The 144179-nt window shown below is 30.6% G+C and overlaps 10 protein-coding genes and 1 long non-coding RNA gene across 14 annotated transcripts; 7 read left to right on the top strand and 4 right to left on the bottom strand.

The window, feature by feature from the left end:
- The first annotated feature begins 58316 nt into the window (after window positions 1-58316).
- LOC116773933 (deoxynucleoside kinase-like) lies at window positions 58317-60901 on the top strand. Its single transcript, XM_032666518.2, has 5 exons — window positions 58317-58660; window positions 58801-58970; window positions 59213-59349; window positions 59587-59681; window positions 59931-60901. The coding sequence occupies exons 1-5, from the start codon at window positions 58508-58510 to the stop codon at window positions 60075-60077; spliced, it is 702 nt and encodes a 233-aa protein (XP_032522409.1). The 5' UTR covers window positions 58317-58507; the 3' UTR covers window positions 60078-60901.
- LOC116773939 (NADH-ubiquinone oxidoreductase subunit 8-like) lies at window positions 60677-63602 on the bottom strand. The gene is made up of 5 exons (XM_032666531.2): window positions 63462-63602; window positions 63019-63239; window positions 62482-62622; window positions 61376-61474; window positions 60677-60898 (listed from the first exon to the last, which is right to left on the bottom strand). Exons 1-5 carry the CDS (start codon window positions 63496-63498, stop codon window positions 60737-60739), a joined length of 660 nt encoding a protein of 219 aa, XP_032522422.2. The 5' UTR covers window positions 63499-63602; the 3' UTR covers window positions 60677-60736.
- A 318-nt stretch (window positions 63603-63920) lies between these two features.
- LOC116772748 (pyridoxal-dependent decarboxylase domain-containing protein 1) lies at window positions 63921-76673 on the top strand. The gene is made up of 15 exons (XM_032665031.2): window positions 63921-64080; window positions 64156-64529; window positions 66876-66982; window positions 68638-68769; window positions 69084-69295; window positions 69544-69615; window positions 69716-69775; window positions 70035-70226; window positions 70838-70882; window positions 71024-71155; window positions 73357-73576; window positions 73699-73849; window positions 74212-74333; window positions 74692-74863; window positions 75161-76673. Exons 1-15 carry the CDS (start codon window positions 64009-64011, stop codon window positions 75231-75233), a joined length of 2136 nt encoding a protein of 711 aa, XP_032520922.2. The 5' UTR covers window positions 63921-64008; the 3' UTR covers window positions 75234-76673.
- Window positions 76674-77189: 516 nt separating this feature from the next.
- LOC116773725 (lactosylceramide 4-alpha-galactosyltransferase-like) lies at window positions 77190-79275 on the top strand. Its single transcript, XM_032666232.2, has 3 exons — window positions 77190-78167; window positions 78239-78363; window positions 78450-79275. Exons 1-3 carry the CDS (start codon window positions 77470-77472, stop codon window positions 78662-78664), a joined length of 1038 nt encoding a protein of 345 aa, XP_032522123.2. The 5' UTR covers window positions 77190-77469; the 3' UTR covers window positions 78665-79275.
- A 1719-nt stretch (window positions 79276-80994) lies between these two features.
- LOC116775952 (small ribosomal subunit protein eS24) lies at window positions 80995-81654 on the bottom strand. Its single transcript, XM_032669022.2, has 2 exons — window positions 81501-81654; window positions 80995-81387 (listed from the first exon to the last, which is right to left on the bottom strand). Exons 1-2 carry the CDS (start codon window positions 81548-81550, stop codon window positions 81039-81041), a joined length of 399 nt encoding a protein of 132 aa, XP_032524913.1. The 5' UTR covers window positions 81551-81654; the 3' UTR covers window positions 80995-81038.
- Window positions 81655-82908: 1254 nt separating this feature from the next.
- On the top strand, window positions 82909-89660 carry LOC116773126 (monocarboxylate transporter 14-like). The gene is made up of 6 exons (XM_061521362.1): window positions 82909-83126; window positions 84778-86314; window positions 86390-86869; window positions 87065-87286; window positions 87786-88068; window positions 88476-89660. Exons 2-6 carry the CDS (start codon window positions 85070-85072, stop codon window positions 88622-88624), a joined length of 2379 nt encoding a protein of 792 aa, XP_061377346.1. The 5' UTR covers window positions 82909-83126; window positions 84778-85069; the 3' UTR covers window positions 88625-89660.
- Window positions 89661-90703: 1043 nt separating this feature from the next.
- LOC133318890 (uncharacterized) lies at window positions 90704-92231 on the bottom strand. Its single transcript, XR_009752621.1, has 2 exons — window positions 91526-92231; window positions 90704-91416 (listed from the first exon to the last, which is right to left on the bottom strand). It is a non-coding gene; the product is annotated as an uncharacterized LOC133318890 (long non-coding RNA).
- A 113-nt stretch (window positions 92232-92344) lies between these two features.
- Window positions 92345-112712, top strand: LOC116771237 (monocarboxylate transporter 14-like). 2 transcript variants are annotated; one of them, XM_032663047.2, is made up of 6 exons: window positions 92345-92487; window positions 107682-109317; window positions 109409-109843; window positions 110053-110274; window positions 110651-110960; window positions 111902-112712. In XM_032663047.2, exons 2-6 carry the CDS (start codon window positions 108088-108090, stop codon window positions 112090-112092), a joined length of 2388 nt encoding a protein of 795 aa, XP_032518938.1. In that variant the 5' UTR covers window positions 92345-92487; window positions 107682-108087; the 3' UTR covers window positions 112093-112712. The 2 variants fall into 2 exon arrangements, with proteins under 2 accessions (XP_032518938.1, XP_032518931.1); XM_032663040.2 differs by lacking the exon at window positions 92345-92487 and adding an exon at window positions 106014-106201.
- A 1709-nt stretch (window positions 112713-114421) lies between these two features.
- On the top strand, window positions 114422-120078 carry LOC116773053 (hexosaminidase D-like). 2 transcript variants are annotated; one of them, XM_032665437.2, is made up of 11 exons: window positions 114422-114768; window positions 114841-114895; window positions 114990-115172; window positions 115345-115542; window positions 115956-116139; window positions 116243-116397; window positions 116887-116999; window positions 117445-117542; window positions 117904-118021; window positions 119542-119628; window positions 119820-120078. In XM_032665437.2, exons 1-11 carry the CDS (start codon window positions 114761-114763, stop codon window positions 120016-120018), a joined length of 1398 nt encoding a protein of 465 aa, XP_032521328.2. In that variant the 5' UTR covers window positions 114422-114760; the 3' UTR covers window positions 120019-120078. The 2 variants fall into 2 exon arrangements, with proteins under 2 accessions (XP_032521328.2, XP_032521320.2); XM_032665429.2 differs by having other exon boundaries at window positions 114838-114895.
- Window positions 120079-125283: 5205 nt separating this feature from the next.
- LOC116773070 (phospholipase A1-like) lies at window positions 125284-126852 on the top strand. 2 transcript variants are annotated; one of them, XM_032665448.2, is made up of 3 exons: window positions 125286-125420; window positions 125491-125778; window positions 125889-126852. In XM_032665448.2, exons 2-3 carry the CDS (start codon window positions 125664-125666, stop codon window positions 126791-126793), a joined length of 1020 nt encoding a protein of 339 aa, XP_032521339.2. In that variant the 5' UTR covers window positions 125286-125420; window positions 125491-125663; the 3' UTR covers window positions 126794-126852. The 2 variants fall into 2 exon arrangements, with proteins under 2 accessions (XP_032521349.2, XP_032521339.2); XM_032665458.2 differs by lacking the exon at window positions 125491-125778 and having other exon boundaries at window positions 125284-125420.
- Window positions 126853-137073: 10221 nt separating this feature from the next.
- LOC116775274 (phospholipase A1 member A-like) lies at window positions 137074-139570 on the bottom strand. The gene is made up of 2 exons (XM_032668144.2): window positions 139402-139570; window positions 137074-138031 (listed from the first exon to the last, which is right to left on the bottom strand). Exons 1-2 carry the CDS (start codon window positions 139514-139516, stop codon window positions 137124-137126), a joined length of 1023 nt encoding a protein of 340 aa, XP_032524035.1. The 5' UTR covers window positions 139517-139570; the 3' UTR covers window positions 137074-137123.
- Between the last annotated feature and the right edge of the window lie 4609 nt (window positions 139571-144179).

Below are 144179 nucleotides of genomic sequence, written 5' to 3'. Positions count from 1 at the left end.
TTGCCTTTTAAAAAATACTTTTAGGTTTATGACCATTGTGATTAGAGTGCTGATATTATATTATTGTTTTTAAAATTAGTATTTTCTTAGAATAAAACATCGAAAAAAACTTATTTTAGATTATTAGATGTAAGTTTTCAGCCTTTTGATAATGTCATAAACATAACTTTTAATCAACTATGGATTTATTAATACAATATGAATATATTAATAAAATTGAGCAAAAATTTGGGAGTTTTCATACGCTACTTGAAATGCTGCGTATGATGGGAAATGTTAAGTCATTGAAGTAAGCCCATCAGCCGTTATAAATAAAATTTAATTCTGAATTAAAGTGCAATAAATGTACGTATTATTAAATAAATTAGTCAAATTTCATTTACACTTATTTGCCATAAATGTTACTCCCATAGAAAGAATAGTGAATGGTTAAAAAATAATTCCCATAAAAAAAAATACGCCCTGTTTATACTCGTATACCACTATTAACATTATTAAATCATGTAAGAAACAATAGATAAATAAAATCAATCAAACGTAAAGCAGAATTTTCAGTACATTTGCAATTAACAATATCGGGGCCTCGAGAGACTGAATGTTAAAATACAATAAGAGCCTGTTACATACATCAATGGCTCACAATGAACTCATTACTCGCTGTGAGATCGAACACATGTCCATGGGGAGCCATACGAGATCACGTTCAAACTGAGCAATTAATTATAGACCGATTATTTGCTGTCAAAGCAACTGATCTAGAAGCAACGAATTAAGATTATAACCTGTTTTAAAACCTGTATAGGATATTTCAATTGCATCTTATACTGTATTTTAAGCGACTTACCCAATTGTGACTGCGTATTAAATACACCTGAAATTTTTGTTAATTTCTACATACATTAGAAATTAAAAAATAGGTATGCTTATGTTCCTTAAAACGTAAAAACATAGAGCAGCTGATATAAATTATATATACATGAATTCTTTTGCTACTATTTATTTTATGAAAAAATATATATCATGTCATAATCATAAACAATAATACACACACCGCACTAAAAATTAATCTCATTTAAAAGAATTTTCACATTTATACGCAAACATATATATGCAATCTTTTTACTGAATAACTTTGTTTTATGTTGAAAGTTTAAACCACATGACTCCACAATGTAACTAAAAATATAGTACAGTATATATAGTATATATATGCACAACCATATACATAAACAGATCTATTGATTTACTATAGCTCATTTGTATCAACGACCTTAACAACTCTAGTCAAATAGAATCGTATCATCTATTAAGCCACTTCACTTATTCCTTCCGATTGGCTATTGTAAGGTACTAGGTAAGAGATTTGCTCTTTGCATGAATCATCTGATAGTTATCATTACAAAGTAAAACATATCTCTACAATTAATTCAGTTTTATAAGTCATTATCATATATTATATGAATAGAAAAGATAATTTAAAAACAGGACTATGCATAAAATTTTTGTAGCTTCATGCACTACACGTATTAATATTCATAGTTTGAATATGTTTCTTATGTGTTGAAGGAGCATTAACTACTTTATTATAAAAAAAAATAAAATATGTAAATTATCGTAGAAGTAAAACCTTTCTATGCCAAGTTTCAAAAAATCTCTGAACAGAATTTAAATTAAACTTACAGCTCTAATACATATTTAAACTTCTAGGAATGCTAATCAATATTGATTTTGAACGTCAAATAACAAAATGGACTCACAGACCGCAATATTTATTGTTTTTGCGAACAGTGCCGGATCGTAACTGTATATGATCAAATCATTTACGAGTTGTAAATCTATTCCTTACAAATCCAAAATAAAAATAAATATACATCCTCGCACATCTTCACAAATTACTGTTCACATTTTACTAGTTCTAATTTCTAATCTCAGAAGTCGCCAGCTTATTCTGTGACGTGATAAGTTTGAGACCAAGAAGTAAAGCGTAACGATAATTGTAAAACGTCGCCAGGGGAAATGTGTAATCGAACTTGTCTTCTACTCTCATTCCATAGATCCGATCCCAAGATTCTGTCCCGGATTTTTATCTATGGATCGGCCTTTGAAACGGTGTTATTTTAGATATAATTTTGGACCGATATCTGTGGAGTACGTTTGAAAAGGGAATCGAATTTATTGTTATCACAAACGGACCTCACTTTGTCGTACTTGAAATTAAAATCCATTTAGAATAAGTCGTATCAAAGAGGTTGTAACTTGAAGTTGGAATTAATTGTGTTATGTCTTATATTTTTTATACAAAAATAATTGGGTATTATGATTTTAAGCCCTGAAGATAGTTATTAATGTCTGCTCTAGAGCTAATCGCTTTTTTACTTTATTCATAATAATTTCATATTTTCACGGCTTTTGTTTATTTTTTGTACAATTAAACGAATAATGATTTCAGAACTAAAACAATCAGTTTTTTATTTTAGTATAGGTTTCCATGGCATTATCATGTCATTACAAGTCACTTTTATTATTATAATGGTTATAATAATAAAAGTTCTACATACAAAATAAAAAATTGATTTTGGAAAAATATTTTCTTTTTATTAAAAATGCAAAGATGACATGTAAGTTTGACACCAAAACTGTTTTAATTTAATTTTTACATAATAAATAAAAAGTTATTTCAAAATTTAAAAAAAAATTTGAAACCAGTACCGAAGACCCGACGACAGCTCACGAAGGCATGTGAAGTTATAATTTTAATTTTCACTGAATCGCAGTTGATTTAATGAATACAGTGTACTGCTATTAAAATAAAAATAGCTATAACATTATGATGTCACAACTATGGTGACTGATAATGACATGTTTATATATTTTTTTTAATTTAATCAATTTTAAGTTGTTTATATTTAATTGATTTTTCAATATATGAATATTTTTTTTTTTCAAAAACCAAATTAACATATTTTTTTATACCGTAAAATTGCATTTTTGTTGAAATTTAAAAATATATATTATTAAGTCGCTCATGACTCTGAAATAATTATATTGTTGACCATCAAATGCGAAAGTAAATAAATTTTAATAATGAACATAATTTTATTTAATGATTAGTCCATTCGGTTGAGCGTAACGCCAAGCGTGAGATTAGATTGATTTAAGTTATTTTAATACTTTATAGGAAGGAGTGGTCAACGAACATGGCATAAAGTGTCTGGCGAAGGACCATAAAACTGAACTTACAGTAACATTTGGTAATAACTTTAAGGTAACTTGATATTAAGTGTTATTATACCTGCGAGTATTGTGTTGTGTGAGAGAGAAATGTTATTTTCCTGGGCCGAATCCCAACGTCTGTCTAACAAGAGTAGAAATTTGGATATAACATTATCTTGTACCTTCACAATATATATTTCTATGTTTTATGTCTATGAATTTTTCTATCTTAAGAAATATCAATAATTATTTAATATGTCCGCAGCAATATTTTCGTTGTCATCGTACAATTACGAGTGTAACATTTTATTATCTGTTTCCTGTAACTAGTGTTTTAGGTACAGTTTCAGTCTTGCTTTTTGATGTCCAGCGTTACTTTCAGTTATGTCCTACAAAATAGCTAAAGTCAGTTTTTATAGTTATCAAATACAAGTTGATACCTAAATGTTGCCATTACAAAATTACAATGGCTCAGTATTATATTCAATTATAATTGGTCATTAAAATAATTCTAAGGATTATAGTATATTATAATTAGTATGACACGGATGGCGCCACATGTTAAAAGACACTTTAGTTCATTTTATACTTTAAGTTCTTTATTCTTTAATGTTATTTTTAATGGAAATTAAATATTAGATAAGTAATATTATTTAAAAAAAATATAAGTAACTCTTATAAAGCAGAAGCTAATATGTGTTTGAAATTATTGTGTAATGAAAATACACAATTTTTGTTAGGTTCAATCGTTAGGCGTGTCGCTGATATATTTCGTGAATGATTTATTTCTTTATTTTCTACGTAATACTTTTATTTGAAACCTAATATCCAAATCCGATGGAGATATGTACATACGAGGATACCTATATGTCATTAATATTATTAATGGCAACGATTCTATGATTCCCTATTGCCTCGTATTTCACAGTGTAGAGCTCAGCTCTTTGTTGCGTAACAATATATATGTAAGTTTTAAATGAAACGAAAATTAGAAGTCTAAAAGTTATTAACTATACTCATTACGGCGCATTGCATACTAATTACTGTTTATATATAACTTAAAGGTAGTTTTTTTTTTTAATTCATAACAAAAGAAATTTTATAATATTTTGAAAAATAAATAAATTAAATAGCAATTTACAAATTAAGAAATAACAATATATTTTAAGAGTAAATTTCTTCTTTATTTTAATGGGATACGATATCGAGTATTTCAGATAGGACTCTTAAAATAAATTAATCTGTGAAAATAAATTTTATTCGTTATGGAAATAACAGCTGTCGTGATAATTTCTTATATGCAGTTTTAATTAAAAGCGTCCGTTTTGTTTCCGACTGATTCTGCTTTATTTTCATAACACTGGTAAAAAATATTACAACCATTGATTACATTAGCTGAAACTTACAAATTATTATAACGTTATAAATTCGAATATATGACGCACTGTTGTTTCTTTAAAGCTTGAAATAAAGAATAAATAGTACTGAAGCTGAATTATAGATATAAACTATGTTACTTTTATAAAAAATATTTTATTGCTACCAATTATGATTTCGATAGGGGCATAAAAATTTTATTGTCGATAACACGGGAAAGAACGCCATCCTTTGTCATTCTGGTAGGACCAATATAGGGGTATACTATCTTCTCTGCGGTTAATGGGGTTGTACACCAGGACTAGCCCCTGCAATATATAAAAACGCTCATCGATTTGCACTTCTTGTTTGGTTCATATAACAAGTAACCTAGAACTGATCCCATTTGTGCGCTGTTAGTACCATCTTAATGATGAGTTAGGAAGGAAAAGCTACTTTACCTACATGGCGCTAGCCGAACTCAAAGGTCATGAGAATTTCGGTGAGCATCTGAATCAAATCCTTATTGAGGAATCAAGATTATATTTACACTACAATTTTCATGAGGACTGAGGAGTCCGCCCAGGACACGCTACAGAACTGTTGTACACGGATGTCTAAGCGAATAAATTGCACGAGATTCCTACCAACCAGCAATAGTAGCGTTTATACTTACAAGTGAGAAGGTTTAGGGGGTAGCGGTTACTCTCTGCGAGTAAGTTATGTCCCTGAAGGGTCACGCCAAGTAAAATTGGAGGAGGGCCGAGAACACACACACGAAACGACGTTAAGTAGGTACACCACATTTAAAGAGGATGTATTACTGGTTACAAGCCATCAGCGAAGCGCCTCACTTCGCTCTTTACACGATTTGAGGTTCAACATTGCCATGCCGTCTCAATTAGATGCATAACACTTTCGGGAAACTACCATTGCTATCACGTTCGTGCTTTCCTGGGCTAGCAAGAAGATCACTGTGGGGTTTAATAAGTTAATGACAAAAATGGGTGCCCAAACTGCACTAACAAAATTTTAGCACAGACACTAATTTGTATCTTTATTTTTTTACTTAGCACTGTGTTAAATAGATTTTTTTGTAATGACTATTAGAACAAATAATTCTTCTTGACCTTAACGTTTTACAAATTATCTTAAGAACTAAATATAACTAAAGTGTTAATTTGTAATATTTAAATATTCATACAAATACAGTACAAATATCAGAACAGCATTTTTCCACTTGTTATCTATTGAACTGTCTCCCTGTCCGTCTAACATCTGAAACAGCTAAACCTTTTTTGACGGTACAGTCACTGTCAGGTATACCCTTATATTACTTCGTCTTATAATTAAAGTTTCTGATATCTTACATTAAAATTATCACAATAAGTGGTAGCAGTATAATATTATAAATATTTAAAAAAATAACTAAAAATAAGGTAAATTAAAGTATTTCTTCTATTTGATCAATTTTTACTTAGTATATTCTAAAAATAACTAATATCTATTAAAAAGTGACTACTGTTTAATAATATATAGAGTGGTAAAGTGACCGAGTCGAACCGGGACGTGATGGATTAATTTTCAAGGTTGAAAGTTTATGAAGTTGAAAGTTTATTAAGTTTATTTACAAACCACATGATGATATAAATTTTTTACGGGTTATTCCTTACTATTAACACCACCACCTACCACAAGTTAAGTTATTTCCGAATTTCATAAATTCCATTTGAATGGAATAGGGATGGATGGTTTCAATAATCTACACTCGAGGTCAATCAGCCTCAGCTCTGGGGCAATTCCATCTGTTCGTTTTGTTTTGAGCTCTCGTTACATCGCTTTGACTGCAAAAGAGAGGTTTCATATGAGGAAAATGCTCATGAAACCCCTTTACTGCGTAATAAGATAGGTTGTTATTATAAATGAAAATTTTGACATATTAGACCTTATTTTTATGTTTACCTCGACGATCGAGCTTCATTAAATCTTTTTTTAATATTGATCTGAATTCCACGAATTGGCGCCTGTGCAAATATAATCCTGCAAAAAAGGCAATATCGGGTTTTAATTACATCCCGATTTTAATTTAAAACATTATTTTAAAGCCAAAACCAGTTAAAATATTGTATATCATTTCAATGTTTAGGACTATGATATACCCAACATATGAAAATGTTGTTCCTTAGTAACTCTAACCTTGATATATTTTGCTTCTTACATCTTTCAAGAAATTATATTGAAGTGTAATGCAAAATTAAGTAAATCAAATTAACAGCTATATGTTAATGTAAATTTATATAAAGAACAAACGAACTTGCATGCCCGAAAAACTCACGTACATATACATACTTATACATTACATATACGCATAACGATAGTGTTTTTAGATTTCCAGCTATATTATTTATGAAGAGCAGTTTTAGCTATTCATAGAAACCCTAACAGCTCTGCAATGCCATATTATGCAACGGATCTGAAATATTAACGATAACTATCCTATGAACGGGATTCCCTTCGGTCACATATTTCACTGCCTGTATGCTCTGACCATTTCAGCGAGCCTTTATCTTTATGTTGTAATTCGAAATATCTCACACAATAGAATCTTATGTTATTGACGTTTCTTCAAAAAATATATCTTATTTTTAATATAAAATGTTAATAAATAGCTAAATCAACGATGTTTCAGTATAAAACAATATTTTTTAGGCTCCCTCGTGGCCCGCATCTTTGGATCATCTGACAGATAATTAATGATTGATCCGTACCTAGTTTAAAAAGGTTTGTTTGCCAATACATACATAATTAATGACATATGATACAATACCATTGATTCGGTTATTATTTTATCTAAAACCCTAGAATAAAAGTATACGAAACGTGTAATGATTCATAAGATTATCACTAGTAAATATATATGTTACATTTAAATTAAGCTACACTTTAAAATTTTGATAACGGTTATAAATAACGAAGAAACGTAATTCAATACGAAATTCTTTTATAACATTCAATTTTGCATCCGAGATAAGAGACCGGCTGGCATTGATTTTTAATTTTGTACGTATTACTTTTATTTGAAAAGAATTGAGTTATTCATAATGTATTACATTTGCTAGTTATTATAGTGGCTATTACTATAGTGGCTAAACCAGACGCATTATACAAAAGTAAATAAAATTAAACAAGTGCGAGTCGGACTCACCCATGAAGAGTTTCATAGCAGCAAGTAGATGACATAATATAAAAGTTATTGTATTGCGTTGTAACTTTGATCGATGTTTTATAGAAAAAATAACTTGGTTTTACATAGTGTTTGTACGAACGACAAAGTTGTAAATACGTTTTTTTGAAAATGAATTATTTCTTAAAAACTAATAATGATATCTCGTTCAAACCATTTTTCGTTGAAAGTTTCCATTGAAATCTACAGCATATATTTTAGTTTTCTCACTCTCTTATTTTAAAAATTAAAGGGGGGGGGACACTCATTTTTCCACTTTGGAAGCGTTTGTCTTTCAAACAATTGATTTTGACGAAAATGGTTGTAGAAACCTTAACATCTTTTTTAAAGCCCTGTCCATAGACACCCATCGCTAGAGGTTAGCTGAAAAAAAAATCAGTTCCATGTATGGAGTGCTCCCCTTTAATTTTTAAATTTATTTATTTTTAGTCAAAATTCGAATAGAGGTTACTAGACTACATCAACCTAGAAAGTTTCAACAATGCGAGCCCAACAATTTCGGAAATAAATGGCTGTGACATACGGACGGACGGACAGACAGACATGACGAATTTATAAGGGTTCCGTTTTTTGCCATTTGAATACGGAACCCTAAAAAGGTGCTACAGTACAACTTTCACAAATTCAAGGTATGTGATATTTGGTTTTATTTCGCTTAAACCATTATTTGATTGTTTCATGGTGGCCTAGAGGTTAAAGGCCCGCCTCTCATACGTGAGAGTGCGGGTTCGAAACTTGGCAAGTACCAATGTGATCTTCTCCGAGTCATATGTACTTTCTAAGAGTATTTAGACACCACTGACGGACGGTGAAGGAAAACATCGTGAGGAAACCTGGTCTTATAATTTTAAATTATAAGATTGAAATCGCCAACCCGTCTTTAGCAAGCGTGGTAATTAATGCTCGAACTTTCTCCATGTAAGAAGAGGCCTTTGCTCAACAGTGAGCTCCGATAGGCTGATGATGAAACCATTATTTGACTAAGTGATTGGCGGTGATAAATTCTCCATAACATCATTATTGTTTTGTTTTTTTTTTTTTGGCTACGCTGATATAAAAAAGTATGATCCAATGACATTATATAAAAAAAAATTACTACAAGAACATTATTTCTTAAATGCACTCTTAAATTCAATGCAAAACAACATGTGTATTAATTTGAGAGTAAATCAATCTTGACTTCAATGAAATCGGGACATCCATTGGGTACAAAATAAATTAATTCGTAATCCAATTAACGACGGACGGGTCAAATGTTATACGCAATGCATCGCAATCAAAGGCTTTTCATTGACTTTCATTGACACTTTCAATGGTAGCGATTTACATATAAACATTAGTTATAAATATTATCAAACGATTCTATAATTTCTAAGTAGGAAAGCTTTATATTATATTAAAATAAACTTATCAGTCCCTTTACAGCGCTTTTAGATAATTACAAAAGTTCCACTTGTAAAATTAGAAACCTTTTAAACTAACTTAGGGTTTCTTATATTAATTACAGGGGAGATCATGAAACGGAAAATAATAGTACGCCTCACTTTTATATAAAATTTCTTTATTTCCATAAAAAAAGTATATAATTATGTTATATCAAGGTTTACGTACTATCCGGATTACCTGAAAATCTAATATGTCTTACGTATTTAAATTTACACATAAAATTGGCTGCGAAGCGAAATCCGTAATTACTAAAAATAATATCTTGTTCTCTTCTTCATAGTCTTTTACATATTATAAAAGATTATGAGATTTAGTTACTTTCGCATTTACTAATAGTATAATTTTGGTTTTGTCTTTTTACCTAGTTATCGTTTATGAAGTAATAATGTAATATTTGAGCCTATTATTGAATAATAATAGTATTAAGATAGTAAAAAAATTTAGGTAATACCGTCCATTTATTTTCAAACTTTATGTACATATGTTTAATGTTTAAAACATACAATTACAATTCCTTATAAATTACTCGGATAACGGTTTAGGAATCCCTAATGTTTATGTATAAACTTATAAACTATTGAAATGAAGTTGAAAAATGTCATGATCCGTTTTACATATTCTTTGGAAGGTAAAATAAGAACCTACAGCAATCTAACGGTATAAATAAACTCTTGGCTCGATCCTGCTTCATATTAAATACTAAATTTGACGTATTAATTTACTGGCTAATTAATAGCTTTGGATTTTATTAATCTTGTGATCAAACACATCCGATTCATTACTAAACTACGACTACATATGCCTTTCAATGAGTATTTTTAGTCGCTATTGTCAACAAAAATATGTATTATTTATTCTTTTTTGAAAATATGGACTTAAATATATGCAATTTAAATAAAATTTTAGAAACATTTACGTTGATCACTGAAAATTTATACTGAAATATATATTTTTTACGCCTTGTAATATTAATATTTAACGTAAATATGTTTCCTTTATTACGTCTGTTCCAAGAAAAGTAGCAAATTTTATTTAATAAAACGTTATAGAAATAAACAGACTATGGAATATGTTTTTACCCCTTTAATTGCAATTTAATTATACAATGTCCATAATTAAAAATATATCAATTTCATGCTACCTGGTCTTCTACAAAGGCTTGTGTCGTCTTTGTTCGCATTCCTGAAAATACAGATATAAGCGACTGGTGTAGCATTTCATTGTTATAACATATGCAATATTATAAAATATTGTTTTATTTATATATAAAACTCGGATTTCTTTAAATTACAAGTACCTTTTTATTGCAATTAATAATTTTTACTCAAGCCCCAGCATTCTATCAAATTTTTAATCAATGGAGTGTATTTATAAAGGATTTGTATATTTAATAAATTTATTTGAAAAAGTCTAAAATAGAACATTCCGTACAGTGATTCTGTATTATCAATAAAAACTATCAGGTCCCTTACATTTACCCTAATACACACATTTATATTCCTTTTTTTAAGCATTTGTATTTTAAAATTGAAACACATTTGTTGCGCTTTACAGTAAATGACCTCACGGCTACTAATATAAAAAGTTTTATTTTATGTAAAGTTATTAAAATAGATTGACCCAACAAGTCTCAACAACAATAGACTCAAACAATAATAAATGACTTGTTGAATAATATTTATAACACATGAATACAAAGAAAATAACAACTCCTCTTTGATCTTCCAAATCAACGACCGAAATAAATGAATGTTCATTCTACTTTATTCTTTCTTATTTTATGAAAACATTATATTTATTAAAAACCGCTGTAATCATAATCCCTGTATCCAATTTAGACGAAAAAAGGGGTTTAAATTTAAAGGCGTAGCGGAACTCATCAAATAATTTTTGTTTTTTCAAACGTCTAAAGGGACCCACTTGAGGGAATGGAAGTTATTCATTCATAAAACTTAATTTTAATTTTTTTTATCGACTTCCGTTATCGAAAAAAGTTTTGAAAATAAATACCTTGAAGAACCTGTAAGCTAATACAAATATTCCATTTGAGCAGTAAGTTAAATGTACACATTAGTGCCAGTGATCGCACCGTCTACTGCAGTCTATTCGGTAGATAATGGAGCCATAGTGAATTTAACAATAGACTTGCTTAACTGGTCGCAGTGAATAAGAATCTTTATAGAGATTTTGTTTTTATAATATAAAAAGTTCACCAGTATTTTTTATTTACCGAAATCGTATCGTAAATTTTAATATAATAATTATTAGATTAATAAGATTTAATAATCTTTCTAAAATAAGTCAGCAATAGAAAAATGTATTCAAATTTAAGTAAACCATTATAATAAAGCGCATCATAACAAAATTAATTGTAGAATAATACAAACAATAAATAGTGTCAATTCATGAAATTTATAACGTCTAATATTTTAAAAGAAACACTCATCAGTGCGGCGTGCGGCGGCGACCAGAAACTTTTCTCAGAAATTCATTTCAATAAAAAAAAAACACAAACAACCACAAGAATATAAGATCGCTCTCGGCTAACGACGAAATGAAACAAAGACTATCATAACACTCGTCTTGTCTTCCAGACAATGGATGTCAACAACCACTCTATGTGTTGTAGTAATTCTTGAACACAATTCGGACCAGATGTATTTTCTTAGAAACAGTTATTTAATCAGTATAACCTTGTACTACATTGTCTCGGGCTCTAACAATTAGTACTATGGTAACAGAATTCAGTTTTGTACTCTCTTAATTATTAAGAGCTGCATTCTTTATCACGCTTTGCTCTAGCTTTAACGAGATACATGTCCCTGACCCATCATACACTGCTTGCTTTCAACTTGCCCGTGGCAGATACAAAAGTGCATAACACGTAGAAAAGTTAACATTACATCATTAAAGTATCTGTGCTATTTTTATTTTCCTGTAAATTAATGAATATAGAATACCAAATGAATACCAAATTAGTTTCGCCAAACCGTTAATTACCCACTTTGTATATTTAAAGATATTTTTAATTGAAAATGTAGGTATTATTAATAAAGTTATTTTAAAGATAAGGTACCGTTTTTATTTATTTTTTTATAACTTTTTATTTAGAATTTCGTTTATAACTGTGTAAATCAATATTTTGCATAGTTTTAAATTTGTTTTAAGTATAGTTAACTGGCTGATTTTTTTTATTTTAATGGAGATTTTTTTAGCACCACCGACACGTTTTCTCAAAGAAAACCTTATATTAATTTTCAAAAAATTTAAACAGGTCCGGAAAGACGAGTTTTACTTTACATAGTCTAATTTAAAAATAAATTAAATAATGGCTTTTAATTCAAATAAAATATTGGCAATACATGAATTAATAGTTTTTAGTACTAGATATCTAAAATAGATTTTCAACAAATGGTACTGAAAAGTGCAGGTCTGTGTAAAATGTTGATTAAAGTTAGATACATACTTAAAATATACAACAATCTTCTATTTCAGACAAATATATATGGTTTAACTATATGCTGGTTAAACTAGCCTCCATCCTATGTATTAGAATAGTTACATTGATAATTGGGGAACATTATCTACTAATTAGGCAGCAATCAATACGAGCCGATTAAATTACACACCTGTAGCAATATTTGCTACTTAATTAATGCAGAACAATGTAATCCTACATGAATTAAAAATCTATGCATTATAATATACTATATAGCAATTTAATAGAAACGGCATAAAGCCTGAAATCCGAGACGGGAGACGAGCTTCAATATTTCTGAATATTTTAAATTACTATAACTTAATTGAATTTAAAAAATGACAGTGATTTACCATTTATGTTGTTGTTGTTGTCATGTCTTGTTACTTATGTTGAGGTTGTGTCCTTGCGAGGAGGTCTTTACATCGACTACCAGCAAAGCTACCACCCTATAGACAACGTCATGGCACCAACCATTTTTTGAGTTCTGTATATTGAAGCCATTAGAAGGATGCTTCTGAAAAGTTTTCTTGTGATTTTAGCTTAGCACGATCAGCCAAAACTTTTAATGTATTGTGTAAATACACGCGTCAATACCAAATGGTCTGAGTCTTAAATACTCCGCTGGCCTCCCGCAGTCAACGGATGCAAAATATTTGGCTAGGCTATTATGTAATACGCAAAGGATAGTTCCACCGTTTCGGTTCGCGCCTGAATGAGAGGATCTCTAGGAGTTTTAAGATGTCTCTGCAGTCTCCAGACACAGGGCTCATTCCACTTCTACCATTCATTTTAATATATTCCCTCTATTTATCGTTTTATCGTTATGCCAGTTTAACACCGCTTAGAGACTTTTTAGTTTTATTGACGGGGACGCAGATTCTATGTCGAGTGTATATCAACAATGTCTTTCTTTTGCTGCGGCTTGGTCACCTTGAAGGCATCAAATTTTCTACCATCTGAATGCTTATAGACACTGCTGCTGCTGATAGATAGAGGTATTGACAAAATAATTTATCGCGGTGTCTAATGATCTCTCAGTGATGACCAAGGGACTACTCACTTACTAAAACATCTCAGTGAGGCTGTTGATGTGTCTCTACTTCGGGTCACTTGAACACAGCTCGTACTTTAGGAGACTCTAATACCCATCATCAGAACTGGTTACTTTCAAATAAGTTGAGTGAGCACTTTGAGAGATTAGCCTGAAATTTCGCCTTGTGGCTAAGGGTTTACTAGCTATTTGCACGCCACTCATTTATAGGTTAGAGATCAAGAGAATTATTGTAAAGATCTTGTAGTTTCAAGTGACATCTCGAAAGCTTTCGATAGGCTCCGATGGCATAGCCTTATTGATAACTTTTGTAGCAAAACAGAGAGCCTCCGGAGGGTGAAAAGCTTATTTTTTTTAACGTCAAGAAGTGATTAGGAACTAGGGTGTCCTAAAATCTTAGCTTTGGACGGTTCATTTAGTCCAAGGCTAAAGCTGAGAGAAAACTCCGTGAAAATTGCTAAAATAAAAGATGAAGATTGTTTGAAGCCAAGTAGCTTTTCACATTATTAATTTTTCATATTGACCATTGACTATTCAAAGTCATATACAATTAGTACTTTAGCGTCCTTAGTTTTTTTGCTCTCTACTTTTCTATGTTTTAAAGAATTAAGTTTTCTTAGGTAATAAACAAGGAATCGTTTTTTAGTTATTTTGTGACTGGAAATATTATCTCGAATATGTATGATCACGGTTACTGTAAAGGAATCGAAACATCGTGATTATGTTACAATATAATAATCTAAGTGTAGTACCCGAAAAGCTTAGTTTCATTTAAATGAATACGCTTAAATATCTTAGTTATAATTATTTATAAGGGTCTTAATGGTTTAAGTTCCGGAGCACATTCTTCAAATATTTAAATCTACACCTTTATAACAACGTAATACTAATGATAAAAGATATATAGAAATTCATTTGGAATAAAGGCAACAAAAAATATTTCCACTCTATAAATATCTAGTCTGTATGAATATTGTATAAAATGTTTCCGTAAGAGAAATTAGAAAATGCGGGTGGTATGTAAATAATTTTTCCGTCAAAGAATTATAATTTGTTATTTATGTGATGTAATGGTAGGAAAATAAACTTGAATTTTGACAGGGGAGGGTAATGGTCCGGGGTAACGAAGCGAGACGTCGGACCTTTTGACTTCATGGCGTCTTTCATGTACATAATTCTGGATAAGGCATCACAAATTTTATTCCTGACTTATCAACTGACGATCTTTCTTTATTTATATGCTAATTTAAAATATTGAAAGTTTTGTATCACAATTTTTTTGCTGTCTAAATTTTGGCTTTCCTTTTGAAGAATATTTCTAAAGATTCCTTTAAATGTAATCTGTTATAAAAAGACACTAATCCGTGGTTGAGCATATATTTTTTAATGTTTAATATTAAAAACATTTGTATCTTATGCAATGAATTGATTACTAAAAAATTATACAAAATTTCTATAATAAGAAAAGAGTGATATTATTAACCCAAAAAAATTGTTATAAGTTTTGCACCTTTAAATCAGTCGCTATAGATTTTTATACATCAGTGTTTGAAAGATGACTTTTTATTAAACCTCCGTCTCCATAGCCAAGCATCCGTGTAATGTAAGCGATTATTCACTTTGCTGTTAAATTTCATTAAAGGCATTAAAGCCTCTTTTATAATTTGCTATAGATATTCCTTACCTCAAATGTTTACTAGCTGGCTTTTACTCGCTCTAAACCTTTTCAGTTTCACATTATATTCAACATTAATGACAATCTAACAACAACAAAACAATCTAACAAATATCAAGGGATTTTTGTAACTGACACATTGGGTATTTTCTAGTTAACTATAGTCATCATTTACTCGATTGGGAACAACAAGTGGCGCGACACAATTGCAAAATGTCGCCAAGGGAAATCTGTAATCGAGTTTGTCTATTACTGCTGAAATTCGATCTCGTTCGTGGGGATTTTTTATATCAGTCCCGGCCACTGATTTATTGTAACTTAAGGCACATTTTTGTCAATTTTACTTGATTTATCATATTTATTTCTTTTTCTTATTATTTCATAAGTAAAATTAATTTCTTATAATGAATGTATTATGAATATCAATTTAATTTGTTGGAATGAAGTGTAATTTGACCCAAATTTATTGTGCTAACATAATTGGGTATTCTTTAAGCAATTTGCATTTTTATTATATGACACACATGTGTGCTAGTTTGTTACATTGCATACACACGCATAACCACACTCGCACAAGCACACATACAGAGAAATCTTGATGATCGATCGTCGGGGGGTAAACACTATTCAAATGAAAAAATACTATACAATATTTATCATTAAAATTCTTCGAAATTATTACTTGCCTTAATCACCCTACTTTTATTCTGTTATATAATAGATATAGATTCATATTAGTTTGTCTTACGCACATATTTTTTTACCATGGTCATAATGCCAATAGCTTGGAACTTTTCTTGTCATCGACTATTCTTCTTCACGGACTATAGGACGTAAGTTACAATAATATTGTAAGACAAATATTTACTGTGTTAAAAAAAATAAATAGAAAAGACAAGTTGTCGCTTCATTGACAGAACCTATATGCAAACTATAAACGTTTCTGATAGTTATTTTTAGCGAATTTACCCTCTTAAAAAAATGTTACAATAATACAAAATAAACAATTTATAAAAGACATTTGAAGTGACTTAAAGGTCATATTTGTGCATAACCATTTTATAAAGAAGAATTGTATATTTGTATCAACTGTAGCGTGGGACATGTTTTCATTAAAACTACCAAAATTCCTATGAATTTTGAAATCCTATAAAGCGATATTTAAATAAACGTCACTTCTTAAAAGTTTTTAAGTGAAGAAAAAATTAACATTCCTTTAAAATAGTTAAAATTTTAATTTAATTACTTTACTAGTTTTTGTAATAAACAGGAAGAATAAAATGGTTATTAGCATTACATTACACTAAAAAAGGGAGCATATAATTTTATTGTACAAAAAGTAGAGCAACAATATCTTATAAATTAATAGCCATAAATCTATAACAATCATATTGTTAAGTCCTATCAGTAGCTTGATAAGATTGTAATTGCATCAATTAGAGATAATTGGTAAAAGCAATACGGAATGACTCGTTAGCCTCCAAGTTACCTCTATATTTAATAGGATTAGCTTAATAAGATCAGATTGGTTTTAATTTAGTTTCATTATAAATCGGTTAAATCGATGAATAAAATTTGTCGTTTATTTGAGATAGAAAGACATTTCTTTTATCCAAATCAAATTTGTCTATAACAGCTGTCACAATATTTAAAATCTTATACGCATTATTGATTATTTTTGAAAACTGACTAATGTGAACCCTATCACAAATTTTGAGTTACTTTTAACAGCCTGTTTTCTAATTCATGCCAACCCTAGTTGCGGTACAACGTCCTATGCAGTAGTTGTAAATTATTAATGGTACATATCCGATACCCTCGATTACCTTCAACAACATATTTTACATCATATATATGACACCAAACATATATAAAGTATATGTACAATGTACATGTATGTTTTTGTGAACGAGTAATAGGAGAAACTTTTCTATACTATATTTTATCTAACGGAGCTCATCTTGAAAACTGAATTTATTAAGTAAACTTATAAATACACTTGCCATTTTTTTTTTTTTCTTTGGTAATCAAATTTTTTATCCATTTGGTTAATAGAACAAACATATATTAGTACTTAAGAATAACATAACAATTCTTATTGGTACAAAGTTCTAAGGTAGTTCTTAATTACAAAAAAAACACATCAAAACTTTCATTTAAATATTTCCAATGTTATTGTAAGTGTTACAAACGGTTATAGTATTTCTAACTATTCAAGAATTTTGATAGTATCGGAGAGTGAAAAGAAAATTTATAAAATAGTATTAGATCACATATGAATATTCAGCAAAAAAGTTCAACATAGTAGATTTTGTATCTCTGTTTTTGGTTGTACACCACGTTTAAACGAATTCAAACAAGCGCGTCACTGTCAGTCAAAAGCAGGCGTGCGGTCAAAGTTGGCTTATTTAATATGCCCAGTTTATAATTAGCAATTCATTACGGTATTTAACACAATTGTACTCCACAAATAATTTGAAAAGTACGTGCTAAGACTGATAGATACTGTAATGTTTACTTCCCTGAAGAGAACTGAAAAGGAAGCAAAATGAGAAACTGTCAATGTTTTAATAGGAGTAACATAGAAATCTAGATACTTATTAAAATTTAAATATATAGACTGTTGTCCAATATATAAATTAAATTAAATCTAAGTATTATTGATTATTTTAGAACTTACTTCCACTTTTTAAAATCACCATATGACGTAACTATTGGTGAACCGAATTTATAAACAATTCCTTCATTCTGAGTTTTCAACACTTTGATTCAAATTTATCGCAGTATCGGGATATAAACAAGCTGTTTAAAAAAAAAATAGCTACATCTTTGTCTAGCTTCCTGATTGGTAGGAATACTGTCAGTACTAAAAGCAACAGCAAATATTGCTAAGTAATCACTACAAACGAAAACATTTGGACGTCAGCAAAAAGTTATTATACCATCAAGTACAGAAGGAAATTAAATAAAACAAATCAGAAGTCGTATACATGATTATGATTAATTTATTTTTACTTATTTTCCTACTGTTCGAGAAGAATAAATTTAATTACATCTGGCCGTGACACGATGATTGTTGTATTGTATCTTTTGTTGGCACATTTTGGAAAAGCAGTTTTAGATGAGGTGCTATTATTTCTATATATTTTTAATTGAATTCTCGAGGTGATTGTTTATAAATATAATTAATTTATTCTGATATATCCGTTTGGGTTTTGGAAAACTCATGTTTAAACTTCAAAAAAGTCTTGTTTAAAGGAAAGACCAGTACTAACTGCTATAAAGGCATTGCAGAATTAAACTTTTATTTATTTATAGATTTTTATTCGAAGCCGAGGAAACGCATTTAAGCAGAAAATGTAGGAATAAAAATTATGTTTAGTGAAATATGCTGTCTGCAAATAAAAAGACGATCAACCGGTCCTAGACTTGACTAGGCGAAATTTTTTAAGTACCAAATTTCACTGGCAAACTCTTTATGTACCTAAGCGTGTATTTGTATACAGAAATAAAATTAATACTCTAAGTGTTCTTGCTTTGGTGTGAATGGATACAAAACCTTTTAACTTAAACCTGAATTGCAGTGACAACACCTATTAATGAGATCTAAGATTTTCGCGAGTATTCATTTAAATGAATGGTCTTTCATTTAAACACCTATTAAATAATTTTAATAGGCTTTGGATTATATTTGTAATAAGACTCATTAGCTGCTTATTGTAATGTATGAGAATTCTAGTACTAGAGATAAAATTGAAAGAGATCAGAATGGTTTTAAGTTATGATACTTATATATTATTGATTTGACAGTTTGGTTAGTACACGTTACGGTGTTATATCACACAGTTATATTGCCTTTTATTTTCTGTGGTTTAGTTAGCGTGAACTTAAAGCCGCATATATTCTCGCCATGCTATTGACTCTGATAGGCCTCGAATTGACTTAATAGTTATTTTTCCAAATTTCTTTTTCATGATATGAAAAGCTAGAAATGATATACATATGCCCGCTTCAATTATCATGTCGGTGAATATAAATAAGTCTTCCTCAAAAACATTATGATAAAATTGTGTAATTTGTATATCATTCATTCATAACAAAAAAAATATTTAATAAAATGTAAACACAATAAGTATTTTTTTGCAGAGACAAGTTTCCTTTGTGATCGCGATTAAAAAATTTTTTTTATTTATTATAACTTTATAAAAGCAAGTGTAACAAAGGAAATTGTATTAAAAGTGACTGCGAAATATTCTTTGTTAGAAATGCTTTAGAGCGAGTTGAAAGTAATGCTAAATAAAATTTTCGTTTATTTGTCAACATAATTTGGAAGTAAACAGAAAACAATAAGGAAAACCGAAATTAAGGAAATGGATTTATTTCGACATTTCTGCGGTTCGGTTAATAACTTGCATATTATTTTACTGAAAATTATTACGAACACAAAAACAATTATGAAGATATTACACAAATGATTGTATGTAAAGTTTATATAAATGGAAAACAAAAATGAAGCTTCTGTTAAGCAGAAGGAAAGTCAGAAAATATATAAAATAGGTAAGATAAAACACGATGAAGGAGTTTATATTGAAAGCATGCGTCAACTCGTCGAAGGGACGTATATCAATAGACAGATTTCATTTCCTGAGACTCAACTTTCATCGTTATATTATAAGTCGTGTCAAAATGGACATCAGAACAAAAGTTAGAGAACTTTCCCAAACCCATCTTTAAAATATTTTTTTTATGTGTGTGCAGAATTAATTACATTAATTATTAAAATAAATAATAAAGAAACAACACGTAATATAAAATAATATATTCCGTCATATTATAATTAACAATTACTTTTGCACTCGTCTTTCATGGCCACAACGATATAATCGTAGGCAATAAACAGGTGTTCCGGTTCCCAAGTGGTTCCTAGCAATTTTTATGATTATTATACAACGTGTATTTCTGAGCTGAGACTTTACTGAATGAAATACACAACATAGAGCTTAATGACTATGCTTAATACATTTGTTGATCACATTCTAAAATATTGGATAAAAAAAAAACAAAAAAACAAAGATTTCTTGTCTTACATAAAAACGAAATAATATACTTTAAATGTTACATGGCGATTGATAACACTGGAACATAAATAAAAAAAAATCAATAACATAAATTAAAATAAAACGAGAAAACAGATACTTTATTGAAGCTTATTTCACTTCTAAGTATTTGTATGTACTAAGTAGACATATTTTACGAAGGTGAATGTAACCTTTATATTCAAGTAAAAAAAAATACTTTTTCCTCTTCAGTTAATTTTTTACTGTATGGATGCCTGCGCTCCACAAATACTTTTTATTTTGATTTGCCGCTGATGTAATGTTATTCTTGAGACAATTTTGACGACAATACATAAGATTGTTTTTTTCTTTTCAAGCTCCGTCTGTAAAATGTGAAGTGAAGTATATTTTTGTCTATATTATAATGTATTTTGTATTGTATTTTTGTTTTGTGAATGCGCTATCTGTATCTTGAGGTTTTCCAGTATGGTAACGGTTATGGAATGTTATATTCTAGATGCCCCTCATCTAAAATCGTAGCTGTTAGATAATTGCCAATCATTTTCTCTATTGAAATTAGGATGTTTTCGATTTTACTAGCCTTAAGCCTTAATCTTATCTTAAGGGTATATATCTTTGATTTGTCAAACCGGACGTAGCGGTTTGGCTTGTTATTGTCATACATATAAAAAATTCTTTATGAAAAGAAAATTCAGCAACATATTAAAATTAAAATAATAATATTGCTAAAATTATTTGTTTATTTTGTTGTTTATTAAAAAAAATTCAATGACCCTTCTATAAATAACTGATTTTTTAGCAATATGCTATAAGGTGCTACAAAAATAAATTTAAACGTCTAAACATACATACAGACATGTTTCAACATAACCATTCTTTTCATTTCGCCACGGTCGGGTAAAACACAATCTTCTTCACCACAAACGCAATTTAAAAACAATACACGGGATAAATTGCTTCTATACGAACAAGCCACGACTTTAATTTTCCTAACAATTTCTATAATATTGCTAACCTTTAGAAATTATGGAAAATTAATAACTATTTTAAAAACTCGCAGCAGAATGGAAGCTATTATGAAAAATTAATGAAATGTATACTGCCTTAGTGAAACCCCAATGAATTTTTATAACAAAGCTTTGATCTAAGTTTTAAGAATTATTTGAAATAACAACAGTTCGAATGAACATCGATATTCATTATTATAACAACAAGATAATAGTGCCATTTATTCTTTGTATTTATATATTTAGATTTTTGGGGATGCTAAGTAAAGTAGAACAATTTAACATATGAATTTAGTCTTCAGTATCCAAAGCTATAAAACATACTACCTTTTCCTTTTCTATGTACTTTATAAACTACAATTTGGAGAACATGTGCGGGAATAACACGCTTTTATTTCTGCATCTCTGCCGTAGGACAACTGAACGCTTGGCGGGCCTCCCTTAATAGTAAACGGTTCTCGAATCCGGACGAAGTTAAACTGTTCAATCTCTGCGATGCATACAGCTAAGAACTGGAATAATTTGTCTGTACCTGTATCCGTCCTCTTCAATTTCGATGACTTCAAGGCGAGAGTAAAGAGTCCATTACTGTGATAGTACATGTGAATAATGATGATTGACGATGAGATTCACCATCTAGGGCTTTCATCGTTATATTATAGTCCTGTCAAAATGGACATCAGAAAAAAAGTTAAAAAGCTTTCTCAAATCCTTTAAAATATTTTTTCTTATGTTATTGTCATTATCATATGTTATTTTCATCTAGGGCTTCCTATTCAACAAATGGAACGATAGTTAAGCATTATTCAATCGATAATATTTACGTAGTTTGCAACTCCTTGTCTTTTCTATTGCTATTATTTTAATTGTCTCATTGTGAATAAAATTATTAAATCCAGTTAACTTACAGTTATTATTGAAAAAGTAAAAAGAAATTCGAACACGTTGATCTTCATGTTAAATGAGCATTCTATCCACAGTGAATCCAACTGTAGAAGTAAAATGAATAGAGCCATAAACATAAGCAACGTAATGATTCTCTTTTAATTTTCAGAATTTCTCGCTGAAACAGCGAAAAATAAGCAAATTCTCTCAGGAAATATGACGTAGAGTAATAACTGCATATTTTGCAAAATAATATTTTTTAACACAATTTTCTTCTTATTTATAACTACTATTAGAAATCTTAGACTGCAGTAGACATTTAAATCAGAATCAAAAAGAAAAGATGGAACATTGTATTGTAAGTTAGTTTGCAACATTATTTTATTTATAAACAATATTTTCACGACAAAGTGAACATTTCCCTATGTTATTATTTACAGTGGATGTTATTTTTTGTGTTTGGAACTGAGTCTCATAAATCATGCAAACTTTTCATTATAATGCATGCAAAAAAAACTTTTATAGTATAAATCAATAAAGGCTCGTTATTGACGGAGCTGAGCCATGAGTAATATTATTACCGCAAAGAATTTTTATTAATTTGTTAATTCATCAAATGATACTCCTACACAGTTCATAATATATTTCAGCATCTTCTCAAATGGACCCAGTACCATTTTATCATTAGAGCCTCGTACAGAAACAAAGATGCTGTCAAATAAAATTTTAATTATAAGAATTAATAAGAATCGAAAAAGAGTTTAAGCGATCCTTATAATATGTGTACTGTTATTGAAGTCCAAAATTTTTTTTTTTTTGTACCACCTTATTTCATAAACTAAAGTAACTATATCTTAATTATTTAAAAAGAGACAGTGATATTATTATGTCGACATAGTGAATTTATTATGTCGAGCTAAAGAATAATGATATACCTTGCTCTGTCCTGGCGAGGTCTCATACGAGGCTGAGGATAAGACTACGTCGACACTCAGCGCCGGCGATATCCAAAATTCAATTCCACTGAGCCATCTTTGTTACAAAATTTAATCGATAACAATATTCCAACGCACCGGGGGGGCTATGTTACTAACCAGCGTGATTCAATCACCACGAATATATATATAATTTACTAGGTTTATATTAAATTTATTAATATCCTAACTTAGTTTATTATCACATGTTTTAGATATTGTATATTTTTAATTTTATTAAAATATTTTAACTGTAAAAGAATATCTTTAAAAAAAATATAATAATATATTGTTCACGTAGAAGAAGTACCATACTACAAAATTTCTTCATAAACAATGTTAGAAGTCGTATTAACGTAGTAACGCAGTTTCAGTGAGCATAAACAGGCTTCTTGCATTGCTCACTCAAGATAAAGTTACATTTAACTGGCCATGATAAAAACACCGCGTACGAAGATCTACACCGACACAACTCATGGTTTGTCCGTCTGAAATTAGTACATAAATTAAATACAACATGTCATTATTAAACCCACTACGTGTTCAATGCAAGTAACTTTACATAATTTTGGTTCAAAGTAGTTTAAAAATATTCTCATGGGAATAAGGCATTTTCCCGTGGTAAAAGGTACCCTAAATGTTGCATCAGGTGACCAGCAGCCCCCATATAAAATTTTATTGAAATCTGTCCAGTAGTTTTTAAGCTATAAGTGTACAACAGACCGATGGACAAAAATTTCAAAAATAATATTTTTAGCATCTGTTTCTTCTACGAATACCCCTTTAACCCCTTAGGGATTTACTCTCATTTTAAGTTTAAAGTTATTTATATTCTAATATTAATGTGGAATTCTTATAATAGTTAACTAGCACCCTCTCTATGATTTTGAACTTACCCTCACCTAAATGTGTTACGATTGAATATTATCAATCGGATGTAGGTGCTGGACTGTGGATTCTGTTAAAAGTTGTGGAGTAATTGTTTACAGGTGATGGAGCGTAGCTGTGATTAGTTACTACAGCTCGAACATGGACTGGCTCGACCGGGCAAATACCAATCTCTTGCAGAATATCGCCTCGAAGTAACCTTTAATGACTGCGTTAAAACTGATGAGTGAAAGATTCCCCTTTCTCTATTCTCACACTTTCTTGAAATTTCCCTTTTCCTACCCTTTCTTGTCCTTCTCCCACAATCAAGATCGGCAACGCATTCGCAACATTCCTTATGTTGCAGAGGTCCATGAACGATGGTGACTACCTTTCATCAAGTATGCCGTCTGCTCGTTTGCCACCTTTGATATATAAAAAAAATATTGAAATAGAAGTACTACCTAAACTTATTTCTAATACTAGACACATATGCCAACGAATACCAACTGCACTGCCATCTGAAGGCTGATATGTGAATCTAAACAATTTGGGCAGCAACCAAATGCATACAATAAAAATCATACAAATCGGTCCGGCCAATTAAGAGGAGTTCGGTGACATACACACGTACAGTGGAACTATATATAAAAATATATAAAGTAAACAACATAAATTTTAATAAAAAGAAACAACAAGTTCAGGTTATGAAAAATACTGTTAAGAAGTTTTTGATCTAAGATCCAACACAGCGCTGATAAAAAATACAATTGATAGAAAATATCTATAGTACAGTGAGCCAGTAATTTGGCGTCAATTCTGCCATCATATCTACTTAGTGGGTAGATATGAGGAGGTAATAATTGAATACACAACTCGGTAATCAATGTAATAACCACAAACAGCCCTCGGGAAGCCACTATAGAATTTGGCAAAATTCTTTCACGTATATATAAATATATATATAGCATTCAACGAGCACAAAACCACACTATTCATATTGACACTTAGTTCTGCCTAATCCTATAAGCGATATAAGCGGCAATACAATGGTAGTAATTTCATATTTTGATCATGCTATTGAACCGTAAAATTTGATTTTGCAGCACCCAACGTTTAACAGAAATATAAGTGTTTTTTCTCTTTTGAACCCTCTAAATTTATAGATATGATTACTACTGCCAATAACAATCAATTTTCATTTATTTATCGTTATTTACTCTAAAGCCATAATTTCAACACATTTAATAGAAATTAGACAATAATTCAATTTCTAAAGAGACAATTATTGAATATCGAGAAATTTAACAACGGAATATCACACCAAGAGGACATAGCATTATACAGTATAAATTAATTTGGGCCAACAATTTGAATTTGTAGCCAGCGTCTAACATAGGGAGATAAATAAAAAAATTGATACTTGCGTACACGATTCGTATTTCTTACATTATCTTCTGGTCATAGGGAGTTTTAAATATTTTGTTATTAATAATGTTTTTTGAATATACCATGTCAAACCGGTCACACATCACAAAATTTTTAATTTGATTTTGTATAAATTTACAAAATGCTAAATAATATTCCATAGTAATTTTATTGTCTGAATTTAAGAATGTAGGTCAATATATATGAAAATAGAAATATAATACATTAAATTTTATATAGGAACAGTACAAGATATTGTCAGTTGAAAGTGAAGAAATCTTTTTCACACTATCAACAATGGCGAAACAAGAAAGAAATAGATTTTCCCCAGATAGAAATATAAATAAAAATTTATTTGTAATTTGTGCACATATGTGCGTCATATGGGAACAATTAATTCTAACTACGGGTTAGTTTACCAAAACACAGGTAGTTCTGTGTTATTTTCTTCATTAATTTGATAGTAAGTTCGTATATTGTCGCCTTACACAAAGAACAGAATTTGTGCTGTATTGGAATAACTTTTATATTCCATGACTGAAATGATATTTGAAATTTAAATTCATTTTATGTATAAGTATATTTAAATAGTTGTCATTGATGAGAGAAGGGATTTAAAAAAAAACATAAAGTAATTAGAAACAAATTAAATTATTCATCAATAAAACGTTTCAGACCACGAGGTTTGTTTTAAATTAATTTGTCGGCTGTTACCTATTTTACGATGGCACATGGAACTCGAAAAATAATTAATCTTATTTAAATAGTTAGTCGCGAAAAACTTGGTTTTCTTTACATGTACACATATCCCCAGACTAAGTATTAAAAATATACATACATACACTGTTATTATTTTTACGTAAGAAAAGGAATTCTACGGAATATTTTCGACAAAATTTGCTAATGTAACCAAAGGTGCTGCAATGAACAGTAGAGTCAAAAAAATATTAGAACTTTTTTATAATCGAACAAAATTATAATATAAAGTAGGATTGATACGTAAAATTAATTATGCCAAATGCATAACGGTATGTGTTCTCGATCAACTGAATAGAGCCTCGGGAGATTGTATGCTGAAACACAATAACAGCCTGTTACAGAGAACACCGATGCAAACAAACTGTTCACAATGAACTCGTTAGTCGCCTCTGTGAGATCCAACACAAGTATGCGGGGAGCGATGAGTTACATTCGAACTCAACGATTAATAATGTATCGGTTATCTGTTTGTTGACAACAATTGAAGTGAACAAAGTTCTCGTTCAACAATAGCAAAGCTAGCCTTAGTTTTATATCTTTAAGAATAATAATTATTACAAAAAAAAAACGACGATGCATGATCGATTAGTAGAAATGTCACCTTACATTTTTTATTTATTTTGCATGGTTTTACTAAACATATAACTTTATAAAAAAGTCACATGGGATAAACAATCATTAAATATGTCACCCTCTATTAATACAGTGAAAAACCAACCAAAATAAAAAAATAACATGTTTACTTATGCTTGCTACATGTATATAATGAAAATACGTAACAGATTTATTTTTATTTTGAATAATCATATAATATATTTGAATTTAATGAATCTTTCCAATTGAAGTTTCAAAAAGCTAGAACCCACCGAAGGTCAGTAATTATACGACCAACATAACAGTCGACTTGAGTAGGGAGTTTCAATTAATTAGGTCACTTGTAAATGCGACCCTATTCATACCTACTTTAATTAAGCAGAATTTATGTGACTATGGAACTGAATTCATTACCCCATAGGTTGTTTATTTCCGGTGTCCATTTTAAAGCGATACTTATTTCATAATCTATTTTACGTGTAAAGTTTGACGTTAAATACTTATACAAATTCAAACCGCCGAGCTTGATGAAGTTTCTTATTCATAGCATGGAATGAAATTGCATATTAATTAACTATGAATTAAAACGAGCAAACCCTATACACTAACGAAGTAGTTCACAAGTACGCTATATACGTTTGTACAATGTAACAGATAGTATATGCTAGTAATTAAATGGTAATTTGATCACGTTTATAGATTCAGATATGTTTGGCATGATGAATTATATTTTAAAATTCTATTTGTATTTGTATTCAACGGCCACTTTATAACAACTTATATAAATAAAAAAATATATTACCTAGAGCCTTTTAAGCAGTAAGTTGAAATTCGCCAATTTGTTGTTTTTTTTTTAATACTGAACACCGAAATAGGATCCTGGTAATATTAACTGACTTTTAGGTCGGAATAATATCTATATGTGTCAAATGTTGAGTCTGATGTTTTAATTAAAATTTTGAAGTGTTTGGATAAATTAATGTAGAACGTACTCAAGAGACAGTGTAAATGTGTTTTGAAACGTATTGTTACTTGATTTTCACTTAACTGTAATTTATAAAATAGAATAGTATATAACTATTTCTTGTGATTGATTAAAATTAATTTTAACAGTTGTAACATTTAATAGTTAAATTTAATCGATTTCATTTCTGTTTTGGGAGCTGCAACACAAATATAAATAAAACCTATGAAGCCACGCTCAGATATATAACTTATCAGCTCTAGGGAGAAAAATTGTTTACATTTACTTTCATGCACCAATATATTTTGCTAAATAACATTTCAAATTTTATTTAAATAAAATTTATTAGATACACAAATAAAACTTAAATAATATATTTTTATTTTCACAAGATACTTTCAGTTCTACGGGTCTCAAAATAAAGTGTCAATTTGGGTTTAACAACTGTAATATAAATAAAATTAAGTTTTTCATATTAGCGTCGATGTAAATAACAAACAATTTTTCTCTGTAACTAAATATTATAAAATCCGTAAAAGGAATGTTGCTAAAAATTATTAACTTAAGAATTTAAATAATTAAATTTTTTTTTTACACAACAATATAAATATATGTTTATATCCATACAATATTTTTTCTTAAAAAAAAAGCGACTGTAATGTTCGGAGAAGTAGCGAGTTTATTAAATTATCTTAGCAGATTTCGTAATATTTCGCAAACAATCGTACGACTCGCCCGAGATCAGGAAGTCATCGCAGCCTTTGGACGATAACAATACCATGGCTATTATTTGCACGTTACTAGCCCTTTAAATAACTAGTCACCGCTCTTTTGAAGAACTCCATACAGTAGTCAGTAGAGAAAACCTCAGCAACGAATATATTCTATAGCAGCTTTAGCGTGAGGAAATTTCTTTGAAACCGCACTGTGCTTTATCATTGGAAAGCTAAGGTGTGGATGGATTCGTTGCCGATGGAGAGAAGTGCAGTGCGAAAAGTAGTAGTGTGCAATTTAATTTGTTATTCTTGTATATATCTTTATTTTAGTCTTTTTAAAAACCACTATTGTATACAACCACTTGAAATTGTTTACAGAAACAAAAAGAAATTTTCAAATAGACTTATTATAATAGAAGATAGGTTTTTCACTTTGGCATACATTACTTTAGAAAAGTATACCCAAAAAAGTGTTTAGTTTCTAGTTCTTCCGTATTTACTGTAATATTGGGGTGCTAATTACAATCTCAATCAACGAGTTCGAAACAACATATGTAGGTCATGACCCATACAATTCTTCCTCCACAAAAATAGAAACTTAAGTTTCTTCTAAATATCATAACTACGTTTACAGTGCGATTTAAACTTCCCCGTATAAATAAAAACCGCTTTGCTTTATTATTACCTTTGCGTGGAATTTTAAAGTTTATATATTTATATTTATTCATCAATATTTATACGTTACCTCTTTGTCGTATCTTATAAAGGAATCCGGATTTTTGTAATGAGATAAACAAAAGTAGTAAATTTAGAAAAAAAATTAAAAGGTACTACCGTTTAGAAATCATCACTCAATTATACGCTATTAATTCCTGTCAAAAATTTGCTACATCTGTATTTCCAGTGTTTATTATAATGTAAAGTAAATAATATTTAAGTTTCTTTTTCCTTTAAAATGTATTCTGAAAAAAGATTTTTTTTATGATTTTCGTATAGAAACGATATTTTTTTTTATTTAAGACAATAAATATAAAATCTCAAAAAGTATTAAGTCCTAGTATTTACTGCAACGAGAATGTACCAATGATCACATAATATTACTGTGACCTTGTAAATATTATTATTGTCCATCCAAATACTGACAGCTTATATAGGATTTCAAATTGATTAAACCTTTGATTGGTAGGTAAACTGTTATATTCAGGTTTCTGAATAATGTCACATAATAATCATCATCATCCTATAGGAGCCCACTGCTGAGCAAATGGCTCTTCTCACATGGAGAAGGTTAGAGCATTAATCACCACGAGTGCTCAAGACGGGTTGGCGATTTCAATCTTATAATTTTGAAATTATAAGATCAGGTTTCCTCACGGTGTTTTCCTTCACCGTCTGTTAGTGGTGTGTAAATACTCTTAGAAAGTATATATGATTCGGAAAAGATCACATTGGTACTTGCCTGATTTGAACCCGCGCCCTCGCCTGGTTTCGAACCCGCGCTCTCACGTATGAGAGGCCGGCCTCTAACCTCCAAGCCACCACGACATTTTATAATTTAATTATATTGTCTTTTGTTTTGTGGGAGAAGAGAACCAACTTACTAATACTTAGCAATTTGAATACAATTTGAATTTGAATTGATAATTCAATTACTCTATGCGTTTTAAAATTATTTATTTCAATTATCCTGTATACTTTAATGATATTTACTAAAAAGGAGCTATATTAAGGCACATTGTCACTAAAAACTTCATGGGCAATAAAATTAAATTCATTTATTAAACTGTGTTGGGTCTTTAAAAGGTTTATTTTGTCTAGCTTATTTTACCCAAGCCGATATAATACAATGACGCTAATTCATAAAATACAAAAGTTTTTCCACCCTCTGTGACAGTTGGTTGTTGTTGGTTTCCAATTATAAGAAAAGGACATTAGTGCGTAATAGTTTAATCTCTGGTTGAGACTTTTACCTTCCATTTTATTTAAAATCAGAAGCTTTTTAATTATTTTTTATACTAACTTGGAAATACTTGATGCAAAATGAAATAAGAAAAATTTTACAATATATTTCTTGGTTCTACAAAATTTTTTATCATCACCAAACAATTAAAAGGCCCATTTATTTTGCAACGCTTAGTGCCTGAATGTCTTGTAATTTTGTAAGTTGAAATTTTTTTAAGGATAAGCTAATATTTTCAATATAAAAAAAAAGAATCATTAATATAGATCAGAAACATATTACTACACAATTTCATTTTATGTATGTATGCTTTCATTTAAGCATTTATAATTTTGTTAGTCGCTTAATCTGATCATTTAAACCGTATAGATAAAGATATAGAAACCAATAAGTAAAAGTATTTCTTTGATTAAATCTAGTATCCATTAGAGACTTGGGATAAAACTGTTTCACACAAATATCCCTTTCTTGTAACTTGATAAACCAACAGTTTAATGAGGTAGTCCCGAGGCCCCTGTATTTTACAAATTCGGTTCATTGCATTATTTTAGCTGGGGAATAATAAGGATAACGACATTTATCGACCTTTTTTTATGTCCAAAGAGGTAAACGAGCAGACGGTCTACCTGATGGTAAGTAGTTAACCGCCCATGGACATCTGCAACATAAGAGGAGTCTAAATGCGTTGCCGAATTTGTTTGCGGAGGAACCACCTGAACACTTGATGTTTGAAAGATCCCATATTATAGCTCTCAGGGAAAATCTCGGCGGAAAATCATTCCACATCCTTCACGTGCGTGAAAAATCTGACCGCGAAGGACGTAGAGTCTAGCAACTGAATGCATTTAGGTCATGTGGATGAGATCCAACTCTACGGCGAGTAGTGCGATGATGGAATGAAGAAGATGGCACTATATCAGACAGTTCTTCGGAACATTCCAGGTTGTACAGACGTGTATGGAATCAAATGGAAAGAGTTGGCTTTGTGGGGACCAAAGGTGAGAACAATTCTCCATGTGGGGACGAACCTGTGCTTTACGAACGTCGTTCGCTATGTCAACCCCAAGGGTCCCAATACCCTGGTAACTCGACCTTAGGGTTAAATTAAATGGGAACGTTATAGAAAAAGTAATTCAACGATACATGAGAATGTATTTATTTATTTATTTGTTCGTTCGTTCTCTCGATTTATTTATTTACCAAAAGTAGAAATAGTTACAACATAATAAAAGAAATGTGATGTACAAACGATAACTTATTTCTTAAAAGAGATCTCTACCAGAAACCCTTTTGACAGAGGAAGCTAGAAATTTTAAACAAACCACTAAGAAAGGTGGTGTAGGTACAATAGAAAGGGAGAAGGAAAAAATAAATTTATAAAGATACATACATCACATACATACATCACAATTCTTTTATTATATTGTAACTATTTCTACTTTTGCTAAATAAATAAATCGAACAAACGAACGAACAAATAAATAAATAAATAGTATAAATAAATAAACATTACCTATTAGATTGTAGAAGTGACAGAAAATGTCTCTTAAGACAATGTTTAAATCTAAGTGCACTAGGACTTTCTTTGTAAACAGAAGGTAGAAGTGAATTCCAAAGTTGTGCACCTTGGACAGAAAAGAATTTACGGAATAAATTTGTATTAATGGAGGGGATATCAAGAGGATTTTTGTAACACAAGAGCGATTAGGAAGGATAGTGGTGGAAGAAAATTTAAAACCCTCAAGTAGGTACGGGGGAGAAGAATGTTTAAACATATTGTACATTAGCGTTAAAACATGCATATTCCGTCGGAAGCGGATGGGGAGCCACTTTAATTTGCTGCGGAATTCAGAAATGTGGTCGTATTTACGCAAGCCCAAAATAAAACGGATGCATAAATTCTGAAGCCAATCTAATTTATCGAGCAGCTCATCAGTTGTATAGTGGTACCTAGATAGGTAGCAAACATCACCGTAATCGAGTAAGAAAAGAAGAAGAGGATTATACAAGAATAATTTTGGTTTTAAAAGAAAGGAAGTTTTGCAGGCGTTTAAGACAATGTATGAGACGATATAAACTATTGCATGAAGTTTTAGTAACAAAATATAATATAAAAAAAAAACAATAATATAAAAAAAAAACGAATACTTTGAATTATTGACATCGATTTGTTTTTAAGTATAAGCCATTTTTTAATAAAAATTTTCATATTAAAAGATAACGTTATACAGAGTGAGATGCCGTTTAATAAAACTTCGATAGGTATGAATATTTTTCAGATTGTAGACATTTAACTGAAAATTTTCGGAAAAATAATGTATTCACCAAATTAAAACGACGATTTTAATTTAAACTCAAAATTTCTAGGCTTCAGATTGATGTAAAGAAAATCATAATAAAGCGACGAGACAGATTCAGATATTAGACGCATATTAGGATCTGATCCCTATTAACTATTTACATAGTTTGCTAGTAGTATAATTATCATACAAATGCTATAGGAATTAATATTATTCTTGGTGTATAGAACTTATTTTATCTTACTTATTTTACCTTACCACAACTACAATTGCATTTCAAAGAATAATGACAATGTAACAGCCACGACAAATAAGATAACAAGACTTGGAAATTACTCAGAAAGTGGTAAGTAAACGACTATGCTTCTATACCTTTCACCCACCACGCCAAAGTAAAGAATAGTTAACTAGTATAAATTGTCTTTAAATTTATTTCAAAATTAAATTCTAAATTTTTGAATGAGTATATTAAAATAAAGAATAGATTTGAGTAGACGACAAGAATCTGATTTGGGACCCTTGGTAGTCGGTTTACATGGTGGAGAAAAACTCCTAGATGGATAGAACCTATGCACGTCACATAAATAAATTGACGACAAAGAAAAATTAGGACTCGGTCAAGATGTCCTTCTTTAATGGGTTTGTAATAGCAGCAAAAGAAGACCAAATCAAAAAACCAGAGAATTTAATACCGGTGAGGAGTCTGGTTCAATGCAATAGCGGTGTTATAATTTCCATTTTAATTGAGGGGAGCACCTTTTGCTTTTTAGCCATTAATTTACTCGGGCCTAGTAACATCCAAGAACAATATCAAATATAATATTTCCCTTACATCTAACATGATGCCCTTACTTTTTGTTTTGTTAACGCGGTGAAAGGTTTTATACCTACCCCTCTGTCTAGGGGAGACGGAGGATCTTATGTGGGATTCACGGGCAAGGAGGGGTCATGCTACCCACTAAAACACCAGCGGTAACTCTCCTCACCGCCTGGTGGATCGACGCGGGAATCGCTCAAGGCATGCATCCGCGACGAAACGGGGGCAGGCCGCGAACGGCCACCTCCCCCGAGGGCTCACTCCACGTGACAAGGAACGTCCCCGTGGCAGCCGCGGACGGCCGCCTCCTCCATGGGCTGACCCCCAGCCCTGGACCAAGACCCCGCAAGGAGGTCGAGGTCCTCCGCCCCCGTGACTGATTGCACCGGTTACCCGATGGCTGATGGGGTCGTCACTTCCCGACGCCAATGATGCCCATACTCCCTTGTTCATCTTCAAAAAAGATATTTAGAAGCAATTTGATAGAATAAACAACAGTTCACAATAACATGAACAAAAAAGTATATTTATAAAATGAATAAAATAATTTTCCTTGAAGAAGACGGCCCAATAAGTTCCAAACTTTCATAATTTTTTACAAAGTAGCTGTCAGTTCTTTAAAATTAATAAAATGTGTAATCCCAAGTTAGGGGATATTAAGGATAGAGTAAAATTAAGTAAGAATTTGAAACGGATCATTAATACTTCTATATATATATTTTTGTATTCACCAGTAAATACCTCATGAGAATGAACACTTTGTAATTATTTTTATTGCTAAATCGTTTGTTATTACTAAATTCAATATCGATATTATTTTATATATACGATAATATGCTTTGTACATATGTTTAAATTCAATGTTACACAAACAATGCTGAGCCAAGAAATGTTATCTCAATTATTCTTCAAAAGATACATGCTTTGCGAACATTTTGCTTGTTGTGAGTTTTACTGCAAAAAAAATATAAAAAAGCAACCATATGGCCGAGGCTTTTGAACAAGAATTTCCAGGTCAGGAAACCCAAGATATGAAGACCAAAGCAAGTTTTTGTTTGCTTAACACACATTGTTGGGAACTCTAAGGACAGCTTTGTAATAACTTCTTTATATTTAGATACATTTTGTTAAACATAAAAATAGTTAGGATTATATGATCATTCTTTACTTGGTATTATTAAGTCTACAAAAAAGGAAGTATGTTAATTAAGTTTTTTTTGCATGTTAGTTAAGTAATCATTTTGCTATTTAGAAATTAGTTAAAATCTTTTCTTATTATTTAGTTATACTTCTGCTTCGGTTCCCTATAAAAAATTTTTTAGGTAATGCGCTAACAAGTATTTTAGGAAGACGATCAAAATACACTATCTTCCTACCCGCGTTGAAAAGTACGTTGCATAAACACCGAACCACTTGAAGTGTCGATGACTCTTTATGAATATTGAATATGAATATTGAAATGTATGTGTGTCAATAAGTATGTTTATTGAGCTTCAACGTTTTCGCTTCAAAGAATTAATTAATTACTCTTAAATTTAAAATTTAACATTAACCTTTATAGTATTATTACTTATACATAACTGTGATATCAGGCTTTGTGTATTTATTTTATAACTTTAATAAGTGGAATTTCATTGACCTTCTGGAAAATTTTGCGTTGAAGACTTGCCTTTTTTTATCAAGGACTATTCTTAAAAACTTTAATTAATATGTTACTTCTAAACTGTGAATACAATAACCAGTAACAAGACAACATTTTTCATTTAATTAACAACGTTTACAATGTACATGTTTACAAAATTTCATAAGTCTGGAAATCCGTATCTACAAAATTAAGCGCAAAGTTGTAATGTAGGAAACTAATTTGTCTTATAATTTTTAATACTTTCGAAAGCGCCCGGCAAAATTGGATGAGTCCTATTATTTTAAAATTTTTCTTATAACTCAGCAAGATAAAATAACTTTAGTTAAAAAAACATTTTTTTTATTTTCAATGCATTGTTAATAAAAATGAAATAATAAGTTTATAATAGGCAATAAAACTAGAAAAAAGGTTTGTTGATTAATTATTGTTTAAGAAAGAACTTAACAATGGGTCAAAAAAAAATCTCAGGTATATATCAATGTAAAAATTTTACTAGCTAGCAGACAAATCATGAAATGTTTATAAATTTTTTGGTTCCCTTTGTGTTCAGAACAAGTCAAGAAACGCAGTTGTAATGGAAGGAGGATAGATCTCTTTTCCCGATTCTTGAGTTCTGATAGTAATCATTTTAATTACATTTTCTAATGTACTATTGATTTATAATATTTACCAAAGAAATATACGAGTCAAATATTTAGTATAAATGATTGTCTAAGAGCTAAAAATCATTATACTTTTGTATGATATACGTATTCAGCAATATGTGTAATAATACAAAATTAAAAAGCACCTTAATCAGCTTTTTACTCGCATATTGACATTGTTATTAAATACAACTTAAGTAATATGTATTTATTGCTAAAATTATAAGTAACTTGTGAACTATATTATTATAAGATATACTCGGTAATTATTTTTTTATTTGTCATGTCGTCTTGGGAAGTCGATTTTAAATTTTATATATTGCTTATTCTTACTTTCACCTTTCTCGATCCAACGAAAATTTTGGTAAAAAGTAATGCATGAGTTTTCTTGAGCTTTTCACCCATTACGCATATTTTTTTTACGAATCGGTAGGGACTGATTCTCGTGATTGAGGAAAAAACACGCTCACCGGAAGTTTTTTTTTTTTGTAGCTTTAATCAATTAAATTTTCCTTAAATAATTATAACCAGTTCTTACAGAATAACTTTATAAAATTTGACAAATCTTTAATAGAATAGTTATTAAATTGAAACACGAGCACACATATACTTCTAGAATACTTTGGATTTGTAAGTTGATGTTATAATACTTAAAATCAACAAGCACTACAATGGTCTGACATTAATGTCCTTCCTGCTGGCCTGAGGCATTGAAACTTCTTACTTTTCAGGTCAAGAAGCACTATGAGAATAAAAAAACAGATACCGCTTGGTTTCTAAATATTGCATAAACTCTCTTTAATATTTTCGTATTCTTGCAATTTTTCATTGAAATAATTCCAATATAAAAGTCAAGCAAGTAAAATAAATAGGTATGTATATAATACTTAATTGAAATTAAAATATTTTACCGTGTTCAAATTTTTAGAGCATTTTATATTTTTTTAATAGATTCAGTTAAAATTTTAACAAACAATATCACATGATAATTTCATTTATCTATAATAAAGGATTTCGTTTCCTAACGGTTTTAATATTTAATCTATTCTCATTAAGAACTTATGTTATAAAATGATATTTTTTAGCTTTACCGCTCTGTTGGTGATTTGAGACTTAAAATTTCATTAATCTTCGTATACCAACACAATAAATGTAATATAATAGAGCAACCTCACGGCTCGCCTCGTCTCGCCCCTCCACAATTTGCACATCCGTTTACAAGGAAAGCACATTAGTATACTTAATTTGAAATGATTAAATAGTAGTAAATTTAATTTCCACTACAGTATATAAGGAATATAATCTTAGGATGTCAAATATTAATAAATTTACTATGATTTTGTCAAAAAACTTTAACAAAGCTAGGCGACACCTTTTATATAACGAGATTATAAATTAAGCATTTAGAATAATGTATCATTTAGAATAATTTAAAACAAAATGAGACTCGAGCAGCCAACTGTGTCCAAGATCACCTTTTCTCCGTTTTTAAAACTTAATCGCTTGAAATGCTTTCCGAATGAATAAACGACTACCGTCGAAGACAAAAGAAAACATAGCTATTGCGAGCACAAAGTGTAGCAAAAACTTAAAAAGTCTCGTCTCTCAAAAATAACACTTGACTATCGATACATTTTGATATATTTTATGAATTTAATGAATGAGTTTTATAACGCTGTCCTAAAGAAAATATTTACTTTTTATACTTTGTAAACTAAAACAATAAATCTTTAATGTTTTTATGTAAGGTAAATTGAAAACATAAGATACGAATTTAATAATTACATTTGGGTAACAGTTTCAATTAAACGTATCTTTAACCGACTTCAAAAAAAGTGTATATATATACGATCCTTATATATGTAACTACAAAGTAAATGCAGGTTAATCGGAATAATATAAACAGATTGCTATAAATTAGTGTCTTAATTAAAGCCTTTATATGATATTTTTCAAAATATTTGAAGATTTAACTTATTATATACAATCCATATACAATATGTAGACGTGAATTTATATAAACGATAATATACAATAATAATAAAACTTCTCAACACGAGTATCTCTTTAAGCTTTTCAACGTTATTCTTGACCGTGACATTTAATGAAAAGTATTAAGAATAGAAATAACTGCAAGAATATACAGTTACAAGCTCCGTTAATAATAAAATGAAACAAAAACTTGCTTCATTGTCTTTCTCTGGTGACAATAGACGACAACAGACACTCAAACTGAAACCGTTGCAATTTATATCCAAAAGAAATCTAAGGGAGGTTTTGTATACAGTCGACTTTTAGACGAGATGGCGTACCAACTTTATTTTTGTCATAAGAATAAAAATAATATTCTTATAGCAGAAGAAACTTCATTGTTAAATTGGAATTATTTTTTGTGAGCATCAACAAAATAATTACTGAAAGAATAAAAGAAGCGAAAGCCTCTTAACCTCGATTAGAATTTTGAGTCTGGACTGCGACCTCTCTCCGGAGAGAGAAAAGGAACCGCAGCCGTATCAGAAGATCGAACAGACCTCAAAACATCACCATAGTGTTTGACTTATAATTAATAGTTTGCTTTTGAATCTTAGTTCACATAAAGTTAACTGATAACCCTAATGTATACTAAGTATACAGGGTCGCTGTCATGCTGTTTTCGTTTTTTAAAAAATTCCCAAGTCACGATAGAAGCTTAAGGCGCGTGGTGCTCCCTTCTCAAGAATAAAATGTAGTGTTTTAAAGAAATGACAATAATAATTAAAATTTCTGATGTAAAGAAATAGATTTTGCGCAAAAATGAAACCTGGAGGTTTCATACACGCATGACTGTGAAAGAAGGTATATAAGATGGCACATCGGGATTCAACGATAAAATTTCACTAATATGGTTGTGCCGAAGATATTGACCGCATATATAAGTAATAAATTACGGAGCCGTGTTCTGATTTCGCTTTGACCAGTATATATATATATTTATTTATTTATGGATAACCAACAAAAGATACATTATTTACAGCTTTTTAAACATGAGCTTACAATATATAGTTTGAATGTTCTTCCAATTACAGGTCATCACAACGTGTATATATATATACATATATATATCGGATTTTATTACAAATTCATTATTTTAAAGACAGGACGCCAGCCTCGCTGACGTCTCTAATATCACTTGTTTCAGTAAGTTCCAGATATTTTAAAATGAAACTTCAATTCTTCTAAATGTTCTTGTATTTCTCGAAGGTTCTTTATGCTCTGCACTCGCTGAACTCTGCAGTCCCTTGTCGTGCGTCCAGACGTCATATTTAAACCAAAATTCAAACATAGTTCTATTCTCTTTGATTTCGTTTTACTTTTAACAATAGTAACGACGTAGTATCAGTGTAACCGTATCGGCATGACTTCGGATGATGAAGCATCAATTCTTGAACCTGGCCCATCTACTCTACGAGACCTGCAACGGGTACGAGAACATAACAAAAGCTAAGCAAGAGAGAACACATCACCAGGCAGGTGCAGAGCACGCACCGCCTGCCAGAATGGCCGTATCGGCGCAAGCAGCTTCAACGACGGATGCAACATGAAAATAACTGGCACCAATTATTATAACACCTTATTGGTGTAACACCCTTTATCATTTCAGGGTTCTTCAAGAATATGCACTGAGAGGACGGTATTCTACATCACCTGGCGACATCTATTGGTATCACATCACAGAAGAGCTAGTTTTTTGCCTAAGGTATTCAAGTTCTGAGATTTCCCCTAGATGAAAGTACCTGAGAAGGTATATGACCCTTACTCATCGGCACTTCAGACTTGAAGATTTTTTTTAAGTGACACCGTAATACCTTTCTCTCAAACTATAAACAATATAAAAAAAAACTATTAATCAAAATACATAAACAAGACGGAAATTTAATAATAAACAGAAAAATGCAGCGAAATTGCCTGAAATTGTGTGATTTTATTGACGTCACTTGGAAAAATTCCTTTCAAAGTCTTGAAAAAAACTCATATTGCATTTTCCTTAAGAATAAAAAGACTGTATTAAATAAAGATTCCCAGACGGAACTTGTTGCCTCAGGACAGTTATACAATGCATTCATTAATCCATTATTAAATAGACTAGCTACCTGCTGCTACATTTTTAATTTACTATTTCGAACTTTTACAGTTAAAATATAAAAAAATATTTGAAACAATAAAACATGCTTTTCTGAGCTGTTTTCTTTCAGCGGAAGTATTGATTTGAAATCTTAATAATTTGTGAATTTGTAACATTCAAAGAGTAAATTGATTTGTTGATTACTTACTTAAACTTAAGAAAACATTACAAGTATTGTAGAAAATGATTTTTTTTTATCATATTTTATTAATGCTTATTAAATACAATAGTGATATAAATTTTTCATACGACGACAACAAGCAGGATCTCAAAATAAATTATGGTAAAAACAAATTCTGGCTTTTATTTATCACTCACTCCAATTCAAGAAAAATATTTTATTCATTATTATATATAAAATGTTAGTCCCTTCCCTTAACTAGAAGATATCCAGAATATCAAACAATTTATTTATATAAATAAAGAGTCAAATAATCATTTTAATGTTTTTTTATGTTCCAAAGGGACAAAGGAGCAGGCGGCCTACCTGGTGAGAAGTAGTCACGAACACCCATGGACATCTGCAACATAAGGGGTGTTGCGGATGCGTTATCGGTCGGTTTTGCGTTATCGGTATTAAAATTACTACTTGAAAACAAAACTTAAAAAGGCGCAGTAACCAATAGTGAATGCTATGAAACTGATCTTCGTGGTATATGAATCCTCGTATACTTTATATTGAAGTAATAATCAGACTTGGAGTGCTAAGCATCGGAAAGCCTCTTATTAATTGTAAGTCCGTCTTCATAATCCGATTTCGTAATAACCGTTTCCGTATACGAGTAGTTGACTAGTTGCGGTCTGAACATCTCTCATGGATTTTGTGTACTATTCAATACCGTCTCATAACTTCTTAATAGATGGTAAATTTATGGAAAAATTCCTTTTCGTTATTTTATTAAAATATAAAAAGATTTAAATAAAAATAACTCGCTTGAATATATTTTATGAAACCACGTATTTCTTTTTATACATTTTCAGAAAGGAATTACACAGCACAAAGTAGAACAACAGTCGTGTCAGACACAAGCGTAATTTAATTTTTCTGCACTAGTGCGATTAATAATAGTTATGGAACAATTACAGTTAGGCGTTATATTTTCAAACTAGCTATTACCCGCTGTTTCGTTTTCCTTTTGCTTATTTACGTTGTATAAATGTATGCAGGACTTTAAAATAGTTCATCGCACAGTGAAAATCTAATAAGCTCCTTCAGATTTCTTATTCATATATAATTATTCTAGTCTTCCCGTGATTAATGTTGCTGCAAAGTAACCGAAACGTCAGGAGTATGTAGTTTTTATAATAATAAAACACGCGTAGTAAACCGAAAAATATTCGTTTCATTTAAATGAATACTCGCGAAAGACTTAAATCGCCTTATAATTATTTTTAAATAATACAGAGACACACACATTATTTTTAACATTTCGCCATAAACAGTTTTGACTGAACATTAAATCCCATCAGCACTGGCAACTCAGTCAAAATATCTTTAACCTTATAATCGTCTTTTCGCCGGTGTGACTAGACTGTAGCTGTCAGCCCTATTGGCTTTGACACCGGGAGGGGACTTATAATCATAATACCATATAACCCACCATAACATAATACCATTTTCTATAAATTCATCATCAACGAGTAGCCAATATATGAAGTTACCTTAGATTTTTCAAACGACATAATAGAAATTATATTGCATAAGATTATTCTTAAACTAGAACAGTCTTTTAGCCAATAGTAAAACATTATGGAATCCTCAACTAAGATGTATTAATGGTTATACGAATCAGACATATGCTTCGAGTGCTTTCTTGAAATATACGCGATTAAACAGTTGAAGAAACTTAATTTATATAAATAAAAAAACATCCAAGTAATATATTTCGTATATAAAATTTAAATGACCTTAGGAAATTTATTTAACTAACTATTAATCCTTTTCATGAAGTTGAGATTAAATTTGGACTTATTTATGGCTTAAAAGGATAAGTTACGATCAAACTCTCTATTTCTTAGCGATTCACAAAAGTGTAAGTAAATTTGCTTTAATTTGATGATTTGCTTATTTTCTTAGCCTCGCTTTTAATTACAGTAGTCGTTTTACAAAGGAAAATATTTGTTTATTTTTTAAAAGATCTCTTTTGAGATATAACCTTGTTACGCGAACATAACCGGGGAATAAGTTTACAACTACAACAATGGTGTTAAGTACCAGATGCTAACTCTGAGCCATCGGTGGGAATGGGAAAGTGAAGACCCAACACATATTCAGACTGGAGTCAATCGTTGACTTAAAGACACCTCTCTAGCAAGTAGTTAGATATAAGTCTTAATCCAGATCGGTACGCCAGAAAATTAAGAAATCGATGGCGGTAGGTGATAAATAACAAGGACCAACTGACAGACATTCACATCTCGTCTGCCCGTGATCACGGTTGCTGAAAAGTAACCGAAACGTCGGGAGTATGTAGTTTTTTACAAAAATAAATCACGCGTAGTTCATCCGAAAAATACTAGTTTCATTTAAATAAGTCTTAATTGTTAATAGAATATAGTTTTATAAGTAAAACTGATTTTTCTTGCATCCTTCGCTGCCACCAAACGTAATTATCTGATTAACACATAACTTTACCTAAAACAAATGAAATCAAAAACAAAACTTGTAAATAATCAAGTCTCGCAACACAGTTCTTCCACCGTAAAAAGTTCTGAGATATATATAATATCAAGTCTGTTGATTTATTCAGTCCCTACTTAAGGAACCTTCTGTCTTAAGTTTTAACGTAATTATTTAATGTAACAACATCTTAAAGTGACCACATCAATATTAAAAAGCTTTTATGTTTAAAAATACAATTTTACTCACAAGCCCTACATATAATAGTAATTAAGATTCCTTAATGCGATTGCAAATTCGCACCGACTGAGTTGCGAGACTTGGCTGTTTTTACAAATTTTGTATTTATAGTATAAAGTACAAGATAACAATCAAATAAAAAAAAAATTGTTCGGTTTAAATCTTATTAAACGTATTCCTTGTGATTCATTTTGTGGATATTTCTTCACGTTTATTTATCATCACTTATCGTTAATTGTAATCACAGTGTAAGTAATTCATTAAGAAGTTTGGATATTATCGCGTGGAAATTTTAATGTAAGTATAAGTTAGGCAATTTAATTTCACACGACGTTGATTGTAAACGAGCTAAATTTGAAACTAAGATTTAGTGTACCTCTGTCGGAATGTGACTACATAATACTCGGCTTTAGGTAAACTTGCTGTGAAATAAAATTATAATGACTACAAACGAACCAAGCGGTTGCTACTAAATATAATATTATATTATATTTGAATGATTAATAAATTTGTAAGTAGCCGGCATTTCTTGCAAAATTTTCTGGAAAAACCATTCAGTTTTTAATAATTATTAATTATTTGATGAAATTAAATTTCACGTGTGAATTTTTCAAGGATATTATAATCCTCGATATGCAAAACAGCAATTCAAACTTTCAAATTCAAATCTCGTCTGCCCGTGATCACGGTTGCTGAAAAGTGTCCGAAACGTCGGGATTATGTAGTTTTAAAACAATAAAATCCGCGTAGTATATCCGAAAATATATTAGTTTCATTTAAATTCAATCTTGTTTCCGCAATTTCACCTCGTTAGGAAACCGGAATTCAGCCATTGGTTAAAAATGAAGGAGTTTTATTGTAGCCATTGAATATATATTATGCACTGCATTATTTCCTTACTAGAAATATTTAGAATAATAAGCAAAATAACTTCTAAACAAACGCGAAAATATAGTCTTATCATTTATTTGACGAAAATATCTGAAAAAGCTCTTTAATCTTTATATCGGCTTTTACTTTGTTAATATTATTAATTTCCGTCAACCTTTGATATTAGTGGCAATATTATAAGTTGGTCAAACTTACCATTACAACCTAATCAGAAAACCTGAGATTAAGAACTTAGTGACTGATGTTACTTAGTTAAGCGTTATACTCCAAAAGTTTAATTATAAGTCTATCTGGTCTAGATTTATCTCTAAAATTCCATAAACGATAAAATACCAAGTCGTATCCTGCACTAAACATGCCGTACAAATCAATTTTCATGAGAAAAACTCTTTAAGTCTTTTTATTTCAATAAAAGCTCCAATGTAACGAATTGCACCAATTCCTTTCAGATAATTTTTTATTCGGTTTTTTAAATATTCCTTAAGTTGATCTCATAAAAACTTTATTGTTGTTACGAAAACATATTTGCGCAGCGTCTTTAAAATAATCAACTACAAATTATATACACACAACGCGTATTATATGCATACAAATTTATATATATTTTTCTAAAGTTACTGGCCATGTAAAACCTTTCATCTGTTTATTAACAAACGAATAAATATTTGAGATTCGTTTGTCGATATCGTCTGTTATTTTCGACCTCAAAATCTAGAATTCGGTTACTTTTCCCCGATTATATTTCAGGACCGCACGCCAGGGCGATTTAGTTAACACAAAATTTTGTCAGTCCCTGAACTTCGATTACCTATACTCGACGAGGAATTTGAATTTATTGTTATACCCTAAGAATTACTCGTTCCCATTTATAAAAGTAATGTTATCATTACCTTCCTTCTAAAACAAATCTATTTAATAAGGAATGGCTTTTAGGTGTTCATAAATTAATTATATTGATAATAATTAACTCATTAACTGGATAATATAGAATGACTATTAGATAATAATTCCCCTGAATTATACACAGTTAGAAAACTTTGTAAGAACATTTATAGTTTCTCTTCATATCGACCGTTTTATTTTTGGAAAACTATTATTTAATTAATACAGATTTTTTTTGAGGTTTTTGGTTTCAGGAACTTAATCAGTGGCCGGCGGACAGATATGCGTTTATTTGTATATATGTATTTACAAATGTGTATTTGTACCTGCCTGATGACCTGGTTTCCGAACTTAAAGTGACTTCGAGTTAAATAACTGATGTTATAAGTATCCGTAATTAATATGACAGTAACTTATTTTTGTCCTAGGTACCCAAAAAAAAGAACCAACCCCTTTTATTCTTACAAAATTAGTGAAAATTTTAAAAATTTATAATTTTTTTAAGATACGATATACCTTTTTAACTATACGAAGCATTTTCAAGAATCTGGCCTTATAGATTTTTATTTATTATAAAAATTACATTTGCCAATTTATTTTTTATTTTATTTTATTTACAGTTAGGGTGTGTGTGGTATTTATTACATAGTATGAGAGTTCATTCTTCAACGAAACGATTCAATTGATTAAATGATTATGTTCTTACATTATATTGTCTTTTATACAATACAAATTTACCTATCAGCTCACGTAGATACCATCCTAGTGATGTTTATCTTCGATAAAGTTGTTCATCATATACATGGCATAAATTTAAATTTAAATTTTATCTAAAAATAACCGAATCTCTCCGGATCCTACCAGGCATTCCTTTTAGCTTTACTACTTTGTTGGATACCTTGAGACGCAAATTTCATTAACCTTATTACCAGAGCCGACATAATATAATAAAGCGACCTTACGTAGAGGCTTTGTGGGCTTTGTCCCTTAACTATTTGTCCATTCATTTACAAGGAAACTACATTAGTATACAAATTTGTTTGATCCCTCGCCTGAGATGATTAAATACTTGTAACACTTTCTATTTTCCGTCTTAGGAATGTTAACTAACTTAAAAGATGGAGTACTATTATTCAACATTGACAAATGTATAAACTAATAAGGTTGTCCTATATTAATACCGTGAGAAATATTAACACAATATGGGATATACATAACAAACAAAAAATACATTATTCGATGTGTCACACAAAACAGAGAGTACTTTCGTAAAGGAAAAGTCTGAATGAAACAGAAATGTTTCGATTTATTGAGCACAATAATATAAAATGCTATTTTCATATATTTCTAAAGGAATTATGAATAAGTAAATCAAGACCACTATACATCAAGTAACGAGTCACAGTTCGCAGTAATGTCAAGCGTAAAAATGACATTAGAAATTCTTCCACTTCGATATAATTTTTAAGATTGCAGATAGTTGTGAGACCGAACTTAATTTATACTTGCTACGTACCGAGCGCTATATTTGTGTATCAACTTGTTATAACAGTTTTTAAATACTTTATAAATACTATGATAAAGTTTAGTGGTCGCTCAAAGTCTGTAATATATTGCAGTTCTCTTCTCTGAAAACATTTAGCCCATTATAAGGACATGGCATGTTGCTATACGGAGTTTAACAGCTAATTAGATTATCTAATAAAATTGTCCGACTAAAATCTGTAATTCCTATAGATTTCTTTCTAAATATAAGTTAAAAATCAATTTGGAAATAAGTAGCCCGAATGAAAAAGGTGAGGTGAGAACGTTTATTTTTATCGTAAACTTCAGGGAAATGCATAAACGAACAGCACTACTGAAAACTTCGAGCTCGTTAAACCTCTTGAACTACATACCTGAGAAAGTTTAGTTGAAAATAAATCATTATCATTGAAGGTTAAGAGAACTATGAATAATATATTGCTAGAACGAAATCGCAATATTTTTGTACAAATTTAACTAGAAACTATATACTATATACTTTAATATTACCTTCTTATAGGCTAGGTACAGGTAAACTAAATTCTGATACTAAATATTTCACATTTTTTATAGTTTGACGAGATTGGAATAATATATGTTTTCGTAATTCATATAATGTAAGTGTGGAGTTAATTTTAAATAAAATAAAATACAAAAACAACTAACATTTTGCAACAATGAAGATGGAACAGCTTGAAACATTTTGGTTATGAAAATTTATATGATATGAAATTCGCTACTAATGAAATTTTCCTCATGAATAGACCAGAGAATGCTAAACTTCCTCTCTCTTGATATCTTTTGTAATATTTCCATTTGTCTTTTTCATCTTAAATTTGTATGAAAACTATTGACACAAAACGTAAAAATACAAACAATGAAATAATTCAGACGCTGACACACGCCTTTGTCTTGCTTACAAAAGATTTTAATAGCACTCGAAGTTTTTAGGTATATAAATTCAGAGACATATTTTTGTCATTTTAATCACTGCCAAAGATTCTGTAGATCCAAACAGGTCCCATAGGTGATTCATATTTGATCAATGAGTAAATTTTAACTTCTGTTCACAATATTTATGTAACCTTAATAACCTCCGTTAAATATCAAATCAAAGGCAGGAGGGGGTTAGGTTTTTCATTCATACAAAATTCCGATTCTAAACTAAAAATCCCAAAATATTCACTCTCAACTCATGTAAAGTTAAACGGATCTTCGATACTTTAAAAATCCCACATGGAGCACACCTACAGATAACTTATTTTGCGTTAAGACGCTAAAATATTGAACATAACAGGATAAAAACACTTCTGAACTATGTTGCGTGCCACGCTTAACAAAAAATGTCTGACGGACAAATATGAAAAATGAAAAATGTGAAAAATAGAAAATTGCTTTGTGACGGAACTTGTTGGCGCGAGACATTCAAACAATGCATTCATTATTCCATTACTTAATGAACTGCTTCCTGCTGGGAGATTTTAATAGAATGGATGTTGCTTTTAACGAATTCTCGAAGCTTTAAACGGGCTTTATTTTATGTTGAGGGTATCTTGTTAATTATTTTTTTGGTAAAAGACTCTTTATCGTCATTATTATTCCTCATAAAATTAGTATTTTATTTTATTTCAGAAACATAACTTAAACGTTATATGAACATTATCTATACATGATCCATTGTCAATATTTTTTTTATTATATTTTGATTTTAAATGTTCAGTAATATTTCTTAAAACGTTTCAGGATACTCATTATGTTTTTCTCTAGTGAAAAATAATAACAGATCCTTAACATTTAAGCTCAACCCAGTTAAAAACATTTTGACAAGGAATTCCGACATTTGCTTGCAAATAACATAAAATTAAAGCAAGCTACCACCCTTTTTATTGGATTCTTCAATAATATTTATAGGAGTATAAAAAACTTGATCTAAACGGATGTGGTATCCATGTAGGAATAACCTTGAATCTTTAAAAGTTTTTAAAGTCCAAATTCTTATATCTGAACTTTCTATAACTTAGTGTTATTAATCATGAAAAGTTAGGTCGTTTGTAATACATGTTTATAAATTTTTTTTATTCTATAATTCCTCAAAACCCCATAATCAAGTAAGACAAAGGCAAAACATAACAAGAAACGGGTGAGCAGTAACGTTGAAACTTTTCACTTGTTAATATAAATCTTAATGTCACTCCTACCGTTTTACCTAGCTACAATAAACCCAAAACAAAGGTTAAGTGTAAAGGCCGTTTGTTTGAAATTATATACTATTACACACAGCTTACTTCTTGTCTTTCAAATAACTGGAAAAGTGATTAACCGATTTTAATAACTGTCACCTATGTATGCTTACTACTCGAAAACCGATTTCTTTTCATACCTCTCATTCAGTTATTTGATAACTGAGTTTTTAATTTTACAATCACTATCTTAAGAACGTTATATTAAAAATTCACCGTTAGTTAAAAACTCTAAAAGAAAAAAATATATAATACTTCTGTTCTATTTTGCCAAACTGTTTGATATATACGATTTCTCACTTCTCTTGACAGCTGTATACGAGGGTTAAAATAAAAAGAACATTGTAAATTGGCCGTGTGCACTCGGTTGATTGAAGCACGCGGGGATTATTGAAAGCCCGCTCTTACTATCATCGATGCTCTGGATCTTATTTACCTGTTATGTTATACTATCAACAAAAGCGCGCTTTAGATATAGGCCAGTGCAAGCATACATATATTGAATATTTATTTTTAAAAACAAGGATTTTCAGTTTCATTTTAAACTTAGAAAGAATAACACTAATTTGACAGGTATAAGCTAAGTCTATACGTACGTGGTCGGCAGAGCAATTATTAATAATTTAACAACGCAAACTAATGTCATAAAATGGAGACAGGATGGTGGATTCATCGCTCGACCTTTCCGATACACCAAAGTTCCTAAAAAACATCACTTGTATACAACAACAAAAAAACAACTTAACTTAACTTGACTTTCAGTAAAACAACTGTATCGTTTAGGATAAAAAAAAATAATATAAAAAAATACTGAATTGTATTCACTTATGTGTTCACATACAAGCTTTTTGCGACACAAATTATAGTAATTATACTAACTTTATTTATAACTACCATTTAACACGAGCTACCAAACCAATACATTTAAACAACAATAGACTGTAAGTACTCGTAACAGTACGACTTTGCTGACAGGTCACTATCCCGAGTTGTCGCAATTGAAATAACTCACCTTTGCATTTGTGAATCCCAAAGTAAATATTAGGTATATTAGGTGTATATTATCGGCTAAAAATACATATTCTTATTAATAGATGCGTTGTTTTTCATTGTTTCAAAAAGAACATCTCATTAAAAATAGATGTGTATCTTATTTACATTCATTTTTATAATTATTTACATTTTGGTATTCATAATAATTAACTAAATCCCAGATACCCAGTTAATAAATGATTACAATATTAATAATTTTGTATTATTTAATGAAATTAATTGACGATACAACAAGTTAAAGATCTAAATAACATCATATTACGACGATATATTACAACAGTCCTGGGCTTATTTGATTTCAGAATTGAATGCCTTCTGTTTGATAGTTTTGACACGTTGATGATTTAAAATAACAGTTACGTTATTTAGCTTGGGATAAATACCTTGAAACGCAAATACGAAACATCTATATATATATAGCGAAAACTGATATTTGATATGTATACCGCGTTTTAGTCAGGAATGTAGCCACTACGCCAGTTATGTCATTTATCTAGAGTTAGGGATTTTGAATATTATGCAACATACATATGTATGTAATATACGGCATTATTATGGTTAATGTTTCACTTTAGAATTGCTGTCAAATCGCTGTCAAAGACACGTCACATCAAGATTCACTCATTATTTAACTCTGACCGAACTTGTTTGTTTTCATGAATTAAAAATATTGCACTGTTTTAGGAGCCCAGATATTAAGTAGTAGTATTAAAACATGAATACGTAACATAATACTATATTAACGCTTTAAACTGAACCGATTTTATTTTTAGGTTATTTTTTTTATCCCCAAGGATATAAACGTTATATTCTGTAGGAAAAGAATCGAATAACCTTTTCGTTAAACCTCCATCCGAACGGAAAATGTCGTCGTAGCTATTGATGACTTTCTCTAATAATATTCGATTAAAGTAACAACTATTATAACATCGATTTTTTTGTTTTAACTTAAGAAACTTAAATGTTGTGGCAAGTAATAAAACTGCATAATATAAATTAGTATAATCATTAAAAAATACTTCTGTATTAGGCCAATAAAACTCTTTGTCAGATCCTAATGTAATAAATTCCATCGTAAAACATACTTAAATTGCGAAGAACTACAAGTTGATAAGAGAGAAAAATAACTTATTTTTGATCCTTTTCCCATAATAAATTTGAAAGGTAAATAACCCTATTCATTTCCCTTTAATAGGTAGATAAGATAGTCTTTAAGGTTTTTCTTGATTTCACGTCCCTTGTTATGTCATAAATATATTGTAAAAAAATTGGCAAGAATATAGAAACTGCCCGATATTGAATAAAACAAGTTTTACGTTTCCGTACCTCAATCGGCAAAAACCATAATTTCTCTATCTGTTAAGATGCCTATTATAAAAACGCATTGAGATATCAAGCCAAACAAAGAATGTCAAATATTTAACTATTGCAGATCTGGCGTCCCTGTAGCAGAGAATAATTTAAACGTCTAAGTCAACGAATCCTCAAGATGAGGTCGTTGTTGCTTTGTTTATTCCATATATTTTGGCTCGCGAACTGGAATTAAAGCCTATAGACTTCAAGATGCCCTAGGATCATAAAATTTGCCAAAAAGCAAAGTCGTGTAGCAAATGAAACGAATTGAATCGTAAATGTGAAGTCACATTGTACAATAATAACTTATTGTTGGCAATTGTACTTCCAGTGATTTTACAAACCACAACTGACTTGGACATGTGGAGACAACATTTAATTAATTTGAGTTAAATCTTCATTCTAGATTTCTTATATTGAAAGAACGTAAGGTATTATCTTTACCACTATTACAGTGACTCTATTAAACATTAAAATTGAGATTCGTTAAGGAACCATTGGTTTTCTTGTAATTTGAGCCAACGTTATTGTAGATTTCCCTATTTAAAGGACCTGTTTAATATAATAGAGTATCTGAAATTCCAGGGATTACTACAGCTTAATTATCTTCGAAACGATATTTGTTTGTTAAGATTTTATGGCCTGAGTATGTAAGAATTTATCTTGATATCTCCAAGTTTTTTTGTGATTTGTCTTATTTATTTTAATCTATATTTAAAAACTCACTTACCATTACACACACTACAGACAAGGAAGACATAATTTTATTTGAAGAAACATATTTTTTTCGGTATTATTTATTCATTCAAAACTCCATACAAGAAAATACACGAAAAGCAAGTCATTCTATAATTCTTTAGTTACATTTCTTATGAATGAAAAATAGAAAATCATTTCTTTTAAATTAAAAGAAAACGCAAACAAAGATAATAAGTATATGTATTTATGAACGCTTCTTTTCTTTTCTATGGTCATATTTGAGAGCGAGAATAATATTTCTTTAAGCTACTATGATTTACATATAACAATTGTGTGTGAAGGATACCTCAGTTATTCTCATAGCTTGTAAAGAATTGTTGCGGTGTTAAATAAACGAACTCGAATGCAAATATTTTTTATGTTATTTCAAAACCTAAGCTACACATTAGCCACAGCAAACTAGACTAGTACTACAAAACTTAATTAGCTAAAATAAATGTATACATCTGTCAAACGTAAGATTTAACATGTCGGACAAAGGTTTAAACAGTTTCGTATACTAATGAACTTTCCTTGTGTACTAATGTACAAATACTTATTTAAGGGACGAAATCCACTAAGCTTCTGTGTTCTATGTAAAGTCACTTAATTTACTTACGTTCACTCCGGTATAGACTTTAGATTTTAGATTTCAAACGATTAAGCAGTTTTAAGATGATGATTTACGGCGAAATTTATTACATTATACAAAACAAATACAAAAGGTTTAATTATTTACGAAAGAGGCCATGTTCACTAACATTTAACAAGTCTACTCCAGAACGTTCCACTTACCTCAACTGTTTTCAGATCAGATGTTTTAGTTTAAACCAACAATTATTCTTCCGGAACATAATTCTCTAACCCGGAACATAAAATAAACCTTATTCAGTGTCAACATGAAACACATTGCTTAGATGATAAAATAATCTTTACATAAGGTACATAATATGTTATAATATGTATTTAATGTAAATATTTTAGGGTTGTTAAAATTGGCAAAAAATAATTATATGCTTTCAACCCGACACGATTCTTTGCTTGGACTCTTTATTTTACGTAATAACATTGGCTGAACTTAATATGTATATTGCAGAGTTAATAATATACATCCTGAAATACATCGGATCGATTTCTTTTCCAGTCCAAACGTAATCGATAAAACTGGAGTGTAAATTTCAGCACATCTATTACCTATAGGATTGGGATGTATAAAAAGTATCAGGAATCGAATTAAGGGGTTCGGAATAACAGACAAACTCGATTACAGATTTCCCTCGGCGACGTTTTGTAATTGAGTCCTTGATTCCACACCAATAACGAACTTTCAATCCAAAGTAAACGCTTCTTCGTCACATTCAAAAACTTAATTTTAAAATTACCATATTTATCACATCATTCTATATCTATTACTACATGTTACGTTTATTTAAAAAATCATACCGTCCTTATGTACCTCGCAAAATCCACGAAAAATTTTGTAGCAGAATTTATAAATTGAAAAGCTAAACAAATTATACGTAACAATGGACGAATGGCGTACAAAATAACAATTTACGTGTATCTAAATATAAGGAAAACAGTATCAGCCATTGATTAAACAATATAATTTATCATTATTCTTTATTACTATAATAGAAGTAACAATTTATTAAAGTCATTTATCTATAAAACGTTTCTGAAAGAAACATTTCCAAAAATTTCTCTCTGAAGTAGCATAATGCGATAATTAGAAAACATTCACCCCATAATGCAATGACATTTTTTACAATACCATAAATATAAATGCTTTTTTTTTGGTTGTCTTTGATAAAATATATAGCCATTGTATATTATTCTTAAGTAAGGAATGAATACTCCTACAAGGATAGACAACCACCGCTTCGAGAGGCTTAGAATAGTTATATATTTAATTTAATTCTTGAATATAAACAATAATTTCATAGATATATTGACAAATATTACGCAAATTGGGACATAATCCTTTTGCTATATCTAAAAATGCTTCATGTTGTATGTAGTTATAATAATATTGAAACTAAATCAAACTTTATTCCAAAAATATTCGCTTAAAATATCGTCCAAACAAATTGTAAAATATCACCAAAGTTTGTTCAGAGAAACGTCCTGCTCAGTTTGGAAGAATCTTTTATATTCGTTTTACGAAATGCATCTATAGTGATTGATTAAATAAAAACTAGTCCAAGTGTTTGTCTATATGAATAATGAAATACAGATGCGATTGTTCGACAGCTAATATAAATAAGTTAGTTGAATTTTTCATTCAGTTTACTTGTATTACCTTATAAAAAAAATTAATAAAGATCATTATTATGTAAATGACAAATGTATAATATAGAAATGTTCATAAAAATTAAAAACACTTGCAACATGCCACAATATTACGTGATAATTGTATAATCTTTATACCCTCTTGTTGTAGAGTGCAATTAACATTGGTCCTTAAACAACATTAAGAGTTATAAATGCTTTAATGGCTGGCTGAAAATTATCTTCCTACTTACTTATATCAGGATTACATCGCTTTATTTTATTTTTTAACCGGAATTATAAATCAACACGAGCGCTTTATTAAGCCAATCTCTATAATTCTTTATCAAGCTTAGTGAATACTAAAGACTAAAGTCAATCGGCTATTCAGCCAATTGACTTTAATCTTACGGCTTAGATAGCTTTTAATTTATCAATTAAACCTATTTTGTCTTATTGCGGTCTTCTTTAACAAGGATTTAATTTATATAGAACAAAAGTGTAGTAAGTTAAAATGTTGCAAGGAATTAAAGCAGTTCACTCCATTTCATAATCTATTTCATTCTATACTAGCAATAATATATCTAACTCTAAACGCTTTAAAAATCGCCCTTTGATTTTTTCTAACGGCATAAATAAAACAAAACGCACAATTTAGCGACCGATCTGAAAATTTGGATAACAATGGAATAGTAAAATTCATTTGAAATAAATTAAATGTTATAAATCAGATAAACAGATAAGTAGCAAATGTTTGTGGTTACAGCCGTACAATGATTAAATTTCAAACATGATTAACTTTCAATATAGTTCTAATCTGAAATACATAGCAGTAGCACAATATTCTTTCAGTTAATGCCACATTGTTTTGATTTAACTCTTCAATAAAACAAATTTAATTAAACACACTTTAACAAAACGACTTTTTTAACTATAACATCTCTCTTACAATAATAATACTACTAAAAATATACGTGATTACTATTAGCCCAATATAATTATTGTTTTACATACATATGTCTTTATATTACGTCAAGAGGTGACAAGTTCCTAGAGATCACATTCCGTCTGTTCCGACGATTTAATCATTCCGGTTCCCAAACAAATAAACGACCGGCAACTCCGGCATTAAATCGTTTTCGGAATGGAAAATATTGTTGTCGTATAGCAAGCTTTGGCGTTTGGGAAAACGACGGAATGAGAATGAGGAAAATGGTGGCAATAACTGTTTTATTACATAAAAAAAATCTTCTTTATTATAAATAATTATTTGGATTTCATTAAAAATATAGAAACCAATTTTTTAATTCATTCGTCTTTGTAGAACTCTTGAAACGAAATAAAATAATTCGTAATTTCCAAATTTTCTTTTTTGATTGCTTAACGGAAGCTAAATGTCAGTTCATTTCATATACGTATGTAGTTATTATAAAAAATGATAGAAAAGCTAAACTAAAATAAAGAAAAATCAAGAATTTATGAATGCATTTAAAAAAATTAGAGTCAGATAAGGAATACTTATATCATTACAAAACCTTAGGTCTTGAAAGGTCTACTTCAAACTGTACCAGAAGAACATTACAATTATTATTCAAAAGTAATAATCTTAATGTTTATTTAATAATTAACTTACTATAAATAAACTCGAATCCCACCCCATTTCGTTTATTTATTTTTCACCGGAACTCTTTGTATATTTACGTTCGACGTTTATTTTTATCGTTTCATTCCAAATTATGTTTTATATGAGTATCTGGAATTAGATCAAGTAATATAATACGATTTTAAATTTAAAAATACGAAAAACATTAACAACCTTCCGGTCCCTGATTTATTTTCACTCACAGTTTCAAGTTATAAGTAACCAGTAACATAAATCGCGTTTCGTTCACTTCGCAGTCAAAGCTATGTAACGAGAGTTGAAATAAAACGATCATATTAAATTGCCCGGGAGCTTTCGGCTGATTGACCCCGTGTTGAGGATTATTGAAACCCCACACTATAAACTTCCCTCTTCTTTACACTACATCGTTACTCAGTACATCAGATATTCAAACAAAATTCTTACATAAATATTGTTTTATTTAAATTTCTCATTTTAAAAAGATGTAGTTCTTAAACAAATACATAGAAATAAAGAATATAAAAAATATGTTTCTTAATTCAAACTTCTGGTTCAGGAACATTTTGTTCTGATCAGTTATGAATAAGGGTGATGATGAAGCTAAGTTCTTGTATAGCTTTATGCTTACAATATGTTTAAGTCTCATTGTGAATTAGATTGAGATAATTTTTAATTTTGATCCTTATCTTATTGAAAATAGGTCTTAAGTTACCGTACCATCAGGTTTATAAAGCCTTACTTCGTAGAGCAGATGGCTAAAATGTATGTACAGTTTATAAAGAACGTAAAAGGAAGTGAGTATTATATTGAAACTAAGTAATAGCATTTTTAAAGGTTAGAAAAATTTACTTGTAAATTTTTTTTATACAACGGCTATAATTTTTTGTTTTCAATTAGTATGTATTGCGATCTATCCTTTTATTAATTAGAAAAATTTATTGTTGTATTTCTTGGAAATTCTAATAGGAGGTATGTCACGTTTTATTCTAATATGATACATGTTAATAAAGTGAAACGTAAAATAAAACAAACAAGCAAATAAATTCTGAAAAACGTCTCACAAAACAATGGGCCAATGACCGCTTATTCTATGTTATCTTTTTTTCATCTTATATTTTTTAATCGCAGCTAAGTATTTTTATTCTCTCGTCGGAATTTCACAGATGCATATGTTTAACATATAGCAGGGATTCTCAAACAGGATTCCGGAGATTCTAAAGGATTCGTAAAATAGTCGTCAGGCTTTCCCCAAGGCCTAAAGTAGTTTAATATTCATTTCCTAAATAGTATTAGTATTGATTAGTAATAGTTTGATGTTTGATTCCATAATATAAAAGATAAAAGATACTACAGTATTTAAAAAGACAAAACGAAATATAAGACACAAATGATGATATTATAATGAGCTTATAATTTAATGGAATGTATATATCGGCGCAATTGTTATTATTTGAATAACTAATAATTGAAGGTATATGAAATTATCAGGTGTCACCCGCATAACTACCTGAGTAGCCACCTGTGTAAGTGTAGTCACAACAATGTTGGTATAAATAGAGGCGAGAGTACAGAATAGAGAGAGCCGAGAGTCTCGCTCGAACCGTTGCCCCTGCAACGGACCTCTTCGAAGGAAGGGATTCGTCAAACCGTCTACATTCAAGAATATAGTCATTGATGAGATCAGTTATGCTGATGTCACTCTTTTCAAAAAACGGCAAAGTGCTTCCTACTCCGACATATATAGTCAATGGCTGCGATAAAATTGTAATGTAAATAAAGTAAATGAAACATGCAAAAGTATGTATGACTAACTATTTGTTACTGCGTAACTGTAATTCCTGAAAATAATATAATAATGATGTATAAAATACTTTTACCGCAATGAATTAAGGGTTCGCCGAATAAAATATACCACCGTATGCCGGGAGCGTCCTTCTTGTGTCTCTCTTTTTTCCTTTTCTTTATCTCTACTAATTATTTCCTGCAGCTGAATCTATTTGACCAGAAGAGACCCCCTAGTTCAGTCCGAAAAAAAGCATTTCATTCAGTCGGAAGAACAGGAGTCTTCTTAAAGTTAGAAATTTAATTGTTTGGATAGTGTATTGCGCAGGTTACAATACATTACCTTTTTTATTTAAAAAGAACAGAAAGTTTTAAAGACAAACTATACGGGCCAAATTTAGAAAACAATTACCCCTCTGAATTTTGGAATCTATTTCTAAAAATATTTTTAATATACTTTCACCGATACCATATGTGAACTAAATAACTGCATATTCTACAAAATATATATACATATATCTCTCTTTCTCTTAGTTAGTGGCGTTTCCTTATAGATTTCGCCAATGTCAAGGGCGATATTATACCGAATCATGTAAAGAAGGATTTGTGAATCGAGGTTGCGACTAGAGATTAAGTACTTTGACACTGCTGAGATTATTCATCGAGGGGTACACTGTTGATGTATGAAAAACAAAAAAAAAGACGTACACTATATATACATATGGTTAGTTGATTAAAAAACGTACAGTCTACAGCTTGATCAAAATATATCTACTAGAATCTAAGACTTAACTTTTACAACCATTGTAGATAAATGTCAAAGTTACGTGTCAACAGTTTTTGCGCCAATTTTGGGCTTAATATATTGTGAACATGTAATAACTTAGCTAACTGAACTAAAATTTATTAGGGTTAACATAAAAATGATTTGTCTTTATCCATTATCCAATTCTGCGTATCAAATTTTATTAAAAAAATAAAAAAATATATCTTTTACAACTTCGGAATTATTCAAGATTCAAAATGTCTAACATAAAAACGATTGCCACTGCTGCTCGCTCTATGAAGACGCGACAAAGCCGGCCCTTTAGGGTATCCATAGAAGGAAATATAGGTTCTGGAAAATCAACCTGTATTAAATACTTTGACAAATATCCTAACATTGACAAACATGCGGTAAGCATCCGTTGATATTGAATTTGTTTATAATTTTAGAAGATATTTTTCTTTAATAAAAATAAATTTGAATACGTCCCTTAATATTTATTATAATTTCCAATACCATCGAATAAATAAGTTGATTTTTTCTCTTATAGGAGCCTATAGCCGAATGGCGCAACGTTAGTGGTCATAACCTACTCGGTTTGCTGTACAGTGATCTCAATGAATGGAGCTTTGCTTTCCAACATTATGTGCACCTTAGCCGCCTCAAAATACAAACCAGTCCACCGTCCAATCCAAACATTACTGTCAAAATGTTTGAAAGGTTACTTACTGGCTTGTAATAATATATAAGGCTTATTTGAAGATCAATTGAAAAATTATGGTTCTGAAATTCAAGTGAAAAAGTTCTAAGGACATTATTTACAACCAAGTTCTTATTTCTTCTCTTAAAATATTAGTATATTTTTTTTTATACATACTAATTATATTGTAAAATATTTACTATTGTAAACCTTGTTCAATGAAGAAACTCGCAATAATTTTAAATAAAAAACATTTTCACAGGTCGGTACAAAACAGCAGATTCTGTTTTGTAGAGAATGCTAAGAAACAAAACTTCCTGAAAGACCCAGAATATGAGGTGCTTCTAAAATGGTTTGATTACACCGAGCAGAATTTGGATATTAGTTTAGATCTTATAGGTATTAAAATTTACACAAATATTGTTGGATTATTATGCACTATTTTATTATTTTTAAAACTACATACTCCCGAAGTTTCAGTTACTTTGCAGCAACCATTATCCCAGGCAGACAAGATTATAATAAAATAATGTGTATTAACTTCAAAAAAATATTAGTTCCATTAAAATGAATACTCACCTTAGATCTTATACTCTGGTGTAATTCACTTTTTATAAATCAATATTCAACCTGCAGTTTACTTAAGGACGACTCCACAAACAGTGTGGGAAAGAATGATGAAGAGAGGACGAGCTGAAGAGGCTGAGGTACCATTAGACTACTTAGAACAGGTATAGTATAATATATATATATAGTAAGAACATTTCTACTCCTATTCATTAACTCTCCTTTAATTTAACTACAAGTTTTTAATAAATCATATATTTTAAGCTGATGCTTTTCTTCATAATTTGGAAAGAATTAAAGCTGTTGTAAACCTCATTGTGGCAATTAACTTTAATTCTGCAGATATTTTTCCAAACTATTCCATATATCTACAATGAGTTCTGGTCTATAAATAATGTTTAAAACATCGCAAGGTCCATGAATCATATGAAAACTGGCTGAACTCTCCCGACGTAGGCTGTGAGGTGCTCACGATTGACGCCGACCGTAACATAGAGGAGGTCAAGAAAGATTTAGACCGTTACAGCTACAAAATACTTGGCGGGAACCATACTAACTGAACCATTAGGTGTTACAATCATTTCTTATAAAGTATTAAATAAGTATATTAAATTTAAATATATAATAATAGTGTATGTTTAATAAATGCTATTTAGAATTTTATAAAGATATTAATTATTTTGTAGTGGCTTAATGATTGATGCCAATAATACATATTATATAGTGTAAGGGTTTGTGCTGCAATGTAATAAACACATCTCCAAAGATATCCAATCTAGCTAAGAGCAATCAGTACATTTATTTCTCTTTAATAACTCATAGTATAGCTGTGGTTATAAGATGTTAGTATTGTTCATGTTTATATGAAACACAAATCATGCTCCTAAACCTATTATTATTGTGTAATGAATGTCTAACAAAATTATTTTAGACTAAGTATATATGTGTGTGTAGTAAAATGTGTGGCAAAAAAATCTTTAATTAACACTCACATGTATGCATATTTTTTATTAAACAACATTGTTTTTGGCTATGTACTCGTAACTATAAAGACTGCAATAAAGAATAACAGATACTACGCACCTATTTATTTCTCACTCAATTTGATCTCGATACATTTATCTCTTGCCTGTTTTTTAAATGAAGCAAAAAACAAATGGAGCATTAACATTTTATTTAGGATAAATAAATAATCCTATTGTACTACATAAAAACATTTCTAGCGGTAGAGGTGATCGGCTCTGATGTTAGTTGCAATCTCACTCTCCCATTTGTCTCCGTTTGAGAGTAATTTCTCTTTATTGTAAAGGAGTTCTTCGTGGGTTTCGGTCGAGAATTCAAAGTTCGGTCCTTCTACGATCGCATCAACTGGACAAGCCTCCTGTGAACAAATTAAAGAAAAGTATATAATATGACCTATTGAAAAATTAACTTTATTATAGTTTTATGAAAATAATATCGTCCTCGTACAATGCAATTAACTACTAAGCTATGTGAAGACAGAATAGGAGAAATAAACACAGGTAACTCTCATATATTCTCATGTCATGTTATATAAATTACATAGTAATTTAAAATGCATACATTTTTTTTTTTGTCTTAAGTTAGTAAAAATGCTGTCCTTTCAATCAATTAAACTTGCTTTTATTTTTGTTCAACAAAAAATGTCTTTAAAATATTGCCATTTATTAAGACATTGTAACTTGGATATCCAGTATCCTGAAATAAATTTGTTCATATTTGTGCTCATATAACTATTTGTGTGAACGTGAAAATGAGGTGACTAGTATTAACTCAATAGTTAAAACTATAAGTCAGTACTAAAGTTATGACCCTTTATATTCTATAGCAGTCTTACCTGACAGAATCCACAGTAGATACATTTAGTCATATCAATATCGTATCTAGTTGTTCTACGTGAGCCATCTTTGCGTTCTTCAGCTTCAATTGTGATTGCCTGCAATGTATTAAGTAATATTAACCAAGACATCTACACGAGTTGCATAAATACATTGAATTCTAATTCTTGAATTTGGTAAGTTTCAATTTAACTTTTTAGACGAGAAAAGAATTAAAAAATGTTCCATTAACACTACAATTATGGTCATCAATTTATAAGTCCCTAAGTAACCTAATAAATAGTAATTAGTAATAATAAATGAAATAAAACTTAATTAATAGTACCATGACAGGAGAAAGGACCATCAATTATAGAGGCATAGAGGACAATTATACAGGTATGTAAAAAAAACTTTAAAGTAGATGAAAAAAATATTTGTTTTTAAAATTTAACGAAAAAAAATATAAATAAATCGAAAAGCATTTTAATTGGTAAAAATATTTTTATGAAACATGCAGTCTTTGTACTTTCGATGCGTATTTCGAGAGCTTATTCCCGAAATAGGCAACGAAATTCTAAATTGAGAATTATTTTTTTTATATATTTACATACACATTTTATAATTTAATAGTTAGGATCCCCACGGACTCAGGATAAAAAAAGCTACATTTATAAAAAAAAGACATATGTTCTTAAAATAATTATGTATATATAGTATGTACGTATGACAATTCTAGTTATTTTTAATATTTCTGTGTTTTTAATTTTAATAATATTTAAAGCTAAAAATTTTAAATGTAATAAAAATATGTAATGAGAAATAATAAATTAAACTTCTGACCTAAATATTGACAAACGTAAATCGAAATGACGTTATTCATGGATTGCCTGAATAAAAATTTCTAAGTGTTTTGAAAATTACCAATTTTTTTATCAATTACCAATTTTGATATTGTGTTCACAGTATTGTGCCAATATTAATGGTATTATGATTAGAAACTCAAAAGGACTCGTATCCAGAGCCATAAAAACATTTACAAATACAATATGATTAGATAAATGCATGTTTATAATTTTTGACTTCATTATTTGGTGGTAATTAAATAAATATGTTATTATAATACCTGAGCAGGGCATATAGCTTCACACAGCTTACAAGCAATGCATCTTTCTTCACCAGATGGATATCTTCTCAATGCATGCTCACCTCTGAACCTTGGAGACAAAGGACCCTTTTCAAAAGGATAGTTGATTGTCGCCGGTTCCTGAAATTTATTTTACAAATTATATCTAAAATACTCATGATTGAATGAAATATAATTGTTGAATTTTAAGTTACAGTGAAATGTTATGGAACCAATAGTTTAATAGTTTTTGGGTTAAAAACAAACAAATATACATAAAATTTAACCACAATATATAATTTGATTACAAAATCAATAGATAAGAAAAGAGTATTTCTTAAAATAAAACATCAAGCTAGACATGCTGATGATATAAATAAAATATTATGTAGTTAACAAATAAAAAGATGTACAACTATCTAGAGATCAAAACCCAATTTATCTGAAGAAATTAAAATCTTTTATCATAAAAAAAAAATTACTGGCACACTTAAAACAATGAGTAGTTATAAATTTTATATTAATTATCTTTTGTACCTTAAATACATGTGCAAGTGTTACAGCAAAACCTCTTGCCAATTCAGTCCAAAACAGAGTTTGCGCAGCTCTGTTGGACATTTCCCGGAAACTCATGTCCTGCTCTTCAGCATTTACATATTTATATCCAGGTACATTTGGTGGATACACCTTTTCCACTTTGCCTTCTTGACCTGAACTGGCATAACGTACTAAAACATTGCTAGCTCCACTAGCCCTCACTAAAATGAAAATGTTGTAAACATAAAAATCATTATGCGGTTAATACATAGGTAATATCTGACAGTAATTTAAATCAATAGTGAGAGTATTTTTGAGTAACAAATTTTGTTTATAATAAAAAAAAAATAGGTTATATTTAGTTGCGTAACTTAAGGTTTAAATGTTGATGATGTACAATACCAAATATATTTTATTTTTACTACGGAAATTTTTATTTTTACCTCGAGAAGACACTGAAAATATTTTTGCTAAAGACATATTTGCCTTATTAAATTTGCGATTTATTTGTTACGATTTTTCTTTCAGTCAAAATTAGTGTCAACTGTCAAAACTAAAATCGCACTTAAAGACAGCAGTGTCGTCTTAAGAATTTATTTATTGAACATTGTGCAACAATATGAAAATATTTGTCTTCTAAATATTTATATAGGTATCGATTTTAATTTTTTTTTTTCTAAATAGGGTTTAAATACCGCTAACAAATCAATTTTTGCTGTATAACATTACAACAAGGACATTAATTTAAATTGAACTAAATATGCAAATATATTTATTTTATTGCTCGTACATAATAATTATAATTTTTCCATTAATATTTGGGCTTATTTTTTAAAGTGTAAATATTCGAGTACGAGGATTTCTTACAAACCACGAATACAGAAGCGGTCTGTACACCGCTGTCATAACGTCAAAACTCAAAACATTGGAGTGACGTTTACAAATTTTGTCGGTGAAATATAAATTTCGCGAAAAAATTCGCCACGCAGTATGGGAGATGCCCCGACTTCCGAAATGGACTCAAATAAAGTTAGCCTTGGAAGCGAAAATCCATCCGATGTGGTAAAATCATAATTATTTAATATAAAACCTCATTTCATCGTTATCGATGTTCATACTATTTTATGGCTTTAATAGGACCGGCGACCGTTTGGAGGACTTGAATTCCAAGTTTCCGAAGTAGTAGAGAGGTTGGAAGCTGGTGTGAATGCTCAAGATGCCATGGAAGAAGAAAAAAAGCCAGAAGAACGAAAAATAAGCACGGGGTTCTTCGAGCCAGAAAAAATGGATATGGATGAAATTTTGAAGGTCTTAGAACAACTAGTACTTCAAACTGATCCAAGTTGTGAAAGTTTGGAACCACCCTTATTGCCAACGGATTCTGTGACGCGAGCCGCAATACTTTCTCATAGTATTTCGGCATTATTCTCGAGGTTGGAGAGGAGCCACGCTGCCCGGCTAGGAACGCACATAGCTACTGAAACCACGCGATGGATGGCGCATTTATTTAGGTATAGTATTTATTGGAATATTTTCATATAGCTTCATTTGTTTTTAATATAATACTTAATCTACACATATATTACTAAGCATGTTTATCATTGCTAACTCTTATTAATCTAACACTTTTTAAACAAAATAAAATTAATATATTATGATCTCTTTTCACCTTGCATTCAAATATATTTTAAGAAAGTCTATAAAAATTGTAATTTAATTTACAATTAAGCCTTCTGTACAAACAATAAGATAGTTATGTTTCAATGTTTTGTATAACCAATGCTATATAGTAAATATGAATCTAATGAATCCCTCTATAATAAATAAATATCATATAATTGATAAAAAAATTAAGTTTTCTTCTGTAATTAATATTTTATGAATGAAGTAATGTTTATATTAGCACATTTTATTTGTGGAGCTTTTTAATATTTGGACCAAATATATTCATTTCCCATAATAATTATAATTCTAAAGGTCAGAAATTCACAAAAATACTAACATTTAATTATTATTATTCAAACTGGCGACACATATTCATAAATTGGCAATAAATTTTTTTGTTACCAGAGAACATTTAAACACAGATAATATAAATTTCAGTGAAAATAACAACAGCACTTATTAAAAAGTTTTTATATGTATTTATTTGTCTATAATCTGAACTTTCTTAAATAAAACAATTGAAATACCTAAAAGTAATGTATTAAAAAGCGAAAATGTGTTGTTTGTTACATTCATATAGATATTTAATGTGTTGTTTGTTACATTCATATAGATACATTCATATAGATATTTATTTGTATATATAAAGGGTGGTTAGTGGTTGTACAATGTAATGTGCAATTTATAGTAATGCTGGCGATGTTATCTGGAACAGCTAGCGGCTATAATCTTATCCAATTTTAATTGAAACTCAAGGTGATTGATAACAAACTCCACTATTGTACCCATCACCATACTTTACACTATCTCTTATTATATTGGAATTTATTTAGTGTAGAAATTTCATAGATATATGATATATAATTTTTTTTATAATGTAACAAAGTAAAAGACATATATAATGAGACGGATAGATAATACATTTTTGACATTACAATTTCACTCTGTCTCTTTATGTATATCCTTTTAACATTCTTGGGACAACTTTGATAAGTAATAAACTAACGTATTTTATTGTAAATATAGTCCACCGTTTTGAAATAAAAATTAAAATGTCTCCCGCAAATGAAGATTTTAAAATGTTATAAAACTCAAAATTCTTTATGAAAATATATGATCTCATATGTTTCAATGCTTTGTGAAGGCCTTGCTGTTATGACGGAATTTTCGCTAATTTTAAAAGAGATTCAAAATTTGTCCTTGGATTTAATTAATTAATTGCAGGCGCATATGTGTAGCACATGTACTTGTCTGACCAAGTTACTGTATAGCGTCTGCTCAATACGATTTTGAATCGCCAACAAAAATATTTTAAGTTTCAAAGCTTAATCATATATCATCAGCGATCCGAATTAATTTTGATTCATAAAAAAATATATATACGTAATCGGTGTTTATTTTGGTCATGGAAATACTAATGAGCCGTCTATGTATATGCGACCTTTGGTTGTAGAGAAAATTCGTTTTTAATTAATTTTGTTATTCTGTATTCCGCTATTTCATACTTATTTTTAATTATAATTTGTTATAAGTTTACGTATTGTATATAAATAAATCGACAATAGTTACGTCATTAAAGGAATTGAACATATTTTTCTATACCTATAAAATTACTTTGTCTGCGGGTTTTGCGCGTGACAAGTTGAAACAAAAAAAAAAGGATACTTAATTAAATTAAAGAAAAAGATAAGCTGAACGTTTACCTTTTTGACTCTTGGCCCTTTATTATATAAGAAAATATTGCTATGTCTTCATTTACTATAAATTTATTAAAGTTTTAAGAAACAACCATTTTACCGAGCACTTGTTCAATGATGTTTTTTTGTTTTGAAATTAGAAAAATTGTTAATGATGGATACCGCGACGGGTTGATCGGCTAGATTTTTTTTTTTAAATTTAATATCGCAATTATTATTGTATGTCATGATTTTTAACGATAGATTCGTACTCAATGTATAGTGTAATAAATTATGATTTATATTTAAATCAATGTATACTGGAGGTTAAACAGAATTAAAAACTGTCATCATTTTTTATTGGATTTTCTATATTAAACTTCATGATATCGTCCCAAATATTTCTCTGTTAGATCGGATCACAATCGTTAATAAGATGAGATATACATATATGTATATATATTATAAACTTCGCAATTTTCTCATATGATTAAATAAATTGGTACAATGTAACAGGTTATCCGATTACGACGCGTTTTATCACCAAGAGCAGCTCGAGGGTCTGGTCAGAGTCACTCGGATGCTGTTACACCACAAGTACCCGAGATATCTCGAAGATGGAGGTTGGTACTCATGAAATTGATTTTGTAAATAAAAAAACTGCTTCGTTACAGTAAAGAATAGGAATATCATGAATATTTTGTTGTTTTAGAGCGAAGAGAAACAACAATGTACGAACTCGTTTTATATATTATTGTGATATTAATCCTGTTTTGTGTTCCATGTATTGGATAATAATGTTATAAATAAAACCTCAAGGCGTTTGGTTTGATCAAATTAAAAAATATAACAACACTATCCTGCGGTGTATTCTAACGTTAGTTGTTGTTATATGTTTATCGTTACACATACATATTTTATAAACAACAATATCCGTATCCGGTATCTGATTAAAGAATGTGTGAAGGACTGTAAGCAAAATTATTACATAAAATCCGAAGTATGTGCTAGCAATAAAAGTATGAAAAACTATCGTAAAACTGTTTTGTATTCGTACATAGTAAATCTTATGTAACTTTGCTCACGTAGTTATAGTTCCGTTATTAAAGAGTATAATATGAATATCTGTAGTTTTTTAAACACCGGTAAAACTATTAGCCGTACGGAGCTTGGCAATCAATCATCGTATGAAACATGTCCATTGAATTTAATTAATAAAATAGTTGGCCGACTTTTTGTGATAACAGCAGTAGATTGTCGGTATTAAGCATATTTCTCACTACACACTAAAACCACATTTACATATTTTGCATTCAACCAAGTTGCTCTGTCTCTCTCTCCCCCCCCCCCTCAGTCAATTAAGACTAATTAATAATTATACATATCAGAGAGTTCTTGTATTTCGATAACTATAATGCTAGACAGTAAGGTTAGTTTACAGCACGCTTTATAAATCTATAACATGTAGTTTTCATCAGTACACTTTGAACACGTAAAATATTCTACCGCTGAACCTGATATTATTAATGTATCATTATTTGTCAGTATTCATCACTTATCGGTCTAATATATTAAGTACTAGTAGTACGTAGAACTACGTAGATTCTAGACTTGTAATATCTTACACGTATAAAATCTACGTACTTCTTTTTAATTTTCCCGCCATCTTTTTTGTGTTACACAGATTATATTACATATGATATCCAATAAGTGTTTTATAATTTATTATCTGTTATCTGAAATAGTGTTTAAACTATTCTATCTTTTATTTTAAAATGTAACTATTTATGGATTTAAAAAAATATATTTAAATACTTAAATGGCTTCTATATCTCAATGTTATTTGTTGTGTCACCTAAGCGAATCTAACTCGCCTTTTATATAACAATAGTTTTACGCTATTTATCAAAACTTATTCACTGACCTCTCATTGTTTATTGTCAAAATAAAGTCTGTACTGATTACTGAAAATTCCATTAAATGAAGGATTTGATTTTTGTAGCATATGTGTCATTTACGATAGACAATGTTATGAGATCTAGGACTTTTGCGAATATTCATTTAAATGAAAATAATATTTTCGGATAAACTACGTGTTTTTTTATTAACTTTAACTATTCTCATCTATTCTGCTCGTGATCACGGTTGCTGCAAAGTAACCGAAACGTCGGGAGTACGTAGTTTTTAAAAATTATAAAATACGCGTAGTAATCCGAAAATATTAGTTTCATTTAGATTTTAGATAGAGAATGTTCCAAACGATGTCGTCATTTTCCAGCTCTAGCTTTCTCGAACCGTCTCCCCTCCATCTACAGCTGTGTGGCGAGTCCTCTGGGCGTGGTCCAGCACCTGTGCCGGCAGCTGGGTCTGCCGCTGGCCTGCGTCAGACCGGTGCCAGTGGATGCATCTGGTATTCACTAACACACACTCCTATATAACTTGAAATATCCTTTCCAAAATCTATGAATATTAAAACAAGTGTAAACATTTTGAACAATAAAATAAATTGTCTATAGCCAACCAGTACAAAAGCGTTAGTTTATAAAGTCGGTCAATCGTATGAAAAAAATAATAATCTCCGGATATATATAGTTCACGATAACTAAATGAATATAACAGATTTTTGTCACCTCAACTTTAATTAAATATCTAAAGTTCTAAATCCAATCTAACTCCGTTAGGAACGTAAATATAACCTTTCAAATGTGTTTTAATCGTCACCAGGTAAGGGTATGGATCTGAATGCTCTGGATCGTCTGTGCGAGGAGGACTCGGCTGGTCGTACTCCGCTGCTGGTGTTAGGCGAGGCGGGCGAGCCTCCCCTCGGCGGGGGATCCCCGCTGAAAGCGCTGGCTGAACTATGTGGACGTAGAGGGGTCCACTTACATGTGAGGGGACACGCCCTCGCCCTCCCCGCCGCCGGGGGATTTGAACAGGTTGAAATAAACTATTAAGATAATTTTTCATATATAAGAAGATCGAGACGTTTGCACTTTTAGTAAGAATTTGTTAAATCTAAAAAATGTTTGTTACCCCTGTGTAAGGTTTGCACTCTAAAAAGGTTGGTCAACCCTGTGTAAGGTTTCGCAAATTACATTAAGCATGGCCCTCGATAAGACTGCAGGTATCAATGAAATCTACGAGTGATGTTGGTGTGTTGTAAATGTTTGGGTAACTGTTTCAGACGTACAGTATAGCGGACTCGCTGACACTACAACCGGGTCCGTGGTTCGGAATACCGGGGCTGCCGACTGTTGTATCCTTATAAAATGTATAGTTTTACTTATAACTTCTATTATTGTCGTATATATTATATATCACAAGGTCAACAATATTTCTTTAACATTAAATATCAGACGTTTTACAAAATACCGGAACCGCTGACGGCGAACGATCACTCCAAGGTTGTAAATTCGGTGAGTGTTTTGGAAAATCCCTGACAGCGCCTGCGTAAATATGATAGCAAACCACCTTATTTTGTTTTTTAGTGAAATACCAATCAAATAAACACATAGAATAAAACTGTTCGCACGATTAATATAATTATATTATTAAAACTGTAAATATTTTACTACTTCATACCTTCTATTAGATGGCGCTGAAATATTTAAAGCCTATTTTAAAATATATTTTTAATAAACAAGGCTGTAAACACACTAAATTATATGTTGCCAGGCGAGTAGTCGCGAGGGTGCTCTGGCCGCACTGGGCGGTCTGACCGCTGGCGCGGCGCGGCTGGCAGCTCTGCCGCTGTGGACGGCGACGAGGGCGGCCGGCGCTAAGAGGCTCGCAAGACGGATAGACGCCGCCTTCCGCTCCGCCCGTACAGCGCGGGCCTTAATAGCCAGCACTGAGCTGAGATTGCTGGTCCGTCCACGAATAGTAACAGGCGGCCCACACATCTGCAATAATTCTGCACAATATTTTTGTTGAGCAATAATATTGAACACCCTGTTTGAATCCAAACGTTCAATAATATTCAGCAATAAGATGGACACACCATTCACGCGACTGAACCGATCACAACCGCTCGGAACAGTGAAATAAAAAATATTGCGCAATACTTACCTAAATACTAACTACACAGTACAAAAAATATATATGACTCAATAAAATTGAGGCTCGCTGAAACTTCTGTTGAATCATTGCGCGATTTTTCAATATGATCCCTACACTGCTAATAATATTGTACAATTAATTGTATTGTGCAATATTATTGTGACTGTTCGGCCGCCTCACACATGGTAGCTCCAAAGAGATCGTAACAGCGTATTGTTGTTAAAACTGTGTCTTATTCATTTGAACTATTTAGCTTAGTGAAGACCATAGTCTTAAGTATTAAGATAATTTAAGTTGCGGTTGAGTCTTATTTCTTTAGAAATAAGTCTGTTTTTTGAATGTATATACTCCAACCAGTATTCTAAGATAATTGTTTGTTTTTTTTTTTTGCAAAATTCTTACCGCTTATTATCTTTCAGAGCGATAGACCCGGCGGTGATGAACCTCCTAACATGGATATAGTCGTGAGTACAGACAATCTTACCATAGATAAAGTAAAATAATCCATAGATTAATAAATTTATACTTATAAACAACAATTATATCATCATAAAACAATTCACAAAATATATATATATATAATTTAGTGATTAATTTGTTTCCAGGATGCCATAAGTGAATCCTCAGCGTGCGTGTCCTTCCAATTCGCGCCAGCAGGGTGCGCTGACCGGCCACCCCCCTACTACGATAAACTCAACTCGTGGTTGGGGCAAGTGTTGCAACGAGAGGCTGATATGGTGAGCGATAGATATACAACAGACGTGATAAATCATGGTAGGGGGTCGATATTAGCCATGGATGGTTATATTCATAAGTGTGCCAAGGGAAATACAATGATGTTTTTTTCATTACACTTATTGCATAAACCTTATTCTGATACTGATAAATAACATTACTTGTGATATACACAATTATAAGAACGGGGAAAAGAAAGTAAACATTCAAAGCCATATTCAGTTTGTACAATACCAGTTTTCGCCCGCGACTTTTTTTGCATGGCCTTTGGGATTGTGTTCAAGAAATAATTAATAAGGGTGCTCCGATAATAGACGTGATGGCAGCACCGATACGTATTATATAGGTCACATGGCTTCATACAAAATACAATGTCTTTACTGTGACGACGCGGGAACGAACCCGAATTCTAGAACAAACATCCATACATCCTAAGAAACTTACTCATATGTTATATTAAAAGGATCTATTACACTAGTTTACAAAATTTAACTTTTTGTTTGTTGCCGCGAATTTTATGGTTAATAATGTTAAATGATGATTTGTTTATGTCAAATCTACCCTCAAAATTTCTTCAGCAGCTATAGTTAGTTTGTTTTTGGTTTTGTCATTTAAGCTTATAAATTAATTGGTAACAGTCGTATTTTAGTGTTTTGAGATAAATATCTAAAGTTTTTTCAACATGAGCAGTTCAAGGAGATGTTGTTTGAATAATCCAGATCATTTTTGTTACATTTGCGGAGAATATGCCTTTAACTATTGTAGAAAAGTTATATCACAGTTGGTGACAAATACCTATTTTGAGTATTTAGGGATGCCTTCGGATAAAAATGAGAAGTCTTGGGCGCCTAATTGTGTTTGTAAATCGTGTGTTGAGTATTTAAGATTATTGAAAAGTGATAAAAGAAGTACCTTTAAATTTGGAACACCGAATATTTGGCGTGAACCACAAAATCATCTCGAAGACTCTTATTTTTGTAGCGTGAATGTAAACGGTTTAAACACTAAAAATCGGGCTAAATGGCTGTACCCCAGTACTAGTTGTGTTCAACGTCAAGTGCCGAAGCGATCGCCTAGCTCTTCAGTGCCTACAAAGGTATCAGAACCCTTAGAACAAGACATTGAACGACATCACAAAATGATGCTGATTTTGAAGGTATGTTCAAAGAGTCATAATGCGTTATTCAAAATGAGTTAGATGATCTTGTTAGAGATTTAAATCTTTCTAAACAAGCTTTAGAATGGCTAGCATCAAGGCTCAAAGAAAAAAAAATTGCTTTAAAAATAAGTTTTTATCGTGAAATAGAGAAAGAATTACGATGTTATTTTTCCGAAGAAGACGGTATTACCTTTTGTTCAGACATCAAAAACTTGTTAATAAAAATTGAGGGAAACGATGGAGCCTGGAAAGCAAAATATAGTCCACAATTCATTAGTAGCTCGTGACAAAATCATCCTACCACCATTACATATAAAACTGGGCATCATGAAACAATTTATTAAATCACTACCCAAAGACGGCAAGTGCTTTTCTTACATTTGCCAAATATTTCCTCAAGTCACTATGGGAAAAATTAAAGCCAGTATTTTTGATGGCCCCCAAATTAGAAAACTTATAAAAGACACTGAATTTAAAAAGTATATGACAGATTTACAACTCAAGGCTTGGACAGCATTCGTCTGTGTGCTGCAGAATTTCCTCGGAAATAAAAAATTACATTGACCTTGTAGAAGACCTCTTACAATTAAAAAATATGGGGTGCAATATGAGTATAAAACTCAACTTCCTACATAGTCACTTGGATCAGTTTCCGGAAAATTTAGGGGATATGAGTGAAGAGCAGGGGGAGCGTATGCATCAAGACTTACGCATCATGGAAGAGCGCTATCATGGTTTCTGGGATACGAATATGGTGTCTGACTATTGCTGGTCCTTGGTACGTCATTTTCCAAAGTCTACACATCAGAGAAGATCTTTAAAACGTAATTTTCTAGAAGTTAACGATTAAATATGTTTTTTTTTTGTAGTTTTTCTTAGTAAATACGTTTTTTTTCTATTTATTGTTATATAGCTGAAACTGAAAAACTAGAGCTGATAAAAATATTCTAATTATATTTTTGGAAATGGCATAGCATATCTAATCAACAACAATTAAAATTTCTTTGGCAACAGCTGTACTGTAAACTAGTGTTATCATTCTAGATCAATATAGAAATCTGCGAGACGGAGAGTTACGGCGTGGTGCTCCGCTACTGTCCGCTCGAGGGGATCTTTCTGGAGGAGGACCGTCTGTCGGAGTGGGCGGCCGTGTTAGACGCTCAGCTGCACGTGCTCACCGCTACGGTCGCGCTACGAGAACCCTTCCAGAAGACGCTACAGACACATCCCTGTCTACGACTTGTACATGTACCGGGATGGGCTGGTATAATTGATAGTTTTATAGCAGTTTAGAACTAGTACCAGACTAATTGAACAAAATTTTGCAAATGATATGTCTTTTTAAGAATTTGAAAAGTTCTTCATGTACCAATATATCCATTTCAGGTCTGGGAGGAGTTCGTTACGTGCCCCCCGGTTGGGAGAACGCTCCTCTTGAGGAATTGAACTCCTTGAATAGACAGCTAGTGGAGACATTGAGGGCTACCGACGGAGCCTTCTCGTGCGGGGACGGAGAAGACGGTATGGCATGTGTCAGGTTCGTGGATTAAAGAATAATGAATCAATGATATTTTTGTTGGTGGATATTGAACGATACTAATAAAGATATCAGATTATAATATTTTTAATTCAAAACAGGAATTAATATGTGCACTGATATTGAATGTGATAAGTAAATTTTTTTTTATGGAATATGTCCAACTAAAGTACACTTTCAACTTATTTCCATATGCATCCAAATATATATAGCACATACAGTATGAAATAAAAAAACGGCGAATTAGTGACAGTAAAAATTCCAGACACGATTCTGTTTTATTTTTTTTTTCTCTCTACAGTCACTCTAAATGTACTGACAATACGATACAATATAAATGAAATATATTTTCTTTCTATTAGGTTTGGTATGGTGACCGCTGACACAGACGTGGATGAATTGTTGGATCTGGTGTTGTCAGCGGGCAAGGACGTGGAGGAGAACTCCAAGGCTCTCACTGATATGACCGAGGTGTTGAAAAAAGGTAAGCTATTGACTGTCGATGATATTTCATTTATTTTTACTAGTATACAATTTTTCATTGAAAATAATACAAAATGTGAGCATTTTTTAAGATTTCGAGCCTTTTAATAACCTTGCTGTTTTATTTTGATATTTAACCTAAACCCCCTTTATAACGGAGTACTCGGTATAAAATACTCTGGATATATTAGAAGGTTCAATCTTTACGATTCTGTTATGTTTTATTTTATAATAATTTTTGTTTGGCGAACGGCTATGAAAATTAGGACGTGGAAAGCGATAGTTAGCATTTCCGACAATAGTTCAGTAGAGGAATACACTTCTAATGTGACCTAACAAAACTTTATAACCTTATGAAGGTATATCAGCGGCTCAAGAAGAACTGAATCGTTCTGCGTGGCAGGAGGGGCTGCTGCGTCGTGTGCCGGTAGTGGGTCGGGTCGTGTCGTGGTGGGCGCCGCCTCAGCCCTGCCCCGGCCGCCGGCTACTGTTGACCCACGGCACCCTGCAGGCGACTGACGATATCTACCGGTGACACGCCTTATATACCCCCAACCCCCACCATACACACATTGAACTACCACACAAATGTTTGCAAACTAATTTAATCACACAAGGTGTTCGTTGAAACAATCATAACTCTTTGGAAATTACAATATACAATATGCAACATTCACAGAAATATTCTTTTTTTTAGGAAGAAAATTTACATAATATACAAATGTACTATTTTACTATAAATATTATAGTACATTAACAATAGTATATAGTCTTCTTAAATATACATAGATCATATGTGAACTCGTAAAACAATTTTTTTGTTAACAGATTCGTTCAGAAGAAAGACAAAGAGGAACCAGCCCGCGCTCACTCCCCAACGAGACAGAACACGGTTCCATAACATTACGACAGTGAGACTCCTCACGTACACAGAAAAAAGTGCTCTAATGTAATGGAATAAGGTTCAATGAATTACACAAAGATTTTAATATAGAGACAGAAAATTTTAGTCTTATAGGTATAGTGTATTTTAAATTATTGTAACGTATAAAGCGCATCAGTGATAGTGTCATTCGTATGCCGTCTCTTTTACTCTGTATGTGTAAGAAAGAGACAGCATTAGCTTAGTTAAATAACTATTAATTTCAATATGTTAAGTGATATATTTGCGGAAATTCTAAAAATATATATATAAATATAATATAATCGTAACTTATTTAATACGACTGTAAACAGTATTGTAATCTTAGTCTGTAATAAAAAAAAAAATTCACAAATTCTATTATAGTGTACGAAAAGTGTAGATACATATAGTAATAGTAGAAGGAATAAAAAAAATATTATAAACCATTACCTTCACTCCATTAAAGTAAATATGTTATAATTATCTAGATTTAGATAATGTAGCTTTTATATAACGGTGTAATCCATTATCGTATATCATTCATCATACAACTACAGTTAAGCAACAGTAACACAGGACAGTAGCCCGATGGGTGACCAACTAAGTCAATATCCATGCCCAATATTTAAATTAAATCACAAAATAGTTGGTTCAAAAAAATAAGTCAATTTAATGTTAAACCATATTTAAAATTTTAAGCAATATTTTAGTAAATTTCATACTTTCTTTCCCTTTGTGATAATCAGCTGATCCATTTAAAATGTAAGTCATAATTTTCTCTTCACATAGCATTGAATAAATATCAATATAAATATATTAGTATTTTAAACTTTTCCAAATAAGTATTTTTTTTTACTTCAAATTGTTATTTATAATCTCATCAACATGTCACAATTTTTACTTCCATTACATGAATTTATTTCAATTGTAGGTACTATCTTTTAAATCTTTCCCAATAACTTTCAAATTAAATGACAATCTTTGTATGTTAAAATTGTAAATTAGTTAACATTTTATCCAGTAACATAAATAATAATAAATTGCTATCTTATTTTTGTGATTTGGAATTTTGAAACATTATGTAATTTTATTTAATAACATATTTTGATATGTAAACAATGTTTTTAGTGAAAAACTGCATTATTACAGATTTCTGTAGTCAACACGTATCCGGTTCATACTGGTTTCAACCAGTTTGTTTACACGATAAAGCATATATGTATTTGTTACTTTATGGTACAGTGAAATTTTTTTAATAGTAAATCACCTATAAAAATCAAAGCAGTTGCCAAAATAGTATGATTTTAATGAAAATGATGTTATTTATATTTTTCTCAATTATATATATTATAGTTTACATCATGCAGTCTGAATTAATCGGTTCATTTGTTGTGATTTATGAGTTATTGAATAACAAATAAAGTTATCCAATGTTAAGCGATGTTTTGAATCCCAAACCTTTTAAATGTGCCATCAACTACGCCATGATACGAACCTCACAACCTGACAGAAGATTCTGTCTCCTATCGAATGTCATGTTATTATACAAACATCAATCATTTAGGAGCTATCAATAAGTACGCATGCGTGCGGTCGCGCCTTTATGTTGTGGTACAAGTAAGAAGATTTTGCGATAGACAAATGAAATGAAAAATGACAGTGTTAACTTCAAAAAAAACGACGAAGACATTTGAAACGTAATTAATAATTCTCAAATCTGTTAAAGAGATGTTTCACGTTAGACGTTTCAAATACACAAGATATTATCCTACAAATTTAACAGAGCCAAATATCTGATAGGTCGATATTTGTTACTAATTTATGCAAAAAATACTGAATACAATACTGGCCATACATGAAAAAATGAGAATTTTTAATACAAGTAGTATTAACGCACATTGGCGGCATGTTGAATCTCGTCACTTGTACATAACGAATACAAAACCCAACAGCTATGTATAGACAACTTACCGGCTGACGGCTTTCACAGGCGCCGCGAAATATTTGTTAAATGTTCATTATTCTGTGTTTTTAAAACGTTGTTTGTAATAAATCAGTGTGAATAAGGTAATAACTAAATAAATTATGAATAGAAATATTTTATGTCAACAGATTACCATTGACAGAACGCAACACGTGTTTCGAAATGATACTATTTGTGCGCTTCGTTCAGTGTTTTTTTAAATACAATAACGATCATACATTCTAAAGTGTCCAGATTAGATTGAGTCAAATGTTTACGATGTCAAAAAATATAAACATGTCTCCAAGCAGTAGACTTTTTAAAAGGAATAGGAAAAGACTAATAACGAGTCTAGTCTCTACATTGTTTGTTTTGACGATGATACATATGGATTTTGGTCAAGAGTTTTCACGGGGTCCGCCGGCCAATGTATCGTGTCACTACGTAAACAGCAACTTTAGTTTGCCGCTTTTACAATCAACTTTACCACAAAGATCAATATTCTTCCACCAAACTTCTTGTCCAGCGAACCTGACCCCCAGGCAGGTCTGTTCCATCGAATCGGCTGCTAGAACTCATCCGGCTTGGCAAATTAACGTTATATTCTCAGGTCCTGTACATTTAGAGACAGTGAATGGCGTAAAATTATTAAAAAGCTTCACTAATATTAAATTCTGGACGATTAATATAAAGGATTTCGCCACGAATACTCCGTTGGAAGGATTGGTTAGCAGTGGTGTGTTAAGTAAATGCAAATGGGGCATGGAGCGCACGAGAGATGTGTTGAAATATTTATCATTATACAGGTTTGGGGGTATATTCTTAGATTTGGATATTATAATTGCCCGCACCTTAGGCTCTTTGGCCAGGAATTGGGCGGCGAGGGAAAACGCAAATAAAGTAGGAGATGGTATATTAGCTATTTCCAAGAATAGTATAGGACATAATATCACTGACGCTGCGATCAGGTGACGATAAGATATAACGAAAGAGTTTTAAAAGTTGTTAAACAGTTATTAACACAACTATTAATTTCAAGGTACATCGTGTCAATTTACAAGAATAACGATTGGTGTAAGGAAAGTCAGGATGTGGTGATGGGGGTGCTCCAAGAATTATGTTCCACTCCCGATGCGAACTATATGTCCGCAGCAACTTGTAACGGTGAAGAAATAGATTATAAACATTTAAAAGAAAAGAATTGAATTAATTAATTGAGATATAGATTAATTATATTTAAATAATTTTAGGTTTCGAAGTTTATGGCTCACAATTCTTCTATCCAATTGGAAAGCAATCGGCCCGCGAATATTTTGTTCCGGGAGAAGTACAAGACCTCAGCGCCTATATTTATCACCTATGGGGAGATGTTACGAGTGGATATAAAATTTCTAAGTCTTCTCCATACTCTAAACTTGCTAGAAGGTTCTGTCCTAATGCTTATGGTTTATATTACGAAGACTAATATATATATATTTTTAATTGTAGGTTAAGCAAATTTTTAGTACATAAACATTTTTTATTGTATTTAGAGCAATTAAATTAATTTCCTTTTTAATTTTTTTGTTGTAAAATTTTGAAACAATTTTGTTATGAAATCGAAAAGCAATAAAATGTGTTTCAATTCATTATTAAATATAAAAAAGTAACTATACAATTGACTACTGTTAATATTACGTATATATTCGAAATTATACAAATAACTTTACATGCAGAAATATTTTAAAACAATTTAAAAAAAAATGATTTGAGAAGTAATTTATTCCACAATAATAATAAAAAGATATTACTGGAGTAATAAAAAGATTTTTCGAAAGATAAAAATTGTAAGGTACACTATGTATCGTTTTCCGTTGATATATTATATTTGTTTATAAAATTGGACAATTTATAGTTGCGTTTCAGTGAGAGTGAGTGTGGATGTGTTTTTAATCCATTCGTATATTTTCATAACCTAAGCTGTTACCTTGCCATAAAAAAATATCTGTCAGTGTAATCTGAAATTCATTATAAGTAATTGATTCAGTCAAAACTCATGCAAAAATCACTGGATATGGAACCTGGTGACTGGACAGTGGACGACGGAATTTAATTGTAACATTCAGTTTTAGTGAATGTTACGATTTTATTCCATTATAGTGAATTTAAATCTTTTGAAATGTTAGTAAGTTTGAATATTGTAACTCCTATTTAGGATTATTTAAGTCTAGTGCGGTTTGAGTAAGAAAACAATGATAACATTTCATTATTTTTAACATGCCTTTTTTATTGTTTTATGTTTAAAGCAAATCAATGCTTATACACATAATATCAATTCCATTTCCTATTCATGGTAAAGTAATTTTTTCCATATGCACAAACTACCAAACCGTGTAAATTTTTAAGGACCATACACACAATGCAATCCTGGCACCCTGTGAAAAACGGGTCTTCCTATATATACTTTGTACTTGCCGAGTTATTTCTGTGAATGTATGTACCTAAATATTGGTAAGCTGTAGAGGATGGGTGACTTTTATAACTTGACATATACCAAAAACCTGGTAACGTTAGTTCCTGATTATATAATGCACATACTTAAGTCAATAATTGCTGCATTTCTTGGACTTACAAGTCATTAGAGGGATGATTAGATTTTAACTATTTTTTTTGAAAAATGTATATATGTTACTATGTCATTAGACAAACATTAAACCTTATTAGGCCTTATAGGAATGGATTGTACAAGCTAGATATCACAAAATGGTTGATACTGTTACTATAATTACTAGTATCAATTCAGAAAAGAAATCATTTGTTATTTAGTGATAATACACACATTGAGAAATATTCATAAACGGACATTATTATATTTCTAAGTTATAGTATAGTACATTTTTTTGAATAGTTAAGAAAATTGTGCGATTGCACTTCATATAAACTTAATCTGTGTGATTTCCGTGTTCATACTTTCATGCAATACTTATGAAAAGATGTTGTCTATTAATTGGGTATATATATATTCATATATTTTATTGCCATTCAGTTAAGTAAGTCAAGAAATTAAAATTTAAATAGATAATTTAGAATGAAAATTTCATAGTAACAAGCATAACTTGACCCTGCAGTCTCGGAAGAACTTTGTTCTGATTGCTTAAAGACATGTTGCATGTTTATTTCCTGTGGAAGTCAATGAATTTTCTATTAAAATTTAAATTCGAGCTCAATATTATTTCAATGTTAAAAACATAATTATTCAAAGCAAGGCATAAAATACAATATTTTTGTGACATTATTTTAAAAACTAAAAAAATTTTATGTTTATTAAAAATGCATATATGCAATATGATATAAATCAATGGAACAATTGGTAATAAATAGTGAGCTGATAATTTTTGTTTTCATAAAGTCCTTATGCAAGTGTAAGAGATAGTTTTGAATAAAATTGTGCGGATTTCATGGAGACTCATAGCTCTCTTCATAGTTTGAATATTAACTTGAAAATAATTATTACGCTTTAATGCTTCAATCTTAGTGAAAAATCTAACATTAATGACATAGTTAACGAGAGTGTAACTTAATATTTTATCAAACTATTACTAAACTTTATTCTACAAATCTATTTATGCTATTAAAAATTGTAGGTATCAAATTCAATTGGGATTAATACATTTAAACTCTTTTCTCCTTTACCTATAAAAAAAGTAATGAAAACATGACAATATAAAAACTTCTTTACTCTTCAATTATACAAAAAATAACCTATAAATTGTTAAACTATGATGTCAAGGAATTATCTTAAATAAGAACACAAGATTGTTTTTGGGTTTTTATTTACTTACAATTATGATAGTGTCACATCACTTCTTAGACGCAGCTCCGACCTTGGATTTCTTGGTACCACGCACCTTCTTCATCCTGTTCTTACGTTCCTTACGCTGTTTGCGTGTCGGCCTCTTCTTCTCATACAGTCCGTGGCGAGCAAGTCTGTGTTTGGGCTCAAACTTTTTAGCCAGATCCAGAGTGTCGTATATTAAGGCGAAACCAGTGGATTTTCCACCACCGAAGTTCGTTTTGAAACCAAATACGAAGACAACGTCTGGCGTCACCTTGTACATCTTCGCGAGCTTCTCACGGATCTCAGTTTTACTAACAGTGGGTTTTCCTGGATGAAGGACATCGCAGACCATCTGCTTGCGCGCCAACAATCTGAAATATCACAAAGAAATGTTTCACTTACACATAACCTGTCACACGATGGTGAGGTGTTAGGTCCGTATCACGACACATTTTTATGGACATTATAAATATAGCACTTTTACCTGTTGGTCATAAATTTGCGAGTGCGAATAGTGGCTGTGCCTTCACTCATTTTGGATTATTTTAGAGCTTTCGGCGTCAATACGCACGTGTCTCAAACAACTTCACACGAAAAAGAACGTGCCAGTGTTGTTATCTAAAAAATTAAATGTGCCACAAAAAAATTTTTACGAATAGGAGAAAAAAAATTTACTCATTCACATTTAATTTTATAAAATGTGATTCCGCAAGCTTTTATATATATTTTAAAAATATGTAAAAACAATTAATTATACTTTTTTCAACTGGCAACGAGAGTCTTATACGTTTCGTTTCTTTACATGAAAAATTTGTGTCAATTTATTATCATTTTAAATATAGAAAAATAAATATATATATTTGTGGATAAATAAAATGTTTTTTATATAAACTTTTTATAATATCAAATTAATATTATACGATTTTCTTAGATTTCTATGTAGACCAATATTTAGACCCGTCAGTAAGGTAGAGTTGAGAAGTGGATTGTGTAATAACGTTAATTAAAGTACGTCTGGTTATAACTTATTATAAGATGCTTATAGCTTATATTATTTTCTTTTTATTTAAAAAGTCGATAGACATGATTGAGAATCTTTAGGCTTATTAAATTGTCAACAATTCTTGTCCCTCTGGATACTGGATTCATTCATAGGGTAATTTGTTAACAAAATAAATATTATAAGTTTTATTTCCATTATATAATCTATAATACTAATATAGTTATAATAAAGATGTCTACGTCAAAGAATTGAATTAAAATAAAAAACAGCAGAAATTATAAATAGGTGTTTTCATTATAAAATATTTTTTATTTCCTTTTTCGTTAATCCTTCTTTGAAGAATTTTGCAATTAGAAACTATATTAATAATAAACTAAATTTAGTACAATTTACTAAATTAGTTCAGGCTTACGTCGTCACCTTCAACACGGTTATAATAAAGTCAGATATACAAAAATATAACACTGAAAAAACACACGTAGTAAATTGATAAAATCCAATTCTATTAGTCTAGATAGATAATACACAAAAGTATTAAATTAGTTAATAGTGTTCAAAGGTTATTTTCTCAAGGGATTACTTAACAAATTATGGTAAATGATACATAATGTAATAAAATTAAATGAATTTCTAGATGATTATATAAATATATTGTTATGCAATTATTTAAAATGACATTTGTGATGTCATTGAAACCATTCATTTCTATAAAAAATTTATGTCACTTTTAAAATAAACATCAATAGCACAATGCAACTTAAATATGTAATTGCTTTTTTTCATGACGAGGCGCTGTGATCTGGGATATTTTTATTTAACGTTAGGTATTTAAGAATAAAAATATCTTCATGAAACATGTAAACACATTATATTAAATCCTTTATTTAGCTTACGTCACGTTGACATACCTTCACCTATCAAACGTCTTTATAAAACAACTATATTACTTAAGTGATGTGGGTTGAGGATACGCTATGCTCAACCCCCTACCCCCCATATCGACCGTGGTTGGCGCCTGCATTACACCGTAAACAGTGAATAGGGAAGGCTGTATTTCAGATTCAGCTGTAAACGTGATTCAGACACATTTTTACTTCGAAGTATCAAGTAAGTAAAATTACATTATATTTGAATATAGTATATTTCTGTGTATTAATTGATCGGCGAAATATCTTTCAGTATGATTTATATATGTTTTATAAGTATTAAAATTTTATTATAATCATAATTGTCAATGCACCGGGATTTTAATTGAACAATTTAAATCATTACATTCGGTATCTGACTACATCTTCTGTGTAACAATGTTTTTGTTAGACATTTTACTTCACCCTATCAGCTGATGTTTGACATCAATTCGAATAACCCTTTGATTGATTTCATTGAAGTGATGTTTATTTTTGCTATTGTTACATTCTATAAAATATTCGATAATGAGGCAAACAATTAAAATATACAGCGCCTGTGAATTTATATTTTAATTTGTTCCAGTTACACTTAGCATTATTATATTCCATACAAAAATTAACTGCTTAGATGATATAAAACTTTGTTTTTCTGAAGCAAAAGATTGCATCATACATATAATAATTTACACGGACGTGTCTTAAAGAGATGAGACGGTTGTTTTTTAATTTAATAACAGCAACTACAGCTATTACAAGATGACTGTAAACTTATTGTTATTAAATAAGTAAATTATAATATTTAAACTGTGACCATTTTAAAATTTATAATCTTTTATAGCACTGTGACAAATGATTATGATATTTTCGCATTAAAAATAACAAGTGTGATTTTCATATACATTTACCAAACTCGTTAGTAAAACTGCTTCAACATTTTCCTTACGTGTATTGCTTATTCTTAGTTTTATTGACGTAAATGAACCAAGACGGTCTCTGGTTATTATGGTAAGGTCAAGGTTTCTACGGGGGACGGTTTTGACCCATTGTTTAGTCATTTATAACTCCGATATAAATAAATGGAAACCTGCCTTAGAAGCGCTTCAATTTGTAATTTGTTGAATAAAATATTTGTAACTTGTCAATATTAAAAAATAAAATGCTCTAGATTGTCTGGCTTTCTGAGAATGATGAAACAAATGCGTACTTACTTTAAAAAAAATATAAATCCGTGACAGCTTAAATACTTTAGTTACGCCAAATACTTATACTATTTTCAATAAATGTTATGTTAATATTATAATTAATAAAGTAGATCTAAGCAGGAACCTATGTATAAATATGTCTATAATTTCATAATAAGTAAATATATTTCTTCATAATAACAGGGTCAATAATTCCATGAAATAAATTACTATCTTTTTTTACATTCATTGTTTGGTTTGTTTAAGTATTTTAAAGTGAATTTTCAATCTATTAAAGAAGTTTATAGGGCAAAATAAACCTATTAATCGCATGCTCTGTTCGTTATGGAAGGTTTTAACTTATAAACGCAAAACGGGAAGTGCGTTTTGGGCGTCTTATGATCTTATCGCAGAATAACTAACGAGCTTCAAAAAAATTGGAGTATGAATCTTGACAGTGATGGATTCTTGATGAACTTTATGAAACCTTCCTAAGTCGTAAGTATGTATATGACTTAGGAAGGTTCATAGTTCATAGGTTCATAATAATGAACTAACTATATTACGATATAATCTGCGTATTTATTTCAATTGACTTTGTTTAATATGCCGCGGGTTGATATATAAAGGCTTTTTTTTATGTTTTTAAATGTTTATTACTATTTTCAGATATCGCTGCTGAGATACTAAACTAAGGTCTTCATAGTATTTAACTGTTATATAAATCGTGGCGCAATCTTGCGTCGCCACACTTCGCAGGGTGTATGAGTGATTTTTGGACGTATTGCTTTTTTAATCTTCTCTTAATGGTCCAAGATCAAAATAAACCCGTCACTTTAAAGCTAAACAGCGTGGCTAGACAATCCAGTCGTTACTCGGCAAGGGACCCAAGATTAAGATATTAAACTGCACAAATACTACGACAGTATTAAATAAATTAAAGAAGTAATATAATATTATAATGCAATTGGATGAGAGTCCAAGTGTGGTTTTAAGAAAAAGCGCTCTTGGCGACAGAACGAAAGTGCAAGATGCTGTACGAGAATCTATCTTGACGGACTCTACTTCAGGGATAGTCAAAGGGGATAACGACTCCACAAGCATTGGTTCTTCGACTCCTTTCTCCAGTCCTGAATTAGACATAAGCGCCAAAGAACTTTTATCACCCAAAGTTAATAAGGACAGGAAAAGTGTACAGTACGAAGAAGATTTCGATGGAATCAATAATGATGTGGAAAAGAAAAGTGGTAAAAATCATGTAGATAAAACCGAAATAGTTGATGACGAAATAGCTAGAATTGAAAATGAAAAGCTTATTGGAGCAAATGACGTTACAAAAGTATCTATACCAGATGGGGGGTGGGGTTGGATAGTTGTTCTATCCTCTTTCGTAATATCTATGATCGCGGATGGCATTAGTTTCTCTTTTGGCTTGTTGTACATTGAATTTTTAGATGAATTTGGAGCAAGTAAATCAACAACAGCTTGGATTGGCAGCCTGTTTATAGCTGTGCCGCTTCTAGCTGGACCTGTGATGAGCGCTCTTGTAGACAGATATGGATGTAGAAGTATGACCATTTTAGGAGGGATTATTTCATCTTTGGGTTTCGTACTGGCATCTATATCAACTACGTTGGAGACTATGATGCTCACTTTTGGAGTTATTGCGGGTTTGGGCTTAGGACTGGTATATGTAACAGCAGTAGTGTCCATAGCATATTGGTTTGAAAAGAAAAGGAATCTGGCTGTCGGCCTTGGGGCTTGTGGAACTGGTGTAGGTACATTTGTTTATGCACCGATGACTCAATATTTTATCGATGAATATGGTTGGAGAGGAACCATCCTTCTTTTGTCTGGTACGCTGTTAAATTTATGTGTCTGCGGTTGTGTTATGAGAGATCCGGAGTGGTGGATATTAGAGCAGAAACGGCAAAAGGAAGAAGAGAAGTCTACAAAAGATGACGTCAAATCTAAATATTCCAGCTCATATTCCGTTGCTAATGGTAATAATCCAAATGATTTTGAAATTCAAACGAAAGGGAAAAATATGAAAATAATGATTAACAGAGGTGTATCACCTGAAAAGGTTATCAAAGATGAAGTGGCCAGCATACGCCGACTAGAAAATGTGATCTCTTCTCAATTAAATGACCGAAAATCTAGCTCATTATTGAATTTACCAACTTACTTAACATGCAACGATAAGGTATGTAAAAAATCATATTATTAATTCATATTAGATATTGTTAGTTACTATCACTAAGAGCACATATTTTTGCAGAAATCTTCCACATTTGTAGAGTGTTTATTAAATAAGTGGAATAATAAATCGGCGGTAAAATTTCCAACTAAAAACGAAGCTTTAGAAGAGAATGAAGAAAATCACTTAAAAAGCAATAGCCCTAAAGAAATACTCAATAACGGCAAAATGCAGAGAACGTGCTCAGAACAGATAAATAGAAATAATGAGGAAATAGAGAGTTATAAGAGAAGGCATCCGAAGTTAGGGCAGATTAGAAAGTCTTTATCAGAGACAAAAGAAAACAGACCATTATTGAAACAAGACAGCAAGGAAAGTAAACGAGAGTGGCTGAAGAAACAACTATCAGTGAATCATCATTATTTGAGAGATCTTAAAATGCCGATAAATTCATTAAGTCACAGGAACGCTATGTTGAATATAAAGAAATACAAATTGAAAGCTTCGTCATGTCCGGACATATTTAAAAACTCTATGATAACAGTGAATGAGCAAGAAGAGGTAAAAAAATTGTCATTCCTTATTTTCATGACTTTATGGTTACGATTTGATTGAAAAAAAATAATAATAATAAAAATATATATATATATTTATCAACATGTGTCTATAGTAATTTTGCTAAATATGTCTTTAATAAGGACTTAAAATTTTTGTGGACTGAAATTGATAATAAACTCAATGTTGTTTTTTTTTCAGAAATGGTATGACGATTGTGTAAGTTGCCTTGGAGATATGTTCAACTTGTCTCTCTTCAAGAAGATTACATTCGACCTTCTTTGTATTGGGACCATAGTTATTTTCGTCTGGTTCATAGTCCCATACTTCTACCTCGCTGAACATATGATCCAGAATGGCTACTCCGAAGACGATGGCGCATTTATGTTGAGTCTGATAGGTGTCACCAACACTATCGGCATGGTTGGTTGATTATAACAAAAGATAAACAAACAAAATATCTGCTTCCAAAATTAGATGTTTTTGTATTCAAAAAATATAATACCGAGATCAAGTGCCATTACTTCGTGGAGTTTGTGCCAAATTCTTGTTGTTTTCATCTAATATTAGGATGGTTTCGTATAAATTTTCAGTGAGGTTTATTTTAAACGTGTCAAACTCGATAACGGCATTCAATTTAACATTGGAACGCGTACACATTCAAGGTCATGCACATAGTGCATTGTAAATATTTGTGTTGCCAGTTGTCTTTATTATGTGTGAGTTTTTTTTTGTGCTGAATTTATATGTTTTGTTTCTGTTCGGCATTAACATAGAATCCAACTGTTTGTGTTAGGAAAGAGTTGATAATTAGAAAAAAAATATAATAAGAGTAATAAAGAGTAATAAGAGTTGATAAATTAAAAAAAATTCTCTTAATGTATTATGGTATCAATTTTGAAACTTAACTTGTCTTTTCCAGGTCACCCTCGGCTGGATAGGAGATTTCCCGAATGTGGCAATTGGTAATCTTTACGCCCTTTGCCTTATTCTTTGTGGCGCCGCAGTCGCAGCTATACCCTTAGCTCCTAGCTATTGGATTCTCGCCTCTATTTGTGCTGCATTTGGGTTGCTTTTCGCAGCATCGTTTACTTTCACCCCTAGTCTTTTGGTGAAATTGGTTTCTCTGGATGATTTCACGTCTGCTTATGGATTGGTTCTGCTAGCTCAAGGTATTGGACATCTGATTGGACCGCCTTTGTCAGGTTAGATTATTGTTTCAAATTATTTTTTAGTTTTTTAATTTAATATATATATTACTACCCCGATAAACAATTTCTAATCTTTTAACACGAGAACTATAAAATTATAAGTATGTGCCTGCCACTTTCTTTTTAATAATTAATTATATAAATAGAAAATATCTCGGCAAAATTTCCGTCAAAGGTGAAGAATACCAAATTGAAAACATCTTACTAAGAATTGGATATTTTTCAAACAAATAAAGCTGACATATATCTTTTGTGATTCTCTTTTAGAATCCATTACGACTGTTTATTTATAGCTATATATATACATATATATTAACAAAACAGGGTTCGTAATTCGTATTCGTTTTTCTTACAATAAGTAAATATTTATTCATAATAAATAAATATTTCACACTATCTAGGTCTTATATATGACGTGACGTTGTCCTGGGAGCTGTCTTTTTATCTCGCCGGCGGCTGGATCATCGTGGCCGGAGTGTTGATATCTTTCATACAACCCATCCGCGTATACCAGATGAAGAGAAACGCAGAATGCGACAGCATTGCCTAGATTTCGATTACACCTGTTATTAAAACTGTTTTTACTGATTTATTATTCGTTGCTTGAGACCAAAAAAAAAAAAAATTTTTTTTCTATTAAGGTAATTTTGTTTACGGCCAGCATTTTCAATTTATATAAATTTGTAACTCATTTACCTATTTCTAATGTTTTATTGTTAACGTTGTACCAAAATAAACGAGTTTCGGTATCGGATACGAGCTGTATTGTAAGTTTTTTTGTTTTCATAGATATTTAAATACAATCTACTAAATATGCCAGCGACTTTAGCAATAAAACTTCTTTGTATAGTATTAAATTAAATCCGTATGTTTGATAACTTATTTAAAAAGACTGTTAAATATAACAAAGTATTAAATTTTTTCTAACGTACTGATGATTCAACATGTATCCTATATTTCTAACTCACCACATCCCGTAATGTTTAGTTAGTAAAATGTTTACGTTAATTTGATCCTTTGTTTTTGTTATACGGTATGTTAATAAGGATTACTACAAACGATAAGCCTTACCTTACGACAATATGGTTACTCTACATATAGTTTTTAATTGTTATGAATTACTTATAATGATTTAAATGAAACTAAGTTATTCGTATAATACTCGTATATTATCGTTTTATACATAATGTCGAGGTTTTGATTCCTTTACAGCAACCGTGACCACGGGCGGACGAGGTGAAGGTGTTGTAATGTAATTTAGTTTCATAGAAAATCTTAATATCATTATTAGTTATTTATTTCCATCAACGTAGGTAGTCGATGAAAAACCGAAAGTATGGCTGGATGTAGTGTGACCATGAATTGTGTTGGTAAAAATACAGCTCTACTAAAAACTAACTATACTGTGTGTAGTTTTAAATCTTTCAATCTCATGCTATGTGGTGCAAATTTTTTTACACTATATATTTGTTATAAAGATACGGATTGTTAGGCTTTTACTTAAGATGTTTATAAACTATACGCGTAACTACAGCTATGTTATGATTACGAGTGTAAACCAATATTACATACATATAAAGTTATAAGTTTGCTTTCATTTATAATAATTGTCCAACCTATCCGAAGACGTCGAATACGAAGACGTTTTTATTACGTTGCAAATTAATAACTCGACTATTATTTGACGTGAAGCAATTTACAAATACATTTTAAAAATATTTTGTATCATGTGAACTATTTTGTTACGAGTATTGTTATTTGCGAAGAATACATATTAATTTTATTATAATCAACTAACTGTTTTGCAAGTAATTTCATAAATGGTGTACTTCATTTTTATTAGGAAAGCTTTTAATTATTATTGTATTTTATTAGTAATATAAATTTGATTGTTTTTATTAATATCAAGAAAACTATCGCGTAAGTTTCGTATCTGACTATACTTATCGAAATCACAGGCTGGAATCTGTTCACAATATCCTAATTGGCAAAGCGATTGTTATTTGTATTCCGGATGAATACTTCTAATATTAATGATTTTTGAATCTATATTTAATATTTTTAAAAACATAGCTATATGAGATTTATCTTATTAAAAAAAGTCCAATAAAGCTGCAGATTCGAGTACTTCACGAATTTATTAAAAAAACTAAAAAAGTATTAAAAATATAGTTTCTGGAAAGTTAGCTCGTAGATGATGACAAGGGCTAAAAACATTAAACACATTTAAAAGTACAGAAACTTCATGGTCTATACGAAAATATCAGTAGATACGCAATAAGTAAAGGCTTCTTAACGGAAAAGATGTAACTTTTCATCACGGCGACGCCTGATGATACACATTTTTGGCAGCTATACATACAATTTAAAGAAATTCATATAAAGTAGGTGCTGGATTCACTATATAATAATGATAATGCATCCACAGATTTTAAACTATTTTGTCTCTACTGAATCATTCGGATAGTATTAGATCTTCACAGACGAAGGACAATCTATTTTTAACCTATAATTACAGACTTCAGCAAATTTCGCTATACAGCAACAAGTTATTGAAATTTACATAAATACAAAGTTATATAATGTTATACAATGTATATATATATATATATATATATATATATATACATTTTAACTTCGCGTTTCTAAAAAAGGAATTATTTTTCGGCCGCTTCGTAACGTATATTGGATGCAATTGAAAAATGACAAAATCAAAATATACTAACGTAATATATGTAATTAATAATAATCGATCTCAATTCAGCAATTTTGGAGGGAAAAAATTTACAATATCTAGTTTCTTAGTCATCTCATAAAATGACATTGTAGCCTTATACGTACCTAATTTGTAAAAATTCTTTAGACTGACATCCGCAGAAATTTTCTGTTAATGCAGAGTATTTACACAGAATACGCCATTTTAACATTTTATCTCATGATGAAATTCACTAAAAGTTTTTGTTGCCCACGTATAATCATTGTGAGCACCTGGACACCGAGTTCATTACTGGAGGTCCTCAAAGTATAGACAATTTAAAGGTGGTAGAGCCTAGTTTTGGTCAAGTAACTATAGCTAGAACATGGGCTGACTCGACCGGGGAAATACCACAGAAGATCGGAGTGAAATAGTTTTTAATGGCTGCGTTTCAACTGACGAGTGAGAGCGTCGGTTGCCCTTTTTCCTTTTCCTACCTTTTCCTGCCCTTTTCCTTTTCCCATCCTTTTCTCTCCTTCTTTCCCAATAATGGGTGGCAACGCTTCCGCAAAAGTATGTTTAGGATGTCCATAGGCGACGTATAGTAGCCGTACCTCCATCAGGTAGGCTGTCTGCTCGTTTGCCACCTTTATCATAAAAAAAGTAACAGGATCAAACTGGTTCAATGCTTAGTTCTTTCAATGATTTAAAAACCTCTCATAGTTTAGATCTTTATGTATGGAGAAATTTGTTCACCTTTTAATGAATGGCTACCGTATATCAACCGTTTAATAATAATTTAGCTCTCGAGATCACAGATGGTTGGAATAATTGCTGTGACGCAATACACTCAAGCGACTGCACATTTATTTTATTCTTTGTTAAATACGGATAGTATTTAATAGGTATATTCGCTCAAATAACAAGAACAGTATACAAACGTGTTGTTTTCTTGTGATGAGTAGTTATAACGAGAAATTTTTATCGTTTTATTTTAATAGCGTCTCGTGTTGTGTCACCTAGATTTATAACGAGTGTCATTACTTCTCAACCTTGTGTATGTAGTTTCAATTTTTTTTTCTCTATAGACGTAAAATTATATCCAATACTTATGAAAGTTTTAAATTAGTTTACATACGTTTATATATTACATATTGTTTGTTTTTAAACAAGTAAAATTACACTATAATGGTGAGAGTAATTAAATCAACTGTCGTAATATATATTTGTTAACGATAATTGGATTTTAATAAGTATTTGATCATTTGTGTAATTTAACTCCGTCATTGAGATAATAGTGGACCAAATAGGTTTCAGTTACAAAAATTGCATTCACCTATTGTCAACGTTCCAAATTTTGCTCCCGAAATTTCCATTTATCAGGTTTAAACAAAACAAAGCGGAATTAAAATAAAATTAATATTAATTATACCTATGTTAAAAATACGAACGATCCCCAAATGTAAAGTTCCACTCAAGGCTTTAATTAAATGAATTTGTTTGGTGTAAATAACATTATCTTATATGATAAAGATTAAAGACACTCGTAAAGGCGTTCGCTTCTGAGACGGACACATCGTCGGTTGAAGGAAAGTGTGCGAAAATGCGGTTTTATACTGAGAGGCGCGACGTACTTCGTCTCGCCTCGTAAAACAGACTCATACAGTGTCCAGCGGATATAACACGTGCCCGTCAGACACCAGCTGATATTTATTTAGGTATGTACAATACTTTTACGATGATCCGATAAAAATATGTATATTATAAATATCCGATAAGTATATTTGTTTTCGTTTAATAATTGATTAAATGTGATTTAAAAAATATATAGAAATTATAAAATCGGTCTAATAGTTTTTATCGTTTTCAATTGTTTCTTTTTTATTTAAATTTTTTTGTTTACGAAGCTTCTGTGATCTTTCATATGCACATCTTTTTGAGGTCGTGCTACCAACAAAGATAATGTTATGTTCGTATACATAATATATACACGTTCATAAATATATGTTTATTGAAAACTTAAATGACTACACAATAATAAAAAATCCTGTCAAATGATTTCCGACTCTATATTGTATCTATGAAAGCTGGTTGTTGTTCGACTGTGCTCTTTATCTCTACTGTTTGTAATGCAAATGCATAAGTAATCTATTATATGTATTTATATCTAGTAGTATCACACTTATTTGTTTGTAACTTAATCTGTATGTTAATATATAATAACAGTCAATGGGTACCGGTCATTATTAACGAACGCTTTTGGAACTTAAATACACGATCGTAAATAAGTCTCTTGGCGATTGCGCTCCTATGACTTTGAGTAAGATGAGAAACAGCATAAAATAATGAATAACACAATTTTACAATAAAAAGAACCCAGACGTAATGTATGTTTATTGTAATTTTAGCTGTTGTCTGATGGGCGTCAAATTACAGGCAGTTTCATTAGAACGCGACATTGCTTTTATTTCTGAGTAGGAGTCAAATGTCTGAATACTAAAAGAGTAACAGAAAAAGATCGTGTTTACTTTCAATAGAAATGTGATTTTTATACTTTATATACGTCATAAGACTATTATTCCAATGACGTCTTGTTTTGGTGTCGTATTTGATACAATCTTGCCTGAACAGTGAGCAGTCATCTGAATAACAATTTGTATAGAATATTTTAATAAACAATGCTGATAATTTTTGAAACTTCAAAACCTTCACATCCAATTTTTCAATTAATGTGATTTCCTCGACAATTATTAATTATCAAAAATTAATCTTGATTCGTTATTAAAATTTCTAATTAATGGCCATGTATTAATGTATTAAAATCTCACCTCTACTACTACAATTGTTTGTAAACTAATAATAATATATATTTTTTTGCGTTTTTATCGTGTCTATTTTGTATAGATGAGAATTATAAGTACATTTTCCGCTAATAAAATTATGAAAATAAATTTAAAACCTTTCATGAATCAATAAAAGAATAAAACCGATAGAACCACACATTTTAATTTAATATTCTGAATATTATTATTCGTATTTAAATAGTAATGGCCTCTAAAGAATTATTCCATTTGTATTATCCTCTCAATACTTTCAAGGAAAAGTTTTTATGTCAGACTAAGAAATTGTGACAGATCTATGCATCTATTAATTCAAAGACAATTTCTTATGCATATATTGGTATTGGACTTACGTCGTCATATAAATTACATATATATATTGTTAAGTATTAAGCCTGATAAGAATAAACGTTCTTAATGTTATACGTTGTACATACATCATCAATTTCGTTTATATATACATTTCATATATAAGTTATTGAACTTTCTCTTACTTACTACAAAAGAATGCATAGCACACACACGTTTGCTCGTTCATACTAAGCGTTTCCCGTGTCTCATTTACTCATTTACGTAATACTATTATGTAAGAAAATTGTTAATTCTTTCGTATGTCCCGATGCAAACTGGGGGTAAGCATAGTGTTTATTTTATTACACTTTTAATGCTTACGAATTTAGTAGATTTTAGCTTTAAATAAATTCTAAAACAGATATTAATTTATAGAGTAAATAAACTATGTTAATGTTTTGTTTGGCCGCCTTAAAATTGACCTAAATGAGTTTTAAATAAGAATATCACTTATCATTAATAGCAACGAAACGAAGCATTAATGATACTTCAAATGTCTCATTTATTATAGCCGTGTTTTAAAATCTAAGTTCGTAAGCTGAAAATTTTAGATACATGTAATTATAATAATTCTATTAGACTTGTTTTTAATTTGTTATATATCTTTTTGTTATAAATCGTGTTTTTTCATATTTGTAAATCAATTCAATTATTAATTTACGGACCTCATACGTGCTGAGACGCAAACAATATATTTAGACAAGGTCACGTATTATAGAGTATACAAAATCACAAAGGTAGACGTATTATGAATAAGACCTTTGAAATCTCTTAAACTTGTTACTTATATATCTTTTAAAACGTTATTATCTTTTACCTTTTTTTTACTTTTATTTGTTACATTTTATATGGATATTTAATCCGGTGGATTTGAAAGGAAATCATAAGTTAGGTATGAATATGTTAACATTGATCCTAGCGTGTTTTCATAAATTGCAGTACCTACTAACATTTATATAAACTAAAACTATGTCTCAAATTTACTATTATTAATGCTTAATTTCGTATTGCATCGGTTAAATGACGAGAACATTTAAACTTTATAATCGATGTTCAAAACATTTCACCTCAGACATCAAATAACATTAGGTATATACGCAACTTTGTTGTTAAATTTTAACTCATAACATCCTTTTCTCTCCTCGTTATGAAAACATATTTCGTTTCGTTCAGCTGATTAAAGTACAGTTAGACCGATGAGATGGACCAAATTGAACAAAAATATATATTTTTTTGTGTACTATGAATATCCATATTGTTATTCCAATTTAATTCAATATAAACTGACTGTTAAAGTCCTATTGTTAATATACTAAAATACAAAAGTATTAAATAATGAAAAAATATAATTCATAATGAGATCTAAGATTTTCGCGAGTAATCATTTAAATGAAACTAGTATTATTTGGATTTACTACGCGGATTTTATTATTTAAAAACTACATAATCCCGACGTTTCGGTTACTTTGCAGCAACCGTGATCACGGGCAGACGAGGTGTGAATGTCTGTCAGTTGGTCCTTGTTATTTATCATCTACCGCCATCGATTTCTTAATTTTCTGGCGTACCGCTCTGGATGCCGGCAGAATGCGCTCAATAAAATATAATTCATTATTTCCAGTTGTCATGATTAAAGAGTATAATGAGATCTAAGATTTTCGCAAGTTTTATTCATTTAAATGAAACTAGTATTATTCGGATATACTACGCGGATTTTTATTATTTAAAAACTACATAATCCCGACGTTTCGGTTACTTTGCAGCAACCGTGAACACGGGCAGACGAGGTGTCACATCCGCGTAGTATATCCGAATAATACTAGTTTCATTTAAATGATTAAAGAGTAATTTGGAAAAATTAATTTATTTTGAAAGCAATTAAAGTTTATAAACAGCTTTATTTAAAGCGAAGGTTCGTTATAAAATGAACCTCGTATTGCCTAGGAAATAGCTACAGGAAGGTCTTAAAGGTTTGAAATTATAAAAGGTGCGACACTTGTTTCATAAATTCTACTATAAGTACGTAAGAATATAAAAATACATGATCTTGATGACCCTAGATTATTCTTTTACCTTGCGGGTAGATCGAAGTTTGCGTTCAAAGTCTATTTACGGCATCCTAATATGTATCGTATCTGTTGTATGTCGAGCTCAATATCGAATAGCAAACTAATCTACACTAAGTTATTAAAAAATGACACATACAAACTAAGGTCATGAGTTGTAATAAATTATAATTTAAAACCTTATCTTATAAGTACATATGTATAAAATTGCTGACGAAGTGAAACTAACCGCTGGAAAGTGTTAAACGATATTAATTGGTATAAAATCAAAAATATGTAAAAATAAACTTTTTTATGTTTGAATACGTTAAAAATTAGATATAAAACCTGCGAACCAACTGATTACAATCAACGTTTGTTCAAACATAAATGAACAAGAGCTTCACTAAATATTTAATTTTTATAAGAATACACGAAAAGTCAGATTATTATATATCTACAAATGATCTACTGGACGAAAAGGAAATATATTGAAATTGTACAAAAGGATATGAAATATTTATATTAATATTTTATAAAAGTACGTAGAGGACATAAAGTGTACTTTTAGCATAGACCACATATATTTTACTTTACCCCTACTTATTAACAAAAGTAGGGCTTGATAGTAGTATATATATACACTACAAAAAATCTAGTAGGTATAGTACTAGTGAGAGAAGTCTCATATAATATATTGACTATTGTCGTATATAAGTTGTATTGTGTTTGTAATTAATTAATACACCAAATTAATTAATTGGATAAACAATTTAATTTTGAAGAAGGGTAATCATACGTTTTGAAGCATAGACAATTTTAGTCTTAAGTTCCAACGAAATAGGTTCAGTGCTGCCATCTAGTTAAACTTAACCACACATAACAAATGTGTAAACTTATTTAATGACATATTCTTTATAGAAATTTATGTTATAGTATAATTTTCATACATAATTTAAATGATTACTGTACACATACGAATTATCAAACATAGGTAATAGTAATAATAATTTCAGATGTATTTATCTCCCTCATAAATAATACATTCTGACCAATCCATTCAAACCGTTTTAATAATTCATTTGTAGTGATCAAGATAATGATTATTGAACGTTTATTTGATGCTATTTAAGGTAAACATATATTTGTTATATTTGGGTCATTGCCGGATATTTTAATATTATATAGATATTGTTATATGCAATTGAATTTGTTTTAAAGAATTACGTAAATGGTGAGTTGATTTCTTGGTTTATTTGAAGACTCAATTAAATATGGAGCAATGATGAGAATTATATTTTAATCTTGGCCTTCGCATCCGCTGATAAATGAGTATGTAGTCGTATCAAACGAATTGAGAGACCACACAATACTATCTCCGCCGTCAACCCGCTTTTAGTTTGTGAATATTAAGAATATGGTTCTTTATCTCTTTGGTTCGTGTTCAGATATTATGAGATAAGTTATCTCAGATAATGCACAAATCAATTAAATATTTACATAATATGCAATACAATAGACACTACCTTATTTTTGTTCTTACATCTTCATTACATATAATATAAATAAAAAATTTAATAAAACCCGCGACCCAAAATAAGTATCCAATTATTATGACAGAAGGTTAGTGTTTCAAATGTCAGATCCCACATATGCTTGCAAGCAAACTGTGCGCGTAACACCCCTATCACACAGTTAAGAACACTCTCGACGGACATACCTTTCAAACAAAAAAAAACCTCATTAAAATTGGATCATCGGTTTGGGAGCTACGTTGCCTCAGACAAACACATACACACACAGACACGTCAAACTTATAAAACGCTTTCTTTTTTGCGTCGGGGGTTAATAACACCCCGTCGTTTTTGCGTCGGGGTTTGAAAATATGTTGTGTACAATATAAATAGTGCATTAACTTGTAAAATATGATTAAGAATTAACAAAATGTGCGTCATTTCTGGGAATAAAGATAATATTAAACATATAAAACCTTTTTTGAAAATGTTAAAAATTAAGCATACTTTACATAAGCAAAAAGTAATAAAAATGCTATCAGAAAACGATGAAGATAAAATGAAAGGTTGTAAATAATGTTTTGTAATTACTTAATTAAAATATTCAGGGTTGTTTAAGACCATAAAATAAATTAAACAAATAAACTATGGGTACTAACAAAGACATGAATTTATTAATTAAATATATTGATATTTTTCTGTAGTTATCAGAAATAATCAAGCCTTAAAATGGTAAAAGAGGAGTTTGGTTTTTAAGCAAAATGTATAATGCGTGTTGCCAGAAGAAAAATAAAAAAAAACATTAAATGTTTTAGAAGAATGGAAATACCTTGAAAGTATGTATATTATGTAACTTTAAATATAAATAAAAATAAATTTATCTTATATTTATTAATCATCTTATAACATCTTCTTTCAATCGATCTAACGCAAATTTATATGTAGTTGCATATTGTGTCATTACACATGTATTTGTATATGTTTGTATAGTAGTTGCCTATTGTGTTCCATTGAAGATCTAGAAGTTTCTACACGTTTCAAATAGATTGAACCCGCTATTTAATTGAACTGGGCTGTCAACGTGTTTTCGTAGTTGTACACGTTTGTCTATCAATAAACATTGTAATTAATGATGGTACTTTATATAATGATTGTATTGACTTGATGTTTTAAATTACGTAGCTTATATAACACATTTCTTAATAGTATCTAGAGGTAGAAGTAAACTCATTTGTAACGAGAAATAGTAAAAATTGAGATTGGATTTAGTGGTTCTTCATATAATTGTCAGTAAACTGATATGGTACTTATGTATGTACATACTATATGTAATGAATTCTCATTCTTTTAAAGGTGGTAATTATAGTAAAAGAAAAATTAATTCAACCAGCTTGCACGCACGCATCGTTTTCTTAATGGCGCCCATGAGTTTGATAGTCAATAAAATATAGTTTTGTTAGTCTTCGTCTGAGTGGTCTCATGTAACAGTTCGTGTCTACTCTCTATAATATATAGATATTGTATTTCATGATAATATATAAGAAGTATTCATAAAACTATAGTAATTTTTAAACAAAATAATGATAGAAAATTTTAGAACTGTTGAATAACGCGATACACGTCTTCATAAATATAACTAGAGAGTATTTTTTATTGTTATTGTGAAAAATTTTTGTAGATAATTAATTTATTTTATTTTTAGTGACAAGGTTTATTTGAAACTAAATAACATTGCAAGGGTCAGACGCATATCTTGGAAGAGTGTGTGCCAAGTGACGTCACTAGTGTCGTTTATATACACTATAAATATTATCGAGACCAGTTCCACAAAGTGCTAGGAATTGAGATGAAACATCTGTGATTGCACATAAAGAGGAAAAAATTCACTAAAAGAATATTTTTTTATTAAGTGGTCCTAAGGAGAAGAGACCTTTGCTCAGCAGTGGGCTCCAATAGGCTGATGATGATGATGATGAAGTGGTCCTCCTTATCGATATTTAGGATACATAGAGAAAATTCTAAGACTAAAAAAAAAAACGTAATTCACAAGCATTCCGTTGCTTTTTATAAGAAAAAATAAATGGGCACATTTTGCAGTCTTGCTGTTTGAGCAAAAAAACTTAATATGTATATGTATATCACATAGTATTATTGTAATACATCATTTTATTATTGATATTTAATGTGACGTAAACTTAATTAAAATAAGAAAGAAATATAAGATAAAGAAAATAATGCGTTTAATAATTAAGTTAATTAAGTTATTTGAGGTTGCAATTTGCAAAGAAACAATACAAAAATGTTATAACCATTGAACTTAAGAACTATGACATACTACAAACATTATGAGCAATGTCTTCTTTAGGTACAAATGATTATTGTACGAAAGGCGAGCTTAACGCTAAGATACATTCTCTACAAGCTAACATTAGGTATGGAGAAGAAAAAAAGGTATAGCGCTGAGCAAAAACATTAACAAACACAAATTCTGGCGTAAAAATGCAACCTATGTATAATGTATGTAAAAGTAAATAATTGTAGAACTAAACTAAATGAATAAATAATAAAGAGAGGATGATAAATATTAATACTCATGTTTCTTTAAAAAGTCTTCTTTAAGTCGTATTTATAAGCATATCTTGAAGCCCTTGTGCGGAGTCTGAAATGTAAATAGATTCGGAGAAGTATAGCTACGATATAACACTATAACTTAATTTCATTAATTAATAAATCGCATGCTTATATGGTTTTAAAATGATTTCATTTGGAAGCTTTTAATTATTTAGCGAATGACGTAAATACTCGACCTTTATTCGGGGAAACATTTTGTAGCGTTATGTATAATTATATTATTTGCAAGTCGATATTAAGGACTTCCTTTTTTAAATAAACATATAAGTTATGAGTACACCGCTTTATCGTTATAAGGGGTGTACTTTTAAAGTTATGATTTTGTAAATCGATTTAAATACCGGTTCGATCTAGTATTAATGGTTGGTGTGTTTAAAACTACAGATCACTCTCATATTATTTATTTAGATTCTGTCTTTAAGTGAGTCATGTGATTTTTATATACAATGCTGTGTTGATTTATGCAGAATCTGGAGACGTAAATGCCGTATGACGTCACCAACTATATCTGGAGTGCCTCGAGTCCCATCTAGATTCGTAATATCTGTGTATTAGGCATTGGCATTAATAAATTTATAATAGTTTACTCGAGTGCTTGAAAAACGTTGATATCGTAATAAATTTATAGTATTAAAACGCAAAATAAACAAATGGTATGAAATATATTTAAAATGCGAGGCCGTAAATTAAAATGAACAAAAAAAATATACCACTTTATATTAAGGTTATAATTTTAATAGAAATGAATGAAAAGCAGTTCAGTATCAAGAGCATTATGTGAAATTGGTTTGATAAAGTCGGTCGTATGTTTACGCATTTATAATATATATTTAAATTCGATTAGGAAGAATATTATTTTAAATAGTTACCTTAGTAATAAAGAGTTCCGTTGCTATTAAAATTATTTTGTTAAAACCTTTTTTTAGGTTTTAAATTACTGTGGGACACGCAGGTACATAAGTGTATTTTTTTGATAGGTGGTAGAGCCCAGCTGTGGTCAAGTGACTACAACTCGAACATGGGCTGGCTTGACCGGGGAAGTACCACCCTTTCACAGAAGATCGGCGTGAAGTAGTCATTATGACTGTCTTTCGTCCGATGAGTGAGAGAGCCGGTTGACCTTTCCCTGTGCCAGCCCTTTCCTGCCCTACCTTCTTCCCACCCTCCCTTTCCCTCAACAAACAAGGTTGGCAACGCATCCGCAACATTTATATCGCGGATGTCCATGGGCGACGGTCACTACTGCATATCAAGTAGGCCGTCTGCTCGTTTGCCATCTTTCACATAAAAAAATATTTGTTCATGAATTATATGTAATGTTTTTATATTTCTAACTGCTGTCATCATAAATTGCAATAATTATTTCATTTAAAAATGATATATATGTATATTTATGTATCAGTTTTGTGTTATGTATTTTATTTTACTAAAAGATCATCTTGGATATTGGGAAAATGATTTAAATAAAAAGTTTAACAAAATATCTATAGTTCTTCTAAGATAGGAGTTTGCTTCGGCTCCTAGCATAATGGCTGCTCTCTAATAAGTTTTTTTAAGTAAGTTTAAAAAATAAATTTTGAAACCAAAAATATTATTAATTCAATCAAAGAGTATACAATAAGATTGTCATTAATAAAATATGTCCTTATATAATTTCGTATGTTTTATATAGACGTACCGATTATGGGACAAACATACAAATTCTCATGTCAACCTTTTATTTTTATCAGTCTGATGACTTTTAAATAGTTGATATTTGAGCCATAGCAAAGTTATTTAAATAAAAAAACTACGATATATTTAAAAATACAAATAAAAACTAGTTTTATAAGATTATTTTATGCAAAATAAGAATTTTCAAAATAGTTTTGCCGTGTAAAGTTCTTAATTAATTATTGAGAAATTCAGTACTAGTTAAAGAGATAATTTTTCATGAACTGTGTACAGGCCTCGTAATCATTTCGCTTAATGAAAAAGTCTCTCATCAAGTACAGACCTTAGTAAGAGAGTTTATAAATAAAATAATGTTGGATTGGAGAATGAAAAACGTATTAAATACTTTAACAAAAGTATTTAGTGCTTTGCTTATAGTAGTTGTTTCTTAATAATTCTACATTAAATTTATTTAGTATTAAAAAAAGACATGCATTTGAAAAATTATAATTCAGTAGTAAAAAAAATACATTTTGTTCTAGTATTTCTGGCTGAGAACTAAATACTTCGTAATCGAAAGAAAAAGAAGAATTACACAGAAAATAGTAACATCTTTTTAAGTTGTTTTAAAAAAAATATTATGTTTTAGATGAACTTTTTGAACAGCCTTCAAAATATTCTTATTATTAAAAAGTATTAGACAGGTGGTCGTTAAGTTTTTTAAAAATCTCGAATATTCTGCATAATTTTCTTGATTTTTTAAAAATGTAAATACCTTATTCGGAGTTATAGAAAGCATTGCAATAAAGATATTAATGAATTCAGTAAAAGCCTAACAGTGCAAATAGGGCTAAGCGGTTCATTAATATATATATATATGTTATACAAACATAATTGAGGTCGAGTGGTGAGACCGTGGTTTATATATATTATCATTAGCAGTTCTGTTGTTTTTAGTAATATTACATTATATTTTCAATAAAGCTGAATCTAGCTAGCGTTAGGACTTATACTCTTTGTATGTAATTTTATGAAGAATCAACATTTTAATTTCCATTGCATTATTTGACATACTTATTGTTGGTAAGTAGATTAAATAAAAAAAACTATAGTTATTACCACAGACTAAACAAAACTAAACAACAATGTTTTGTACATATATAATTTTAACTATCTTTAAGAATGTTCCAAAGATTTACGTACCTACCTGCTTCACCTTTTTGGGTTATTTTTTTTTTTTTACCATGACTACAAGATCCGCTTAAACATCTGATTCCGAATGTTTAAATAATATAATTGAGTTCTACTTCGTATTTAATTCCTTGGTGTTTTATAATACGCTAAGTAGAAATTCTCTTTGATTTAATATTACATATTACTGAGATCTAAGATTTTCGCGAGTATTCATTTAAATGAAACCGAAACGTCGGGATTATGTAGTTTTTAAATAATAAAATCCGCGTAGTAAATCCGAATAATACTAGTTTCATTTACATATTACTTTTATTTTATAATTCACAAGTTTTGGTATTTTAAAATAAGGTACAAAATTTGTCACATGATCGCCTCTGAGATATTTTTGAGTGCAACACATTAAAATAACCTAGCATTATCTTTTGACCGAAACACAGTAAGTTTTTAGTCATTGTTTCATATACCAACGCTTACACCATAGTATTTAGCTGTGAATAAAAAAACTGACAACTGGAAAGTAAACAGCTCGACTATGTACACTTGTGGTAAGAAGAATAATGTACTTATAGTTTAAAATTATTCATATCTGGACACGTGATGTGAATATAAAACAAACTATTGATCTTTTAGATAAATTTTACACTTCACTTTCAGTACACATTATTGAGTTTTTATACAACAAAACAACCATTTTATTTAAATTCAGCAATAACGTGAACAAGGTACTCTTTATTTAATTATACAAATGTTTATTTGTTTATGTCCAGGTGAATAAGAACTAGTCTAGACTAGAATTAACCGGATCTAACTATGACTTACAGTTACATCATGTGAAATTGCCGAGAAATGCTTATTACCGAATGTATGTCAATCGTTTGATTACTATGTTCTTAAAGATGGCCGACGCATGGTACCTACTGAAACAATATAAAAATGGACATACGATGAAAAGTTACGTAAATTCTTTTGATGGAAAGTTAGGTCGGGTTATCGGTAAATTCGAATCGGGTTATAAAAGTAAATTCGAATGCCGTGTTAAAAAGTAATATTAAAAAAAATACATTTTGGTGTTTGAGGACTATATTTCAATACAAGAGGAAAGCTATATATAAAAAAATGCAGCAAGTTTGTAACCCAATACATTGTTTGTTTCTTGTGTACTGCTTTTTTTTATTAAAAAATTTTTTTTGCATACCTGGAAAGTCTATTTTAAATTCCTTGTTTACAATGGCATGTTATTCAGAAATTATTTTAAGGGTCGTTCTTTAATGGACACTAGCGCTACCTGCCCACACTTTAGCTAAATTTACTTTGAATATAAAACACTATAATGATAAAATTATTCGAATTAATTATTCTGAAACGCAGTCCTATTTTGATTGTTATTGAAATATTTTTATACACTGACTTGTTTTAATTTCTGTAAGGGTAATAAATTTATAAGCAATGTTTAGTTCTGCATTAACAAAGTTGTTCGTTTTATTGTGTGTTAGTTTTTTAATTAAAATTCAGATGAAACTGTCTTTATTTTAGATTTTTACTCGCGTGTGTCTTTGATCATGCGTTTGGTTTTTGTTTTAGCTTCAATAAATTTATTTGATATCCAATATTGTGTTACATCGCTCGATGGTTGTAGTTGTACGGAATCCAAATACGCAATTTAGCCTAAATTTGATTTCCACAAGTTTGTATCACACTAGATACGAGCCGTTTTTAGTTTTTATTAATAAATCTTTAGATATTCTTTATTTATGTTGGTTACTGAGTGAACAACAGTGATCGCTCGGGTTTTTTGAATTTTACGTTAGTATTAAAGAGTAATGATGCTTATATATTGTATAAATAATATAATATAGTTTTCTAGTTTTTAGTTGTTCATGAGATTGTACGAATAAATGATTTCTCGCTTGTCCGTTTCATGTAGACTGTGTTTTATTAGCACTGTAGTTAGTTTATTTAATAATTTTTATACAATTTATTTATTAGTAAATTAATTAGTTTTAATTTAATTTTGAAAGGTATTAGTAAAAAAAAAATAATTCGTTAAAATTTTTATAATATGAAATTATTAGAGACAGTACAAATAGGTCATAATATGAAAACAAAAAAACAGAATGCATATATGTATGCAATATGTATGTATAATTTTAATGTCTTCATCAGGATGCCAGTGGCCATAAACATCTTCACTTAGTATCAGTAATTTGATGCAACAACATTAATTGAGGGGACAATACCCGCATTGTTCATTGTCTCATATTGTTTTGGAATGTTACACAGACTGAGGCACTTCGATAACAGATAACAAATATGTATATTTAGTTTTATTTTTAAAGGAGGTTTTATTTATTTGAGAGACTTAAAAGGTTATTAGTGAGTGTCAAATAAATCGATACCTATAGTTTGCTTTGTACATGCGGTTATTAAATGTTGTAATAAACAGTTTAACAGTTATTTCTGAGACTGAATTTCTTTGGTATTTATGAGTTGGAGCCACGCCAGCAGTCTAGACAGTTGTCTTACGTAAACTAAGAGCGCGAAAATTGTTAATTATATTGCTATGAATTATGATGAATGCATCGCTTTACTCTGGTCTCAGCCAATACTTAACGAGGACATTTGTACTGGGGTGTTTGTTGTAAGCTTTTTGGGTTGTCGCCCGTCAGAACCAAATGTTTAAATATAAATCATAACACGACTGGGGGTATTAGGTTTTAAAAATAATTTACAACCTCCTTCAGTGAGCTGTTTCAAATCACGCTGTGATTTCGAAATCTTTTCTTTTCGTTAGTCCATCGGGGTACAAAATGATAAAAAAAAGTTTACAGTTTCTTTTCTTTCAATAAAAGAGTTAGGTCTGCACTTAACCGCCTAACTCTACCCTTGCCTCGTCTAATTTTTAAAATCAGTAACGAGCTTACTATCTCGATTAAAAGAGAAAAGAAGTGACGCGTGCATTCGCATGTTCGATATAGCCTGACCCGTCTGTATTCTCAATCCGTAGTTAATGTTTATTCGGTTGTGCGGCTTCTCGGTGTTCGGACGTGCCTGCGTTACGCGTTCCTGGTGACGTCATTGTGCATCCGTGTGCACATTCCAGTGTGTGAAACATTCTATTTTCAAACGTGGTCGACTTATATTCTGCCAGTATTTCATTTTGTTGTATAAACAAAAAAGTTTATTCACTCCTGACGGAGTTTTAATGTACGTATTGTTTGTTATTGCATTGCATTATTGTTTACAGTTTTTGTACTTCCTTTATATATTGAACAAGGCGCATTTACATTACATTTTCAATTTATATTACAATAAAAGATAGCGTAGTCTTGAACTGTATTGAACTTTGATAGAGTATAAATAAAACAAACTTGGCGCAAGTTAGTAAGTTGGTTTATCTCAATTTAACAATCATTACACCAAAGTTAGATTTGTAATATACAATAAATATATAATATTACTTAAATAAATACACAACTGTTAAATAAATTCTAATCATTGACATAAATCACTGCATCGTAACAAGTATTTATACTTCACTGCATAAATTCTCTGTAATGGAAAATTACTCAGATTCGTTAAGAATGACTAACCGGTTAATGTTTTTATTGTAAAAAGTTATATAGAATATTTTAGATTTCGTTCAAGCTTAAACTATCTCATGTATAGAAATAGACTGTTGTTAAACAAGATAATATGAAAAAACAAGTTACAATGGATTAGTTGCTATGTCTATTGAATTTGAAATAAGTATTAAGTTGAGAATAAATAACTCCTCTCAGTCTATAGTTTGTACCATTGGATAATTCCTACATTCCGTGACCTGGACTCCAGGTTCATCACTCTACGAAAAATCGGCCGTCCTTGTCCTTTTAATTAGTTAGAGAAAGACAGGTAGCTTCTATATCTTTTACATTTACATTCATAGAATTCCCTTGATATAATACTATTTGAGTTTCAAAATGTTTCCTCGTCTATATTATTATTATAAATCAGTAAATTTTCCTTTGTTTAAATGGAAATAAAATAAAAATGGAATTGTAGTACACTGTAAAACCAATCTAATATAAACATTCCTCTGCCGTTATACAAAATTAATATTACTATTACATGATAGATCAATTGCATACTTATGTTTATATTCTATATTTAAATGGTATCTATTAATTGGATTTGAAATATAGGTCTAGTGTTCTCGTGACTGAATGAGGTAATCGTGTTACGACAGAAATCCCATTTGCTAGCTCTAGTTTGAACCACCGACAGACTTATCCTTATATCGTGGTAGTGGAAACTAAACCCTGATAACATATCAGATTTGGTCCGGATTGTCACATTAATCGATATAGGCGTAGGTGACATGTTTATCTTACTATAATTTGTATTTGTAAAGCGTGATTCAAAACGATTATTACTAGTTTGCACCTGCAATATAAACACTTAGTGTCAAGGATTTTCATTCATAAACTTTCGTTAATGCCAAAAAATTAAATCGTTTGGATGGACTCCATACGGTCTTCGTCGAAATTATTTATTTATCCGTATAAGTTAAGAAAAGAATTGTCTTCGTTATTAAGGAAAATATATAGAAAAAAAACAAATGTATCTATGATATGTAATTTTGAACTAATTAAACATAACAAGAATCTTACGTTGTATTAATATTTGATATTTTATTTTATTGCAGATTTATCATACATATATTCTTTTTGGAAATGTTCGGAAAGGCAAAACTTTAATACATGTCAAGAAGAGGCAAATCCCCTAAGAAATTAAAGCGCAACAATTTGAAAAGTGTATTTTTCAACTGCCTGTTATCGAGGACTAGCCGGTCCTTGATGAACTCCACAAGTAACGATCCCTGCGCTCTCACTCTTTGTATTTCTAAAAGCCCCTGTCGCTATTCAGCTAGAGATCCCAGATTAAGAAATTGGTCCAGAGAATTAATCGTCTCATCGACGTAGATAAATTGTTATTTGAATTTGGAATTAAATCCAAATTGCATTCTCTCTCGTTCGAGTAGCTACGACAAGAGACAAGTAGTTAAACTTGACGTACTTAAATTTTTACTTAACAAGTGCGCTCCTAAACTAATGGACACGCAAAGAACTCATGCAAATGGAATCCATGGCAAAGAAAAGCTAATCAATCATGAACATAAAATACCGTCTGAAGAGGAGAAGACTTCGTCTCCGCTGCTCGTTAAGACGAACGATTTTAAGTACATAGATTCATATAGTGAAGAAAGACATGACTTGAGCGAGGTTAACAAGTCTGGGAATGATCTCAATACCATAAATTCAATGAAGACGGAAGACGATGTGCAGTGTAACAGCTTGACTGTGAGTTATCACAATGACAAGAATGATGATGACGCCAAGTCGAACAACGAAAGGGTCAAGTTTGTGGGCCTGGAAGATGCTGATAGTATTTGCTCCAGCAAACAACCAGAACCGGGACCTCAAATACCTGATGGCGGTTGGGGTTGGGTTGTTGTGGCTGCATCCTTCCTAATCGCCACTGTGGCTGATGGACTGGCGTTCTCATATGGATTGCTTCAAATTAAATTTGTCGATTTCTTTGAGAAAAGTGAAGCGAAGACTTCTTTGATTGGAAGTCTCTTTATATCGGTGCCTTTAATAGCGGGTCCCATAATGAGCGCTTTGGTAGATCGTTATGGATGTAAGAAAATGACAATTGTGGGGGGTATAGCTTCTACTATAGGTTTTGTTGCGGCATCGTACAGTAATACAGTCGAAGCTTTGTACATTACCTATGGTATAGTAGCTGGATTGGGCATGGGGCTTTTATATGTCACGGCAGTAGTTTCTATTGCGTACTGGTTTGAGAAGCGTCGTAATTTGGCTGTTGGACTCGGATCTTGTGGAGTCGGCTTTGGAACATTTATATACTCTCCCCTGACCACATATTTACTGGATGAATACGGCTGGAGAGGCGCCTTGTTATTGCTGGCTGGCACGGTACTTAACGTTTGTGTATGCGGTACAGTTATGAGGGATCCTGAATGGCTTATCTTAGAACAAAAGAAGCAGAGAAAACTAAGTAAATCGAAGAGAGGATCCAGCTCTACGTCGATATCTGCCAAATCCGGCGGTGCTGAATCCGTGTATCCCGGTGCTGAGGAACTGAAAAGCTTAATTAATAGTGGGGAAGCACCAGAGCACATACTCTCTGCCCTGATATCAGCTATTGCCGAGGCTGAAAATGTAGAGGCAGTGACGAAAATGAACGCTGATTTAACGCAACAACAGAAAGTCAGCTCTGTTTTAAATTTACCAACGTTTTTGAAACAAAGTGAAAGGGTATGTGTTTTTCGAAGATAATATTCTACAAAAAAATCTTATTTTCTTATATTAGAACATTATTTTAATTTTAATTTCTTTATGTTTACAGTTGCCTCCTGAAGTTATAGATCAACTTGCGACTAACGAGCGGCTGTACAACATAATACTTCAAAATTATCCGTCGCTATTAGCTTTGAGGACTGGCTCAGATTCCAAACTTACCTCAGAACCGCTTTCAAAGGAGAAGCTTAAAAAGAAACAGAAGAAAGAGTTCGATAAGAAATTAGAAAGGGTAAAGGAGAAACTGTTGCAGCCAATTCCTGAAAACGGTCCAGCGGTGATAACACCTAAGACCTGGCATCAGGATTGGTTTTCCAAGCAATTCCAAACAGATCATCACTATCTAAAAGGAATTCGGGTCCATCGTAACTCCATTATGCATCGCGGAGCAATGATGAACATCGCTAAATACAAGCTGCGGGCTTCGTCTTGCCCCGATATCTATAAGAATTCAATGTGGTCTGTAGAGGATCAAGAGGAAAAGGTACGCTTATTTTAAAACTAATAAGAGTTTTTACCATTTAGTTCAAGCATAAAAAGGGCATAATTTTAATATTGTCTCAAATATTGAAAATAATTATCACATCAATAACTTTTTTATTTTGTGAAAAATTAATTCTCCTCACCAGCTGTTTTTAAATATTTGTGCTGTTTCTGCCTTAATATGTGTATTTGATTATTTCTCTGTTTTAGACCTGGGGCAAGAAGATTCTGCACGCTATTAACAAAACATTCGACTTCAACATGTTCACGGAGTTCCACTTCCTCATGATGAACCTTTCGACCCTGGTGCTGTTTATATGGTTTATTGTGCCATATTTCTACATTTCCACGTTCATGGAAGCCAACGGCTACAGCGAGACCCAAGGATCCTTGATGCTGAGTGTTTTCGGCGTCGCAACCATAATTGGCATCGTGAGTAGAGTCAATCACATTTCTTGTAAGAAATCCATTCAACTGTTAAGTTTAATCTCAAGGAGAGCAACAAAAACTAGTAGTAGTGAACATATTTTAAATAAATTCCTTATTTTTTACTACGTTTTACAACAGCGTGTCTAATATCTGTTCCTTTTTAGCTATGATTATAGTTATGCTAAGTAAAATTATAAAATATAAAGACAATATCGGTTGAACACTGATATGTTCTGTATGTACATTAGTACGGACGGTCATTTGGGTTTATACAATTATTTTCATGTTATAGTCTAATGAGCGTAAAGCGTATAGGTTGATACCAGAGACATAGAGACAGAGATATGAATTTATATTTAAAAAAACTGTATTTTAATAGGTCGGACTTGGATGGTTTGGCGACCTTCCTTGGGTCAACATAACAAAGACATACGCGATGTGTTTAGTAGCTTGCGGTATAACGATCGTGCTCTTCCCTATTCTGATACGAGTTATGGACGCGAGGGAGAGCTACAGCTTCTACATACTGGCGCTGAACTCATTGTTCTTCGGATTAACCTTCTCCAGTTCGTATTCGTATACGCCGAGTATTCTGGTGGAATTGATAGCGCTGGAGCGTTTCACCATGGCGTATGGATTGGTGCTGTTGAGTCAAGGGATTGGACATTTGATTGGACCACCCATGGCTGGTGAGTTGATAAAATATTATTTCAGTACGGACACCTTTTAACTTTTTTGGTACTATCTGTTTTATATTTATGTACATTAGTACGGACCCTCGATTTGGGTTTATTGAGAACTGATCGGTAGTCGTGTCTCAAAAAACATGGCTACGAATACGTAATAACGAAAATTTATATGCATATAGTAAAAAACTGTTATTTCCATATTACAAACAGACACACCAATTGTATTTATTTGTATAGATTATTAACATGGACACTATTAAAGTGAATGCATGGGAACTTGGAACAGTTGGCAAATAAAGTCTCAAGTTTGGTTAATATTAACGTACTGAATATAACTTAAAATTACCTGGTAGTTTAGTTTATATATAATAAACTATTCGTTCGTAGAACAGCTCGTGTTCCTGGTGTTTTTGCCTTCAATTAATTTATAAATTTAGTTCAGTCCATAAAATGTGACCTTCGCTCGTAATTCAGAATGTTATCAATAAACTCGTTACATTATACCCAATGGAAATTTATGCTATAAATTGTGTTCGTTTTATTTTAATAATAAATTTGTATAAAATATATATATAATTAAAATTTTAATAAACATTAAAAATAGAAATAGAGATACATGTACTCAATGTGCCTTATATGTAATTTTGCAGGGATTTTCCTTAATATAACATAATAAAAAAAATGTCTACATTGATTGAAGAACCTATATTGGGCTTAAAACATTCAAATAAACCTTGAAACAAAATAATAGAAATAAATTGTATAGAGTATATAATTAATCGTGACTCGTTCCTCTCTCCTGAGTCATTTTCATAAGTTGTTTTCGAGGGTCATCACAAATCGCCTCTCGTGAAGATTTGCCGACGTTAAATTGACTTTATACACAAAATTAGAATTAGTGACGAAATCAATCAACAATGCCAACATGTTTTTTTTTTCAGGGGCCTTAAAAGATAGGACTGGATACTGGGACGCGGCATTCTACGTCGCAGGAATTTGGGTCGTTGTCTCTGGTTTGTTGGTAGGTGTGATACCATATACGAAAAACTTTAGAATCATTGGAAATGCACCGCTGGCTAAAGACGTAGCTGTGGATCCTGAACCCGGTGTAAAGATTATTATAGCTCATTAGTATTAATTTCTATAAACATTTTTTTGTATTAAGATTTTATATTTTTTAGTTTTATTAAAGCGATGACACCTCCCCTCCACATGTAACAGTAAAACATTCAATACCTTGTCACGTTTCTGTTAGCTGTAAAAATTCTAACCCAACATTTCTTTTCAACGATTATTTAATCGTGTTTATTTATAATGTCTTGTGTACTTATTTATATTTTAATACATTCTTTAAGGTTTTTCATGTTATCGATTTTGGTTTGAGCTCCGTATTAAACTTTTGTACTAACACGTTTAGTGACATAGATGTAATAACAATTAAGGACGTTGGGTTAGTGTCGTATTTAGACTTTACTTTGATAAAGGTGTACATATTTTCAAAGTAAATTTGGCCCACCTTTAAATATTGTTTATGTTAAAGTATGACACGTCTATCCCATATTCGATTGCTTTACTTTTTTTCATACGCGTGTGTATCTTTTTGTTAATTGAAATATAGCCATAAATAAGTTATTTTGTAGCAGAATCATGTATCCTTTTATCATGAGTATCAAAGTATTTCAGATTGTAAGAGTTTTTGAATCTACTTATAATGTATTGTATTTCATATTTAATAAAGTTTGGCATTTTTAATACAGTTTATTTATTTCTAAATAATCCGACTGCTAGCTCATACTTGGAAACATCAAAAAATTACAAAATTAAAATGTACTTATATATAACGTCTTAAGTACAGATATAAAAAATGTGGTAACAATTTTATACAAAATTGAAAATTAAAGAAGAATAAAAAACAATAAAATCAAAAATTATAGTGTTATAGTATGTGTAGTGTGGTTCAAACTGTTTTGGGGGCTTTTAGACTTGTTTTGCAAACAAAACACGATTCCATTAGGGAAATTTACATTTATTTTGCCCATTTAGATTCTGCTTTCACATACTTCACTCTATTTCGATCTTAAATATATTTATTTTATTAACTTAAATATTTTATTTATATTCGTTTTTTGTTTTTACAAACACAACCTTAGTTTAGTTTCCTTTTAAAATATCGGATTTCATAAACAAGATATTTTTCATTTAGTTCAAGTACCTACCTAGGTTACAATGAAATTATTTAGAAAGTGAAAAATGGCTTTATGTAGAAAGTTACCAATACTTATTGTTTTCGAGTAATCTCCGTTCCTCTCTGCTCATCATCGCTGTGATAAGCAGTAGGCCCATTCTTCCTTAGGGATGTCTTCTATGGCATTTTCGTACTGTTTCACCGCATCTTCAGGGCTTGTAAAGTGAATACCTCGACTTTAGTCTTTAATTCTTGGTAATAAATAAACTTATATAATAGACTGTATGGTGGATGACTCAATATCTCGACACCTGAAATAGTTAAATATTCAACAGTCCGTTTTGCAGCGTGCCTTGAAGCATGGTTGCGATGAAGGAGGACACTGCTGTCGAACTTTTTCCAAGACAACAAATAAACTGTCCTTCCATCTTCTAGCACAATTGTAACTAAATGAACTTTTTTACCCAAGAATGAGGCAATCATTTTTTTTCGCTGACTTCTTCTCTCTGTCTTTATTTTATTTGGCTGATCCTTGAAAGGAAACACCCACTGAGCTGATAGTCTTTTGGTTTCGGATTCATAGCAATATATTCAGCTTCAATCACCTGTGACGATATCAAATACAGCATTTAAGTCACCGCCGTTGAACTTATCTAACATTTAGCGACACCAGTCCATGCGAACGTGTTTTTGGTCGTCGGTTAAAGTATAGGGAATCAACGTAGTACCAAGCTTCCGGACGCCTAAATGTTTGTGTAATATTTTTTGAATTTGACTCATACTAATGCCTAGGCTAGCCCGTATATGCTGATAGGTCACTCTCTTATCTTCAGTTATTTTCAGTAGTTGCTGTTAAAAGACGTCCGTCACGCGGAACATCATTCAGATTTCTACGTCCATGCTTAAACTCGTTAAACTAATTGTATGTAAATAGTGGCACGAGATGGTTCTTTATTAGGAAATGCAAAACGCAGCCTATCATGGCTTTGTTGTTGAGTAAGCCCATAACAAAAGTCACAATAAATTATTGACCGCAAATTTTCTCGCGTTATCACAAAAACAAATGACAAATTAATGCAATATACTATACCACATTAGGTTACCAAATAAATCTAAAATTGAAATTCACTACTAGTTTTCACTAACAAAGTTTCTAACTGGACCCGCTCTCAAAATTTTCAGTGTTACAAACGTACACAGCTTGACACCAGAGTTGAGAAATAAAAAAAGGCTTATTACCTTGTTTCCAATCCTCACTAACTGTCAGTTGTCAATGACTGACTTGTCAAGTGCTAGTTTACAATACACAATGATTCCTTAATCATTGCTGTTTGTTTCATGATATGCAATAGAAAATGTATGAAAAACAACAATTGATGTTTCTACAATGATGGATTTGTTATCAAATATTAATAGTATGAATAGTTGTTAGGTCTGCCTGCGTGATTAGTAACTAAAAAAAAATCTTAAAAGTTCCGCATACTTATAATAAAATTTTTAAATATATCCGCAGTATCAGACAGTACCGCTTATACTGTATGCTAAATAAATTCATCTTTATTTCTATTTGATTGTAGAAGTTTAACATTTGGAAATTGAGATTATTAATGCTAACATGCAGAAGTATGTTTTGTTCATTGTTTATGAGATTTGATTGTCTTCTTTGCCTAATATTAAAACATATTTCGCCAGCAGGATTGTTCATTTCGATTTAAAAGGTGCTCCCCCTAAACTATGCTATTTAGAAAAGGTGATTGTAATTACAAATAATGTTTACCAAAATAAATCATAATTTATCAAATTCTCCCTACATTCATATGACACTACATTTCTTAATATTTTAGATCTTCAAGATAATAAAGAAATGGGGCGCTACTGGTGTTTTATTGGAGTGGGAGGACACATTCCCATATAGTGGAGAGCTGGTAGATATTGGCAGTGTCCTTGGTTGTGGTGGTGATGGCATGTATTCTATGGATGAAGTGCGACAAATACTACAGTTAGCTAGGAACTGTGGACTTGAAGTCGTGAGTATATTAAGTAAAAGGCTCAACTATTTTGCAGTGTGTTTATAATTTTTGATTAAGTTATGTCATGATACTCACTAAAATTTATAGTTCATTTGAAATTACACATTCCTCTGTATTTATGTATGAATTTACTCAATAAATAACAAAAATAATAAAATATATGTTCAAGATTCAACTAATTCAAACTATTGGACACATGGAGTTTGTCCTGAAGCACCCTTTGTTCCAAGATCTCAGGGAATTGCCATATTCTCCAGCTGTTTTGTGTCCATCACAGCACCGTTCTCAATTACTAGTGAGAGAGATGTTGAGGCAGGTTTTGGAGGTACAGCCGGATGCTAGATATATACACATTGGGGCAGATGAGGTAATTTAAAGAACATAATATTACTTCTAACTTTGTATTTCTTGTATTACATATAAAAACCAGGTAGTTTTAAATATCGTATTAATATAAGTGTTTTTTCCAAGCTAACATATAAACTACTAGATTTTTTAATATATGGCCCAAGGTCAAGTGTTCAAGAAGCTTTAATATTAATTTTTTACTCAATTTTAAGTTTAATTTTTGTTAACAGAATAATGCACTTGCTACATGTGTATACAGAAAAACTGTTTTAATGAGTGTAATTAAATACTAGAAAGCATAAATGGATCGCTGTACTAAGTATTAATAGGTACTCAGTACAGCAATCTATTTATAAATTAAAATTTTATGATATTAATTTCTTGTTTATAGAGTAATTTTCTGTTTAAATTATATATTTTTTGTAATTCCAGGTTTGGCACAGAGGGGAATGTGAACTTTGTAAATATAAAGCATCAACGAACGAACACAAATTACACTCAATTTATTTAGAACACATACGAGATTTAGCCTTATTTATAAAGCAGTTGAGACCGGATTTGATTGTTCTCATGTGGGATGACATGCTGCGGTCTATAAGTGTAGATGTATTGAAAAGTTTGTAATGATCATGTGTTATACAATAAAATGATTTAATATTGTTAGAATTAAAGGCAAGAATGATATGTGTTTATTTAGGATAATTCGTATGGGATTTCAGATTACAGCCTGGGTGAGTTAGTACAGCCAGTGGTGTGGAACTACAGTCCGCTGCATTTGTTCCATGTTGAAGTGCAATTATGGACATGTTACAGTCAGGTGTTCCCAAATGTATGGGCTGCTTCAGCTTACAAAGGAGCCAGCGGAAGTTGTGAGGTTGTATATATATATTATTACATATAACAATTAGTATGTTACAGATTGTAAAATCTGATTGTTTTTAATTATTTCATAAGAAATCAGATCCACCTTATTTATTTTAGCTTTAAGTTTATTATGATGCTAACATTAAAAAGTGTTTATCGATTAAGAATACTGAAGTCCATATATATAAAAAACAATTGTTTGTACCATATAATGTAAAACTTTATCTCCATATAATATATATACTTTTATAATTAATTTCGTACAAATATCTTAATTTATTGGGGATTTAAATTTATAATTTTATATGTTTTTATAAATAACATAGGCAAAATACCTGTCTGTTTCCATTCTCACTAATTTATATCTCCATCCGGCCTGTCTTATACCTGTCCCGATCACAATTACCTCAACTGACAACTCATTAACCGACGTAATCATGCCAGTGTAATTCAGTAATTAAAACACTGGCATGATTAATTTGGTTAATATTTTTTCTAGATCTGGCCGGTGGTATCCCGTTACGCCAGCAACCAACAGGCCTGGTTGAAGACAGTCAAAGAGTATTCCTCGGCTGTTAACTTTGTTGGGGTCGTCCTTACTGGTTGGTCGAGGTGACTAATAACTTACAATTTTTAAAGCTATGTCTTAATAATGCTTTTTACACTGACCAAAACTAAGGTCTATTTGTCTGTTGTTCCGGTATATAACTGTATTATTATATATTAGTTTCACCGAAATCGGTTCAGTGATTTTTTGAATGTAACGTCTCTGTTTGCATATAAGCTAAGGGTTTCATAGTTACAAGAAGAAAATTGGTTTTATCATCAAACGTTATTTATTGTTGACACGATGGCACAGTTTATATTGCGCCCGCAAACGTTTATAACGAAGCGCGGGTTGTTGGGAATTAATTTTATTTCATATGAAAATATTAGAATACTTGTTATCTTCTTCAATGGTTTCATCTTGGTTTTCTTTAAATAATTTTATATTTTAATAAATTTAATAAATCTCATTAATTATATTTAATAAGTAAAATATTTTTGTTATGTTAAGGTTCGATCATTACGCCACTCTATGTGAACTGTTGCCGCCATCTTTGCCAAGTTTGTCTATCTGTCTGAAGATGTGGATGACTATGGACGAATGTTTTGGTTGGTATCATGTTAATATATTTATTTTTGTGCTGCCATCTGTGGGATGTGTTTATTGATTTTTTAAGCTCTGTAGGGACATTTTTATATAATTTTCCTTTTTATATACCTCTGCGCCTGTAATAATATATTAGCAAACCATATTACTGATACATATGTGGCTGTATATCAAAAATTGTTGCTAATCAACACATTTTTGGGTATATCAGTGGACATTGTTCCGTTTGTCGGTGGCATGTCGGATTGTAATTAAACACATTTTTATAGTATTCTAAGTTTAGTAAATATCTATTTTAAAATTTTACACTAAAATACCAATCATGAGCAGGAATATGTTTGTTTATCTACAAAATATTAATAGTTTCAGACAACTCGGAGTCGTTGCCGCTGGAGGAGTGGCCGGGAGTAGAACTCGCACTCAGCATACGAAACTTCGCTTCGTTGAGAGAACGCGCGCATAACGTCATGTACAGAGAGCTGTATGTATATCAAATAAATATAGCGTAAAATGTTATATGTTAGCGGTTGCTCGCGACTTTGTCCAAATTTTGTAACACCTCGATAATTTTTACCAAACTTAAATACGCTTAGACTGCTCTTGGTCCTCGCAATGTTATACCTGGCCTGATTAAACTCTTTCAATAATAAAACTGAGAGTTCACTGTAAGACCCGTTCGGTGTGAGTACAAGTCTGTGTTTTTGTCCCAGTCCCGATGTGTATTTTATTCGCTGTTTCAGAAGCTAGTATAGCTTTGTATTTTTTATGGGCCCAAAACTATGCTTGTTAGCTTGTACCACCCCCATACGTTTCACCTTTAACTGATTTCCGAGGCTTTCCAGAGAATTTTGGGACTTCAGTGGGTGGGACTTTTCACCTTTTTGGGTGAAAAACCTTAAAACCTATTTCTCCTTGCGGTCAAACCTTGCCTATTACGTTGTTACGCCGATATCGTATTAAAAGTACTGAGTTGCATACCGGTCTATTCAGTTCGCTTCGTTTGCTCTTTGGGTCAATGATTCTGAATTATGTTTTCTACTATTTGACTACAGCAGAGCCTCTTGATATTTCTGCGTAAATGAGGATGGCCTGAAAACATGACTCAGCAGTTAACTTTATGATTGTAATGAGTAACTCAAATTGAATAAGTTGTTGGTGAAGCCTCAAGAAATAAGCATATAAAGCTCTAGACAGAAAGGTACTCAAGTTAATAGGCCTAATTTTAAGGGCAATTTTGTCGAAAATGTTGCATATTTGCTTTTTCGTCCGAAGAATTTAGGAATAAAACGAGTCCCCAAAATTTTTTGAGCTAAAATATGCTCACTCTTTTTATATATCATAAGTCTTGAAAAAGAAAGGAAGTAATCATCGCGTATCCTAACGTTACTTAGACATCTTTAAATGAACGCTTTATAATTACTTATAACCAGCAGCGCACCCGTCGCTGTGGTTGCTAGGGTAGAAATGAACAGCAAACGATAGCGTACGTTTTGTTGAAGTTTATTTTTTCAATGCTTGTGGGTACACATGTATTTTGTTTTCCCGTTGTTTGTGTACATATAGGGGCTATCTGGTTTCCCAACACGGGAACACGCAACATACAATCGTCCATGTGAACAGCAATCCGCGTCCTCATCAGACCACGCGGTTCTAAAGGTTGAGCTCGAGCTTTGTTAATTGTGCCTGCGAACGGCAATCGAGTTGGGATCGCGAGAAGTCGGGGAACGAGGACATCTTCACCTTTGACAGCGCCCGTTAAAATCTTTGCTTCCACTATGTTGTTCATTAATTTTTTAAACTGAGTCGTGTGTCGTTCCAGAGTTTGGGCCGATTAATTGGGGCTCTTAGGGTCTGTTAGTATCCTGAAAAATAGATAAAAACAGTCCTTGAAGCGTGCTTTATATCGTGTCAAAATTTCAGCTGAATCCTTGGAAAACATTTTGAGTTTTTGAAGCATACACAAGCCAACTTAACACACATATATATGTCTACATATTCTAGCGTTCCCACGTGGCTGAACCCTTGGCAGCTGCAGCACGCGTACACCAGCCCCATACAACTACGTGGCATCGTGGCTACTATGACGCAGTACGTTACAACAATTGCCACAACCTAATGATTATATTAGTTTATTTTGAACTTTAACTGTATTTTATATATTTATAATCTCATTAACAATGCATTTTAGACAACATAGAACCGAAATGGTGTGACACGTGATTACAAAATTATACAAATGAAAATCTTATTCCAAATGAATATAATATTATTTTTTTCAGAATAATAGCGGATATAAAGGCGATACATAGCGAACTTCTAACTCAATTTCCTTTATATACGGGGGAGAGGAGTGCTCAGGAGTGGCTCGGCTCCCTGGTGACGCCATTGTTGAGGAAAGTTACGGAGGTACACGACGTAGCTGCTATCAGGACGGACATGCAGGCCGGGGTCACACCGGGGATGACAGCCACTCGTTAACCTTATATATAATATAATTTCATAGTATTTTTTTTTATTCATAATAAAATCATTCCCTTTTTTGGTCTTGTTATTTTATATCAGAACATTATAATCAGAATAAATAATGCAACATCTTGTTTTTTGCTATAGGTATATCATTGGTACTAATATTTTTTTATATACAGATCTTGTATTAGTGAAGGGAATTCCTTTTAAAAAGGTTATAAATGGTGAATTGGATGAGTGTGTTTGAAAGTACCTATTTCAACTTCAGCATAACAATAGAATATACATCAGTATCATATAATCCTATAGTTAAGAAGTATTATTTATATCGGACTCTTAATATTATAGTAGCTTTTTATGTATAATGTTTCACAGAGCAGTGCACTGACACTGGCTATGGTATGCGGAATATATGACCGTGTAAAAAAAAGACTAGTTACATAATTTACAGCACTGATTTTGCATGTATCGTTAAAAAAGTAACCAATTGGATATTTAATTAATTAATTCCTTTGCGCTAAAAAAAGGAAAAAGAGGAAAAAGAAACATTTTTTCTGTATACATCACAAGGTTTGGCCTAACGTATTTGTATCAGAGATAATCCTAAACCTAGGAGTTTTGTTTAAAGTTACATTTTCCGGAGGGCGGCGCTAGCTGCGACGGGTTTGACAAATATTTCTGTATATATTCGATAGATGACGCTGTTGCCAATTATACAAAATTAAGAAAAAAACAGTAATAATAAAGAAAAAAACGTAACAATTTCAGTTTATCTGTTTTATTAGTAAGATATGCAGTGCTTATTCTAATCTGTAGATCGCATGCCACTGATTTTTCAAGTTTATTATTGTATATTTTTAAACATACTCACATATTTAGATCCGTTGTATGCATATATAGTTTTATTCCATAAATTTACAGATAAAAAAATAAATTTCCAATAAAATTATCGGTCACTAAGATACTAGAAAATTTAAATAGATAGGTACTGAATCACTGAACTACTAAGTCAAAATTTACCCACCGAATACCATTTTTCATACCCTTGTTCGTTTTTATCTTCTTCATCATTAAAAATCAAAATATATATTTATATGAACCCCATACATTTAAATATTAATTAAAATATTCTAATAAACCCTTCAAGTATTTTAATTATTATTATTTTTAAATACGATTCTTATTATCCAAAACCGTGTTTTTGACACTTGACAGTTTGATTAAAAATATATGCCAAATGAAATTGGATTTTCCAAATAAATTGAAAATGTCATTAAAATATTTTCGTTTAATTTAATTTTAATTAATAATTAGTGTCTTATAAATTATTACTAATATAAATTATAGCAGTTGTAAATAAGGGAAAAGACTAAACTAATTTTATCAGCTTTATTTATTATAAATTGATAGCTTTCAAGTAAATGCACATACAATTAATGACTTTTTAAATGGCGTTTGGGCAGCGTATAATTTATTTTTAGAAATAACTGTCACATCATCTATTTATTAGTAAAAAATTGTGAAGACATTATTACAATATTAAAATATCAGTTTAACAGTACCCTTAACCCGAGTTCGCATCGTGTAACTAAATGCAGATGGCTTCTAGTTTTTTTATACAACACTTTATAGTATCAATGTATGTATATTTATGGGCGTACAACTGGGGTTAGTCTATATTTACCTTGAACATGAAAATTTGTGGTAATTCTTTATGAATAATTGTAGTATCAGGATAAGTATAAAATGGTCTATGGTTTTTAAAATTTCGAATATATCTCAATAAAACTAAGTGATATGAGTTAAAAAACAGATTGTAAAGCGATTATATACTGAAGTGAAATTAAAAAATATTTGTTTGATACCATTACAATTACCTAACAATAACATCCCCATTTTCGTTAATAATTAATTTGACGTAGTGATTGTTAAAGTTAAAAAGAACATGTCCAATGTTTTAAGAGGTAGTAATTAGTAGTAATCATATATTTACACGCTTGTGAAGAAGAAATTTTTTACAGGTGAAGTAGGGTTCACTCTGATTTCGCTTTAGGAGTGAGGGTACAGGGAATCCGTGAAACCCAAAATGTCACCTTGACCTCGACAAGAGGTTTGTTTTCCAGCTGGGACATTTACCCAGGAGGCCTAAAAGAACCTGTGAAGATCTCAACACCTCCCTCATTATGTAATTCTACTGAGCAATGAGATCCAATTTTAGTACAATGCGCTCTCATAGAGGCGGACTACTTACGTAATATTCATCAGGTAGTTAAGAATATTGAACCAGAAATCAGTAGCGTTGTTTAAATAAACAACAAAAGGTTACTAGAATAAACAAGGTACCAGCCCCTGCTTCGCACGGGCTCTTTACAAAAATATAAATTAACCTATTTTATTTTGAAAATTATTAAACTTATATTATGATAACTTTCAAATGGTTCGCCGGATTTAAATGATCTTAGTACTGTATTTATATAAATAGCTTTCCAATAAACGCTTTAGGGATGCCAGTTTTTAAAAGTTGTAAAATGAATATAGTATGTTATCCTTAAGGTATAGACATATGCCATCGAGGACTTTTCTGTAGACTTATATAAAATACATTGTTTTGTTATATTTCAAAGGGTTTTGGCAGCGTTTTCGTTAAGAGCTGACAGACGGCTCATTTTTTCCCGACATCTTCAACAAATATCGTTAATAATTAAAAACAATCACGCTATCGAGTGGTGAAAACCGCTTGACAATTGGTGCAGTAGTTTTTCTGTTTATTGCGAACAGACAGACAGACGCGGCGGGGTACTTTATTTTATAATATGTATAGATAATTCTTTAAACTGTAACAAATAAAATTATGTTCTACATGAAACAAGGCTTAAAAGATTATATAGTACATTTTGTGGACATCTTAGACGCATAAAGTTTGTCTAAATAGCCTTTTTATTACTTGTGGAAATTGTGACTAATGTTCCGGGGAACTTCCTTACGCCAAAGTTGAAAAGGAATATTTAATTTATTCTTAGAATGTAATAAATCAAATTGGATATATTTATTTGTATACAAAAAATGTTATCTTGTATATCAATTTTTTTTGTTCCACCTCACATACACACACACACACACACACACGCGCACACACACACACACAAACCCACACAAACACACATACACACCCACACACACAACTATATTTTTATACAAATATATTTGTGTGTTTGTGTTTCCCATTTTGCAAAAAGATAAATTCCTATGTAGATACGTCTATATATGTTATCTTAGTTTTTTTAATTATGATTTTTTATTTTTAATACTCTTAAAGGCATACACACTATAATTGATTGTCTGTTTTGAATTACGATACATAATTCCGTATATACTTACTCTCAAATACTATATTTTTTGCATGTCTGTCTTTTTTCGCTATGGTCTAGGTTTCCTTAAAATGACTTGATTTTCTTTAAAATATCTTAGCAGCTATTAATAGATTGGTTTTTCATTGGCAGATCAGTTTAAACGTCAATTTATTGGTGATTTTAAATCTGAATTACATTATAGCCGAGCATAAATACGTAATCGTTATTTGTATTAAAAATATTTAAACTAACAAAGTAATAATTCAATACATCTAGATTTGTAAAAAGACCAAAATACTTGAACGCATGTTTTTTAAATGTGTCTTAAGTTTTTTATGTGGCTAGGTACGCAAGAGGAACGTTTTTCTATATGATGTCTGTATTAGACGGAAGGGACTTTTAGCTTCACTCATACTAATTAAAGTTATATTTATGTATGTGTCAGATAATCACATCTTACTTGGGTTGGCTGGGTGCGTGGTGCTATACACTATCTAGCCAGCTAAAAATTGTTCAATAGAGAATAGCATTTTTGATGCTCTAAAAAATCTCTAAAGTTACGTAATTTTTAATGTTTAGTTTAATAACCTAACTAACTGGGTAGCGTTAATAACCAAGACAAATATATTAACATTTTTTTTATATCACTTAACCCGCTGACAAGTTAAAAGGAGACATTTTAAAATGTTCACATACAGAGCTTAAAACCATTACCTTTTGGCTTCAACAATTCGGTTAAAAAAGGGAACAACGTGTTTGTTTCGAGGTTACCTAATGAAATTTTGTGTACCAACATTTTATGACCATTTGATACGAAAAATTTATTATTTATTTATTATTAGTATTCATGTTTAAAACAGGGAGGTGCAAAATATATCGCTAATATGCTTCTGTAATATTACACCATTCGTAAACATAAAAACTCAATTTTAAAAACATCATATTCTCACAGTACTTCCCAAACAAATGGGAAAGGAAAGCTCGAATGTCTCGCATTCCACAAAGATTAATGTTGAGGCGCGTACAAAAGATTTTGCACGAATATTACAGAGAACGGAAATTAAGTGTACCAGAATATTACCCCGTAATGGATGTAACTTGATGCAAATGTTGATATTTGTCTTATATTCATGACGTTTTTATCATTAAAGAACTGGAAACGTAAAAGAAATACGTCAGAGAATTCATCTGTTTCCACTTATTTGGTCTTTGTTTATGAAAACGTTGTTATATAATATCACCAGCCCAATTTTTTTTGATGTTGATGAATATACAATGAGAAATTTGCATGTGTAGGTTTTTTCATTATGTAATTAAGTTGAAATCATAAATAAAACTATACTTACATTGTTTCAAAATAATCACTTGCTTAATATTTATAATTATATACGTTATTGTATATAATAAAATGGTAAAATGAATTCATTGCGACGTAACGGCCATCTTGTTTTTACTCTCCGGTTCCTTCATTTCCGGCTGGAGGAGCGTAACAAGAATAAAAATGCAATGAGCTCCCGTAACTAGTAATTAACTGGCTTAATCGCGGAGCCGATAAAAGTTTTTAATTGACTTCACGCCCTCACACCTCCGCCGTTTATCTTGATCCTTTGATACTGATAATTGAGGATCCGACGCCTCCTTTTAACGGGAAATAAGTTCGGTCTCTTTTTTGTTTAAGACTTCGTGATCTTTGTTTTCATTCTCTTAAAGAAAATCAATTTGGGAGAGAAAGTCTATCCGTAATCTTTGTTTGTCTTTATAATGAAAATTGATAGCGTTGCTTATATGGGTTTGTGTATTTAAAAATAAAGGTAATAATTAAAAAAAAATACACATATGAACACACAGTATAGTTTTATTAGAGACAAAACAAAAATAATATAATAAACAAATCAAGCAGAGGCAACATTTATTTAGTTATCATGTGACCGTTGAAACGACTTGACGTTATCATGGCTCGCCTATTATGTTTTTTAACTCTTTTTCTGTTTTTCAATGCAGATGCTAATTGGGTTGCAGAATATGGGCCCTTTAAAACTTTTCTATATTCTGATTGGATAACATGTAAGTAGTAATACTATCAACTTGGTTTAAATAAAATCTTATCTTAGCTAATGTATTGTTCCTTTGTCAGGTCAATAACAAAAAAAAGTAATAAATGCAAATAGTATGACTGCGTTATAAGACTTCCCTAGTTTAAATATTTTGTGATGAACATTAAAAAGTAAATGAATTATTGTAACAAGGTTCAAAGAGTTTATCGTGGTCGTTCATACATTTATCTATTTATATATATTTATAGAAGACATGCACATGTGTGGACGACAGAAGGTCATGTACATATTAAAAATACTGACATTTTATGCAATAGCATTTATCCAAGATGTCATTACAGAAACCTTGCTTTCAATGATATACGAACGTGTGTTGATTTCACTTTGTTGTCATGCGGTCAATGACGCGAATCTATAAATAGGTATACCGTAAGTTCAACTTCGTTTGATTATGTTATATCATTTTGTTAACTTCCAGGTGATCGTAATACGAGTAAGCAAACTGATCTAGTAGTGGATGATGCACAAGTATTTTTTTATGACTTTCAAAATAATATCAATTATACTCATACAATAAACTACGCTGCGGAGACACTAAATAATGTTTACAACTTAGATGTTACGCGACAGCTTATAGTGTTCATCCCCGGGTATAAGTCGCACATCAATCGGAACGCTCCAGAGCTTATAAAGGCTGCCTTCAAAGATGTACCAAATATTTATCTCATTGTAATAGATCATTCGATTTATACGTCATCTAAAGGGGGACGACTAAAAAGTTATGAGCGTTCCGTAACCTATACATATCCTTTAGGTGTAATTGTTGGAGAATTTTTAGCTAAATTGAGGAACGTGGGATTTTCGTCCAAAAATATTCACTGTATTGGTCACAGTTTGGGAGGACAAATTTTAGGCTACGCAGGAACGAAATACTTCAAGGTTACGGCCGAAAAAATATGGAGAATTACCGGAATTGACCCAGCGGGACCTTGCTTTTCCAATTCATTAATTGACGAGCAATTAAGATCCGGCGTTGCGGAGTATGTTGAAGTTTATCATTGTAATGCGGGAGGCTTGGGAACAACCAGCGTTCTAGCTGACATAGACTTCTTCATTAACAATGGAAAAGTTCAGCCCAACTGTGACGGAAGTTTTCTCTCGTTAGGGGATTCAGATGCGAAGTGCAGTCACAAATCTTGTGTGAAATATTGGACAGAAACAGTTCAACATCCTGGATGGTATTTGGCCTGGAAATGCGATTCATACAAGCTGTTTTCGGAAGGAAAATGTGCTGGTAACGAAGTGACCATCGGTGGATATACAAATCCAGGTAATTCTACTGGTGTATTCTATATCTCTACTGAAATTTATGGGGTTTTTTAATTATAGAAAATGTTGTTATAGTGTAAATAGTATGAATTAAATAAATCAATACCTACTAATGTGATGTTTTATGTCTTTTTTCAAGCGTTGGTATAAAACGAGAATAATATATATATTAAATTATATGTTGCAATATTTGTATATATACCACGTTAGGATACATATACGTATATACTCCACACAAACATACTGAATAATATGAAGCTAAGGCCTTGGCGTCATTAGAGTCGACGCTGTTACTTAATGCTCTAAATCCTCATAAAAATATTTAGAGTGTGGGAGAAAAGATTACTTCGATTTGTCAACGCCGTGTTAAGTCACGTCATACGAAGAGAAAAACCGGTTTGAAATTTAGAAATCAAACAACCATAGAAACAGTTTCTTTGAAGATAAATCTGTTTAGTACAAAATATTATTTGCCTAGCTTTATCTAAGGCGTCATTTTTATAAAAGATAAATCGTATTTTCATCCCGTTATTCATATAATTTACTTAATGGGTTTGAAAGGATTACTCAATTACTTTCTCGTGAAAAATTTTTGTATACAATTTTTTATGGAACTATTAGTTTTGACTTTAAAATAATGTGAAATAACATTTAAAAATACAGTCGTATACTGCCCAATAACATTAAAAATGTTATTTACGGTCATTGCCTATTAATTGAAAGTCATCGTTGCTTGCAAATTTATAAGCACACCATAAAAGTTTATTAAAAACAAGTAAAAATATCGCTATTTACGATGTGTTTTTTTTTCATATCATTTTTACATAAAATCCTGTTTATCTTCCGTCTTTGTTGTTGTGCTATCATTGTAGCGAAATTTTGATATGAAAGAGATTCTCTTCGCTTGATGTCAGTGTGTAAAAGCTCTTATCCCGAATACGTCACGTAAGCCTTAAGACCATATAACTCACGTAACTTCATCTTTAGTTGAGAGCGAGCTCATATTTTCATAAGATATCTTATTGCAATACCAATTTTGTGTTTTTCTATGGAGTGAGATATCTTTTTTTTTTTTGTAAATAATGATTTTCAACACGACTATTTAGAACATTTTACTAAATAGACGTGGAAAAAAATTATTACAATAATTACTTCGTAATGTAAGATACTCGTCACAGTCAACAATGTCCAGACCACATCAATGTTTATTTCAATTTTCTAATAACACCTCTCCCGTCTATATGACAACCAATATTTATTAATACAGAAGATAATTAGGTATCGACCCAAAAATCAGACAGATTAATAAGTTGACCCGTATTCCCCATTATTTGCTTATATATTTTTGACATTCAATCTTTAAGTTATCTAATTAGTGAAAACGAATACTTTATTCTGAAAGGTTAAAGGTGGAAACCTCTACCTAAAATAGCATTTATACGTTCAATTTGAGCTTGGGACGTCCACTAATGAGGTCGCTCCTTGCTCTGCAAATTCTGTAAATGTGGTATTCAAATGTCTACTACCATTGTCAACTCGTTTTCCAGTAGTCATATAAAATTATTTATATCGATAGCAACTGTTTAATATATATTCTATGCAAGTTCATTTAGAGGTATTATATTAATTTAATGTAGCATCAAGCATATAATCCACCGAACAGAGGAGGGTGAGCTAGCATCCACTTAAAACTGAACGATTATTGCTATAATAGATGCCACAGGAGCGCTTTTCCGTGTTACCGAAGCGCCCCAAAGGATTTTCGAACCCACAGGAGGGTGCATCGATAAATTAGACGACGGAGAACACCCTGACAACGCAAGGCGTTTTTCGGTAAAAGCGTTTATCCTTCTGGGGCTTAAGGAATAATTTAACGAAACGCAGCAGTGATATTGTTAACTTTCGTGCTAACTCATTTACAAATTATTTGTAATTTATCAATGAAATTATAACATTTTGTATAACTTCAAATTATGTTTAAATATTTTTTGTTACAATCAAATAAGCATACTAAAACGGGCTACAGATTATAAAAAATAAATAAATTGGTACTTGTTTTTTTCCTGAATATAATGAATTATGTGTAATCGATATTCAAACAGAGTTTTTTTTTCATGTAATAAATAAATCTAAACATAGATTTAATAGTAATTTCAAACCTGTACACTTATTAAGAATATAGATCAAATAGAAAAAACTTTTGCTATTTAGGGGAGCAAAAGCGTTGACAAAGCCTAGTGTAATACAATGTGAATGTGTGTTTGTTAGAAATAACTTCAGTCATTCAGTAATAAAAGACGCATTTTTATATAAAGCGTATATATAAATTCTTAATTATCAATTGAATCGAGAACTCGTAGTATTAACTCAACTCAACGCCGACCACAAGCGGCCCGAGGAGATTCTAGTTCCTTATTCAGTGATACTGATACATTGAATTACTACCCGCGGGACTCAAATTGAAAGAGGTGTTCCAATTGACTACTCCGGACTTTCACTGCAGAAAATTTCATTAAATATTTGAATATAATTTGTTATTTATATTATATTGATATAAAATTAATTTGTTTTATATAAATCTTATCGATATTAGAGAATAATAGTTTTTTTTTCATATAGGTATGAAAACATTGATTGGTGTTTTTGACGGTAAATTGACTTTACGCTTTTACGGTGTATGCGAAATATCCGAGAGGTATATTAGGTTACAGAAAACAGAAATACATGTTTATTTTATTATAAAACTGAAAACCTACATTTAGTTTGACTAAAAATTCAGTGTTTAAAGTTTTGGATTTCATCATAAGAATTACTGCTTTAAGTTAATAAAGTTATTTGATTAAGTGAGTAAGTGAACGGACCATTAGTAAGTAAGTCATAAAAGTGATTAATGAAGTTATGAAAACTTGCTACTTAAAATCTTTAATAGATTATATATACCTACAAATAATTAATTTTACATTTCACCCCATTTATATAAACAATATGTAATTCTGACTTTTGTCTTTTAATTGTTTGTTTAAAAAAAATGGGGTTAGCAAAAAAATTATATCAACAAAAGTAACTGTGATAAAAATAAAATGAATGTTGTTTAATTGTTGATTAATTTGCCATTTAGTTGCAAATGTCCATTTGCTTATTTTCATGAAATCTGTACACGAATATCTTTAATATCAGACCTATTTATGTTTTCTGGTATAAAAGAAAAAAAAAATTCCGTTTTCGGTTACTGATATGTTTATTGCGTGGATATAAAATTTACTAATATAATATTAGTTTTGAATAGAAAACACAATCGCTATAACGATTCGTATAATAACTTAATCTTTACACTTTAAAGAATATGTATTTTAGTAAAACAGTAATAGGTAAAGGAATTGAAATGCATTGGACTCGATACGTGCTCTTTAATGCACCTTTAGCGCGTTAAGGACTATATGTACGTTGTACGTATATTGTAAATTGTAATGCAACTAGTGATGTTCCGTTTATCGATAAAATGAAATTTATATACATATAATACTAGTTTTATTTCTCTACACTATTATATGATTTTCACAAACGTTGTTTTTAATTTTGTGCAATTTATAAAAGAAATCATTGAGATTTGTACCCGCGTGGGATTTTCATACAAATTAAAATAGGGCCAAAGTTTTGTGAAGGTATAGAAAATATTTTTTTGTAAAAAACGTACCTGTTCATTTGACATGTTCATTTACTGAACTACAATTTTCATACGAAACATATATTTTGTCAGTCACTCATTAAAAAAAGCGATGAGTGTAGTGTATAAAATAAAGCACATATTTTTACAATTAAATTCACATTTGAATAAAATTTTTAAATATCCATTAAATTGTATCCCAACACTAAAAGCACAATTTGCACAAATGTCTTCTGGCAAATAATTAAGTGTAGTTGTTTTGAACAGATCCTATGTTGATATAAATGGTGCCAGTGTCTGTTATTGTGGTTACAAGAAACATAATTAGGGGGGATAATATTTGTTCTATGACCAGAGCATACATACATACATGCTAATTAAGATTATTAATTATTATCACACTTAATAAATTGAATAAATGTCATTTTTGTACCAAAATGGCGATCAAATTATTACAGTAAATTCGTCAGTTTTGATTCTGATAGTTTATCTTGTATAATTGCTTCTAATTTTGCCTATAAAATTACAAATTAACATCTTAATTATGCTGCAAATGTACGAATGCTTACTGATTAAATTGCAACTAGTCATATCGTTGTACCTTCTTTATTTTATATTTAATATGAATAATAAACTACCAATGAAGGATTTTTTAATAATTTGTCCAAACAAAGATTGCGAATAATCTTTCGATCGACTTGCACGGTTTTTGTATTTATTAATTGCTATTACAGATGTACTTCATTAATTTAAAAAGCAAACGGGTCCATGTAAATCATTGATAGGGATTATGATGAAAAATTTAAATAATATCAGAAATTATGTTTGTTGATAAACCACGGTCAATCTGAGAGTGAGATTTGAGAAGTAAAAATAGAAGAATAACCATAATAAAAGTTTCACTTCAATATTATTTTACGCACGTTTTATTGGGTTACGTTTTACATTACTAGAAGTGGTGTTAATTAAATACTTTCGGTGGCTAGGGCTGCCTCTTAATAAATAAATAGGTCGATCACTGTGAACGAGGTTCACACTAATTGGTTATGAAAATATTTAAAGCATTAAATTATTAAAACAATAACACTTAATTAATGCAATTTTAAGTCATAATAATAATATAGTTTTAATATGTCTAAGTTTCCGCATCAGATATAATTTTAAAAGTACTCTTAAATGTATTAATAATGAACATATAGGTTAAGTTTTTAAAATTAAATGAATTATGAACATTAAACAGAAAAAGAGTGGCGAAATGCCAGGCAATATGAGATAGTCTTTATAAGAATGCTGTGTTTTTGATTGTTTGTATAGAAATAAAGAAATTATGAATCACTTATTAAACTCACATAAATGAAGTTTGCGACATTCGCACTGAACTGTAAAAAAAAAAACATTAAAAATGTCGAAATCTAAAGTCGGTAGGTAGAGAGTAAAGATATCTTTGGAATCCAAAACGTCGATTTATGTCCTAATTATTTAATTTTCTGAAAATTTTTATATATATTTTTGCAACAATACTTAATCACTACCTATAATAATGTACCATAATTTATTTCTTTGTAAGTAGCTATATGGTATAACGTTTACGATGCTTGTAACTGTACTATGGTTCTCGAGTTCGGTTGTCGTTTTAGTAATAATGGGTACAATGAAAACTTATTTGTGTGTCTATTTGGCGAATACACATGATGAGGAAATAAATATGAAACTCTTACAGACACATCCCCTTCCTGTTTGGAAGATGTCGTGGGTTACACAATACTAGCTACTTCCCATAGTTGGCACATAGGAATCTGTAAAAAGTCAACATGACTTGCAAATATGAAGACAAACAGAGGTCAAACCTAGTATCTTGGTAAGCAATATAATAAAAGAGGTACTACAGCTAGAGTAATCATTAAAATATATATATATACGCTAAAAGAATGTATATTAGAATAATTTATTGAAGTTTTTAAATTTTGAACTGTATTTATTTATTTCTTTATCGTGAAATTGAAAAAATAGTACAAAATTCAAACCCAAATCGATTTTGAAATAAATCTAACATTTCTATTAAAGTGGTTCATCGCGGTAATTAAGTGGTCGAACTGATATATTGGAAGTTGTCTTAGCGGAATCTCTTATAGGGATATCTGATTTCTAACCTCCGGCTTTTCAAGTGCACCCTGTATATGAGCTGAGTTGTAAATCATAAAACACCTTTACCGCACTTAAACGGGTTTTCAGAATATCCACATAGTTAAAGTATAGTTTGGGTTCTGAATATGAGACTCTAATTTTAAGACAATAAGAAGCAGTTTGGTGTGCATTGAAAATGTCCCATAAAACTCCATAGAGACCTGTAATGATTCACGGTAGATTTAATTCATTCTCAGTGTGAAATATTGTTCGGGTTGTGATGAGAAAAACACTGGAGCGTCAAATTGATCAAATCCCCCGCGGAATGGCAAAACTGCTATTTGGTTTTCAAATAGTTTTTGTTAGAGTTTAAAAATTTGGCTCTTTATTTTGACATGGGAATGCAATTGGTGTCGATACTTTGAAATTCCTTCAACTATGGAGTTAAAGGAATTTCAAAGTTGCATCCATGGGGATATGAATTAGAAATGCAGGTTTTGTATGTGTGCGTGTAATATAAACGCACATGTTTATATGTGTGTAAGTTTAATCCTTATAATTGACTCATATTAATAGTTTTGTTGCACTTTAATCAAAATTTCCTCAACGTCTCAGTTTATGAGGCTCTTTGAACAATCTGCTACCGAATTGTATATATATTTGTTCACTGTGTTGTTTAGCTGAGCCGATTGTTTATCGTATTGCTGTGCTGTGAATTGCGTCTTGGTTTATGGGATTTCTGTTATTGCTTTCCATCTATTCGAACCATATAGAAGTGTTTTGTATTTTCTAAAGATGAAGAGCTTTCAAGTGGACCCAATTTTTTTTTGCGATCAGTTTATTTTTTATAATATACCTACTTTTAGTAAGAGACCACTGTAGTGTTTGGGAAAATGCTATTTACTAAACAGAGGTTATATATGTATTGGTATATATGAACAAAAACATATATCAAAAGTGTTTGTTTTTGTAAGTATGCTTGCTGTTTATTTTTATTTAGTTTTTCCTTGAAGTAAAAAATGTTCTCGGAAAAACCAACGATATTTTATTTATGAAATAAAAAAGTTTTGCTTGTTTTCAAATTTTTCTTTTTTGTTGTAAGCAATGATGGTGTCGAGTGTTATAGATATTTTTATCACGCGCGTCTCAAATCTCTAACTAAGAAGCCTTCTGACGGTGTTTTACAAAGGTCATGTTTCTTTTTTTGGTTTAAGTTTAAAGTTTCAGCGGAACCACAAAAAAACATTTCTAGAATTTATTGGATGGCTTATAATTGAAGAGTTTGTTCATATATGTTCAACGAAGAGGAAAAGTAATTAATTTTTAAAATGTTCTCCAATTTAAATTTTATAATAGCTTAAAATAATATTGGTTGTATTTTCAAGTATATTAATGTTTATAAAATTAATTTTAATGAAGATGTAAATAATAGTTTCAGTTTGCATGTTTCTTGTTGAGGCATAAATGCTCGGTTACTGCCATTTTGTTTTTTATATATAGTTTCTAAACAATATGATCTGTTTGGGTAATATAAATTATTATTGTTTTTTCTTTCGCGTCAGACTGTGCCCAGCACTGTGTCAGCAAACATATAATATCTGTTGTAGCTGCAGCGGCTTGATCACGTAATGCAGCTTAAAAGAGAACGTGGCTTGATTCCCGCTTATACTGAATTTGTCTCTGAGCTTGGATTTCTGAGTTCGAGCGAGATAATTATATTTATTGAAACGTTGCTTCTATATAATTGAAGAAAGACCGTTGAAAGACTGTAGATTTCATTTTTTAAATTCCTTTTATCTCTATTAGTTTTTAAATAACTTAAATGTGATTATTTTCATAGTCCTGTTTGTTTATTAATAATGTTGGAACAAATTATGCTAATTTTAAAATATTTTAATAAGAAAAAAAACTTTTTTTTTAAATAACCTGTTTTATGAATATTTTTTTGTTGAGTTCTTGAATATTTTACAAATATTCGTCAAATTTAATAACAATGGTATTTGTAAGTCATTTATAGTTTAAGCAATAACAGAAATATTTATAGAATGTGATGTATAATTTAAATACTGCTATGAACACTAGTTTTAAAAGTAATATTTTAAAAGTTCGAAATAAAAAAAATAATTTTTGTTTATTAATTTGATTTTAAAATCATCCACGAAACGTAATTTCGAAATGTGTAATGTACACATAATCTCCACTAATGTGACACCTTTTTCTAAACAGTTGTTAGTTACGATTTTTTCAATTTAACTCAAATCCCGGTTGACATGTTCGGATGGGGCATAATGTAATACTAGAAGCGTTTATCATCGTGTTTATTGAACCGTTTTATTGTCCCTAATGTTCAGATTGTACATTATAAGGGATAATCTCAATCAATGTGAACGCATTTTTCTAACAAGCTGCTTATCCCTTAATATAATGTCCGGTTTTGCGGATTTTTATTGCATTGTGGTCAGAAATGTATGCATAGGTATTATAATACTGTGAATGAAAAATTTGGATTTAGGAACTGTAACGTTTGAATGTGTGTGTAAAATTAAGTCATGTGTGGGTTTTATTACCTTATTGTGAATTTTTAATTTCGAACCGAAAACGGGAAGCCGTCTGTTGACAGAATACATACGTTTTATTGCAGGTTTATATAAAAATCAGGTAATTTATTTTTCTTTAGAGGAAAGTCACTCTCCTTAATGAAACGTAATATAATGGTCCTTTATATAATCCGTACAGAAATATTTAAGAAAATTTAAGCACATAGAACCTAGAACAATGAAGAGAAAAATTAATATTTAAAAAGGTAATTAAGAAAAAAAAAAACACCTATTTTCTTTTCAAAAAAACCTCTTTCATTATAAGCCGTGCCATTAAAACATTGGTAATAAATAAAAGCGAAACAAAGAGGAAAGGAAAATAAAATAAAGTTCTTGATGGGTATAAAATTTTATCTTTCTTAATTGTCTGATATTTTTATACTCAATGTTGAATACACCGTGAAAGTTAATGAAACAGAACGTCCGACCCTTACGTAATATTTACATACAATTATATATTAAACTCCTGTATTCATGATATTTATGTTTACTTTCCTACTTTGAAGAACGTCTTCCTCATTTCGTTATGCTTTACTAGTTTGAGTCTTCCACGAACCTTCTTTGGTGTACCGTTAATGGAATAATGGAAATTCTATCGTCTTCTTGAAAGACGCTTTTAATTTTAAAATAATAAGTATTTAAACCGAATAATAAAATCAATAAATGCCAACGGTAATCAACAAATTGATTTATATACCGCTCTAGTTAATTTGAGAAGATAGTACAGAAATCGTATTATAAAATTTCATAATATTGATGGTTATATATATTCGATGAACAGTTATTTCAGGTTATTTTAAAATTTACTTTGAACCAATATTTGTGACAAAACAATACCATAGTTTGTTTGTTGTTCGACTTTAATAGCTTTTAGACAACAATAGGATGAAAGATTTTTAGAATTAAAAACTTTTTGGATTAAATTACATAGTTTTAAATGTAGTTTTACGGCTTTCATGAGATGTGTGATAAATATGCAATAAGTGGATCTACAATGTCGGTGAGAATATGCGAAGACGGTGACATAAAAGAGAATGCACTTGGCTTGGATGCCTTGGTTTTATTAAAATTCAAGCCATAATCTTAAAACCTGATAAAGTGCCGCAGTCTATTCACTTGTGGTATATATATATTTATCTGCTGAACCTTCTATTATTACCGCAGGGCGAGGAGAATATAAATCTTACGCTCTAATTCATCGAGGGGATGTTTTTGCTGTCATAGATACAAGGTTTGTATTAATGGATAATATTTTTGTAAATATCACAGTAGGAGATTTCTCAATTCACATCATCCATTATGGTTGCGTATTTTATATCTTTTGAATAAATGTTCATCAAAAATATCGTTTTCTCCTTTTCAGTGTACGTATTTAAGTTTGAGTTAGTAAAATTATTTATCTACAATAACTCACGTGTTTACTTTGCCGTGTCGTTAAATGATTCGGAAAATGTTAAGTCCCTCCAAGATATTAAACGTTTTACGACTCGGTCTGGGTAAAGTCCCTGGTATTGGTATTCAAGTGTGTTTGTAATATCAATTAGCCTTGTTTTGTTACATATGGGTATCTGGGAAGTGCCCGTTTGCAATGGTCACTTAATTATAAAGTTTTTTTTCAAGAGTTGTCATAATATATCTCTTTAACATTGCAATGAGATTTGTTTTTCCTATTTTTATTTTATTTGACAGACAACAGTGTTATTGTTATTAATCCACAATAATGTGGTTTTAAAAAAATCCCTAAAAATATCTGAAATTTTCCTTTGATCAGTCACATGTCTCTTCTATTAATAAAAAATCTATGATAGCCAGTTTTATCATTTTTATTCTCATATTTCGCTAATATATCAAGGAAACTGTTCATGATGACAATGTAACGTATAATTTTATCTTATCGTCGTGAAGTGAAATGTGGTTAACCTAATATTTGATTATAAAGAAGCGATAAATAAATAGGAAAATATAACATTTGTTTATTAAACATTTTTTTCCTTAAATCTTAGTAGTCATAGCCATTAGTGCTGAAGTAGTAAACACCTGTCGCATTACCAGGATTCCAGAAACCAGCGATGGTGACGTCGTTAGCAGCACACGCACCATTTTTGAACATTTTATACGAATCACATTTCCAGGCCAAATACCAATTTGGATTTGCAACCGTCGCTGTCCAAAGATCGATGCAGGCTCTGTGGTTACATTTCGCTGCCTTCGATGAGTCGAATACACCTGGTATTAGTGGAGTCCCGCATTTCGGTTGGCTTTGGCCCTTTTTGTTTACGAAGAAATCTACGTCTCCTAGAACACTAGTTGTCCCCAATCCCCCTGCATTACAGTGATATACTTCAACATAATCTGCAACGCCAGACCTCACTTGTTCTTGTATTAGGCTATTAGAAAAACAAGGCCCGGCTGGGTCCAGAGCCGTAATCCTTGCAATCTTCTTCCCAGTTATATTATAAAAGATTTCTCCAGTATTGCCTAAAATCTGGGAACCCAAACTATGACCGATGCAGTGTATATTTTTGGGAGATATGCCGCCTTCCTCTAAGCGTACTAGCATATGAGCTAATGCCCTTCCAATATAAAAGACGTATTTAACTGATCTTTCATAGCTTTTGATATTTCCTTGCTTATCATTCGTGTATTCTGAATGGTCGAGGATAATCAAGTAGCTGTTTGGATAATTTCTAAAAGTATCCCTAACTCTTTCCTCGGTTCTTTTATTGATATTGGATTTGTATCCAGCAACGAATATAATGAATTTCCTCGTTTTATCGAGTTCCTTTATGTCGAGGATTCCTCTCGCAGCGTTGTCAATTGTAAAAGTTTCCACGTCGTTTCTTGGAAAATCGTAGAAATATACGTCTATGCCGCTGACGTCTAAATTCAGATTTCTGTCGTGATCGCCTGTAACAGAGAGAAATATATTTGTAAATATTTTGTTATTTATCTTCCCAATACATTTATGTTAAAAATGTTATAATATTTCACAACGATTTATTATAGATTTGCTTGCTTGTGCATATTGTAACCAAACCAAACTTTATATACGTTTTTGTCAATGTCATCATATTTTAACATCGCATTGCGTAAAAGCCAGTTCGGTATTTCATGAATGAAGCGATAGAAAACGTATAGTAGTACTTTCTTATTCATATAATCAAAGTATCACATGATACTTTAGGTAAAGGCCATTAAAAATGATGTTTATATGATTTCAGTGACGACGACACAGTGTATTGATGTATTAAGTGAATAGTTGAATGTAAACGTGATGTACCTACCATTCATATCATTCAAACGGTTACAATACAACCATATTAGCTTATTGCCATTAAAAAAGATGTATACTATACTACCTATGTATAGAAACATGTTATTAGTCAGAAAACTATCAGTAAAAGATAGTTTTTTTTACAATGTCATTTTATTAATTGTATCATATTATAATCTATTGGAATTGGTTTTACGTTGTATAATGCTATTAATATCTAAAACGAAGCGTAGGTAGTACTTATCAGTGAGGTTTTGTTTTGCAGGTACAAGAATAAACTAGTAAATACATACGTTACAACATTGTTCCTTTAAATTGGCTTATGTACATGTCAAATATAAATAACTCTTTAAATCCCCGTACCTTGAGGAAGAGGGTGGATGTTGTATAAAAATTATATCTTTGAAAGTTAAATTTGGTACAAAGATAAAGTTCCAAATAATAAGTAACAACTCCTTCCCTATAGCTTCAAATAAGGGATAAAAGTTTTTATTTCGAAATAACGCCTCGGGCTACAGAAAATGATTGGAAAAGGGAAAAGTATTCGTTTGTTCTTTCAAAACTTGTTTTTTTTTTTCGAAGTTGACTTATAATTACATTTAAATGACACTTCAGAAACAGTTTAATTTTATCTAACAACCAAAACAAACAAACTGAAGAAGAATCAAAGATAAATATATTTTTTTTCATTTAATACAATAAATTATAAAAAAGAAATAAGTTCATATAAAACACAAGTGTGTAAGTGAACGACTATTAAGTTAATTTTAGGGTATTTCTATTCAGCTTGTGATACGAGTATCATTTGAGGTTAGTGCCATTAAAATAACGGTAATCGATACATTGATTTCAAAATGACAACATTACATATGACCTCTTAAACTGGATATTTACCTATATTATGTTTATATTTTGCGGAATTATATTTTGAATTATCAATATGATTCCGATCACATGAAACACATTCAGCAAAAAAGGATTTTTGAGCTGTTAAATAACTTACATTTAATTAATTTCGAATGCAGTGCTAACTGGAAAGGACCATATTTTTCTAAATCCCCGCGACCCCACGCACTAATGTAGGAGAAATAACAAAACAAAATCAAAACACACTTCATATCCACAAGTCCGACTTACTAAAACGTATTTTGTATACTGATAACTGACTGAGAAGCACTATAATGAGATCAGTGACGTAAGGTCAGCGAATGACTCAGTAACGTTATGAAGCGATCAGTGTTTTTTTAGTTGATTTTATATAAATTAATCGTTTTTTTTTTATTTTAATGGGTTTACAACGACGGGTATTTCACTATCATTAATTGATGTAATTTAAGAACATTTATTTAATTTCTTTGAAAAAATATAACGTATTCAAATGACTGATAAAAAAGTGCTGTTGATGATGAAAAGTACTTTCTATTTGCTAGGACACAATCTTTTAGTATTGAATACGCAACAACACTCTAGATAATTACGTTTGTATGATGTGCAACATTGTCGAGATAGCGGATATTTTTTTCTTATCATTCAGTACTGACGCTTTTAATATATAACTAAAGTCTTGGTTTAAACCTCACTACTTTTTGGGCAATGAAAACACAAAACCATGAATTTCCGTTTTGTCCCTCGATTCTATACTTAATTAATTTTTTCTCAAAATATATTTTTTTTAAACACCGGAACTAACAACTTTTTTAATATTCGTCTAGGGGAGAATACGTTTTTCAGGAATAAGGTAAGGTTAATAATAATATTTGCGATATAAGCAGTATTACGTCTTTATTGTAGTCAGTTAACTAAACTATATATTGTTTGCCGACAATTTAAAAGAAGTAATATGTCCGTACCACGCGTTTTTTAAAAGATTATTTGCATGTCTAGCGAGTAATTGATCATACTGCTATTTTTACCGCACTGTATACCGGCCGCTTAGATGTTGTATCATAGATTTTTTAAAGGAAACCATTACGGTTTTACCGCCTTCGCCGCTTAAGGACGTGTAGATTTCAAGGTAAAAACACCTTAACATTCAAATAGAATAGCTGTACAAGATAAAATAAAAAAAGATATTTTATTAAGTAATACTAAATTAATTTCAAAGCCAAATCTCACAATGAATATACTGAGTATACTTGTTTATTACATATACACATTTGTTTAATATATTTTTCAATCAACCAATGCGTTAATTATATCTTAAATTCAATTAATATATAATGTTATTTGTATTTTATGATAAAAGTATTGTAATAACATGTTTGTCATAACGATTATTGATATCCTATTACACTTATTACGATAATAGGTTTTAATGTTAGATCGTCTTTGGTTAAATCTAGGAACAATTGTGATCCGATGTTAAGAGGCGTATTGAGAATTATTATAATAGGTTTTATAAGGCTATTGTGAAGTTCCCTTCTATTGTACGAACAGAAAAAAAAATCCCGCTAGATTAAAATATGTATAGGAAAAGTAGAAAACTTGTTTCTATTCAAAATAGTGATCCGGAGAGAAATTGCTGTTTTGTGTTGTAGTTTATTGGTGTTAGAACCGGAGATGTGATGGTTCTATGCAATAGTTATAACAATGGATTTTCTGTATTTCAATGTTGCACCTCCGGCGTCAAATAGACTTTATTTCTGCATATTATATTCCTCTGTTGGAGATTGGATGGAATCAGAATTGAAAATAAGATTATGTATTACAGGATTAAAACCCTTTTTAATAGTTAAATAAATATTACATACATATATATTGGAGTATATAATCTTGTTTGTCTCGTTTAAAAAGTAATCACCATGTTTGATTTGAAAATTAAGCATCAGGATTATATTAGTTTAGTGTGGGAAAAAATTATAAAAATATACGAGATATAAGACTTTTCTAACGACATACAAAAGTAATTTGCATACGTGAAAGCAATAGTTTATAGGAAATAAAGAATTAGCATTCATTAAGGAATTGCAAATGTACATAGCTCTTATGATGATATCAAATGTATGAAAATAAGAAAGGTTGAAACAGACTTAAAATAAAAAGATATGTAATGAAATAAGGCCGCGCTGTTAACTTTTATGAAGATAGCTAATATAAGTCAAGGGAATAGAATTATAAAGAATTGAATCGATATATTCTTGAGGTGTTATCGTAAATTTAATCTTAGCTCAGGGAGGAAAATCAATTTAAGTTTTCAAAGCATTTGTAATTGTACTATTCTGGGCAGTGATCCTCAAAATTTGTCACTGTGGGAAGTGTGCGTAATGACATTAATACATACGAAAAGGTGACATTGTTAAAGTGACCTCTAAAATAAATATAAAATAAATACTTCGGATAGGTTATTGAATACGTATACAACAAATACAGAAATTAAACAATTTAATTCAAGATTTTTTTATTGGTTACTTCATTCTACATCATGGTAACTGGTAGAAATGTTTAAAACTTAAATTTTTCTTTATAGAGTCGAGCTCTAAATTGTTTTGCTTTTGATCGCTGATGTCGAGGATAGGATGTTATTAATTGAGAATTTACCTTCATACCAATAAAAATTGAGATTCGTAAGGACACTCTGAAAGTTTACAGGTTACTAGAAAATCATTACACTCACTTGAAAGTACTATAACTATATATAGGAGCACTACGGAGTCGTCAAGTTGCTAAGGGCAGTAAAATTACTGCGAACGTCATAATATTAGAAATTAATAGAGCATAAGCAATAAAAAAATGTCTCTTAAATAGACAATAACATGCACGAAATTGAGAGAGAACTATTTCATATATTTTGGAGACATTTTTCTTTATTTGTAATAAACTACTAGTATTTATAAAGAAGGTTATGAAATAAATGTTACAATAAAGTTATAAAAAAATAATGTGCAGACATTCTGATTTAGTTTTTTTGGATTCCAGCAAAAAAAAGAAAGTCCAAAGAGATGAAATTTTTTATGAACTAATTTATGTTACTCGTTTCATTATATTTAGATTGTAAGTTAGCCTTAAAAATGTTTAGAAGTAGATTCATTACTTAATTAAGACAAAAACTTTGTTGAAGCATATTGTTATGTACACATCATTATTTAGTTTTTTTTTTTAATTACATAAATATTATCATATTAGCAATAATCATTTTGAAAACTGTATGACAAAGTGAACAAGATGTTTTGTTTGAACCTTTCAGAAATAAAAGATTTCTTTTAACACGTTCCTTTTATAGAGAAATTTATAGGGAACCCTAAGATGGAAGATAGTGCTTAACTGTCATTTAACCAATTGATAGGTTGAAATTAGGTCATACTTGGTCAACGCACTCCCTCGGTAACAGCATATTCAACCCTTTATGTTATGAAAATTATATTATCTAATGTTAAAAATAATTACTTATAATATTTTAAATTATGGTGTACTTTATAATTCTAAGCTCAAAGTTATTTATAGTCTGATATTAATTGGGAATTTTTATAAAAGTAAACTTGCGCCCTCTGTAAGATATTGTAAACTACCCTCACCTAAATGTGTTACGATTGAATATTATAAACAGGATGTAGGTGCTGGACTGGGGATTCTATTACAAGTTGTGAAGTGATAAATATCAAAGGGGAAGTACCGTCTACACATATTTCTAACACAAGTTATATTATATGTATATCCGTTGTCGCTATTACAGACATTTTATTAGCAATTTAATAAGCATGTGATATGGTATCATAAGACCTCTATGCAACTGGAACTTTATCCATCATACGCAATCACGGAAAAAATCTGATAGTTTTTGTTATATATGTATGTATATTTAATTTATTCTGCATATTATCTTAATTTAATCATTAAAATAAATAATAAAAATTACACATATTACATCTAATGATACATTTGCAAATCAGACTATGAAATAAATAAAAAAAACTAAAGACACAGATAGCACAATGTCTGTATATTTATATCATTCATCAAAACAGACAAATACCTTGAAGTATTCGGACGAATATATAAAATTATATGCAGATTCTAAACGATCCATTGATGAGAGCTACCGTCGTTGCAATATTGGTTTTTGTTGCTAAGAAAAACACTTTTCCCTTCATGTCTACTCAGTTTTAATTTAAGAATAAAAGAGAACATATGAAGGTGTGGCCAATGTCTTTCGATAGGTCTGGGTTTTATTATACATGTCTATATGACAGCCGTTTCTTAAGGTTGGTTGGTTTTCAAAATATCTCAGATTCTAAAAAAAAAGGGAGCATAGAAGTTTTAGTAATCATTATGATAAGAACCGACGTTTTAATCAAATATTACTATATGAAGTGGAGAGACAGATGTCTTATCTTAAGACTATATTGTTCTAATGAGACTCGATTATCTCGCAGTCGATAAACATTCACTCTACAATTATGGCCATTAGACTAATCGTTTAGGAGTAACCTGGAATTGATGATCATGAATTCGTGATAATAAAAGTCACTGAGCAAAATTTAAAATGTTCGACTTTGCTATTATATTTTAGTTTTATGTGTTAAATTTTTTTTATAATATAATATAGTATAAAAAACTTTTCGCTTTTAAATTTATATTATTATATTTTTTACGTGTTTATTATTTCGAATTATATATTTTTTATGTTATTATAATTATACTACTCAGACGTCTTCAATCTCGTCTACTTCTGTAGATTTTCACGTTCAATAAGCATGCCGGTGTATAAGATTTACAAGTTTGAAACAACATTCAACTATTGTATTGTACATACAACTCGGCGCCTTTTGGTTTGTTAGTAGTAAA

The sequence above is a fragment of the Danaus plexippus genome, chromosome 8 (assembly GCF_018135715.1).
Source record: "Danaus plexippus chromosome 8, MEX_DaPlex, whole genome shotgun sequence".
NCBI classification, from domain to species: domain Eukaryota; kingdom Metazoa; phylum Arthropoda; class Insecta; order Lepidoptera; family Nymphalidae; genus Danaus; species Danaus plexippus.
This window is presented reverse-complemented; position numbering and strand designations above follow the sequence as displayed.

What these genes read in the sequence shown, in the direction of transcription:
- LOC116773053 (XM_032665429.2), top strand. An exon ending in GACTATGGACGAATGTTTTG is followed by an intron (nt 117,543 to 117,903) that starts GTTGGTATCATG and finishes AAATATTAATAG; the next exon opens with TTTCAGACAACTCGGAGTCG. An exon ending in ATCGTGGCTACTATGACGCA is followed by an intron (nt 119,629 to 119,819) that starts GTACGTTACAAC and finishes TATTTTTTTCAG; the next exon opens with AATAATAGCGGATATAAAGG.
- LOC116773070 (XM_032665448.2), top strand. Translation starts at nt 125,664, where the DNA reads ATGCACATGTGTGGACGACAGAAGGTCATGTACATATTAAAAATACTG. An exon ending in GCTTTCAATGATATACGAAC is followed by an intron (nt 125,779 to 125,888) that starts GTGTGTTGATTT and finishes GTTAACTTCCAG; the next exon opens with GTGATCGTAATACGAGTAAG.
- LOC116775952 (XM_032669022.2), bottom strand. Translation starts at nt 81,550, where the DNA reads ATGAGTGAAGGCACAGCCACTATTCGCACTCGCAAATTTATGACCAAC. An exon ending in CGCAAATTTATGACCAACAG is followed by an intron (nt 81,388 to 81,500) that starts GTAAAAGTGCTA and finishes GTGATATTTCAG; the next exon opens with ATTGTTGGCGCGCAAGCAGA.
- LOC116771237 (XM_032663047.2), top strand. Translation starts at nt 108,088, where the DNA reads ATGGACACGCAAAGAACTCATGCAAATGGAATCCATGGCAAAGAAAAG. An exon ending in TTTTGAAACAAAGTGAAAGG is followed by an intron (nt 109,318 to 109,408) that starts GTATGTGTTTTT and finishes TTATGTTTACAG; the next exon opens with TTGCCTCCTGAAGTTATAGA. An exon ending in GATTGGACCACCCATGGCTG is followed by an intron (nt 110,961 to 111,901) that starts GTGAGTTGATAA and finishes TTTTTTTTTCAG; the next exon opens with GGGCCTTAAAAGATAGGACT.
- LOC116772748 (XM_032665031.2), top strand. Translation starts at nt 64,009, where the DNA reads ATGGGAGATGCCCCGACTTCCGAAATGGACTCAAATAAAGTTAGCCTT. An exon ending in GCACTGAGCTGAGATTGCTG is followed by an intron (nt 70,227 to 70,837) that starts GTCCGTCCACGA and finishes ATTATCTTTCAG; the next exon opens with AGCGATAGACCCGGCGGTGA. An exon ending in GACGGTATGGCATGTGTCAG is followed by an intron (nt 73,850 to 74,211) that starts GTTCGTGGATTA and finishes TCTTTCTATTAG; the next exon opens with GTTTGGTATGGTGACCGCTG.
- LOC116773933 (XM_032666518.2), top strand. Translation starts at nt 58,508, where the DNA reads ATGTCTAACATAAAAACGATTGCCACTGCTGCTCGCTCTATGAAGACG. An exon ending in CTAACATTGACAAACATGCG is followed by an intron (nt 58,661 to 58,800) that starts GTAAGCATCCGT and finishes TTTCTCTTATAG; the next exon opens with GAGCCTATAGCCGAATGGCG. An exon ending in TATTAGTTTAGATCTTATAG is followed by an intron (nt 59,350 to 59,586) that starts GTATTAAAATTT and finishes TTCAACCTGCAG; the next exon opens with TTTACTTAAGGACGACTCCA.
- LOC116773939 (XM_032666531.2), bottom strand. Translation starts at nt 63,498, where the DNA reads ATGTCTTTAGCAAAAATATTTTCAGTGTCTTCTCGAG. An exon ending in CACTTGCACATGTATTTAAG is followed by an intron (nt 62,623 to 63,018) that starts GTACAAAAGATA and finishes AATAAATTTCAG; the next exon opens with GAACCGGCGACAATCAACTA. An exon ending in AAGCTATATGCCCTGCTCAG is followed by an intron (nt 61,475 to 62,481) that starts GTATTATAATAA and finishes AATACATTGCAG; the next exon opens with GCAATCACAATTGAAGCTGA.
- LOC116775274 (XM_032668144.2), bottom strand. Translation starts at nt 139,516, where the DNA reads ATGAAGTGTGTTTTGATTTTGTTTTGTTATTTCTCCTACATTAGTGCG. An exon ending in GCATTCGAAATTAATTAAAT is followed by an intron (nt 138,032 to 139,401) that starts GTAAGTTATTTA and finishes TCTCTGTTACAG; the next exon opens with GCGATCACGACAGAAATCTG.
- LOC116773725 (XM_032666232.2), top strand. Translation starts at nt 77,470, where the DNA reads ATGTTTACGATGTCAAAAAATATAAACATGTCTCCAAGCAGTAGACTT. An exon ending in ATCACTGACGCTGCGATCAG is followed by an intron (nt 78,168 to 78,238) that starts GTGACGATAAGA and finishes ATTAATTTCAAG; the next exon opens with GTACATCGTGTCAATTTACA. An exon ending in GTCCGCAGCAACTTGTAACG is followed by an intron (nt 78,364 to 78,449) that starts GTGAAGAAATAG and finishes AAATAATTTTAG; the next exon opens with GTTTCGAAGTTTATGGCTCA.
- LOC116773126 (XM_061521362.1), top strand. Translation starts at nt 85,070, where the DNA reads ATGCAATTGGATGAGAGTCCAAGTGTGGTTTTAAGAAAAAGCGCTCTT. An exon ending in ACTTAACATGCAACGATAAG is followed by an intron (nt 86,315 to 86,389) that starts GTATGTAAAAAA and finishes ATATTTTTGCAG; the next exon opens with AAATCTTCCACATTTGTAGA. An exon ending in TCACCAACACTATCGGCATG is followed by an intron (nt 87,287 to 87,785) that starts GTTGGTTGATTA and finishes TGTCTTTTCCAG; the next exon opens with GTCACCCTCGGCTGGATAGG.